General features: G+C 45.0%; 1 protein-coding gene across 2 annotated transcripts; it reads left to right on the plus strand.

Annotated features, from left to right (window-relative positions):
• Positions 1 to 30,628: 30,628 nt before the first annotated feature.
• skila (SKI-like proto-oncogene a) lies at positions 30,629 to 105,089 on the plus strand. 2 transcript variants are annotated; one of them, XM_070883812.1, is made up of 7 exons: positions 30,629 to 32,835; positions 94,410 to 94,502; positions 95,203 to 95,303; positions 98,224 to 98,465; positions 99,897 to 100,150; positions 102,343 to 102,570; positions 104,537 to 105,089. In XM_070883812.1, exons 1-7 carry the CDS (start codon positions 31,720 to 31,722, stop codon positions 104,717 to 104,719), a joined length of 2,217 nt encoding a protein of 738 aa, XP_070739913.1. In that variant the 5' UTR covers positions 30,629 to 31,719; the 3' UTR covers positions 104,720 to 105,089. The 2 variants fall into 2 exon arrangements, with proteins under 2 accessions (XP_070739913.1, XP_070739914.1); XM_070883813.1 differs by having other exon boundaries at positions 98,296 to 98,465.
• Positions 105,090 to 144,179: the final 39,090 nt, after the last annotated feature.

Raw genomic sequence — 144,179 nt, forward strand, 5'->3', positions numbered from 1 at the left:
TCAAATACCTCCATGGCCTCGCCCCTCCCTATCTCTGTAACCTCCTCCAAACCCCACAACCCCTCTTTCCCCCCCCCCCCCCGAGATGTCTGTGCTCCTTAAAGTCTGGCCTGTTGAGCATCCCTGATTCTAATTGCTCCACCATTGGCGGCTGTGCCTTCAGCTGTCTGGGATCTAAGCTCTGGAACTCCCTCCCTAAACCTTTCCGGCTCTCTCTCTCCTCCTTTAAGGCACTTCTTAAAACCTCCCTCTTTGTCCAAGCGTTTGGTCACCTGCCCTGATTTCTCCTTTTGTGGTTCACTGTCAAATTTTGTTTTACAACACTCCTGTGAGGTGTCTTGGGCTGTTTTACTATGTTAAAGAGCTATATAGATATAAGTTGTTGTTGTTATTAGTAACATAAGAACGGGAGTAGGCCATTTAACTGGTTGATCCTGTTTCACCATTCAATGAGATCATGGCTGATCTGTGACCTAACTCGGTATACCCACCTTTGGCCCATATCCTTTAATACCTTTTGGTTAACAAAAATCTATCAACCACAGATATAAAATTAACAACTGATCTAGCATCACTTGCTGTTTGTGGAAGAGAGTTCCAAACTTCTACCTCCCTTTGTGTGTAGAAGTGTTTCCTAATTTTGCTCCTGAAAGGTCTGGCTCTAATGTTTAGACTATGCCCCCTAGTCCTAGACACCCCAACCAGCGGAAATAGTTTCTCTCTATCTACCCTATCTGTTCCCCTTAATATATTGAAAACTTCGATCAAATCACCTCCTAACCTTTGAAATTCCAGGGAATACAACCCTAGTTTGTGTAATTTCTCCTCGTAACTTAATCCTTGAAGTCCGGGTATAATTCTGGTAATCTTACACTGTACTCCTTCCAAGGCCAAATATCCTTCCTAAGGTGTGGTGCCCGGAACTGCTCACAGTGCTCCAGGTGTGGTCTAACCAGGGTATTGTTGGGCCGAATGGCCTATTTCTGTGCTGTAGACTCCACGATTTTATTCTCTGGTGACACGCTTACCCGGATTTATCAGCACGAGCAGCCCTCCGATTCTGCAGACCGCTGTTGCTTTGGGGGATTTCTCTGAACAGGCCATTTTATTTGAGGCATGCTAACTTTAAACCAGTTCCCAGCAGTCCTGTGGTGGTAATATAAACAGCCCACTTGCACCTTTAACCCTTTATGTACTGGCAGTTTTCAATTTGGATTCTGCTGGAGCAGCCTTTGTGAGTCACCTCCCAGCATTTCGGCTGTGCGATTCAGCCTGCTTATCTCACAGGCGAACCTATAGCCTCACAACCACACCTAGGTGTCAACTGTGGCTCAGTGGGTAGCACTCTTTCCTCTTGAGTCAGAAGCTTGTGGTTCAAGCCCCGCCCCAGACACTTAAGCACATAATCTAGGTTGGCATTTCAGGAGGTGTCGGAAGTTCCGTCTTTCGGAATGAGATGTTAAACCGACGCCCTGTCTGCTCTCTCGGGGACATAAAAGATTCCATGGCACCATTTCAAAGAAGAGCAGGGGAGTTATCCCTGGTGTGCTGGCCAATATTTATCCCTCAATCAACGTTAGCTTTTATCACTCAAGAGCTAGAATATAAAGGGGGGGATATTTTGCTGCAGCAATCCAGCACACAAGGCAGAGAGGAATAGCAGGATGTGCTGATAGGGTTAGATGAAGAAGGTTGGGAGGAGGCTCGTGTGTAGAATAAACACGCCATGCACCAAGAGCGTCTGCCCATATATTTGGCCCATCACTAAGGCTGCCTATTTCTACCTCTGCAACATTGCCCGACTCCGCCCCTCCCTCAGTTATCCCCGGTGTCCAGGCTGTTTGTGGGAGCATGCTGTGCGCAAATTGGCTGCCATGTTTCCTACATTACAACAGTGACTACACTTCAAAAGTACATGTTGTGTCTCCCTTATCCAGAACCCACGGGACCTGGCCTCTTCTGGATAAGGGATTTTTCCGGACAAGGGGTGGTCACGTTAAATTGGATGGTACAGGTACTGAGGAAGGATATCGGGGCTGGCTGGCTTGGGGCTGGGAGTGCGGTGAAGACATCATAGGGCGGGGGGGGGGGGGGGGGGGGGGCGGTGATCCCAGGGTCAGGCCAGTGATTGTGGGAGTCGGTAGCGAGGAAGGACTTCAATTTGTTTACATCGGAGTTCTGCGCATGCGCCACCAGGTGGCCGGGAACGGTTCTGGACGAGGGGTGGTTCTGGATAAGGGAGTTCCGGATAGGAAAGGTTCAACCTGTACTGCATTGGAAGCAAAGGGCTTTGGGACATTTGGTGTTTATGAAAGGCACTATATAAATGCAAGTCTTTATGAAAAGCTGGGTCGATGATTTTGTCGCTTTAGTAAGGAAGTTGGATTTAGAGTAAACACAGGGAACCGAATTGTTTTCATCGCCCTCTTAGAATGCAAACGGAAACAGCACCAGAATAGAAGCAGCTTATAACATCTATAGCTCTGACAAAGGCCTCGCTGGGTTTCGGGCAGAAATCTCATTCTAACTTGCAGTTTTGCTGAAAACATGTTTTAAACACAAAAAACAACATTGAACTGTAATTATCAATTGCGTGAATTGCTAAAGTTAGCAAAATAAATGTGCCTGTTGTTTGGTTAAAACCATATCACAAAATTGCTGGCGTGTTATGTTAATGAACCATCATTAGCACTTCTCCTGTTACTGGTGTGAATTACTCCAGCAAGATTACAGATTGTTCCATACTCAGGTGGTATATATTGGGACTAACTTTGTACTGCACTTTTTTTTGACACAGGCGTTTGTCCAGCCCTCCTCCCCACTGCCCATACTGCACTTTTTTGACTGACAGTCGACAAACTCTGCCCCATCAAGCTCCACTCCCCTCACCCCCCGAATTATTCCATCCAGGTGGTGCCAGAAGCAGGACCTGAGACTCCGACTCTCTCTGTCCTCCCCCCTCTCCCCAGCCGGCCTAGGCCCGATGGCGAGAGAGAGAAAAGTGGGGCACTGTGATCAGTCCAACCATGTTGCTGCTCCACGGGTTCTTCGACCGGGCCTCCCACTGAGCTGTGAGCCCTGAGCGACTGCGGCAGCGGGGGGAGAACGCCGGCGAGAGAGAGATAGCGATTGGGGGGGATAGAGAGATAGCGATTGGGGGTGGGGGGGGATAGAGAGAGAGAGGGTGGGGTGGGGGAAAGAAGCTGGGGGGGGGTGGAGAGAGAGAGGCTGGGGGGGGAGAGAAAAGGAGAGGCTGGGGTGGGGGGGGGGGAAGAGAGGGGGTGGGGTGGAGGGGGGAGAGAGAGAGGCGAGGAGGGGGAGAGAGGCGAGGGTGGGAGGAGGGGGAGAGAGGCGAGGGTGGGAGGAGGGGGAGAGAGGCGAGGGTGGGAGGAGGGGGAGAGAGGCTCGGGTGAGGGGAGGGGGAGAGAGGCTCGGGTGAGGGGAGGGGGAGAGAGGCTCGGGTGAGGGGAGGGGGAGAGACAGAGAGGCTGTGGGGGGAGAGAGAGAGGCTCGGGGCGGGAGGGGGGGAGAGAGAGGCTCGGGGGGCGGGGCAGAGAGAGGCTGGGGGGTGGGGCAGAGAGAGGCTGGGGGGCGGGGCAGAGAGGGGCTGGAGGTGGGGAGAGAGAGAGGCTTGGGGCGGAGGGGGATCGGAGGGGAGAGAGGGAACTCAGAGAAGATGGATCACGTTCTTCCAACCCCCTACAACGGACATCGTTGGAGTGGATGATATCAAGAAGTCAGGACACTGTCACTATTCACTTTGTACACAATAAACCTGTTAACAATCTGTACAAAATGCCCCATCTATGATTGGGAGAGTGGGGGCGGGCGTAGGAGGGTGGGTGGAAGGATGTATTTGAACTAGGGTAAGGCACTTCGGCTGGGGGATGCAGGCACTGGGACTGGGGTAAGGCACTTTGGCTGGGGGAGGGATGTACTCGGACTGGGCTAAGGCACTTTGGCTGGGGGAGGGATGTACTCGGACTGGGGTAAGGCACTTTGGCTGGGGGAGGGATGTACTCGGACTGGGGTAAGGCACTTTGGCTGGGGGAGGGATGTACTTGGACTGGGGTAAGGCACTTGGACTGGGGTAAGGCACTTGGACTGGCCCTTGCTGTCTTCTGGGGAGCTCTGTCCTCTGTCGCTTCAGGAAGTCAAAGTGGATTGAGTTACAATTTGCAAAGTCAGTGAGACCTTGGGATGGGCGGTTCCAGTGACGCATTCCTGTGAAACTTCAGGATGTGGCTTATCCTCCAAGGGGACCAATCAGAAACAAAGGGCGGAGCATGGTGGCCATTTTGGCAGTACAAATAAACATGTCCTTACATATTCCTCCCTCTTCCCTCCACCGCCCCTCCACAAGCATGAATGCTCAGGTTATTAAAGGTATTCTGTCGCATCATAGAATCTTTCAGCACAGAAAAAGGCCATTCGGCCCATTGTGCCTGTGCCGGGTCTGTGAAAGGGCTATTTAATTTGACCCACTCCCCACCCCCGTAGCCCTGCAAATGTTACTGCTTCATATATTTATCAAATTTCCTTGTGAAAGTTACTGTTAGGGCGGTGGAAGCAGTTTATCAGACAGTGCATTGCAGGTCATAACAAAGTAACAGTTAGGGGTATAACTGTTCTGCTCCATCTCTAAGACGCCTATTTTCACCTCCGTAACATCGCCGACTCCGCCCCTGCCTCAGCTCATCCACTGCTGAAACCCCCATCCATGCCTTTGTTATCTCTAGATTTGACTAATCCAACGCACTCCTGGCTGGCTTCCCATGTTCAACCTTACCTAAACCTGAGGTCATCCAAAACTCGGCTGCCCGTGTCCTAACTCGCACCAAGTCCCGCTCACCCATCACCCCCGTGCTCGCTGACCTACATTGGCTCCTGGTTAAGCAACGCCTCAATTTCAAAATTCTCATTGTTATTTTCAAATCCCTCCATGACCTCGCCCTTCCCTATCTCACTAATCTCCTCCAGTTCCACAACCCTCCAACATCTCTGCACTCCTCTAATTTTGGCCTCTTACACATTCCCGCATTTTATCGCTCAGCCATTGGTGGCCGTGTCTTCAGCTGTTTAGGCCCTGGAATTTTCTCTCTAAACTTCTCTGCCTCTCTTTTGCCCTTTAAGACACTCCTTAAAGCCTACCTCTTTTGGTCATCTGCCCTAATTTCTCCTTTTGTGGCTTAGTGTCAAATTTTGTTTTATAATGCTCCTATGAAACAAAGAAAGAAAAAGACTTGCATTTCTACAGTGCCTTTTTACAACCTCAGGAAGTCCCAAAGCACTTTGCAGCCAGTGAAGTATTTTTGAAGTGTAGTCACTGGTGTGATGTAGCAAATATGGCAGCCAATTTGTGCACAACAATCTCCCACAAACAGCAATGTGATAATGATCAGATAATCTGTTTTAGTGATGTTGATTGAGGGATAAATATTGGCCCAGGACATCAGGGAGAACTTCCCTACTCTTTGAAATAGTGCCATGGGATCTTTTACATTCACACTATGTTAAAGGTGCTATATAAATACAAGTTGTTGTTGTATATTTATCATGAAAATTATTCAGTAAACATTTACTCATTTCTTTTCAAATAAGTTCAAATTACATTATCTCATGCGTTGCATCATTGCAACATAAATAGGGCAAAGGTCTTTTTCTAAAAAATAAAGAAAATGTTTGCAAACGATTAATCATGAATAAAGGCACTGCCTCTTTAACAATCGTTAAAGCAAGTAATTGTTTACCCTCTAGTCAGGGTGTAACCCAGATGTTTGGTCTGTAGTCTGTTTCCAGATTTCCAAACCATTGTCACGCATGTTTCTGTTTACATTCCTGTTTATTCCCCTCGACAACATGCTCCTCCCTTGTCCCAAAGTGGCCAAGAATTTCCTGGGGTCTTTAATGGTGTGTCTACGGTGTAGGGATCCTTGGCTGGCGTAAATGAGAGGAAATTATGGAGTAAGTGACTTACGCCGTTAATTATGCCACCCGCCCATCATTTCCCAGGACCTTTGCGCTGCCCGACTCTCTCTTGGATTTGGACAGCTATTGTGCTGCTAATGGCCCAGAAATTCTTGCTACACCGGGTCCGTACGGAGTGTCTACAGACCCGGGAAGGCATCACAAAAGCCGGTTTTCAGCAACAATGTGCCTGCGCTTTTTAGAGCATCTCGGAGCGAGGACATGATTGCGGTATTTACCCATATCTTGCCCAGGAAATGTCCGCATAGCCTATTTTTACAGATGTAAGAGTTTTAAAACACACTTAAAACATAAAAAATTATATTAAAAAACACATTTTATTTTTTAAAAAACCCTGCCCACTATGCTAAATTTATTTTAATCCATAATGAAAAAAACTTTTTAAAAACTCGGAAAATGTTTTTTTCTCTAAGATATTTATTAACTTTAATTTCAATTAATTCTAATTGTGTGAGGTTTGTTTTTTGTTTTTTTATTTCGTGTTATTGTGTTTGTTTTTTTTCTCCTCAATTAATAGCATCTTCTGCATGGGAACCTCGAGGACGGGAGCGCACTTCGCAGCTCAGGAAGAGAAGGCCTCCCCAATGGAATTCCATGCTCCTCCGGGACCACCAGGTAGATTCGGAAAAATTCTCCGGTCGGAGGCGTTCGTCCGAAAGAAGCCTCCGACCGGAATTTCAGGGTCAATGTGTGGGTAGCCAATTGGCGGAGCACTGCGCATATTAAACCACGGTAAATCATTTGGATTACAAAGGGCGGATTGCGAAGTTTAAGTTTTATAGTTTGAGGCGTGGAGACTCTGCTCGGTGTACGATCGGCAAAACACGCTCAGAATGCGCTGGACACCACGACGGTTTTGCCAAGGCGAAGTTACACTTAAGTTTCCGCCCGCCCAAACTCATTAGCGTAAGCCCGAACGTAAAATCTCCCATGAATCGTAACTGATTGTAATCGGTTCGTGACTAGGACAGGGAATCCTCCAGCATCGGAAAGTGGAGTGGGATTGCAAGGAAATTCTTCAACGGGTTGACTTAATCCTCGTGGTTTTGCATTTTACTTGGCTTCAATCCAGGCCACTGGGCGCAATGTGATGTGCGCTCCCGGACGAATGCACTCGGTGGGAAATGCACCTGTCCCACTTGGGGGCATGGTCAGTTTTGTGGGTAAGGACTGCTTCGATGATTGGACAGTTTGTAGCAGCGTACAATATCGTAGATACTCCAGCGTAAAGTGGTTACGGCAGCAACTCACTTACCTTTAAAATTCCACGATCTTTAGCACTATTTCAATCGGTTGTGGGTTCACATCCCACTCCAGAGACTTGAGCACCAAAATCCAGGCTGACACTCCCAGTGCCGTACTGAGGGAGTTCTGCACTGTCGGAAGGGCAGTACTGAGGGAGCGCCGCATTGTCGGAGGGGTAGTACTGAGGGAGCGCCGCATTGTCGGAAAGGCAGTACTGAGGGAGCGCCGCACTGTCGTAGAGGCAGTACTGAGTGGGTGCTGCACTGCTGGAGGGGCAGTACTGAGGGAGTGCTGCACTGTCGGAGGGGCTGTACTGAGGGAGGGCTGCATTGTCGGAGGTGCCGTCTTTCGGATGAGACATTAAACCGAGGCCTCGTCTGCTCTCTCAGGTGGACGTAAAAGATCCAGGACACTATTTCGAAGAAGTGCAGAGGAGTTATCCCCGGTGTCCTAGCCAATTTTATCCCTCAATCAACAGCACTAAAAAACAGATCATAAGAACATGAGAAATAGGAGCAGCAGGAGGCCATTCGATCCCTCGAGCCTGGTCATTGTCACATTACGTTTGTGGGAGCTTGCTGTGCAAATTGCACCACTCTTACATTACAACAATGATGACACTTCAATAGGTACACAGAAATTTACAGCTCAGATGGAGGTAATTTGGCCCATCGTATCCATGCCGGCCGACAAAGAGCTATCCAGCCGAATCCACTTTCCAGCTCTTGGTCCGTTGCCCTGTCGGTTACGGCACTTCACGTGCACATCCAAGTTTTCAGGCAGTGAGTTCCAAACCCGCACCACCCTCTGAGTGAAAAAATTCTCCTCAAATCTCCTATAAACCTCCCCCAATTGCTTTAAATAAATTAATTGGCTGTAAAGTGCTTTGGGACATGCGGTGGTCGTGAAAGGCGCTATAGAAATGCAAGTCTTTTTACCTTTCATTCTAATCTGCTGAGATTATGCTGATATCTGGGTGGAAATCATGCAGAAACTCCAGGTCCAAATGTTTTGTTCTTTGGACACGCTTCGCTGAATTTAATGGATGCACACCACAGCCAACAGCGGCAAGTTCTGTAAAAGAAGCAGCAAATACAGGAAATAAAACAGTTTAATGCTACACCAAAAACAACAGCTTCATCGGATTTGAATTTAATCTCTGTTGTTTAAAATTTCATTTTGAATATCTGGTCATCGACTACATCACATTAAAAAGAAAAAGACCTGCATTTGTACAGCGCCTTTCACGATCAGCGGATGTCTCAAAACACTTTACAGCCAATGAAGTACTTTTTGAAGTGTAGTCACTGTGGGAAATGCAGCAGCCAATTTGAACACAGCAAGATCCCACAAACAGCAATGTGATAATGACCAGATAATCTGTTTTAGTGATGTTGGTTGAGGGATAAATATTGGCCCCAGGACACCGGGGAGAACTCACCTCTTCTTAGGAAGAGTGCCGTGGGATCTTTTACATCTACCTGAGGGGCAGCCGGGGCCTCGGTTTAACATCTCATCCGAAAGACGGCACCTCCGACAGTGCGGCGCTCCCTCAGCACTGCACTGGGAGTGTCAGCCTAGATTTATGCGCTCAATTCCCTGCAGTAGGACTTGAACACGCAACTGTCTGACTGAGAGGCGAGGGTGCTACCCACCGAGCCACGGCTGACATTAAACAATTAAGATTGGTTAATCTTCACTCAGCGAGGAGGAGGAGGTCATTCGGTAATGGAATTAATGAATGAAAACCGATCAAGTTAAGGTGCATAGTGTGGAATGCAGTTCTTAAGTGGTGCACATAGACTGGACAGTGAGCAGGGGGAAGGGGGGGCGGTTGGGGGCAGCGGGGTGGTGGTGGGGCGGGGGGGGGAATCTAAAGCCAGTTATGTACAGAGGTTCTTACGCAGACACACTGCATAGGAAATGACGAACAGGCCAAGTATGCAAATGGCCATTGGCTTTACCACAATGTCCTCTGCGCTGTATTCTAATTAGAAAACCAGGAAATTTTGGAGTAAATTAGCAATGGCAAGATGGCGAAATTTACGATGTACGTCATCTGACCTCACTGTTGCAGGAAATTCTGGGCAAAATAGGTTTGCTTCCTGTGTCTCGCCCGCCCAGGCAGGCTTGTCCTGTTCAGTGACACACCTGTCGATGTGCCCTTCCCTTTTAACTTAAGACGCTCCTAATGCAGGGGGCTTTGCACCGACAGATCTTTCCCCGTCATTGGGGACGCGTTGGGAATGAAATGGAAAATACGTTGCAATTTTTTCTTCAAAAACTAAAACAAATCTCTCAGCAATATTCTAAAGGGATAAAAAGTGTTAAAAAGACAAGCCTGAAGGCTCTGTGCCTCAATGTGAGGACTTTCGTAATAAGGTGGACGAATTAACTGTGCAGGCAGCTTTTAACGAATATGATATAATTGGGATTACAGAGACATGGCTCCAGGGTGACCAAGGCTGGGAACTCAACATCCAGGGGTATTCAACATTCAGGAAGGATAGACAGAAAGGAAAAGGAGGTGGGATAGCGTTGTTGGTTAAAGAGGAAATTAACACAATAGTAAGGAAGGACATTAGCTTGGATGATGTGGAATCTGTATGGGTAGAGCTGCGGAATACCAAAGGGCAAAAAACACTAGTGGGAATTGTGTACAGACCACCAAACAGTAGTAGTGAGGTTGGCAACAGCATCAAATAGTTTGTATTTTTTAGTGATAGTGGTTGTTGGATAAATATTGGTTAGGACACTTCCTCGAAATAGTTGCCATGGGATCTTTTACGTCCACCTGAGAGGGCAGACGAGGTTTCAGCAATGTTCCCCCTAATTTTTTCTGGATGGGCGAAACTTTGCGCATTCACAGAATCTCGTATCGAAAAGCCAGTGAACGGCCTGCAGGGGACCTCCAGACAGCTGCGGGAACGTTGGATCTCAGTTTAACATCTGGCCTGACAGACGACTGCTGTGAAATAAAAGGAGATTTTCCATCCGAACTTGGGCAATGCTGATCGGACGAAGAGTGGGAATAATAGACTGCAGGAATAGAGGGAGTGACGTGAACTGAGAGCAATAAACGGAGGAGAGAGAAAGGATATCTCCAGGAAGGTTTTCTCCTCCAGTTACTCCAACAGCTTATCTGATCATGCATTTGCTGTTTGTGGGATCGTAAGGCCCAAGTTTCCCGAAAGAAAAAAAAAAAATGGCGCTCACTTACCTGGACGCCCGGTTTTTTTCCGGCCCCTCAGTGCTGAAAATAAAAATGCAGAGATTTCTCACCACATGCGCACCCTCTGGCACCAACGCTACCCGATCCGAATCTGCAGGGCAGAGCCTCCAATGTGCGCGCTGAAACCACACAGCGCATGCGCTGAAAAAAAATGGGCACCAAATCACGCATGCGCACATGAAAAAAAATTAGCCATTTGAAAGTATAAAAGAAACAGCACGTGTGGGGACTGTGTGGATCACCATTGCGAATCCATTGGTGGCAGAGATAGATTCGCAAGTAGGAAATACAGCTTCGTTCACGAGATGGCTGCAATGGAAGGGCGCAGAGAAGGTGAAAGGGCCAGGGATATAGAAGGGGAAACTGTTAGGGCAAAGAGATTTCGCACGGAAGAAATTGAGCCCCTGGTAGACTTAATTGAGACTAGACGTGGCGTTCTTGAGAACGAGGGAAGCTTCGGTAAAATAAGCTTAAACCGTCTGCACTCGCAAAAGTTTGGGACCAAGTCGCAGTCGAATTTAATGGAATGTCCCTTACCCCGAGAACCGGTGCGCAGCTGAAAAAGAAGTGGCAGGACCTCGGACAACAGTGACTGTAAGTAATACGTTAAACTTACATTTATTTGAATATTTTAAATATATGTATATTTATGCACTGCAATAACATCTGTAAATGTGATCCGTTTGTGAGTGTGTGTTCAGAAGGACCCTCTCTTTTTAAAAAGTTCCATTTTCATCTTTGCAGAAGATGATGTCACAGATCAACCGAGAATGGTCACAAACTGGACGAGGTCCGCCAAGTCATCATCATAGGCAGTCCCTCGGAATCGAGGAAGACTTGCTTTCACTCTTAGCATAAGTTCTTAGGTGGCTGAACAGTCCAATATGAGAACCACAGTCTCTGTCACAGGTGGGACAGACAGTGGTTGAAGGAAAGGGTGGGCGGGGAGTCTGGTTTGCTGTGCACTCCTTCCGCTGCCAGCGCTTGATTTCTGCATGCTCTCGGCGACGAGACTCGAGGAGCTCAGCGCCCTCCCGGATGCACTCCCTCCACTTAGGGCGGTCTTTGGCCAGGGACTCCCAGGTGTCAGTGGGGATGTCGCACTTTATCAGGGAGGCTTTGAGGGTGTCCTTGTAATGTTTCCGCTGCCCACCTTTGGCTCGTTTGCCATGGGCGAGTTCCAAGTAGAGCGCTTGCTTCGGGAGTCTCGTGTCTGGCATGCGAACTATGTGGCCCGCCCAGCGGAGCTGATCAAGTGTGGTCAGTGCTTCAATGCTGGGGATGGTGGCCTGGACAAGGATGCTAATGTTGGTGCGTCTGACCTCCCAAGGGATTTGTAGGATCTTGCGAAGACATTGTTGGTGCTATTTCTCCAGTGACTTGAGGTGTCTACTGTACATGGTCCATGTCTCTGAGCGATACAGGAGGGCGGGTATTACTACGGCCCTGTAGACCATGAGCTTGGTGACAGTTACCATGTGCTTGGTCCGTCAAGTCGGCTGCAACTAACAGCTGTGGAGCAGAGGATAGCGTCAATGATTAAATGCCACAGGAGAAGACCAACAATCAATGCGGAAGCTAGGCCCAGTTTTCCATTAGCGGGTAAGCTCTGCAACTTGCAGAGTCTGGGTTGGCTAAATGTTACATCATGCATGTGCTTCCTACGCTTCTCCTTTCTCAATGCTGCTAACCAAGCATCTATCTTTTGTTTCGCAGAGGTTGAGCATCAGGAAGAGACCGAAAGTGCACCTGCAATTGAAGGAGAGAATGTTAAAGAAAACGGCACGCCAGATATTCCAATACAGGACAATGATGGGCAGCAAGAAGTCATGGACGACTAGATGGTCACCCTGGATTTGGAGATGCTGAACCCCTCAAGGATTCCAAGCCCTTTCATGATTGAATCCGGTAACGGGACTTTTCTAGGTGTGACGCCTGAGGCTTGCGGGTACAAGCGAGACATCATAGGAGGGCGAACTCCAGACCTGATGCAGAAACACTGGACTCTGAGAACATAGGACATCTTGTGGGGATGAGCAGGGAGAACATCCAACAATCACAATTGCTCCTGGAAGCCTTTGGTGGGGTGAGGGTAGAGTTGCGGGGACTGTCATTACAGGTGGAAAGACTTTCAGGACGGTTGAACAAAGTAGTTTCGGCAATGGGGGGCTCACCCAGGCTGTCCTTAAGGCGAGGAGTGCTTTCCACTCTGTACCAACATCAAGGGTTGATCCTGAGGCTGAGGTTGACGACAAAGAGAAACCCAGGCATTCCACTGTGACACATTTTGGGTTTCACCCTGTTGTAGCCCAGCATCAAGAAATGCCGCACCGGAAAAGGAACAGATTACACCTGGGGATACGGGGGGCAAGAAAGCAGAAGTCTGCAACTACGGGCATGCGCAGGGCTAGCGGCATCTACTGGGGCAGGATTGGTGCACAGCGCTAAGAAGGAGGATAGATGTCTTGCTTGTTTTTTGGTAGCTTTAGTTGATTGTTCTTTGTAAAGTTTGCCACGGTTTTGAATAAAGTTTTTAAAGTTATGAAGGTTTAAATATAAGTAAAGTCAAGCTAATTATAACTGTGCTGTACAAATGTTTAATAAACATTTTAATTTTGGACTTTTAACCTGACTCCTGCACTTCATTTTTCAATGCTGCAATAATGAATATTACAGGAAAAACTGGACTCAACATGTCAAATGGCCTCACCCCTTGCAACCGATTGGTTTAAATGATACAGGGGCATGTTCCAGTACTATAAAGTGTTCATGGATCCTGCCTTGTTCTGGGTCACTGATACATGCAACGAAGGACCCAGTCTGGATCCATGAACAACTTAGTCTTATTGTCCACCTAAACACTCCAACTCTCCAAAACTCCATTAAAACATACAAGATTTGTGGTGGGAATATTTAGTATAAATTATGTATTTTCCACCTAAGCACTCCAATACTCCATAAAAACATAAAAGATTTGTGGTTGGATTATTTTTTTTTAATTCAATGTAATGTTCCACCTTTATTAGAGATCACTGCTGCTTCCCTGTGAGCCTGGAGTGTTTTGCACTGTCTTTTGTGTGCAGACCTTCGGCCTGGGCTAGCCGCGGGCCGTGTGGGTGGAGGACCTTGGACCCGGGGGCTAGCAGCGGCTGCAGTCGATGTCGAGGAGAATCGGGAGAAGGCTGTACTGGATGCCAAAAGATGACGACTCCGATTTGTCCTGCTTTTGCATTATTGGAGGTTTTGAAAGGTTTCCCTGCACTATTTGGACGATTTTGGGCATCGATGGGAAAAGGTAAAGATTTTTTCTTTTTTTTTGTCAGTATTCATTTATCATCGCAGGAGCATCAGTATTGTAAGTTTATATTTATTTTTAATTTTATACCTGCATATAGTTAGTATTTGCTTTTTAAATTACTTTAAAGTTTATTTATAAGAGACATGGAGTTCCTTGGGCCAGGGACAGGAGTGAGCCAGCTCGGATTCTCTAACTGCAGTTAAGGGTTTTTCCGACTGTGCCTCTCGGGTCTGTGCGTCGGGTTAAAACATTTTGTTGGTGGGGAAAGTTGGCCTTATGCCCCGAAATGGTGTGCAATCTTCTTTTACAGGTACACCAGCGCCAGAATGTATGGCGGCAAACATTCTGCCACTGATAGATGCCGGCGCCCCAACATTGGGGAATCTTTAAACTGAACTTTGGCGCCAAAAAATTCACTGGGCACCGAAAAAAACGGGGCTCAGTGCTGGGCAAATTTGGGGCCAAACTGTGTTCAAGTTGGATGCTGTGTTTGCCTTCATCATCATAGGCAGTCCCTCGAATGAGGATGACTTGCTTCCACGAGAGTACACAGATGTTTCAACGAAGGACACGATGTTCCAGTCCTGAACTCCAGTTGAGGGGGTGGAAGATGCCTTTGCGTGGATTTTTTTAATGTGTGGTGAATGTTGCACATCAGCCACCACACGAGCTTGACAGAGCTATGCCTTTATCCAGTGGCAAGGATGACTGGAGCCCTGCTCTGCTGCACGGACCTAGTGCGCGCACATATCGCAGTGTGGGCTGGCCCATGCTGCCCCATGGCCCTTGGCTCTTCTGGGCCCCGTACCCATTCGCCGCTGTTCTATATGCAGACTATAGATATACTTTCTGTGTCGTCACTGTATAGTTGCATAAGATGGCGACTTGTTAACCTTATTGATAGTACATCAGGTAAACACTGTGTATATACTATGCTGGCACCACTAGAGAGTGCAACTGGTGAAGACTGGGGTTTCCTGCCCTGGTGGCAGGGGCTGCATAAAAGGGGAGCCACCATGCGGCTGCCTCACTCTGGAGTTATGAGTAAAGGACCAAGGTCACTACAGTTTGAGTACAACACATTGCCTCGTGGAGTCATTCATAAGTACACTACAGACGACATAACTGGTGACGAGAATACGGACTTTCACGCGATTATGGCTACCTTTGGCACACTAAAAGACTTCACAGAGGGTGATGATTGGAATGCTTTCACGGAAAGGCTCGAGCTACATTTCGTGGCAAACGACCTGGCAGGGGAGACGGACGCATCGGCGGAGAAGCGCAAGGCTATACTGCTGACCAGTTGTGGGCCCGAGGTCTACTGGCTCGTCAGGGACTTGCTGGCACCCACGAAGGCCAAGGATAAGACCTACGATGAGCTGACTGAACTAATTCGCGACCAACTAAAAGCAAAGGAGAGCATCCTCATGGCCAGGCACAGATTCTACACTCACCGCAGACCTGAGGGCCAGGAGATTGCAAAATATGCTGCCGACCTCAGGAGACTTGTGGCACCGTCTGATTTTGGCACGCACCTCAACGAAGCATTGCGAGACATCTTCATTATAGGAATTGGCCACGAGGGCCTCCTTCACAAGCTATTATCTGCCGACACCACAGGCCATCAGCATCAGTCAGGCGTTCATGACCTCAACCTGCAGCACCAACAAATTATTCATCCTGTGGACTCAAACCCAGCAAGTAATGTACACAGAATGGTGCCTTTCACAGGCAAGACTGTAGAGCGTGGCTCTGCCCAGGGCAGAGAGCACAGACCTCAGGGTTCCAGAACTCAGAGTCCGCCGAGGGGTACTAATCGAGTAGCACCATGCTGGTGTTGTGGAGGAAATCAAGCTCACCAGTGTCAGTTTGCCGAGTATGCATGCAAAGCCTGTAACATGAAGGGCCACCTCCAGCGTATGTGTAAAAGAAATACGACACACCGTCTAGAAGAGGAGTCGGTAGATGACTTTGAATCCAGTCGGGAGTATGATGATTTGGCCAGAGAGGCAACTCGGCCCCAAGAAGAAGTGTATGGAGTGTATACCTACACCACTGATTGTCCTCCAATGAAGATGGAAGTTGAGATAAACGGTGTTCCAGTCTTCATGAAAGTGGACACTGGAGTGAGCAAGTCAGTGATGAGCTAGGATGCCTTTGAGATGCTATGGAATGAAAAATGACCCGATCTGGTTCCAGTACAGGAAAAGTTGTGCACCTACACCAAGGAGCTGATCCCAGTCCTTGGTAGTGTGGATGTAAGTGTAATCCATAATGACGTGGTGCACAAGTTACCTCTGTGGATTGTTGCAGGTGAGGGTCCAATGCTACTAGGAAGAAGGTGGATGGGGAAGATCCAGTGGAAATGGGAGGACCTCTTCACTCCAGAAATCGATGTCCCCCGTGCTCAGAGGCAGAGCAAAACCTCACCTTCGCTTGGGCCAAGCACCAGAGAACAGACCAGCGCAGCACCTGTGGCACAGACCGTCCATTACGACTGTGTGGCAATGATCCGACCGGAATGATCTAAAAGTACCTTCCCGGCTCCAGCGGCAGGACTCCTGGGGAGGAAGATCAAATTCACAGGCACTCTTCCAGCTTTTGTGGCAGAATCGTGGGAGAGAAGGATCAAGGCAGTCGACCTCGAGGATAGAGGCAAGATGGCGTCCCTGCTGCAGCGAGGTGCAGCATGGTGAAAAAAAAAGATGGCTGCGGCCAGACTACGAGGTACAACGCTGAGGGACCAACACATGGTGTCAAACAAAGGATTTGATTGGGGTAAATCCAGTAGGGTTCTCTTAAAGGAGACTTGCAACCAACTGAACTTAGAGACATTGTATGCAAGGTTAAGAATGTAAAGAACAAAATGTTGTTGTGAGATGTCGGGAATAGAGTGTCCCCAAAAGTCCAAGTGAGCGAATTCGGAAGGGTAAAGGCACTGATCCTGATGCCCTGCCTCAGGTGTTCCCTCAAGTTCTAGGCCAGCGACCTCAGGAGGGTGAAGGCACCGATCCTGATACCCTGTCCCAGGTCTATCCCACGCTGCAGGCACCTGATGGCACTATTCGCCATGGACCTGGAAATGAAAATGGCGCCAATACGCGCAGTCGGCCGCCGTCGTCCACCACCTGGGTGGAGACGGCGCAGCCCCCAGACCCAGTTGCTACCTCGGCCATGTCTGGGAGCGAAAGGTCGGAACCAATGAGTTCCCCAAACGGGACCTGGAACAGCCAGGTTCCCAACACCGTTAGAGAGCAGGCAGAAGATTCTGCAGCCCTCAAAGGAGGACAGGGAGGCCGCGCACATCTGTGGCTCTGCCCACCACTAGGCAACGGCGAAGGCCCTGAGTCCTGGCAAGGTGAGTGAACCAAGCCCACGCCGCTAGCAGAGGGTACAGCGCCACCATACGACTGGGACCCCGTCCGGTTGCTCTGGAACTAAAGTCCTCGCATACCTGTACTGCTACCTCAGTACTAACCATGACTGAACCATAAATGCAATCTACCCAATCCTGGCGCACGACCGTAAAATGTAACAAATGTAAATAATTGAACCAAGGTGTCACGATACAAACTGTGTTTTAAAAAAAAAAATGTTTTTTTCTTCCTTTCTTTGTACTTGCACTGTGTCTGATCCTGTATGTTAATGTGACAGGCCAGTTGAATGACCTTGCTGTTGGCGGGGTGGGGAGCGGGGGGGATTGGAAATGGATGTATGTAGCCATGGATCACACCCAGAACCCACTGGAACCTCCACTGCATCATCGAACCATCCAAACTGGTAACCGCTACCCAACGTTGTGGCAAAAGGACTTGGGGGTTCACAGTGTCATGTATCTCACACTACTGTATATAACTGTATCTCACCATGCTTTACATGATTGTAACTAGATATGACCTGTAACCACAAGCATACTTTACCACCAGGGGTGCACTTGCAAGAGACACTGCATACCTGTTCCACACAGATATATAAAGGCAGGTCTCAGGCAAGTGTGGCACTCAAGAACTGTGAAATAAAGGTGCATGTCCAGAGTGACCTTGACTTCAGCATGTGCCTCGTGTAAGTCTGTACTGCAGGGTCAGGACTTTACAGTGGCAACGAGTTATGGGATCGCAGAATCCACAGAATGGCTACCAACGGCTCAGATGAGAAATACAATGCTGGAGACAATTGGGAGGACTTTATAGAAAGGCTCCAGCAAAGCTTTGTAACCAAAGTCTGGTTGGGCGATGATAAGGCAGACAAGAGAAGAGTCCATCTCTTGACCAGCTGTGGCTCGAAAACATACGCCTTAATGAAAGACCTGCTGGCACCCGAGAAACCAGCAAGCAAGTCGTTTGAGGAGTTGATCACACTGGTGAGAGACCACCTGAAGCCAGCGAACAGCCTACACATGGCCAGACACAGGTTCTACAACTACAGACGCTGTGTGGGCCAGAGCATACCCGACTTTGTGGCTGAACTTCGGAGGCTGGATAGTTTATGCGAGTTCTCCGATGAAGTAAGGAGAGAAGTACTGAAAGACTTTTTTATTGAAGGAATAGGCCACGCAGGCATATTCTGAAAGCTTATAGAGACCAAGAACTTGACCCTAGAGGCAGCAGCACTGGTCGCACAGACATTCTTGGTAGGAGAAGAAGAAACGAGGTTGATCTATACTGCGGGTATGACAACTAATGAAATATCGGAACAAGGGGTTCACAGCATGAAACAAGCCACTACCCCCACACACAGACAAAGGCAGGAGAGCAGGCCTTCAACAGCAGGCAGTGGCGCCAGAAGCCATCAAGGGCCACATGAACAGCCGTTCACACCTCATCAACCCACAATGCGAGCAATCAACTACAGACTGAGACAAGCTCAAGAGAGATCAGCCAGACGCAGCTCATCCTTTGGAAACAATGGAAGCGGTCTGTGCTGGAGATGTGGGGGAAGGCACTCAACAAGGGGGTGTCGATTTCAGCATGCTGTTTGCAGAAACTGCAACTATACAGGGCATCTGGCTCGCATGTGCAGAAAAACAGCAGCTCGGCTGGTATACGAATCGGAAGGGTCGGAAAGCGGACCAGAAGATGGTGGGGACAGTGCCCGGGACACCGAGGTACAGCGGGTCAACACAATCAATGTCCACTGTTCTTACAACAAGACGCCTCCAATAATGATGAGGGTCCTACTCAACGGGATGCCCGTCAACATGGAACTGGACACGGGAGCTAATCAATCTCATGAGCGTCCAACAATTTGAACAGCTGTGGCCATACAAAAGCAACAGACCAAAACTCACAAGGATCGACACCAAACGAAGGACCTATACCAAAGAAATCGTCCCAGTCCTTGGCAGCGCCATGCTCTCAGTCACACACAAAGGGACGGTGAACCGACTTTCCCTGTGGATTGTCCCCGGAGATCTCCCAGCACTGTTGGGGAGAAGCTGGCTGGCAAAACTAAATTGGAAATGTGATGATGTTCATGCCATGTCGTCAGAGGAACAGACCTCCTGCTCAACAGTTCTAAGTTGTTTTGAACATCTCTTTCAGCCAGGTGTGTGCACCTTCAAAGGGGCTAAAGTTAAAATCTACATCACACAATGCCAGACCGGTCCATCACAAGGCTAGAGCTGTGCCTTATGTGATGAGGGAAAAGATTGAACACGAACTGGACCGGCTTCTACAGGAAGGCATTATCTCACCCGTGGAATTTAGCGACTGGGCAAGTCCCATCGTCCCCGTCATGAAGCCTGATGGATCCATACGAATCTGTGGGGATTACAAGTCTACCATAAACAGAGTCTCCCTACAGGACCAATACCCGCTGCCCAGAGCGGAGGACCTATTTGCCACATTGGAGGAAAACTTTTCTTGAAACTAGATCTCACATCTGCGTATATGAAGCAAGAACTGACCGAAGAGTCTAAGCTACTCACCGCCATCAACACACATCGAGGCCTTTTTGTGTACAATCGATGCCCATTCGGCATCAGGTCGGCAGCTGCTATATTCCAGCGCAACATGGAGAGTCTGCTCAAGTCCATCCCGGGGACGGGTTGTGTTTCAAGATGACATAATCATCACGGGCAGGGACACCGACTCTCATCTCTGCAATTTGGAGGAAGTACTAAGTCGATTGGTTCGTGTTAAGAGTTAAGAAATCCAAGTGTCTGTTTCTTACGCCCGAGGTTGAATTTTTGGGCAGAAGGATTGCCATTGATGGAATCCGCCCAACAGAATCCAAAACCGAAGCAATTCGTCTGGCACCCAGGCCCCGGAATGTCTCGGAACTGCACGCCTTTCTCGGGCTACTCAATTACTTTGGGAACTTTATGCAGAACTTGAGCATGCTGCTGGAGTCTCTCCACGTGCCACTCAAAAAGGGGTGTGATTGGCTTTGGGGGGACGCCCAAGAACGCGCCTTCAATAAGGCACGCAACCTTCTATGTTCCAACAGTGTTTTAGCCTTTTTTGACCCAGGTAAAAAGCTAGTTCTTACATGTGATGTGTCAGCGTACGGCGTTGGGTGCATTTTACAGCATGTCAATGATGCGGGTAAATTACAACCCATTGCTTATGCCTCCAGGTCACTTTCGCGGGCGGAGCGCGGGTACGGTATGGTTGAGAAGGAGGCACTCGCCTGCATGTACGGTGTCAAAAAGATGCACTAATACCTTTTCGGGGCCAAGTTCGCATTAGAAACCAACCACAAACCCCTCACGTCCCTGCTATCCGAGTGCAAGGCAAAAAACGGCAATGCCTCGGCGTGCATTCAGCGGTGGGCACTCATGCTGGCGTCTTACGACTACACAATAAGGCACAGACAACTGTGCCGACGTGCTTAGCAGGCTACCCCTGGCGACCACAGAAGGGTCTGACGAACAGGACTGTGAGATGGTCATGGCAATCAATGCCTTTGAATCCACAGGTGCGCCCATGACTGCTCGCCAAATCAGAGCCTGGACGACCAGCGACCACACGTTATCCTTAGTCAAAAGATGTGTTTTAACTGGTGGCTGGGCAGAGGCTCGCGATGCCTGCCCCGAGGAGATCAAACCTTTCCATAGGCGCATGCGTGAACTATCATTATAGGCAGACTGCCTGATGTGGGGCAGCCGAGTAGTCATGCCTCTGTGAGGCAGAGAGGCGTTTGTCCGGGAGCTCCACCGCGAGCACTCAGGGATCGTTCTTATGAAGGCCATAGCCAGATCCCACATCTGGTGGCCTGGCATTGACGCGGACTTGGAGCTCTGCGTCCGGTGGTGCACCATTTGTGCCCAACTCAGTAATGCCCCCAGGGAGGCCCCCCTAAGCCCCTTTCCCTGGCCTACCAAACCGTGGTCACGGGTGCATGTAGACTATGCGGGCCCATTCATGGGCAAAATGTTCCTTGTAGTCATTGATGCATTTTCAAAGTGGATCGAGTGCACCATTTTAAACTCGAGCACCACCTCCACCACTGTGGAGAGCCTCAGAACCATGTTTGCAACGCACGGAATCCCTGACCTATTGGTCAGTGATAATGGTCCATGCTTTACCAGCACAGAATTTCAAGATTTCATAGTTGACCACGGCATAAATCACGTTAAGACGGCACCATTCAAGCCGGCCTCTAATGGCCAGACGGAGCGAGCAGTGCAAATTGTTAAACAAGGCATGCTAAAAATCCAAGGTCCCACGCTGCAGAGCCACCTGTCACGACTGCTGCTGGCATACAGATCTCGTCCGCATTCGTTGACTGGGGTTCCCCCTGCGCAACTATTGATGAAACGGACCTTAAAGACTAGGCTCTCTTTAATCCTCCCAGACGTGTATGAAATTGTAGAGGCAAAGCGCCGGAAGCTAACTGAGTACCATGGCCGAAATTCGAGGGGGAGGTGGAATGAGATAGGGGACAAAGTGTTTGTGCTAAACTATGGCAGGGGTCCCAAATGGCTTGCAGGGACAGTAACAGGCAAGTTGGAAACAGGCTACTGGTTGTACAAATGGACAATGGCCAAACCTGCCGGAGGCATGTAGAACAAGTAAAAAGTAGATTCACCAACAACACTGCAGAACCAGAGGCAGACTACAATGTGGAACTCACACCACACCTGGTGGATAGACAGAGAGAACAACCTGAGGAAAGGGCAGTCTCAACAGACAGCCCAGGTGAGATACCAGCTATCACACCGAAAGAAAAACAGGCACCAAGGCAAACAACTGATCCACAACTAAGATGCTCCACGCGAGAGCGTAGACCACCTGAGAGACTGAATCTATAAAGACAATAAAACCTTGGGGGAGGGTGATGTCATGTATCTCACACTACTGTATATAACTGTATCTCACCATGCTATACATGACTGTAACTAGATATGACCTGTAACCACAAGCATACTTTACCACCAGGGGTGCACTTGCAGGAGACACTGCATACCTGTTCCACACAGATATATAAAGGCAGGTCTCAGGCAAGTGTGGCACTCGAGAGCTGTGAAATAAAGATGCAGGTCCAGAGTGACCTTGACTTCAGCATGTGCCTCGTGTAAGTCTGTACCGCAGGGTCAGGACTTTACAAACAGGGAGAGAGCCAAGCCAAAGCACAGCCAAGGTGCAAGGACTATTGGCACTTAAGTCTGGGGAGAGCTAAGCCAGAGCACATAGTGCAAAGGTAATTGGCACAAAGGACTTGGGGGAGAGTGATGGTATATATGAACACAGTAGATATACTCTTTTTTAGTCACTGTATAGTTGCATAAGATGGGAGACTTGTTTACCTGATGTACTGTCAATAAGGTTTACACTGTGTATATACATGCTGGCACCACTAGAGGGTGCAACTCGTGGAGACCGGGGTTTACTGCCCTGGTGGCAGGAGCTGTATAAAAGGGGAGCCACCATGCGGCTGCCTCACTCTGGAGTTACGAGTAAAGGACCAAGGTCACTACAGTTTGAGTACAACGCATTGCCTCGTGGAGTCATTCATAAGTACACTACAGCCATAATAGTGGCACCTCCGCCCACGATGTTCTAGGGCCCGGCGCTCCAGCTCTATTTATAACCCCGACCTGCAGTGGTGGTGTCTCACATGTCGGGGCAGCCCATGATGTTTGCCTTCATAGCAACAGTGATTACACTTCTAAATTAATCCATTGGTAGGAAACGCCTTTTGGGGAGTCCTAAGGACGTGATAGGGAGGTAAATAAACACAGGTTCTTTATTTAAGAGGAAGAATTTTGAGCTTCATTCCCAGAAGAGACATTGACATCAATCGACTAGAACCACTTTCTGCAAACTTTGGGTTTTCATCGACTTGTATGGGAAACTCCAGACTAGAGCATTTAAAGAGCGTTTTAGCTGCTTTTATATTGGTGCTATTTAATGTGGACTATGGGAAACATGCACCTGTCAGCCAGCTTGCAGTGTTAAATTCCTCCTTCTTGCCAGATATCCACTCATCCTGTTCCGAGACCACAGCCCTGTGCATGTGGAATATGATAACGGTATAAAAAACGGTATAAAGTTGTAAACGGTATAAAAAGGACATGAATTTATATAACGCCTTTCACGACCATCGGACGTCTCAAAGCACTTTACAATCAATGAAGTACTTTTTAAAATGTGGTCATTGTTGTAAAGTAGGAAACGTGACAGCCAATTTGCTCACAGCAAGCTCCCACAAACATCAATGTGATAATGACCAGATAATCTGTTTCTGTTATGTTGATTGAGGGATAAATATTGGCCAGGACGCCGGGGATAACTCCCCTGCTCTGCTTCGAAATAGTGGCCGTGGGATCTTTTATGTCCTCTTGAGAAAGCCAGAGCAGACGGGGCCTCGGCTTACCGTCTCATCCGAAGGACGTCACCTCCGACAGTGCATCGCTCCCTCAGTACTGCAACAATAACAACTTGTATTTATACAGCGCCTTTCACATAGTAAGACGTCCCAAGGTGCTTCACAGGAGTATTATAAGACAAAAATTTGACACCGAGCCACATAAGAAGAAATTATGGCAGATGACCAAAAGCTTGGTCAAAGAGGTAGGTTTTAAATAGAGATATTTAGGGAGGGAATTCCAGAGCTTAGTGCCTAGGCAGCTGAAGGCACGGCTACCGATGGGTGAGCGATTATAATCAGGAATGCACAAGAGGGCAGAATTTGAGGAGTGCAAATATCTCAGGGAGGCTGTGAGGCTGAAGGGAATTACAGAGATAGGGAGGGGCGAAGCCATGGAGGGATTTGTGAACAAGGATGAGAATTTTGAAATTGAGGTGTTGCTTAACCGGGAGCCAATGTCGGTAACCTAGCACAGGGGGTGATGGGTCAACGGGTTTTGGTGCGAGTTAGGACATGGGCAGCCGAGTTTTGGATGACCTCAGGTTTATGTAGGGTAGACTGTTGGAGGCCAGCCAAGAGTGCGTTGGAGTAGTCAAGTCTAGAGGTAACAAAGGCATGGATGAGGGTTTCAGCAGCAGATGAGCTGAGGCAGGGGTGGAGACGGGCAATGTTATGGAGGTGCTAATAGGAGGTTCTGGATATGCCGTGGATATGTGGTCAGAAGCTCATTTCGGGGTTAAATATGACACCTAGGTTGCGAACAGTCTGGTTCAGTCTCTGACAGATGTAAGGGTGAGGGATGCAGTCGGTGGCTAGGGAATGCAGTTTGTGGTGGGGACCTAAGACAATGGCTTCGGTCTGCTCAATATTTAATTGGAGAACATTTCCGCTCATCTAGAGCTGGATGTCGGACAAGCAGTCTGACAATTTAGAGACCGTGGAGGGGTCGACAGAAATGGTAGTGAGGTAGAGCTGGGTGTCATCAGCGTACATGCAGAAACTGACGCCGTGTTTTCAGATGATGTCGCCAAGGGGCAGCATATAGATGAGAAATAGGAGGGGGCCAAGGATAGATCCTTGGGGGACACCAGAGGTAATGATGCGGGAGTGGGAAGAGACACCATTGCAGGTGATATTCTGGCTACGATTAGATAGATAAGAATGGAACCAGGTGAGTGCAGTCCTACCCAGCTGGAGGATGGAGTGGTACTGCACTGGAATGTCAGCCTAGATATTTGTGCTCAAGTCCCTGGAGTGGGACTTGAACCCACAACTTTCTAACTCAGGCGAGAGTGCTACCCACTGAGCCACGGCTGACACAGCTGAGTTTTATGGAAGTTTCTGAAAGAAGGAGAGGGAGGTGGAATGGTTTCGGGAGAGAATTCCAGAGTGTACGGTGTAGGTGACTGAAGACATGGCCGACAATGGTGCGGCAAATGGAGGGGGGATGCACAAGAGATATTATCCCTTCCTCCTGCATCTTTTGCTCCGCTTATGCTGGGAGCTGTATCAGGCACCGAGCCAGGACTGGTGTACTGGCTTTGGGGTAGGTGAGAAGATGAGCGACAGCATTTTGTGAGCTTGTAGTTTATGGAGAACACAGGTGGAAGGAGTAGCAGGAAGAACATCAAAGAAATGTAATGTCATGGTGATAAAGATGTGGATTGAGGTATCAGTGGTGGTGCTGGAGAAATAGGAGTGAATAGAGACAATGTGTGAGTGATGGGATGTGGAGAGGAAGTTGAATTCTGCGTTGAGCGATATAGCCAAGTGGCGCAGGTCTTGGCACAGCCTGGCATGGAGGCTGGGCAGGTTGATGAAGCAAAAGCCCGAAGCTACATAGATGTGTGTAGGAGCTGGAGAGGATGACTTTGAATTTTTCTGACAAACTAAAATATATAGAATTATAGAATCATAGAAATTTACAGCACGGAAGGAGGCCATTTCAGCCCATCGTGTCCGCGCCGGCTGACAAAAAGCTATCCAGCCTAATCCCACTTTCCAGCTCTTGGTCTGTAGCCCTGTAGATTACAGCACTTCAAGTGCACGTCCAAGTATCTTTTAAATGTGGTAAGGGTTTCTGCCTCTACCACCCTTTCAGGCATTGAGTTCCAGACTTTCACCACCCTCTGGGTGAAGAAAGTTCCCCTCCAAATCCTTCTACGAATTACTTTAAATCTGTGCCCCCTGGTTGATGACCTCTCTACTAAGGAAAATAGGTCCTTCCTATCCACTCTATCTGGGCCCCTCATAATTTTATACACCTCAATAAAGTCTCCTCTCAGCCACCTCTGCTCCAAAGAAAACAATTCCAGCCGATCCAATCTTTCCTCATAGCTAAAATTCTCCATTAAACATCCTCGTAAATCTCCTCTGCACCCTCTCTAGTGCAATCACATCTTTCCTGTAATGTGGTGGCCAGAACTGCACGCAGTACATATAGCTGTGGCCTAACTAGTGCTATATACAGTGCCTCATATTTTATGAGACTCAGTCCTGTGATGGAACTGTAAGGCACAGCCAGATTCTCGGGTAGTGAAAGGGCTTTCTGAGATCTCCAGAAGCTTTGGAATGTCAGAAACACTTCATGTATTGGTTTAATACTAAGGTACAGAATTGCAGTACGATGGTAATAGACTAGCAACCCAGAGATGGCGAGTTCAAATCCCAACATGACAAGTTGGGAAACTGAATTGAGTTAATCTGCCAAGCAAATCTGTGGGCCAGTCCCAGGAAAAATGACAATGAATATTGCAGATTGTTGTAAAACCTGAACTGCTATACTCATAGAATCATAAAATGGTTACAGCACAGAAGGAGGCCATTCAGCCCATCGAGCCCGTGCCGGCTCTCTGCAAGAGCACTTCAGCTAGTCCCACTCCCCCGTTCTTTCCTCATAGCCCTGCAATTTTTTTTTCCTTCAGGTACTTATCCTATTCCCTTTTGAATGAGTCTGCCTCCACCACCCTCTCAGGCAGCGCATTCCAGATCCTCACCACTTGCTGCGTAAAAAAGCTTTCTCTAATGTTGCCTTTGGTTCTTTTGCCAATCACCTTAAATCTGTGTCCTCTGGTTCTCGACTCGTCCTCCAATGGGAATAGATTCTCTCTATCTATTCTATCCAGACCCCTCATGATTTTGAATACCTCTGTCAAATCTCCTCTCGACCTTCTCTGCTCCAAGTGGAACAACCACAGCTTCTCCAGTCTATCTACCTAACAGAAGTCCCTCATCCATGGAATCATTCTCATAAATCTTTTCTGCCCCCTCTCTAAGGCCTTCACATCCTTCCGAAAGTGCGATTATCGCCCAGGGAAAGGAGTCGATAGTGGCGCCTTGGAAATTGCTCCGGAGGTTGGGGTAACGTTGTGTTGTTAGTACGTGCCCCGCGATTTGCGCCCCGGGCTGGCGCGCGCACGCCGATGACACAATCGGCGTATGCGCTGACCTCTTTGCGCCCCGTGGGGGGCAAGGATGGCGCGGCCAGTATCACTGCCTCTGTGGCGCCCGTTAAAGAGGAGGCTGTTCGAACTGTGGACCACCATATTCTTGTCGGCCTGACAGTGGTGGCCCTTGCCTCGACCGGGCCGCCATCCTGCAGCCTGGCACTCCGCTATGTTGGCCCGGTCGGGGGTGTCGCTGGTAGCCCAGTGGCGACCGCCAAAGGGACTGCAGAACATTCCCCTACTAACATTTGCTTCACTTGACCCACCTCATTCCCCAGAACCAGATCCAGCAATGCCTCCTTCCTCATTGGGCCAGAAACATACTGATCAAGAAAGTTCTCCTGAATATACTTCAGAAATCCTCCCCCTCTCTGCCCTTTACTATCCCAGTCTATATTAGGATAGTTGAAGTCCCCTATTATCACCATTCTATAGTTTTTGCACTTCTCTGTAATTTCCCTGCAAATTTGCTCCTCCATAATTTTCCCACGAGGGCGGCCTATAGAATACATCTAATAGTGTAACAGCACCTCTATTTCTTAAATCTAGCCATATAGAGTCTGACCTTGACCCCTCCAGGACATCCTCTCTCTCCAGCATTGTAATATTCTGCTTAATTAATACCACCACCTCCTTTCTTTCCTTCCCTATCTTATATCCAGGAATATTTAGTACCAATCCTACCCTTTTTGCCACAACATCATATTCCCATGTGTCTTTTTGCACTTGCAGTTCAGCAACCTTAATTATCACGCTTTGTGCATTCAAACACATGCACTGTAAACTTATTTTAGACCTTCTTGTATTCTTTCTTCGTCTGACCTCACCAATACCGTACTATTTCTTACTCTAGTGCTATCTGTCTCTCCCAATCCTTTGTGCGCTTTGTTTCTCCTTTCCAATGCAACATCCTGGTGACATAGAAACATACATAGAAAATAGGTGCAGGAGTAGGTCATTCGGTCCTTCGAGCATGCACCACCATTCAATAAGATCATGGCTGATCCTTCACCTCAGTACCCCTTTCCCGCTTTCTCTCCATACCCCTTGATCCCTTTAGCCGTAAGGGCCATATCTAACTCCCTCTAGAATATATCCAATGAACTGGCATCAACAACTCTCTGCAGCAGGGAATTCCACAGGTTAACAACTCTCTGAATGGCCTACCCCTTATCCTAAGACTGTGTCCCCTGGTTCTGGACTTCCCCAACATCGGGAATATTCTTCCCGCATCTAACCTGTCCCGTCCCATCAGAATCTTATACATTTCTATGAGATCCCCTCTCATCCTTCTAAACTCCAGTGAATAAAGGCCCAGTTGATCCAGTCTCTCCTCATATGTCAGTCCAGCCATCCACCACCCCCCTGCCAAATTAGTTTAAATCCTCCCCAGCAGCTTCAGCAATGCCACCCGTTAGGAGTTTTGGTCTCCTAACTTGAGGAAGAACATTCTTGCTATTGAGGGAGTGCAGCGAAGGTTCACCAGACTGATTCCCGGGATGGCGGGACTGACATATCAAGAAAGACTGGATCAACTGGGCGTGTATTCACTGGAGTTCAGAAGAATGCGAGGGGATCTCATAGAAACGTTTAAAATGCTGACGAGTTTAGACAGGTTAGATGCAGGAAGAATGTTCCCAATGTTGGGGAAGTCCAGAACCAGGGGTCACAGTCTAAGGATAAGGGGTAAGCCATTTAGAACCGAGATGAGGAGAAACTTCTTCACCCAGAGAGTGGTGAACCTGTGGAATTCTCTACCACAGAAAGCTGTTGAGGCCAATTCACTAAATATATTCAAAAAGGAGTTAGATGTAGTCCTTACTACTAGGGGGATCAAGGGGTATGACGAGAAAGCAGGAATGGGGTACTGAGGTTGCAAGTTCAGCCATGAACTCATTGAATGGCGGTGCAGGCTCGAAGGGCCGAATGGCCTACTCCTGAACCTATTTTTTATGTTTCTATGACACTGGTCCCGGCTCTGTTGAAGTGCAACCTGTCCGGCCTGTGCAGGTCCCACCTCCCCCAGAACCAGTCCCAATGACCCAGGAATCTGAAGCTCTCCAGCCACACAGTCATCTGCTGTATCCTCCTATTTCTGTACTCACTAGCTCATGGCACCAGGAGTAATCCAGAGTTTACTACCTTTGAGGTCCTGGTTTGTAATCTCTTTCCTAGTTCCTTAAAATCTGCCTGCAAAACCTCATCCTGCTTTCTACCTAAGTTTTAGATACTGATATGGACCTCGTTCACCCACTTCCCCCTCTGAATGTTCTGCAGCCATTCAATGACATCTTTAATCCTGGCACCAGGGAGGAAACATACCATCCTGGAATCACGTCTGCGGCCACAGAAACGCCTGTCTGTTCCCCTAACTATCAAAGCTCCTCTCACTATTGCTTTCCCGATCTTCCTCCTTCCCCCTCCCCCCGCCCCATACAGCTGAGCCACCTGTGGTGCCATGTACTTGGCTCTGGCTGCACTCCCCTGAGGAACCATCGCCCTCATCAGTACTGGTTAGAGAGTGCGATGCACTCAGGGGACTCCTTGTCTGGACTACGTGCCTGGTCCTCCTTGTCTGTCTCGACAGTCACCCATTCCCTCTCTCCCTGTGCATTCTTTAGCTGCGTGGTGACCACCTCCTGAAATGTGCTGTCCACGTAGCCTCTCAGATGCACCGCAGTGACACTAACTGCTGCTCCAGCTCCGAAAGCTGGAGCTCGAGCTTCTCCAGCTGACGACACTTCCTGCACATGTGGTTGTCCAGGACATGGGAAGCGTCCAGATGTTTCCACATGGCACAAGATGTGCTTTCCAAGGGATCGAGTTGCCATGCCTCTACTTAATAGATTATTAACTAACTTAGCAGAAATAAACTTGAGACTTGAAACAAAACAATCACCAATTACTTAACAATCAGCTCTTTCCCTTGCACTGACGTAACACACCTTGCTCCCTGACAATTGCGCTCCCTCGGGCCATGAGCTCTTGGACCTACCTTTATCTGCAGTTGCTCCTCTCACTGTACCACAGGTCTCCTCTCAGGCCTATTAACTTAGAATCCTTGGGTTCTTTGACTCCACTGGTCCTTTTCCTCCCTACCGCATCCCTGTGATCACCAAATTTTTCTACTTTGCTTGTGGTCCACTCTGTTTGCTTTCTCCCAGCTCTGTCTCCAAGGTCTGTGATCAAGCTGCCGCATTTCCTACATCACACTAGTGACGACACTTGAAAAAGTGCTTCATTGGCTCCAAAGTGCTTTGGGATGCCCTGCGGTGGTCATGAAAGGCGCTATATAAATGCAAGTCTTTCTTTATTTAACATCCTCGTAAATCTCCTCTGTACCCTCTCTCGTGCAATCACATCTTTCCTGTAATGTGATGACCAGAATTGAACGTAGTACTCTATAGCTGTGACCTGACTTGTGTCCTTTTTTAGTCCAAGGAACGCCTCTCGGCTCTTGTACTTTTTGGCAGTGTAGGTGTCCCTTTAAATTAAGAAAAAAAACTCCGGCCGGGTGACGCGGCGCGCAGGGCCGGCCGCGTGACGTAGGCGTTTCGTGCGTGGGCGGCGCTGACGTCGGCGCTTTGTGTGCGGCGGTGACGTCAGCAGTGTCAAGCGAGTGTGTGAGGGAGAGAGTGAGCGTGAGTGGGAGAGAGAGGGAAGAGTGTGAGCAGAGAGGGAGGGAGAGAGAGAGAGCGAGCGAGAGAGGGACAGTGAGCGGGAGCGGGGCTCCGGAGCGGCAGCGGTTTGTGAGGTGACGGCGCTCGAGCGCTGACAGTCCCGGTGGGCCCCGGGCCTCACTCACTCACTCACTCACTCACCCCCAGCCCGCCCGCGCTGTGCTCACCACCGGCCCGGCCCCCAGTGTCCCGGCCTGTCAACCGGCCATCGTCACCCCTGATCCGGGCCGGGAACCGCTCTCTGATCCGGACCGGGAACCGTTCTTTGATCCGGGCCGGGAACTGCCGCCTGAATCACCGGACCCGGGCTGAGAGCTCAGTCTGCGGACTCTCGGGACATTGATCCTGCAACAGGGAGAAAAAAACCCATCATCGTCCTCCTTTATGAAGGAGAGTACTGCTGCTGTGGTTCCTACTCTTTTTCCTCTTGAATAGAAGGAGCCCAATGCCAGCCTCCAGTGACCCGCAGAGATTCTGCTTCGCATTGAAGTGTGTTAACAGTCAAATGTGAAAAGGAGAAGATTTACATTAAGACAGGAGTGGGGACACTTTGCAATTGGCACATCCCACGTGAACGAGTGAATTTGGATCCAAGTGCTTGCTGGTTTCAAAGGTGTGTTTCTTCCCATCTGGCGAATGATCAAGATCACATCCGTGCTGAGAAATTTAAAATAAGGACCGGTTGGTTCGCCACCTGCTGAGCGGATCGTGTGTGTGTGTGTGCGCGTGTGGTTTTTAAATCGGAATATTGTGAGCGGAATGACACTCTGCAGATTGGATTAATTCGACGGAGAAGTATAAATGTGGAAGCCATAAATAACTTGGTGACATCGAGATTGTTGAGAAATTGTTCACAACATTCGAGTCTTTTTCAGTGATGTGGGACCATAATGTGATAAAATGCTCGCAGAACACCATTGTGTGCTGATTTTGTAGGAGAGATCCGTTTAATCTAAAATTGTGGCTAGAATTAAAAAAACACACACACATCATTTGGCAGTTCTCCCAGCAAGGATGGCAAGTGTACAAGGAGCTTTGAGAGTGATGGATGGAGTAAATTTGGGTGAAGTAATGGTGAAAAAAGAGCCCATGTGTGATGGACTGGGAGAGAGAAATAACGCAGGAAAGGAATTGGATGGCAGAATTACAAATATGCTCAAAACCCTTGGAGTCAAGCAGGAAAATGGGCAGTGCCTTGGACTGGAGGAGACAGTAAACACAGACATGGGTGTGTCCAAAACATGCTTGTTGTCAGGTGTTCGTCCATTGGATCTTAATCCTGCCCTCAAACACACATTGGCACAGTTCCACTTGAGCAGTCAGAGCTCGCTCGGTGGGCCAGCAACATTCTCGGCTCGATGTTCCCAAGACTGTATGTCACCAGGAGGGCTTGTACCCATGACATCACCCCCAGTGTTGCCAGGACCACTGCTTATACCCTCGGACAGTTCAACCGAGCTCACGCACACATTACTGGAGGGAGAGACAATCTCGTGCTTCATGGTTGGCGGGGAGAAGAGGCTGTGTTTGCCACAGGTCCTAAATTCAGTGCTTCGAGACTTCTCTCTTCAACAGATCAACACTGTCTGTGATGAATTGTACATTTACTGCTCAAGGTGCACCGCAGAACAGCTACAGATTCTCAAGGTCTTGGGCATCTTGCCTTTCAATGCTCCATCTTGTGGACTTATAACCCAGACTGATGCTCAAAGGTTATGTAATGCCCTGGTTCATCCAGGCATCCTCCCCCCAGACACCAACAAACTCTCTGGCAAGGCGTGCCATTCCCAGTTACAGAACACTGGCTCCAGCTTTGAGGTGGAACATTGGTGTCTCGGGAAATGCCAAGGTTTATTCGTGCCACAATTTTACAACCACCCTGACGCCGCCTGCATTCAATGTCTGGACTGCCACATGATGTTTTCTCCCCAGAAGTTTGTGCTGCATTCACACAGGTCTCCAGACAAGAGAACCTGCCACTGGGGCTTTGATTCAGCCAAGTGGCGCTGCTACGTGCAGCTGAGCCGTAAATATGCAGAAACATGTGATGAAAATTTCTTGCAGCAGTATTTGGAAGAAATGAAAGAGAGGTTCAATTTCAGTAACCAGCAGAAAAGAATGCTTGCAAAGGTAAGTTTCAAATTTGACTTCAAGGTTAACTTTGCTAATGATTATAAATAACTTTTGAAAGAGCAGAAAGAAAGACTTGCATTTATCTAGTGCCTTTCACGACCACCGGACGTCACTCAGTGCTTTACAGCCAATGAAGTACTTTTGGAGTGTAGTCACTGTTGTAAGTTGAGCCAAGAATTTCCTGGATATATTTATCTCTCAGCCACCATCACTGAAACAAATGACCTGGTCATTATCACATTGCTGTTTGTGGGAGCTTGCTGTGCGCAAATTGGCTGCCGTGTTTCCTACAAAACAACAGCGACTACACTTCAAAAAGTACTTCATTGGCTGTAAAGCGCTTTGGCATATCTTGAGCTGTCAAGGCGCTATATAAATCCATGCTGTTTCCTTTTTCGAAGATAACATAAATCTGTTCTGTGTGTGAATTGGGTGATGCAGTGGTACAGACACTGGCCTTTCACCTCTGAGACCCAAGTTAAAATCTAGCCCAGACTGACGGGACGAAAGTCTTCTCTGCCTGCTGATTAAAGGGTCCCATCTGTGCAAAAAGAGCTTGGGTAGCATGTGCCATCAACACAAAACTATCCCTCATTTGGCACTAATTGTCAATCTCACTCCGAGGCCATAGGATTACTGGTGCGGGAAATGGAAAACCAAATGTCACATTGGTGCATTCGCAGGTGCTCCATTGAGTTGAGGTTGGGGCTGAGGCGTATTAGGGCAGAGTATTGACTTGGCATCTGATTGTGTTACACCCGACATAGAAACGTAGAAAATAGGTGCAGCAGTAGACCATTCGAGCCTGCATCGCCATTCAATGAGTTAATGGCTGAACATGCAACTTCAGTACCCCATTCCTGCTTTCTCGCCATACCCCTTGATCCCCCTAGTAGTAAGGACTACGTCTAACTCCTTTTTGAATATATTTAGTGAATTGGCCTCAACAACTTTCTGTGGTAGAGAATTCCACAGGTTCACCACTCTCTGGGTGAAGAAGTTTCTTCTCATCTCGGTCCTAAATGGCTTACCCCTTATCCTTAGACTGTGACCCCTGGTTCTGGACTTCCCCAACAGTGGGAACATTCTTCCTGCATCTAACCTGTCTAAACCCGTCAGAATTTTAAACGTTTCTATGAGACTCCCTTTCATTCTTCTGAACTCCAGTGAATACACGCCCAGTTGATCCAATCTTTCTTGATATGTCAGTCCTGCCATCCCGGAATCAGTCTGGTGAACCTTCGTTGCACTCCCTCAATAGCAAGAATGTCCTTCCTCAAGTTAGGAGACCAAAACTGTACACAATACTCCAGGTGTGGCCTCACCAAGGCCCTGAACAACTGTAGTAACACCTCCCTGCCCCTGTACTCAAATCCCCTTGCTATGAAGGCCAACATGCCATTTGCTTTCTTAACCGCCTGCTGTACCTGCATGCCAACCTTCAATGAGTGATGTACCATGACACCCAGCTCTCGTTGTACCTCCCCTTTTCCTAATCTGTCACCATTCAGATAATAGTCTGTCTCTCTGTTTTTACCACCAAAGTGGATAACCTCACATTTATCCACATTATACTTCATCTGCCATGCATTTGCCCACTCACCTAACCTATCCAAGTCACTCTGCAGCCTCATAGTATCCTCCTCGCAGCTCACACTGCCACCCAACTTAGTGTCATCCGCAAATTTGGAGATACTACATTTAAGCCCCTCATCTAAATCATTAATGTACAATGTAAACAGCTGGGGCCCCAGCACAGAACCTTGCGGTACCCCACTAGTCACTGCCTGCCATTCTGAAAAGTACCCATTTGTACCTACTCTTTGCTTCCTGTCTGCCAACCAGTTCTCACTCCACGCCAGCACACTACCCGCAATCCCATGTGCTTTAACTTTGCACACTAATCTCTTGTGTGGGACCTTGTCGAAAGCCTTCTGAAAGTCCAAATACACCACATCAACTGGTTCTCTCTTGTCCACTCTACTGGAAGCATCCTCAAAAAATTCCAGAAGATTTGTCAAGCATGATTTCCCTTTCACAAATCCATGCTGACTTGGACCTATCATGTCACCTCTTTCCAAATGCGCTGCTATGACATCCTTAATAATTGATTCCATCATTTTACCCACTACCGATATCCGGCTGACCGGTCTATAATTCCCTGCTTTCTCTCCCTCCTTTTTTTAAAAAGTGGGGTTACATTGGCTACCCTCCACTCCATAGGAACTGATCCAGAATCTATGGAATGTTGGAAAATGACTGTCAATGCATCTGCTATTTCCAAGGCCACCTCCTTAAGTATTCTGGGATGCAGACCATCAGGCCCTGGGGATTTATCGGCCTTCAATCCCATCAATTTCCCCAACACAATTTCCCGACTAATAAGGATTTCCCTCAGTTCCTCCTTCTTACTAGACCCTCTGACCCCTTTTATATCCTCCTTAGTGAATACCGAACCAAAGTACTTGTTCAATTGGTCTGCCATTTCTTTGTTCCCAGTTATGACTTCCCCTGATTCTGTCTGCAGGGGACCTACATTTGTCTTTGCTAATCTTTTTCTCTTTACATATCTATAGAAGCTTTTGCAGTCCATTTTAATGTTCCCTGCAAGCTTCCTCTCGTTCTTTATTTTCCTTGCCCTAATCAAACCCTTTGTCCTCCTTTGCTGAGTTCTAAATTTCCCCCAGTCCCTGGGTTCGCTGCTATTTCTGGCCCATTTGTATGCCACTTCCTTGGCTTTAATACTATCCCTGATTTCCCTTGATAGCCACGGTTGAGCCACCTTCCCTTTTTTATTTTTACACCAGACAGGGATGTACAATTGTTGTAGTTCATCCATGCGGTCTCTAAATATCTGCCATTGCCCATCCACTGTCAACCCCTTAAGTATCATTCGCCAATCTATCCTAGCCAATTCACGCCTCATACCTTCAAAGTTACCCTTCTTTAAGTTCTGGACCATGGTCTCTGAATTAACTGTTTCATTCTCCATCCTAATGTAGAATTCCACCATATTATGGTCACTCTTCCCCAATGGGCCTCGCACAACAAGATTGCTAATTAATCCTCTCTCATTACACAACATCCAGTTTAAGATGGCCTCCCCCCTTGTTGGTTCCTCGACATATTGGTCTAGAAAGCCATCCCTTATGCACTCCAGGAAATCCTCCTCCACTGTATTGTTTCCAGTTTGGTTAGCCCAATCTATATGCATATTAAAGTCACCCATGATAACTGCTGCACCCTTATTGCATGCACCCTAATTTCCTGTTTGATGCCCTCCCCAACATCACTACTACTGTTTGGAGGTCTGTACACAACTCCCACTAACGTTTTCTCCCCCTGGGTATTCTGTAGCTCCACCCATACCGATTCCACATCATCCAAGCTAATGTCTTTCCTTACAATTGCATTAATTTCCTCTTTAACCAGCAACGCCACCCCGCCTCCTTTTCCTTTCTGTCTAAATGTTGAATACCCTTGGATGTTGAGTTCCCAGCCTTGGTCACCCTGGAGCCATGTTTCCGTGCTGCCAACCACATCGTATCTGGGAGTTCTTGAAATGGGAAGACTTTCATTCCCAACACAAATGCTCCTCATCTTGATTAGTACAAACATGGGGGTTAGGGAGGAACCTATGGTTTACAGCAGTATAAAATGGGGTGGGCTACGTGAAGAATGCACTTGACTGTATAACATGAAGAAGCTATTCCTAAGTATGCTTGACATTGGACACAGATGTTTTGTAAACATTGCACACTGACTCCTTTGTGCTGAAAGGTAAACTGTGGCGACACAGGTTTACAAAACAACAACAATTTGCATTTATATAGCGCCTTTAACGTAGTAAAACATCCCAAGGCATTTCACAGGAGCGTTATCAAACAAAATTTGACACCGAGCCACATCATGAGATATTAGGACAGGGTCACAGAGATAGATTTTAAGGAGCGTCTTAAAGGAGGATAGAGGGGCGAAGAGGTTTCGGGAGGGAGTTCCAGAGCTTCAGGCCCAGGCAGCTGAAGGCACAGCCACCAATGGTGCAGTGATGAAAATCAGGGTGCTCAAGAGTCCAGAATTAGATGAGTGCAGAGATCTTGGAGGGTTGTAGGGCTAGAGGAGGTTACAGAGATGGGGAGGTGCGAGGGCCATGGAGGGACCTGAACACAAGGATGAGAATTTAAAAAAAACAGAAGAGTATGGGAGTGCCTTGAGCTGAAGTTTTGAAGCATTATTGGACATGCAGGCTCACTTTTGTAATGATTGAGCCAATAGTTTATCTTGTGGACCACACATCTGTGGTTTTCAGTTTACTTACAATTAGGATTATTTTGTGTGTGTCTGTATACTTGTCTTGGATTAGCCTCGCCTGTGGGTGTATTCACTCGTGGGAGACCGTTGTCTACTGATCTCAATTAAAGGCCTAACTATGAAATGAGCATTTTTCCTGAGATAGGTCTTCAACCAATCCCATTAATACCCTGAATATAATGAAATAAAAATGTGCTGAAATGAATATTTTGTGTAGTGTTTAGACTTCAGGTATAGATTCTTTTCTTCACTAGTCTACAGATTCTAGGCTGTGTGCAAGGATATTCCAAGGAGGTTAAAATATATCTTTGCCTGGGTTTGGGAAAACTGTGACTGCAGTGTATCAAGAATTCTCCATTCTACATTTTTCTGTAATTGTTAACCAGGATGTTATTTCTAATGCTATGTACTAAAATGTTTCTCTGATGTTAGACAGAGGGACCCTGGGAGTATGGTGATATTTGCAAAGGGCCCTTAGGAAGTTACTTCCATGGAATATACAGACCAGTCTGAAAGCACAGACACATGCAGAAACCCTCATCACATTTAAAAAGTACTTGGATAAGTGTCGTAACCTGCAAAACTACAGACCAAGAGCTGGAAAGTGGGATTAGGCTGGAGAGCTCTTTTACGGCCGGCACAGACATGATGGGCCGAATGGCTGCCTTCCGTGCCTTAAATTTCTGTGATTCTATATTCTTCTATTCCTTTCTCCCTCAATATGTATCTATGCTATTCACCTCAACTACACCTTGTGGGAGTGAGTTCCACATTCTAACCACTCTCTGGGTAATAAAAGTTTCTCCTGAATTCCCGATTGGATCCATTCGTGACTAAAGGAAACAAGTGATGTGAGCCCCCCTGCAAGTGCAACCGTAGTACTTCATGATTAGCATTAATGGATAGACAAAATGGCTTCTAAAAATGTTTCAATCCCCTATCAAAATAAACTACCAGTTAGCTCATTATTAAATGAGTAACATCAGAAAGAATCATCAGCAATGATTGTTTTAACTCCCAGATATAGATTCCCGCTGAGCTGCTCTTGGATCAGTTGCAGAGTTCAGATTGATTGATTTCACAGCTGAAGTGTTTTATTTTCTTGAATGGGACTGCTTTGTGATGAAGTTTGCACTAAGCAAAATTGAAATCCTTCTTATATTGGTGCACAATGGCATTCCCTTAATCTGCTAGAAGCCCTTAATTGTGGTGACTGACTTTATTTAAGTATAAAGGCAGTAGTAATTTTCTTCAGAATTTGAGGACCAGCTTGCAGCTAACTATCATTTGTAGGACTCAATTTAATGAGAGCAGAGTAGCAACATCCATTCGCTGACTGGTAACTGGCAAAATTCACAAACCATTTACAGTGCAAGTCCATTTTATTTTCCATTCTTGGATGACCATATGGTGAACATTGATCTGAGAATTTCTAGTAATAATTACAGCAACTGAAACGAAAATATGTCATGTCTAGAATGGTTCTATTCGAGCCATGAGTCTAATTGGAATCACTGTCAAGCCTATTTCTGAACTATTCCCAGGTCTGTCTTGCTATTCTCTGTGTTACAGCTAAATTTGAGGTCTGTGTTCGTGCCTGTATAGGATGTATGATATCACTGGACACGGGGTGCAACATCATTCAGTGTCAGGAGTATTTCTGTCACATTGTAATAGACAAATTGTGCAGCAGTTATTTATAATGCGATCTTGATGATTAGTGCCAAAAAGTAGCATGGTAATTTCATTGTCCATTTTCCTCAGTAAATCCTAACTTTAAAAAATTGTACTGATGTACTTTGAATTTCAATATCTTTGTTGAGACATTTCTTTCGCCTGGATTTTAAAATTCTCAAATTCTCATCCTTGTTTTCAAATCCCTCCCTATCTCTCTAACCTCCTCCAGCCTTACAACCCTACGAGATATTTGTGCTCCTCCAATTCTGCCCTCTTGAACGTCCCCGATTTCAATTGCTGCACCATCGGTGGCCGTGCCTTCAGTTGCCGAGGCCCTAAGCTCTGAATTCCCTCCTTAAACCTCTCCGCCTCTCTACCTCTCTTTCCTCCTTTAAGATGCTCCTTAAAACCTGCCTTGTTGACCAAGCACTCTGTCCTAATATCTCCTTACATGGCTCTGTGTCAAATTTTGTTCTGATAGCACTCCTGTGAAGCTCCTTGGGATGTCTTACTATGTTCAAAGGTGCTATATAAATGCAAGTTGTTGCTATTCAGCTGTTACACTGTGTAGATATGCAGAAAGGGTTGTTTAGGCCTGTATAAGGAGCTTTGTTTTAACTAACCTGCTTTTTCCGAATGTCCTTACTACATAGACGTACTTTGTTGGCTCAGGTTTGAAAAGAAAGGGACTTCAGTGGTGAGCCTGATTTCACTGAATTTCATGGCCAAGCTTCCCAAAGGTAGGCTTGGTCAGAGATAATTCGGGCAGTGGGTTTGCCACTGACCGATGGAGGGGATGCTTTAATTTTAGTATGAGGTGGCTGGTTCCATAAACCTCCTGAATTGGGCTAACACTGGCTGCATTATACTATTTATGCTGCATTTGCTATGTGACTTTGGAGCTCTGTGCCTGTGAAAGGCTGAATATGTCAGCTGCTTACAAAACCAGTAACTGACTGGTCAAATGCTAGCATTAGGTACAACACGATGAGGAAATTATAGAAAATTGTGCATACCCTTATAGTTGTACTACTGAAAAGTGCTGATTAAAGGCTTGTTTTACATGCATTTCCATTTGGGAAGTGGAACATTTCATTTTGGCCTTTAGTGACCTCTGCCTTACAGGACAGGACTGTGCACTGCAGTCAGACTGCTGATTCCAGCCTCTATGTTTTGTGATCTGTTCTGAGTTGGATTATTTGATTGTGTTGCTCGGTATTCCATTGTGAGCGGTAAATGATTATCGGTGTATGCTTGAAACAGTGCATTTGTGACACAAAATATAATCGCCCAATTTATCTTGCTTGCAGCAGTGGCCATTTATTATTCTGCAGCAGATTTAGTCGTTGGTAAGCCAAGCCTACGATGACCAGCTGTGCTGAGACTTGACAGCTGCTCCGACCCAAGATCATCAGTCGGGAAGGCCTATTTTTGCTCGGCTTTCCCAACTGCTGCTGTACTGTGTTCTCAGTAAATGCACTGTTCCAGATGCAGTACAGTCACTATGTACCATGCTGACACACACACTGGTTAAATGCAGTGATTTTTACTCATCCACTGCTGCACATGTCATGACGGCAGTACTTTGTGCGTGGACAAACAATGACAGCCAGTGAGTGCATCCTCCCAACACTGCGATTGAGTTTGCAGCCAGTTATACACAGAGGCTGTGCGAAGAATGATATACATGGACCATTCTTCCGTGACCTGATCAACAATATAAAAATACCGTAGGACCTAGATGCCTGAAAGCACAACTGCCAGTGGTGGAACGGAAAGGAGGAATGTAAAGCAGGCCGTTCTTGGAAGGGTGCAGGATGCATGCTGGCATGTAGAGCTGAAAGTCGCAGATGTAGGAAGGGGCAAGACTGTGGAGGGAATTGTAAATAAGGACAGGAATTTTAAATTGATGGGGTGGATTTTCAACCTGACATTGAGGCGAAAAAACCAGTGTGGGTGATCGGTGCAGAAGCCATGTCATGTTGAAAATTTACCCCATTGTGTTTGCGGATGGAGAATCAATCGAGGTGAGTAAGGACAATATGATGGGAGCAAGACTTTCTTGAGGATAGGATGTGGGCAGTGCAGTTTTAGACAAGTTGAGGTGACGAAACATGTCGGGAACGCACAACGTTTGGCCACAGCATTAAGTACATTTCATAGCACTGTTTTCCCTTTCATACCGTACTCATTTCCATATATTTACTATAAAATTAGTAATTTCACAGCTTTTTATGAACTGCAATCTGTGGGGGTTGGCGGGGGGGTTGGTGCGAGTTGGGTTACGGGGTGCGGCGCTGTTCCTTTCAGTGGTGTAAAGTTACAATGATCATTTTGACCAAATTGTGGTTGGTCTTTATGATCAGATGATTGCTGTTGGTAGATTTTATGAAAATACACACTGAGAGGTGTGCTTCCTAGTGAAATTTATGGAACTGTTAATTTTTACACACCGGCATGCACAGGAATGTGTGATGGGAATTTCAAAGAACTTGCATTTGCACTGCGCCTTTCACGACCTCAGGATGTCCCAAAGCGCTTTAGGTGGTGCTTTTGTAGTTCTGGCTTGAAGTTACCGTAATTCTCTGTTTTTGAAGGTGCTGTAAGTGTGTAAAACTGTTCTTGTGGTTGACAGTGCAAAAGAACAGGAAACACAAGTATCAATAAGTAATCTCTGTGGGCCTGATGTGTATCCAGTGGTTAGGGCTGTGACGACCGCAATTTTTTTCTTTTTACGTGGAAACCAGTGACTCATTACAGTCCTTTCCCACTCCTACCTGAAATCTGTCCTCTCCATCCCACCCCACACATACAGGCTCCGCTGACATCACTGGCATTTCCAGCTCATAAAGGGACTGTATTCGTGCTTCCCCTCCCCCCTCCCCACCATGGCTCCGTGTGTCAGGCATGGGTAATTTACTGTAGATTGTTGAAAGATTGTCAGTCATGTGAGAGATGAGCAATTCAGTCCAATATGTGTTGCCATTCATTCATGCTTTTCTCGTAACAGCTTTACCATGATGTTTTTAATGAATATTCTTCAAGTAATCAAGCTGCAATTAAATGATTGAAATTAAATTTTATTTATTTGACTTATTTAAAAAAAAAATGTGGAACGCATTTTGTAAATTGCTCCTGTCTCCAGTATATTTTATTCATACTGCTGCAACATTTTCCTTGAAATAGTCCAATTTTTACTACCGTGCCATAATTTTAAATTGCTTGCCCACTTTTTTTATTAAAAAATGTTGTTACGCAATGCCTTCTTGACAGCAGTACCACAGCACCTCACCACTGAGCTAAGATTTAACCCCTCTCCCTTAGCCCATTTAGTAAGCTATCAAATGCTGACAAAACTACAAAAATGGGAAATCATGAAGAATTGTCATCATAGGTTAGTATCATCCTGGGAGGACTTGTTCAGAAGTACAGCAGGTTGAACCCCTATAGTTACCCTTTTTCTCACTCCCATAAGAATTAGGAGCAGCAGTAGGCCATTCGGCCCCTTGAGCCTGCTCCGCCATTCAGTAAGATCATGGCTGATTTTCGACGTCAAGTCCACTTTCTTGCCCTATCCCCATATCCCTTAATTCCCCATGAGTCCAAAAATCTATCGCTCTCGGCCTTGAATATACTCAGTGATTCAGCATCCGCAGTCCTCTTGGGCAGAAAATTCCAAAGATTCACAACCTTCTGAGTGAAGAAATATCACCTCATCTCTGTCTTATCCTGAGACTATGCCCCCTAGTTCTAGACTCTCCAGCCAGGGGAAACAACCTCTCAGCATCTACCCTGTCCATCCCCCTCAGAATCATGACGTTTATCCTCAGGGTATCCTCCCTGTAAGTAGGATGTGACTATGCTGGTTAAAGGTGCACCATCTCGCTTTGGCATACAATAGTACAATGTTGGTTCACATTTGCAATTTGTCACAGTGTTGGAGCAGGATTGATCTCAGTACAACTGCTCCGATGCGTTAATCATGGCTGAGTTTGCATGTCTACCAGTTGTTTATGAAAGACCACAAGAAAGTTTATATTTATAATAAATATTTTTGCGCCTGACCCCATATGGATATCGATCACGTGTGGTATTTGGAGTTCTCTTAACCTACCATTATTTCCATTGGTATGCACTGCCCCTGGCTGAGAAAGTGAGTGACTTGTGCAGTGCTATCTAATGCTCCTCTGTAAATTGGTGCGAAGAGATATGCAAGAGCAGCTTCTGGTAGACCGATTCCCCGTCCCCCACTCTGGGGAATTGATAAAAAAATCCAAATGTTGTTTAGTTCTTTAATTGTCAACATGTTTCTGATTGGGGTCTCGCCATGTGGGAATGAGAGGCATGAGCTGGTACTTTACCACATTCTGGAACAGTGTGTTGATGCTACAATGTGTTGAACCATGTCATCCTGGGACCCATTTTCACATTTTCAGAAGTCTGACCAGTTTACAAGTTTAACTATGGAAATTACAAATCGTAGCAAACTGACTCAAATGAGAGACTCTTTGATGTAGGTCATTATGCAAGAATGCTACATTTAGGCAGTACTTGAAAATGTTTTAAAAGTTACTCATCCACCTGATCAGTCAGATGGCTTTCAATTTTCCCCAGTATTTGCTCTTTTTTTTGGAGTAGGCTGCTTTTTCTGGCCTAACTTAAAATCTCCAGTTTCCCCAATCAACTTGCACCAGCGTAATTTACTTGGTTAAGTTTTTTTTAGGTAAGTTTTTTTTTCCTCAAAGTGGGGGCGTTACCAGCCACCTACGCCAATTCTGGCCATTTAGTCAACTTTGGCCAGCTAATAGTTACTCCAGTTCTACTTAGGCCAGCGTATGTGGCCACTGGAGAAAACCCTTGTGGACAGTTAAAGAAATCGGCGCAGGTAAGTGCAGCAGATGCCCGGACAGCAGCAGCAGGAAAGGTAAGAAGGTGGGGAGAGGAGCAGAGGGTGTGGGGGGGGGGGGATGCTTTTGACCGGGAGGGAGGAGACCACTCGGCCTGGGCTAGGGGCAGGAGAATGCACCGGCAAGCCCTTCGGCCAGGGCTAGGGTGGGGGAGCAGACTGGGAGGCTGAAGACGGGGCTGCCTTCCCGGGCCGAAGGGACCCCGCACGCACCGGCCCGCTGCCTTTCGGCCCAGCACTTTTTCAGTTTCTAACCTCAGCTCTTCTGAGCATCCCTCGTTACCCTAGCAACATCAATTTTTGGCGCAGGTCTTAAGCTCCACCCACAAAGCTTAAGGCCAATCTGCGCTGCTCCAAATTCAAAGTTAATTCCGGCGAAACTTGGATTTTTTTGGGGCATATTTGGGCCACTAAAAAATCATACGTATCTCTTCAACTGCGCCAAAAATCACCCATGTGGAAAATTGAGCCCAATGTTCCAAAGCTAGCTCTGCATTCGGGAAAACAAAACCCTTGCACAGAATTCCTCCTGTGATGATTTACTGAAGATTTGCAGAAAAGACAACATGAATAGAGATAGGGGATATGGCACAATTCTCCATTCTTGATGTCATCAGCTTCATGAAGGGCAAAATTTTACACAGAGCATTTTTATCGAGCTGCCTTTGACCAGCCATTCGTAAGGATGAACTATCGGGATAAGGGATGATTGATGGACATCAGTTAACTGTACAGATATCTTTCTATTAAAGGCAATTCATAGCATTACAACATGTTTTCATGGAAATTTTGTGCGAAGGATGTAAATTAAACATAATTTAGGATTTAAAAACAGAAAATGCTGGAAATACTCAGCAGATCTGGCAGCATCTCTGAAGAGCGAAATAGAGTTAATGTTTCAGGTCGATGACCTTTCGTCAGAACTGGAAAATGTTAAAGGTGTTAATAGGTTTTAAGCAAGTACAGAGGAAGGAAAAGGGGGAGGAAAGAACAAAAGAGAAGAGTGGAAGGCAGGAGAAATTGATTGACAAAAGGGATGATGGTGAAAGGCAAAAGGGGATGGTAATGGGACAAGGAAAGAAACAAAATTATGGGTGTCATCATAGGCAGTCCCTCTGAATAGAGGAGGACTTACTTCCACTCCCACAGTGAGTTCTTTGATGGCTGAACAGTCTGATATGAGTGCCACCAACCCTGTTACAGGTGGGACAGACATTCGTTGAGGGAAGGGGTCGGTGGGGCTGGTTTGCCACGCGCTCCTTCCGCTGCCTGCGCTTGGCCTCTTCATGCTCTTTGCGTTGAGACTCAAAGCGCTCAAAGCCCTCGCGGATGGACTTTCTCCATCTCGGGCGGTCTGCGGCCAAGGTCTCCCAGATGTCAGTGGTCCCCACTTTACCAGGGAGGCTTAGAGGGTGTCCTTATAACGTTTCCGCTGTCCTCCTTTGGCTTGTTTACCATGAAGGAGCTCCGCATAAAGCATTTGCTTATGGAGTCTCGTATCTGGCATGTGTACTATGTGGCCTGCCCAGCGAAGCTGATCGGGTGTGGTCAGTGCTTCAATACTGGGGATGTTAGCCTGGTTGAGGACACTGATGTTGGTACACCTGTCCTCCCAGGGGATTTGCAGGATCTTGCGGAGACATCGTTGGTGATATATCTCCAGCGACTTGAGGTGCCTTCTATACATCGTCCATGCCTCAGATCCATACAGGAGGGCGAGTATTACTACAGCCCTGTAGACCATGAGTTTGATGGTAGATTTGAGGGCCTGGTCTTCAACCACACTTTTCCTCAGATGGCCGAAGGCTGCACTGGAGGCGATGCTGAATCTCCGCATCAATATCTGCCTTTGTTGATAGGAGGCTCAGAGATATGGGAAATGGTCCACGTTGTCCAGGGCCGCATTGTGGATCTTGATGATTGGAGGGAAGTGCTGTGCGGCGGTGACAGGCTGGTGGAGGACCTTTGTCTTACGGATGTTAAGCGTAAGGCCCATGCTTTCATATGCCTCAGTGAACACATTAACTATATCCTGGAGTTCTGCCTCTGAATGTGCACAGACACAGGCGGCGTCCGCATACTGCAGCTCAACGACAGAAGTTGGGATGATCTTGGATCTGGCCTGGAGGCGGCCTAGGTTAAACAGCTTCCCACTGGTTCTGTAGTTTAGTTCCACTCCAGCGGGGAGCGGGAAACAAAAGATGGGTGTAGAGGAGGTGTAAATGGTAGTAAAAGAATCAGCAACAGCTACTGTCTAAATTGGATTTTACTGCTTGTATTTTCTTTCATGGTCCTTTGCCAATTTTCTGCACTTTTCTCCTCTTAAGATTTTGCTCGGGTATGGTTCCATGTGTGCCATCTCACCCTCTTAATCTCACCAAAGTGGACATTCTTTGTTTGGGCCCAGCCAATTAGGGGTCAACATTTGGTGCTGCCGTTTTTGAGGCGGTGTCACCGCCTGAGTGCTGATTTTAGCGCTGGGCAGCCTCAAAGTCCTCAATTCAGATTTTACACCCAAAGATGAGAGAACAGCGCTTAAAAGTGAGGTTGCACACTCATCCTCGGGCGGGAGCTCAGGAGGCCGACTGAATTTCTCGACATGAGGATGCCGCCATGCTTTTTTAAAAAAAAATGGGAAGGAAAAAAAAGGAACTAAAACTTCTGATGCCAATTCATACACACACTTCCCCACTCTTAAAAATTAATGAAAACATACAGAAATAAATAAGGAGAAAAACTTACCTTTCTTTCTGGGCAATTCTGCCTGAGATCTGCTCTTTTACGACAACTTTTTCCTGGCTGTACAGCCACCTGCCAGTACGACAGCGGTACAAAGCAAATGTTGTGACAGAGGCTTCAAAGCGAAGTTATACGTCACCACGCTGGTGACATTAGCCAGTGCAACCAAAGAGCCGACTCAATTTAGGTTGAGGCATTGATGCCGCTTACAGACGACGGTAGGCCTTTGCCGCCCGTTACCCACGTCCCGCCCGCGGTAACAGGCAGCGTACAAAACCCAATTTCGACTCCTTAGTGTTGGCAATTATTACCGTAGAGAGATTATAGCAGAGCCTGATACTGTTTACACCTGATGCCAATTCATGCACATCTTCCAGTAGCAGTCACCGGATAGCGATTAGAAGCAGTGTATTTTTAAGTGTATTTTTCTGCTTTCTAGCCCAGGGATGCTGAGTCCATTGGGTCCAAGTTGCAGCATCATCTGAAATCAGTCGAGCTTGGCTATCAAAACTGAAATCAACTGTTTTGTATGGCTCAGTCGCTAACCAGGCGGTGCATTGGCCCATTACTGACCCGTTTTGTAGGGGAGAATTATGTATTCATTTCATTCTCTTTGGGGGGGGGGAAAAAAACTTAATTTCTTCAGCCGGTGAAAATATAAAACATCCTTACCTGCTAAGCTGCTCCTTCGTTGAGCATGCTCCTTCCTTGTGTGTGTCTTGAACAGCTCCATTATAAGCAGCACTGGCCATGACTTTATAGCAATCTGCGAGCAGTTGGACTCCAGGAAATCATGCTGAGCACTGTATCTCCATCCTGCATTATGGCATCCCAAGCTCCCATGGTTGTGGAGCAACTATCTCTGAGAAAAGTCTGACGACATGTCTGTGATGTCGGGAAGTACTTCTTCGCACAAAGGGAAGTGGAAATCTCAAACTCTCACCCCCAAAAGGGGGGTGGGGGGAGGGTCAGTTGAAAATTTCAAAACTTAGATTGATAGATTTTTGTTCATCAAGGTTTTTAAGGTATATGGAACCAAGGCAAGGAAATAGAGTTAAGATACAGAGCAGCCATGGCCTAATTGAATGGCGGAACAGGTTTGAGGGACTGAATGGCCTCCTCCTGTTCCTAAATTCCTATGTTCTTCCTATGATTTCTTCTACTGCAGGATGCTCCGATTTGGTGGTACCATGGAACAACCTAGCAAACTGATGCTTCTTTAAAAAACCCAAACCAAAAATCTTGTCGGTATGCAATGTTTTCTCTGTAAAATGGGAAATACAGTAGTTTCCCTTTAAACAGTTTAAAAAAAAATCACAGTTCAATTAGCTTTCATTAGATTTATAAAATGCTTTACACAGTTCATCAGTGACATTGAATGCTGGTTTCACCTTTTTGTTCATCTTCACCACCAGTTTGCCTGTCATCTTGACAATCTTCCAAGTGTGAATTTTGATAAAAACAGTTTGAGACATTAGACTTCCAGACGCCAGGGTTTTCATTTTCAACATTTTTCAAATTCCCTCCCTTCTCTTTCAAGACGCTGACTCATGTTCAAATTCCACAGGCAGTCTTTGACATATGGTGCCTTGCCAAAGTGGGCATTCTTCAAGCTTGTATTTAAACAGTAAGTTGGTAACAGACAATTTGACTCTGCTGAACCTAATGTTTTTATAAGATATCTGCTTATGTGTACTTTCCAGCCATGGTTACTGGATATTAATCACCTGGGACACTGAGGGCAGTTGTAGCAACTTTGCTGAGATATGCTAAATCAGTACAGAGCAGGAATCAAAACCAGAACCAATCTGTCCATTTGGCTCACGGTTGCACAGTGCCAGTGAGCCTACAGGGGTGTTGAAGGCTTGGTTCATATTCTTTAAAGTTGAAAACAAACGGTTTGTAAAATCTAGAGTGTTGTTGAAATTCTTCCTTTTAAGTCTAGTTGTTGTTGAGTCAGTAGAAATTGTATGCTGCTGCCTTAGACAGATTTTATAAAGTGATCGCACATTTAGTACTTTTGAAATGGAATTGCAATCAGGAGCAATAACTGAAAGCTTGGTTAAACAGGTGATTTTTAAGGAGGGTTTTAAAAGAGCTGTGGGAGTTAGAGAAGTGGAGGAGTTTAAGAACATAAGAACATAAGAATTAGGAGCAGGACTAAGCCATTCGGCCACTCGAGCCTTCTCCGCCATTCAATAAGATCATGGCTGATCTACCTCATCTGCACTGTCCCCATATCCCTTGATTCCCTTAATATCCAAAAATCTATTGATCTGTCTTGAATATACTCAAACACTGAACCTCCACAGCCCTCTTGTTAGAGAATTCCAAAGATTCACCACCCTCTGAGTCAAGAAGTTTCTCCTCATCTCAGTCCTAAATGGCCGACCCCTTATGAGACTGTGACCCCTGGTTCTAGACTCCCAAGCTAGAATAAACATCCTCCCTGCATCTACCCTGTCAAGCCCTGTAAGAATGTTGTATGTTTCAATGAGATCACCTCTCATTCTTCTAAATGCTAGCGAATATAGGCCTAGTCTACTCAATCTCTCCTTATAGGACAATCCCTCCATTCCAGGAATCAGTCTGGTGAACCTTCGTTGCACTCCCTCTATGGCAAGTGTATTCTTCCTTAGGTAAGGAGACTAAAAATGTACACAATACTCCAGACGCGGTCTCACCAGGGCCCTATATAATTGCAGTAAGATGTCTCTACTCTTATACTCAAATCCTCTTGTAATAAAGGCCAACATACCATTTGCTTTCTTAGTTGCTTGCTGTACCTGCATGTTAACTTCCAGTGATTCGATCACAAAGACACCCAGGTCCCTCTGAACATCAGTATTTTCCAATCTCTCACCATTTAAAAAATACTCTGCTTTTTTATTTTTCCTACCAAAGTGGATAACTTCACATTTCTCCACATTATATTCCATTTGCCATGTTCTTGCCCATTCACTTAGCCTGTCTAAGTCCCTTTGAAGCTTCTTTGCATCCTCCTCACAACTTATATTTCCACCGAGCTTTGTATCTCAGCAAACTTGAATATATTATATTTGGTCCTCTCATCCAATTCATTGATATAGATTGTGAATAGCTGGGGCCCAAGCACCGATCCTTGCGGCACCCCACTAGATACAGTCTGCCATCCTGAAAATGACCTGTTTATTCCTACTCTCTGTTTTCTGTCAACCAATCCTCAATCCATGCTAGTATACTATATTTTGACAAGGTCCCACGCAAGAGATTAGTGTGTAAAATTAAAGCACATGGTATTGGGGGAAATGTATTGACGTGTATGGGTCTGAGGCATGGACGATGTACAGAAGACACCTCAAGTCGCTGGAGATATAGACTGATTCCCGGGATGGCTGGACTGACATATGAGTAAAGACTGGATCAACTGGGCCTTTATACATTGGAGTTTAGAAGGATGAGAGGGGATCTCATAGAAACATATAAGATTCTGACGGGACGGGACAGGTTAGATGCGGGTAGAATGTTCCCGATGTTGGAGAAGTCCAGAACCAAGGGGACACAGCCTTAGGATAAGGGGTAGGCCATTTAGGACTGAGTTGAGGAGAAACTTCTTCACTCAGAGATGTTAACCTATGGAATTCCCTGTCACAGAGAGTTGTTGATGCCAGTTCATTGGATATATTCAAGAGGGAGTTAGATATGGCCCTTACATAGAAACAAAGAAACATAGAAAATAGGTGCAGGAGTAGGCCAGTTGGCCTTTCGAGCCTGCACCGCCATTCAATGAGTTCATGGCTGAACATGCAACTTCAGTACCCCATTCCTGCTTTCTCACCAAACCCCTTGATCCCCCTAGTAGTAAGGACTACGTCTAACTCCTTTTTGAATATATTTAGTGTATTGGCCTCAACAACTTTCTGTGGTAGAGAATTCCACAGGTTCACCACTCTCTGGGTGAAGAAGTTTCTCCTCATCTCGGTCCTAAATGGCGTACCCCTTATCCTTAGACTGTGAACCCTGGTTCTGGACTTCCCCAACATTGGGAACATTCTTCCTGCATCTAACCTGTCTAAACCCGTCAGAATTTTAAACGTTTCTATGAGATCCCCTCTCATTCTTCTGAACTCCAGTGAATACACGCCCAGTTGATCCAGTCTTTCTTGATAGGTCAGTCCCGCCATCCCGGGAATCAGTCTGGTGAACCTTCGCTGCATTCCCTCAATAGCAAGAATGTCCTTCCTCAAGTTAGGAGACCAAAACTGTACACACTACTCCAGGTGTGGCCTCAGCAAGGCCCTGTACAACTGTAGTAACACTTCCCTGCCCCTGTACTCAAATCCCCTCGCTATGAAGGCCAACATGCTATTTTCTTTCTTAACCGTCTGCTGTACCTGCATGCCAACCTTCAATGAGTGATGTACCATGACACCCAGGTCTCGTTGCACCTCCCCTTTTCCTAATCTGTCACCATTCAGATAATAGTCTGTCTCTCTATTTTTACCACCAAAGTGGAGAACCTCACATTTATCCATATTATACTTTATCTGCCATGCATTTGTCCACTTACGGCTAAAGGGATCAAGGGGTATGGAGAGAAAGCAGGAAAGGGATACTGAGGGAATGATCAGCCATGATCTTATTGAATGGTGGTGCAGGCTCGAAGGACTGAATGGCCCACTCCTGCACCCATTTCCTATGTTTCTATGTTTCCATATCACCAACGATGTCTCCGCAAGATCCTGGAGATCTCCTGGGAGGACAGGCGCATCAACATCAGTGTCCTCAACCAAGCTAACGTCCCCAGTATTGAAGCACTGACCACACTCGATCAGCTTCGCTGGGCAGGCCACATAGTACACATGCCAGATACGAGACTCCATAAGCAAATGCTTTATGCGGAGCTCGTTCATGGTAAACGAGCCAAAGGAGGACAGCGGAAATGTTATAAGGACACCCTCAAAGTCTCCCTGGTGAAGTGCAACATCACCACTGACACCTGGGAGACCCTGGCTGCAGACCACCCGAGGTGAAGAAAGTTCATCCGGGAGTGCGTTGAGCTCTTTGAGTCTCGACGCAAGGAGCATGAAGAGGCCAGGCGCAGGCAGCGGAAGGAGCGCGTGGCAAACCAGCCCTACCGACCCCTTCCCCCAACAAATGTCTGTCTCACCTGTAACCGGGTCTGTGGCTCTCGTATGGAACTGTTCAGCCATCAATTAACTCACTTTGGGAGTGGAAGCAAGTCCTCCTCGATTCTGAGGGACTGCCTATGATGATGATGATTGACGTGGTTAGAGAACTGGTTGGCAGACAGGAAGCAAAGAGTAGGAATAAACTGGTCCTTTTCAGAATGACAGGCAATGACTAGTGGGGTACCGCAAGCTTCAGTGCTGAGACTCCAGCTATTTACAATATACATTAATGATTTAGATGAAGGAATTGAATGTAATATCTCCAAGTTTGCAGATGACACTAAGCTGGGTGGCAGTGTGAGCTGTGAGGAGGATGCTAAGAGGCTGCAGGGTGACTTGGACAGGTTAGGTGAATGGGCAAATGCATGGCAGATGCAGTATAATGTAGATAAATGTGAGGTTATCCACTTTGGTGACAAAAACAGGAAGGAAGAATATTATCTGAATGGTGACAGATTAGGAAAAGGGGAGGTGCAACGAGACCTGGGTATCATGGTTCATCAGTCATTGAAAGTTGGCATGCAGGTACAGCAGGTGGTGAAGAAGGCAAATGGTATGTGGCCTTCATAGCGGGAGGAGTTGAGTATAGGAGCAGGGAGGTCTTACTGCATTTGTACAGGGCCTTGGTGAAGCCACACCTTGAATATTGTGTACAGTTTTGATCTCCTAATCTGAGGAAGGACTTTCTTGCTATTGAGGGAGTGCGGCGAAGGTTCACCAGACTGATTCCCGGGATGGCAGGACTGACATATGAAGAAAGACTGGATCGACTAGGCTTATATTTATTGGAATTTAGAAGAATGAAAGGGGATCTCATAGAAACGTTTAAAATTCTGACTGGATTGGACAGGTTAGATGCAGGAAGAATGTTCCCGGAATTCTCTACCACGGAAAGTTGTTGAGGCCAGTTCGTTAGATATATTCAAAAGGGAGTTAGATGTGGCCTTTACGGCTAAAGGGATCAAAGGGTATGGAGAGAAAGCAGGAATTTTTTTTAATTTATATATAAAAAAAAAATTTTTTTTTTTAATTTTTAAAAATTTTTTTCGTTGCCAATCTTTCCAATTCTTTGTCAAATCACAAACGCCAGAGGTCACCTTGCACACATCAAGGATCACTCTGCGCCAATGCTCTTAGCCAAAAGGCCGAGAGCCACTGCACCGTTCCTGGAAGTACTGCAATACCAGGTTCGTGCCATGGAGGTGGATGGGTCAGCAACCCCACACACCTCCGTGGAGGTGGATGGGTCAAGCCACCCCACCCACCTCATATTTCCAAAAAGCATAGGAGAACCACCTTCCTGATCCAGGGAGAACCACTTTGGGGTCATGGTTACTCCCCTGTCAGGTCAGTTACGCATGATCTTAGCCAAAAGGCCGAGAGAAAGCAGGAATGGCGTACTGAAGTTGCATGATCAGCTATAATCATATTGAATGGTGGTGCAGGCTCGAAGGGCCAAATGGCCAGCTCCTGCACCTAGTTTCTATGGCCCCAAGTTTCCACATGATTTTCTCCTGATTTTTAGGAGCAACTGGTGGAGAACAGAGTATCTTAGAAATCGGAATTCTCCACATTTAAGTTTTCTGCAGTTCTAGTCAGGTAGAACAGTTTCACTTTTGAACAGAATTTTTTTTTCAAAAGGGGGCGTGTCCGGCCACTGACGCCTGATTTGAAAGTTTCCACAGTGAAAACGTACTCCAAACTAACTTAGAATGGAGCAAGTGAAGATTTTTGTAGACTTGAAAAAACCTTGTCTACACATTAAAAAATCAGGCGCAGGTTACAAATTAGGCGTTCGGAACGAGGTGGGGGTGGGAGGTGGGGCGGGGGGGGGGGAAGGGAAGTCATTACATTCTACAATAAATCCTTAGTTATACTGATACAAATATTATACAAATAAATCCAACCTGAATAAAAATTTATAAGCAAAGAAAAGATTAAATAAACCATGTTCCTACCTGTGTGAAAGTGCTTCAGGCAGGCCTTTCAGGCAGCGGTTTGCCGTCGGGACCGATCGACGGCAGGGGGCGGGAGGGGAGGCAGGGAGAAGGCTGCAGGAAGCCTCATTACTTGAGGCAGCCGTTCCCGACGGCAGGGGGGGGGAGGCAGGGAGAAGGCTGCAGGAAGCCTCATTACTTGAGGCAGCTGTTTGCCGTTGGGCCCGACCGACAGCAGGGGGAGAAAGCTGCAAGAAGCCTCAGTGCTGATCATGGAAGGGCAATGTGGTTTTATTAAAAAATGTTAAAAATTGAACAGCTACAAAGAATTTGAATAGTCTCAAACAAGTGCATGTGTCCCGTTTATCACAGTCTATCTTTAATTACAGAATGCACTCCCTCACCCTCACACACAGAAATATCAAGAAAATTAAAATACAAGCCTTTGCAAGGGTTCAATAAACAAATTTTCACTTTTTCTGCAGCACTTTTTAAAATGGCCGAGTGCCAATGTTTCCTTCAGACTGCGCGAACGCTCCAACGCGCACGCACAGGGTTGCCGGCACGAAAAAAACTAATTTAAATTGTACCCGCCCCCTCCTACTTACAAAATCGGCGTGAGTGGTAGGCTCCGCCCCCTGGGCGCCACGCCAAGCAGACATCGAGCTGCAAAGCGCTCGAGAATAGCGCGTTTTTTTTCAGGCGCCATTTTCGGCGCGATAAACGGGCGCCCAGCTCGGAGGGGCGCCTGTTTTGCCGCGTGTGGATACTTGGGGCCTATGTTTCTATATCACGCCCAATCCCAGAAGCCCTAATTTTGCTTAATAACCTTGTGTATGGCACCTTATCGAATGCCTTCTGAAAATCCAAAGACACCATATCCACTGGTTCCCCCTTATCTCTTCTCGTTACAAACTCAATAAATTCTAACAGATTTGTCAAACATGATTTCCCTTTCATAAATCCGTGTTCACTCTGCCCAATCCTATTATTATTTTCTAAGTGCTCTGTTATTACATCCTTACTAATAGATTCTAGCATTTTCCCTACAACTGATCTCAGGCTAACTGGTCTGTAGTTCCCCGTTTTCTCTCTCCCTCGTTTCTTAAATAGCGGGGTTACATTTGCTACCTTCCAATCTGCGGGAACTGTTCTAGAATGTGTGGAATTTTGGAAGATGACGACCAATGCATCCACTATCTCTTATTTGGTTCTCTCATTCAATTCATTGAAATAGAATGTGACTAGCTCTCTATTTTTACTGGAGAAATATTATTTTCTCTGGTTGGGGAGTCAACGACGAGAGAGTCATCCATTTAAAATAGTTGATAAGAGATGTTGTGAGAAATTTCTGTCCGCAGGGAGTTGTTAGAGAACGGAATGCTTTGCCACCGAGAGTAACTGATGTCAACAGTGCATCTTTGAAGGGAATGGTGGATAAATATTTGAAGCAAAGGAAGAGACGCGTTTAAGGGAAAGTGCAGGGCAATGGAATTAAATTTGGAGTTGGTTCAGACAAGATGGGCTACTTTTTCTAACAAGAACTTCCTTGGTTCTATGATGTACCACATGTCCAAGTCAAATCATGGCAGTCTCATAAATGGAGTATATCCATGGTATATGGTTCTTTGTGTTGAGTTTTAAGTTTGAAAATAGGTTATTTTAAGAAAGATACCACCAGTAAAATTATTTTTGCAAATGCTTGCTTGGTGAATGGCTTCTCCCCTACCAAACTCTCCATTCCTCACACTTTGGCCTTTTGTGCATCATCCTCACTTCGCCCACCAGTGGCAGCCATGATTTAAGCTGCACAGGCCCCACACTCTGGAATTCCCCCTGCAAACCTCTGTAAATGGGGCCTATACTCTCTGGAGTTTAGAAGAATGAGAGGTGATCTCATTGAAACATACAAGATTCTGAAGGGGGTCGATGCTGAGAGGTTGTTCCCCCTGGCAGAATTCGGGGACACAGTCTCAGGATAAGGGGTTGGCCATTTAAGACTGAGATGAGGAGGAATTTCTTCACACAGAGGGTTGTGAATCTTTGGAATTCTCTGCCCCAGAGAGCTGTGGATGCTGAGTGAGTATATTCAAGGCTGAGATATATAGATCTTGGAGTCCAGGGGAATCAAGGATTATGGGGATAGTGCGGGAAAGTGGAGTTGAGGTTCATGATCTTATTGAATGGCGGAGCAGGCTCGAGGAGCCATATGGCTACTCCCGCTCCTATTTCCTATGTTCTTATGTTCTTAAACCCTTCCACCTTCCTTAAAAACCACCTCTATCTAAGCTTTTGATTCTTCTCTTCACATTTTCTTGATTGGCTTAGTATCCATTCTTTGTATTATGCTGCTATGTAACACCTTGGGATGTTTTTCTCTGTTAAAGGCATCATATAAATGCAAATTGATTTTTTAGTTCCACATCAAATATATAAAAACTGAGTTGAAGGCAATTGTATCTGGGAAAGCAAGTCATTAAGTACATTCAAAACTATTAATGTGTATTTGATTTATCAAGTGACAATCTACTCTTATATGGGGCCACCACGACCTGCGAGAGGACACAACTGCAGGTCAGGCTATAAAAGAGCATACCACTACAACTTCCATCGCGAGCTGCTGCAATTGTGCGATGATTTCAAGGTGGGCGACTGGGTGACATCATCAAAACCCAGTTTGCCATTTGGAGCGTGGGCAGGAGCATTTGTGGGGCCCAGGTGCAGCGGAGGAGCGGGAAGGTCAGGGCGGATGAGCAGTGAAAGATTGTGGCGGAGGTGCTGCGAATGTTTTTGTGGCGGAGGAGCGGCGAGAGGTTGTGGCGGAGGAGGGGCGCGAGGTCGTGGCGGAGGTGCGGCAAATTAGGGTATGGGGCCTAGAAGAGCCGAGGGCCCAGGGGCAGCACGGGCCAGTGCGTACTAGGTCCGTGCAGCAGAGCAGGTCTCCAAGGTTAACCCTTGCCACTGGATAAAGGCCTAGCTCTGTCAAGCCCATGTGGTGGCTGATATGCAACGGTCACCACACATTAAAAAAAATCCATGTACAGGCATCTTCCACCCCTTCAATTGGAGTTAAGGACTGGAATATTGGGTCCTTCACTGAAACATCTGTGAACTCCTGTGGAAACAAGTCATCCTCATTCGAGGGACTGGCTATGATGATGATGACTCTTATCTAATCAGTATTGTCCTAGCACTTGTCAGAAACCACAGGTGGCCATCAGTATACGTAAGTGCAAATGCAAAATACTGTGGATGCTGGAATATGGAATAAAAACAGAAAATGCTGGAAATCTCAGCGGGTCAGGCAGCATCTGTTGAGAGAAAGGAGAGTTAACGTTTCGTTAAGTGTATTTATTATGGAGCTTGCTGCTAATTATTGGCAGTATAGTGCCTCTGTCTTGTAGACTGACTTCTCAAAGGTGAGAATGTATTGTATAAGGGTTTATGGGTATACAAAGCAGATTCTTGACTTGCCAGGTAGAACGTAGCTACCGTTTTGACGCGACCAGAACAGAGACAAGATGCAGCTGCATAGTTTATGGATATGAATATATTTCAGAAAAAGACTGTTCTCTAATTTAAGAGGTGTTTAAGTGGTATTCTTAAAAAAAAAAGAGACAAAGGAACTCACCTGAAGAGCCTGTCTATTTAATCCTTTCATGAGCTGATTCAAATCTGATGTGTTACTTGGACTGACTAACAGCTTGCCGTGGCTGCTTCCTGATATAAATTACGATCTGTTTGGTGGTCTAGTTAGTTAGGAAAGTGTTTGACATGATGTGGGCATGTATTGGAAATCCTACATGTAAAGCCAAATATTTAGGGCCCAAGTTTCCACAAGAAAAAAAACGGGCGCCCCTCCGAACTAGGCGCCCGTTTTTCGCGCCTAAAACGACGCCTAAAAAAATCCTCGGTATTCTGCACCTACTTACAGGTCCTCTGGCCCTTGGCGCAGCCAGCACGAGTTGTGGGGGGGTGCTACAGTCGGCACGCAAGTGCAGTAGCTCCAGGCACCGAACTGTGTGGGAGGGGCCCGAAGCACGCAGCCCCTAGCCCTGGCCCAATGGCCTCACTGGGGCTCCTCCCACGGCCAGCTCCTGCTCCCTGCCTGACCAGACCCGACCCGACACCCGCTCCCGCCCCCCCCCCCCTGCCCCGACCCGACCCGAGACCCGCTCCCCCCCGCCCCGACCCGACACCCGCTCCCCCCGCTCCGACCCGACACCCGCTCCCCTCCCGGACCCGAGACCCGCTCCCCCACGACACCCGCTCCCCCTCCCCCCCCCGCCCCGACTCGAGACCCGCTCCCCCCCCCCGACCCGACCCGAGACCCGCTCCCCCCCCGACTGAGCCGACCCGCGCTCCTGTTCCCCGACCCGACGCCCCCCCCTCCCTCCCTCCCTCCCTCCCTCTCTCTCCCGCTCTCTCTCTCCCCCTCCCCCTCCCTCCCCCTCCCCCTCCCTCCCCCTCCCTCCCCCTCCCCCTCCCTCCCCCTCCCCCCCCTCTCTCCCTCCCTCCTCCTCTCTCCCTCCCTCCTCCCCCTCTCTCTCTCCCCCCTCTCTCTCTCTCTCTCCCCCCCCTCTCTCTCTCTCTCTCTCCCCCCCATCTCTCTTTCTCTCTCCCCCCCTCTTTCTCCCTCCCCCCCATCCCCCTCTCCCTCCCCCCTCTCTCTCTCCCTCCCCCCTCTCTCTCTCCCTCCCCTCTCTCTCTCTCCCCTCCCCCCTCTCTCTCTCTCCTCTCCCCTCTCTCTCTCCCTCCCCCCCCCTCTCTCTCTCCCTCCCCCCCCCCCGCCTCTCTCTCCCCCTCCCGCTCAGCGGCACGAACGGCTGCAGAATTCTCCCTGGCTGAAGCACTTTCACACAGGTAGGAAGATGGTTTATTTAATCTTTTCTTGGCTTATAAATGTTTATTCAGGTTGGATTTATTTGTATAATATTTGTAGAAGTATAAATAAGGATTTATTGTTGAATTTAATGAGTTCCCTTCCACCTCGTTCTGGACGCCTAATTTGTAACCTGCGCCTGATTTTTTACTGTGTAGAACAGGTTTTTTCAGTTCTACAAAAATCTTCACTGGCTCCATTCTACTTTTAGTTTGGAGTACATTTTCACTGTGGAAACTTTCAAATCAGGCGCCAGTGGCCGGACACACCCCCTTTTGAAGAAAAAATTCTGTTCTAAACTAGAACTGTTCTACCTGACTAGAACTGCAGAAAAAAAAATGTGGAGAATTGCGATTTCTAAAATAGTCCGTTCTCCGCCAATTGCTTCTAAAAAATCAGGCGCGAATCATGTGGAAACTTGGGCCCAATAAATGGATCTATTATCTCAAATTAATTTTCATCTAGTCTCTTACTTCAGTTCATATGAGGCACAAGCCTGTTTATAGGATCTACTTTTGTGTTGGGCACAAATTAAAATATCCAAAGAAGCCTGACTACTAACAGTAGGTACTAAAGTGACTTGCCACCAACCAATTACTTAATCCAAATCTGTTTGTAAAGACTTTGGCAAAGAGACGTTCTTATTGCAAGGTTTACACACTCTCCAGGGTGCTGAATAGCTACTTGGTATGAGATGGAGCTGCCTTACAATAAACTGTTTCCCCTTTTTTACCACATCCACCTGAGAATTGGGTACAGGATCTCGCATATGGGCTGAAAAGTCCATTTTTGCATTCCTCGGCTAGGAGTTCGTGCCATAAAAGAGAACTATTTGGACAAGCTTTATACAGTTTGCAGTGATTACAGACTCTTCTCCGTGTTCCAATCAACTGTGTTCAAGGTAAAGTTGACATCCCCAGAATCCCCAGGTACTTATATGAATGAACAATTTGAAGAGATGCTCTTTGTATCTTCAAATCAATAACTTTGAGATCCACTCTTGAGCTTTTCGGAGCCATTAGGGACACTCACCACCACAGTCCCATTCCTTCTGAAATTCTTGCAATGGACATACCAATCCCATCCCTTATAATGAGGTGGGAGACGCTGAATAACCTAGCTGCACTCTTCCCTAGAGAGAGAGGTCCAGTGCATCTGGAATTCTTTGAAGATAAAACGAGCATAGTGGATAGAGGTGTACCGATGGATGTGGTGTATTTAGATTTCCAAAAGACATTCGATAAGGTGCCACACAAAAGGTTACTGCAGAAGATAAAGATACGCGGAGTCAGAGGAAATGTATTAGCATGGATAGAGAATTGGCTAGCAGAGAGTCGGGATAAATGGGTCCTTTTCGGGTTGGAAATCGGTGGTTAGTGGTGTGCCACAGGGATCGGTGCTGGGACCACAACTGTTTACAATATACATAGATGACCTGAAAGAGGGGACAGAGTGTAGTGTAACAAAATTTGCAGATGACACAAAGATTAGTGGGAAAGCGGGTTGTGTAGAGGACACAGAGAGGCTGCAAAGAGATTTAGATAGGTTAAGTGAATGGGCTAAGGTTTGGCAGATGGAATCCAATGTCGGAAAATGTGAGGTCATCCACCTTGGGGGGAAAAAAAAACAGTAAAAGGGAATATTATTTGAATGGGGAGAAATTACAACATGCTGCGGTGCAGAGGGACCTGGGGGTCCTTGTGCATGAATCCCAAAAAGTTAGTTTGCAGGTGCAGCAGGCAATGAGGAAGGCGAATGGAATGTTGGCCTTCATTGTGAGGGGGATGGAGTACAAAAGCAGGGAGGTCCTGCTGCAACTGTACAGGGTATTGGTGAGGCCGCACCTGGAGTATTGCGTGCAGTTTTGGTCACCTTACTTAAGGAAGGATATACTAGCTTTGGAGGGGGTACAGAGACGATTCACTAGGCTGATTCCGGAGATGAGGGGGTTACCTTATGATGATAGATTGAGTAGACTGGGTCTTTACTCGTTGGAGTTCAGAAGGATGAGGGGAGATCTTATAGAAACATTTAAAATAATAAAAGGGATAGACAAGATAGAGGCAGAGAGGTTGTTTCCACTGGTCGGGGAGACTAGAACTAGGGGGCACAGCCTCAAAATACGGGGGAGCCAATTTAAAACCAAGTTGAGAAGGAATTTCTTCTCCCAGAGGGTTGTGAATCTGTGGAATTCTCTGCCCAAGGAAGCAGTTGAGGCTAGCTCATTGAATGATATTCAAATCACAGATAGATAGATTTTTCATCAATAAGGGAATTAAGGGTTACGGGGAGCGGGCGGGTAAGTGGAGCTGAGTCCACGGCCAGATCAACCATGATCTTGTTGAATGGTGGAGCAGGCTCGAGGGGCCAGAGGGCCTATCATGTTCCTAATTCTTATGTTCTTATACCTTTATGTGGATCTTGGAGCTGGTGTACCTATCCAGGATGAAATCCAAGATTCGCCCATGCATTCCCATTTTCCTTGGTTTGCATGAGTCACTGAGTTGAAAGCCTTACAAAAATGGTCATTATCACATTGCTTTGCGTGGGACCTTGCTGTGTGCAACTTGGCTGGCGAGTTCCCTATGTTATAACAGTAACTACACGTCAAAAGTAATGTAAAACGATTTGAGATGTCCCGAGATCATGAAAGGAGCTATAGAAATGCAAGTCTTTTCTTATTCATTGATCTTGTGTAAGCGTGTAAGTCTCAATCATGTGGTCCTCGTAGTAAAAGAAATCTTAACTTATTGCTTTTTGATTATACAGCTGCTCTCCCACAGATCTAATATATGTCTTGATATGAAAAACCACCTTAGGAGCCACTGATATCAGCGAGATTCCTTGTTCATTTAGGTCTCACTCGGACCCCTCTTGTTGGTTCTGTACATTTGTGTTCTGTAGTTATTTGTTCCTCATACAGCATTCTATTCCAGTACCTCAGAGGTATAACTCCAAGGATCCCCTTTTTATTGGGTAGAAACCACAATTCTGTTCTGTAGTTATGTGTGCATCAGAGAATTTTATTCTTTCACCTCAGAGGTGCAGCTCCAAGGTGAATCAGCAGTTCCTGGTATTGATCTCAAAGACCAGTACCATTTCCGTCCCATTCCATCGCTGCCTGCAGCAACTTTAGGAACTCTGCATGAATTTCATCCATGCCTGAAACCTTAATATTGACCAGGTACCACGGTACTGAGTCCAGCTCTGACAGTCAACTGGTTCATGAAGACCCGTCTATGTGCGCAGCTTACTCTGGTGGCTTTCTAACTTTATCGAGGATGGGTTATTATTGCAGACTTTGAGGTTGAACTCCAATTCCGTATAATGCACTTATTGTGAGACCTGAGAATATTAAGAGCATTGGACTTGTCAGTGTCACTACCCCAAAGGAACACTTTCAATCATGATTGTCGTCAGAATTTTGTGAAATGTAAAATAAATGTAGGCTCACTTCTGTATAAAGGTGAGCACCTGAGGAGGAATGCAATCCACTGAGCCCACTTTACTCTCCGCCCCCCATGACCCTCTTAGTTTCACGACTTGTTAAGTCATAATCTGCAGGTCTCGATTGCTTGAAAAAGGCTACAAGGACTATTTTAAAGGCCCCTCACTTTGCTCAACAGCACCATTTGTCTTTGCAGTTACCTTAACAGGACCACGTGTGCTGAGAAAGCAGCAAGGATGCATTAACTTCAGCTTGTTTATGACACTGACCACAGAAGCAAGAAAATCATGGTCTTGTCAAAATTTAAACAGTTCCTCGCTGGCTGATAATGTAGTGTATTAGGAAACAAAGATACAATTGGGTATCAGATTTCCTAGGAAGACATAATTTTGCTCAGTAATAATTTTACATGTATTTGGGCAATCACAAACCAGACTTTGGTGCATGTTTGACAGTGTGGCCTGGAGAGGTAGAGGAATATGACTTTTCAGAGAAAAGGGGTAATAAAGGAGCAGAAAATCTGTCCTGTTACTTCTAATCATTTAGGAGAAATATCTACTGCTGGGAACTGCCCTCATTCAAATGGTTAATTCTGTGATGCTTCAGAAAATATAATCTCAGTTTTCTTTGCGGACAGCCCATCCATACATACGAAGCTAAAGATTGCAGTTGACTCCATTGTACAGGCTACCAAGATCACAGATGCACAATGAACCATGACATTTTACTTTTCCCAAACTGACATGATCCATATTTTGATGAATGTTTGAGAAACTAACCTAAGCTGGTAGAACCTGAAGAACATCAGCTTTAATGATACTTGGGGATGAATTTTCACTTTTACTGCCGGGGCAGGAAACGAGCAGTAGAAGATCGCCCCCTTTATACCCCGCCTGATTTTTGTTTCCATTAGGTTCAATTGGAATGAAAATTGGATGGGGTATAAAACGGGCTCCCGATCCGCTACTGCTTCCGCTCGGTGATATATGTGCAAATTCACTCCTTAAATTGGTGATGACCTTAAATACGCTTTGGTGAGAATCGTGAGGCTTCCAAGGACACTGCCAGGTGCGCCCATAGATTTCCTGATATTGACAATGCTACCCTTAGTGCTCCTTTTTATATCCATCAGTCTCGTGTCGGGCTTCTCCGAAAGCTTTGACTCCGGAAAATCACAGGGTCAACATGTGCGGGACCCCCCCTTCCCATGGCTCTGAGTAAGTGCATTGCAGAGTGTGTTGTTGAGTACATACATGCCAGGAAGATGCCAGGTTGATCACTGCTTGGAGCTGAGTCGGGTGTTTCCAGTTGGGGCGAAAGAGCACAGAGGGAGACAATCAATCGGGGCAATTGCCATTCACCGACTCCTGATGATAAATGCATGTGAGTGGACATTGGATGAGGATAAGAGTGTACATTGGACCTTGCTGTGATATCCCCTGTGGTTGAATAGCTTTCTGCCATTGGATAGGTTAACTCCCACAATGCCAGGTACCAGAAGGCTGCTATGTTCATGGAATAACATGTGTTGGCCTCTGGATAGGAGAGGACAGTGATGGGAGAAAACAAATATTTTGTTTATTTTGCAAGTTCAGCCTCTTGCCTGTAAGGATACATAGCTCAATCGCTAATCAATTTGCACAATTAACTGAAGATTTTAATGGCAACAGACCCTAAGATCTGCTTTGTGGAGATGTGCAGTTTGTACGTTCCATAACATGAAAGCTGTCATTATAGGTATGCGCTTTCCATCTGTATTCATAGGGGAAACATTTATCTCGTGTTTTAATGGGCTGTGATGCATATGGCTTCCTTGGCTTAAGGCACAACCACCTTTAGGGCATTTTTATGAAACTGCTGCTGACCTGACCAAATGTTGAAAGAAAGAGCTGTACAATTATACCAAGCAATATAGCTATTATACCTTAAATCATAGTTTATTTTTTTTTCTCGTAGATAAAAGATTAAGATAAGTGTTAATTGCTAGATTTTGTATTATGTATGTTCATTTTAACAGTTTGATGAAAAGATGAAACAAATTTATTTTGAAACACAGCCCACGAATGAGCTGACTAATTAAATTTAGCATTAGCGATAATTTGATCTGTGCAATGTTCAATGACCATCCACTCAATGTATATTGTACCTGTTTTTCTATGAGCTACACTTTTATTTATTATACAGCTCCTTTTTTGGTAATGGTGTTGATCAGTCAAGACAGCAGGTAAGTAAACAGTATGCATACCTGAACCAGGATGCAACCGCTTCCTGCTGATGTGGCTGTCTTTTCTGGGGAAAGCGGCAGGAATAGAAATGGAAGTTAGTTGGGTGAAAGTGCCTACTTGGAACACTCCTGTGGCTTAGACTCGTGTTTGCAATTTCAGTGTTTGTCACCTTGGTTCAAAGTCAAAGCAGTTGGAAATGATCACTTTTACAGCAATTGTGCAGCAGTTCCTATCTCCAGGATAGAAAGGAGATTTTGTTCAATTACCAAATCCTTTTTAAAGAGGAACTAAGAGTGTCGGACCTCATTTGATTGTCAGAATCTTTAAAAATTAATCATCTACAGACATAGGACTTGATATTAAACCCCCCGCCCCTCAACAGGCGGGAGAGAGTCAGGGTTAAAGAGATAAATATTGAGAACAGGACCTCCCAAGCGCCCGCTGTCTTTTTTATGGCGGCGGATACCATGGAGAAGTGAGGCTATTAACATATTTCAATTGGGCTCCCACAGTGCAGTTGGGAGCCTGATTTAGCATTGACTGCTGCTGCATGGGTTTTCCAGAGGTCGGGAAAACCTGACAGTGAAAGGGAACCAAAAATTGCCAGCTTCACAACGTAAGTGTCTCTTTCAGGACTCCTTATGGGCAAGGAGGAGTAGGAGTACCCCCCCCCCTCCCCCGGTATCGATCTCCAGATCCCCCCCACCCTGCCCTCCTGATTATTGGCCTCTTCCCTAGCCCCTCCCGCTCATGGCCTTTCTTCCCTCTCTTGATCGCGGGCTGTCTCCCTGCTCCCAGTTGCTGGGCCTCTCTGACCTTCTGATTGTGGGGATCCTAGCTGCAGGTCCTTGCGACTGACGATCCCTCCTTCCCGCCCGCCGGCTAATCTGTCCATTTAGCCAGCTGCTGGGTGGGAAACGGAGCCAAAAAAATGTTAACGAGTTCCTGCAGTTCAGCAGGACCTCTGCATCCCGGGCCCTGTCGGGATCTGGGGTCGTTTTCGGCCTCGACCCGCACCTTCCCTAAATATTGGGGCTGTAGTAACTCAGATATTGATGTGTGGCTTCGACATGGAGTACTACAACAACAACAACATTGTATATTTATACAGTGTCTTTAACTTAGTGAAATGTCCCAAGGTGCTTCACAGGAGTGTTATGAGATAAAACATTTGACACCGAGCTACATAAGTAGAAATTAGGGCAGGTGACCAAAAGCTTGGTCAAAGAGGTCGGTTTTAAGGAGAGTCTTAAAGGAGGAAAGAGCGGTAGAGAGGCGGGGAGTTTTAGGCAGAGAATTCCAGAGCTTTGGGGTCTAGGCAACAGAAAGCACAGCCACCAATGGTTGAACTATTATTATGCAGGAGGACAGAAGTAGAGGAGTGCAGATATCTCAGGGTGGGGGGGGCGCGGGTGGCGTTGTGGGGCTGGAGGAGAATTACAGAGATGGGGGGACCGGTGAGGCAATGGAGCGATTTGAAAACGAGGATGGGAATTTTGAAATCGAGGCGTTGCTTGACCGGAAGCCAATGTAGGTAAGCGAGCACGAGGTGATGGGTGAACGGGACTTGGTGCAAGTTAGGATACGGGCAGCCGAGTTTTGGATTACGTCTGGATTACGTCTAGTTTACGTAGGGTAGAATGTGGGAGGCTGGCCAGGAGTGTATTGGAATAGTCAAGTCTAGTGGTAACAAAGGCATGGATGAGGGTTTCAGCAGTGGATGAGTTGAGGTAAGGGCAGAGACGAGCGATGTTACAGAGGTGGAAATAGGCGGTCATAGTTATGTTGCGGATATTTGGTCGAAAGCTCATTTCAGGGTCAAATATGACACCAAGGTGGCGAACTGTGTGGTTTAGCCTCAGACAGAAGTTGGGGAGAGGGATGGAGTCAGTGACTAGGGAACGGAGTTTGTGGCGGGGACTGAAAACAATGGCTTCGGTCTTCCCAATATTCAATTGGGATTGTACATTTTAATATATGTGCGAGCGCAAATCTTTTTATGGAAGATATTTGGTATATTTTCCTTCCTGAAACCACCACTGAAATTTTAGTTGCTGTCTTTCTCTTAGTACTTCACAATCATTAGATAAATTTCCCCCTAAAAGAAGTGTGATACAGCTGAGCTGTACCCATGTCGTGTTTCCCTGGGTTACTTTGCAAAATGCTGGATGTACATTTATGGTAACCAGGAAGTTCTTCTGTTCTACCCACTTACTGCATTTCATCTCTGGGAGCGGGGAGGGAGCCCGGGACGATAACTGAATATGCCAAGGTCATTACCAATCTAATCTGTATAAGAATGGCCTCAATAATTTATCTTTTTTTAATGAATTTGAATCTAATAGTGTGATGACGTGTGTGAGATGGTGCCACATTGAGACGAATTTCGAGCAGCATGGACCTGCACAACAATTGTTTCTCAGAATGAGACACCAGTTTAATGTTGTTTTTGATTTCTGTTCTGTTTAAATCTGTATAATCTTCACTTCTGCAAAGGAGCTTCATATAGAAAATGATTTGTATTGAATGCAGTGATATTTACATTATATCGCCGCAGCATAGACCAACTCCAATTGTTGGATTCTTTTAGACTTGCCTCACATCACTAAATAAATGAAGGCTGGAAGATTGCGCTGTCATCATTCTGCTAGTTTGCTGTAAGAATGTTGCTGTCATTTGTTCAGTGCTTGTAAATACACTGATTTGTACTTTTCCGAAAGATTTTGAATCTCTTCCTTGATCCAACTGGTAATTCCCAGTAAAGAGCTACATGTTGTGACTGCCACGATGTGCGAATTCAAGGCCTGAACTGAAAAGAGTTGACCAAAAATATTTACTCAAAAGCATTTATTATTCATTTTTTACAAAGTGTTGGAACCAGTGTGTGTTCAGGAAGTTTTCTTAATCTAGTATCAATAATAAAGCACTTCTGATCAGTTGAGAACAAACAACATCAACTTGCATTTAGATAGCGCTTTTTTATATATTAAAATGTACCAAGATAGTTCAGAGAAGCCTAACCAGACATTTACAATGCCAGCTAGCATGGGTAGTTTAATAGTCGAACAAAAACTAATTTATTTCCTTTAATCATGGAATCAGAGAAATTTACGGCACAGAAGGAGGTCATTCAGCCCATCGCATCTGTGCCAGCTGAAAAAGAGCTATCCAGCCGAATCCCACTTTCCAGTTCTTGGTCCGTAGCCCTGTCGATTACGGCACTTCAAGTGTATATCCAAGTACTTTCTAAATGTGGTGAGAGTTTCTGCCTCTACCACCCTTTCAGGCCACCACCACCTTCTGGGTGAAAAATATTCTCATCATCTCCCCACTAATCCTTCTGGCAATTACTTTGAATCTATGCCCCTGGTTATTGACCTCTCATCTAAGGGAAATAGGTCCTTCCTATCCACGCTATCTGGGCCCCTCACTATTTTATATACCTCAATTAAATCTCCCCTCAGCCTCCTGTTCGAAAGAAAACAATCCCAGCCTCGCCAATCTTTCCTTGTAGCTAAAATAAGGGAGGTCAGGTTCAGTGAGCATACAGGAGAGAGTGCAAGGTGAGTTGAGGTGAAGATTGAAATCACCTAGAATGAGGAGTTGCTGAGTATAGAGTCTGAGGGAGGATATCTTGTGAGAAACAAACAACCTAGGTTGTTGTTGATGTGATGTTTCATTATACATGATCTTGGCGTTTGCAATGCACAGAACATTGTAAATGCGCTCCTGGAGTCTGAGTCTATTGGCTGATCACAAGGGATTACTTGGACAGAGTAACAATGTTGTATCTCTTTAAAATATATATTTTTAAAGCATTTAGAAATGAAAAATGTGTGTTATGACAATAACCTTGATCTAGAAGATCTTAAATTGTGTATTGTATAGCTGTCATCCTCTGGATTTCTTATACCCGTGGAATACTGTCTGATCAAGAATATACCTACTTATAAAATTACGTTGCAAACGATACTGTAAAACTTGCTTCTGCAGTAGTTTCCCCGCACAGTCTCCATGGGTGAGATACTCCCTGCTGTAAACTGTACAACAGCTGGCCTTCATTACACGTCACCCTCTTGCACTGTAGCAGCATAGTTGATTGTGACCTACTGTAACCTTTTGTTGCTAATGCATAGCAGAAAACTGATCATGGGAGAAATTGAATTCGAGCACAAGCAATTCATTTGTAACTTTGGCGGCAGCATTTTGCTCATGGTAAATGGCATCACCAGCAGCCATTCCGGGCTTCCAATAATGTTCCTAAAACCAAATGAAAAATGTAACATGATCACAAATGTTTAGTTTAATATATGACCTATAGTACTGTGCATTTCGGTAATATTTGCTGTAGTCAAATATGTACCAAATGTGTTTTGCCGTTGGTTTGTGCAATGAAAGGACATATTTTGAAAACTGAAATATTCTGTCTCAACGGCCCTGTAGGCTTACATTTCAGCATTCATGAACCTTCTGCTGTAAATAACAGCTGCAAAAATGACTTTTTGAATTTCTTTGATTCATCTTATGAGGCATTGTTAGTGAAGTGCTGAAAACTATAAAATAATTCCTTTATTTCACTTAAATAAAGAACAGCAGCCTTGGTTATATTTTTGACTGTAATGTGAAAATATTACTGCTTTCAAGGGTTAAGGAGGGAGGTGGAATCTGGACGTAATGTGTTGAAGCACTGTTGTGAGTCATCGCAGAGTGGTGGGATTCATGTTCCATTTCTCTCACTTTAATCTCAATGGACACACTGTGTGGAGGCCAGAGAGAGAGCGATGGAATGAAGGAAAATCAGATGTAGAATCATTCTAGTTTGCTTTAGTTTGCCTCTTTGTTGCCAATTAGGGCAGCATTGCTTTCTTGGCATCTGTTAGAAAGTGTGTTTTCTGAACCCTTTTGGCTCTATTGGAACCCTGTTGGGATAGAAAATTCTGCTGGCTTGAGGTTGTGGGTCTCCTTTGTTTTGGATCCTTAACTGCAGAAAATAAAGCAGATCCTAACGCTGCTGTTACTGGAAGGCGTTATCAAGGGGCACATCTTAGAGTAAGTTGAGTACTGCAACACTCAATATAGTGAGAGTCTGGGGCTGGATTTTCTGTCTTCTGCCGCCTCTGTTAGCGCCCCAGAGGGGCAGCAATGGCAGCGCGAAGCACTTCCAGGTGGGTGGCCAGCTTACAGCGCCCTGCTGGGAAATTCGGTGCAGGTTTGGAGGGGGCGTGGAACATTACCGCCTGGAAGAGGGAGCCGGTATGCGATACCCCTGGTTGCGATACCAGCTCGATTTTTCTTTGGCTGCCGCCTGACCTGTAGCGCGTTTGGTGGGAACGCCTGTGCAAGCAGGCAGTTTTTCTAATATTAATAAGACCACTGGTATTTTGAAATAATGTGTTGTTACTTTTTAAACTCATGTATTTTTTTTGAAATTTTCCAAGGGCGTAAAATTTTTCACAATACCAGAAAGATACAAAAGTCCTCTTGGAAATTTTCCCATGTGCCCAGGACAAATGTCAGTAAAATCAAATTCAGTATTCATCTCCAATATGCAAAGTATACCAGCAGTGCTAGTTGCCCTCCCACTCAGTCAACCACGCAGTCTGATCAATCCAGTCAATTGCCAACACATTTACCTCTACCCACTGAGTCATCGCAGCGTGTAATGTCAAAAATCCTACAGATATTTAACCTGTTATTTATAAATTATTTTTAATGTGTGGTTGACTCGTAACTCCAAGTGTACCGAATCTCTCATTGTGGAGGATTCAGTTGTACGTTGTTAGGTGTTAAATTATTCTGAAGATAGCTGGGGGTCCCTTTCTTGAAGAAGGGAAAGTGCCCCATATTTAAGGAAAAGTGAAATTTCCACTTTTCAGGCTAAATGGGCGATAACCCAGCGATCTCAAGTGGAAAGTCGAGCCCTTGAAGTTTGCTTCCTTTCTTCCATTACTAACAAAAGAATCCCAATTAAACAGATGGTGGTTCAGCATACTTTGATCTGGTACACAATCATTTTTGGTCTTCATGTTGTACAATGTTGGAGACTTTCTGCGATACAAAGTTTCACTGGTTCCAGTTGCATGGTCTTGTGGTTTGTTTTAGGAATTCTCTTCTATATGACGTCTCTTAAAGATTTTTGACCATAAGCAGAGGTCAAGCTTGTGCTAGTTTTAGGCTCCTTACCCTTGCAAGAGATTGTGACAGTATAGTGCAGGTAGGGCAGAGTCTGAATATAAAGTGACTAGGAGAATGTCACATAACGGGATATTTGAAATGTTGCTCGTACATTTCAGACTGTTGTACGTTTACAGTTCACTAGTGTCTCAAAGTTACAATATTTAATAAACCCCACAGATTTTTGTGTTAAATGTTATTTTGTCTGTCACTGACCACATAACTACCAATTTACAGCAAATTATAACTTTCTGCAGTATAGTTATGGAATGCTTATGAAATCAGTAACGGTGAAAATCATTTGTAAACTAGTTCTGCAAGTAGGAAAACAATTTGAAACTTTCTGTATCGGCCAGAGTTTCAGTGAGCTTCAAAGTAGTTGAAGTTTTCACGAAAAGTGACTTGACAGACTTTACAAAGCCTCATGTCGAGGATGTACAAAATGATTCATTTCCCTGCAATCAACCAGAGTTTTGAAAACTGACCACTGTGTACCAGTGATTAGTTTACTGAAAGAAGGTGGGGAAATTCTTCAGTTGCTGACTTCTGATATTGTAGCACACTGTAGGTGGCAGGTATTAATCCAGATGCATGCGCAGAAGGACACGCAAATGTTTGTGTAGATAATAATTTTGATGAATCCACTATTGATGTGGGGAACCTCCCAGTCTCTCGCATACCTAATGCTTACTAGTTAACCATAGAGTCTTTGGGCTCAATTTTCCCCAAAGCATTTTTTTGGCATACTTGAAGAGTTCCATCCGATTTTTTTTGGGGCCTATGTACGGCAAAAAAAATTCTAAGTTTCCCTGTTGGATTTCTTCATTTTGGCGTGGCATAACCCGACCTTTAGTTTTGGGGGTGGAGCCTTGATTTGTGCCAAAAAGATTGGGTTGCAATGGTAACCAGGGACACAATGCGAGCTGAGGCTGCAAAGTGAAGCATACAGCCAGCTCCCAACACATTAGAAGAATTGAAAAACACATAGCAGCAACTTAACTCCAACTCACTTTCTCTGTCTCTCTGTCTCTCTGTCTCTGTCTCTCTGTCTCTGTCTCTCTCTCTCTGTCTCTCTCCCTCTCTCTCTCTCTCTCTCTCTGTGTCTCTCTCTGTGTCTCTCTCTGTGTCTCTCTCTGTGTCTCTCTCTGTGTCTCTGTCTCTCTCTGTGTCTCTCTCTGTGTCTCTCTCTCTCTGTCTTTTTCTCTCTCTCCCTCTCTCTCCCTCTCCTCTCCCTCTCCTCTCCTCCCCTCCCCCGTCAAACCGGGGACCGCGAAAGGGACCAGGCATTTCCTTAACTCTCTGGAAGGTTTTTCTGCAGGGGCCACATACGGTTGCCTAAGCACAACTGGAGTAACTCTCATCTAGCCAAATTTCTCAAAATGGCAAGAATTGGCGTAGGTGGCTGGTTACGCCCCCTTTGGCCGAAAAAAAAAACTGACACAAAATCGTAACTAACTGAGTTACACTGGTGCACATTGATTGGGAAAACTGTGGTTTTTCAACTTAGGCCAAAAAGAGCAGCCTGCTCCAAAAAAACAGCACAAATCACTGGGGAAAATTGAGCCTCCAGAAGTTTATAGCATGGAAGGACGCCATTTCGGCCCATCGTGACCATGCCAGCTAACAAGAGGCTATCCAGCCTAATTAAGCTTGAAAGGAATTAACTGGGGATAAGTCCAGTTGGCTACTGTCTTTTAATCTGGGTGCTTTATTTTCTGAGAACTTTTGTAAGCTAAATGCTGGATGGATGTCAAAACTAAAATTGGAAGTATTTTCAAAGCAGATGAGCAGTGGTTCTTGTAATGGACTTCATTATTACACTGTAACTTTGTAACAGTGAAGCTCAACATTTTTAATCTGGTAAATGCGGCTCTGTCAAATACAAAGACCACACTTGGAGACCCCCTCCTCAGTAAACCGACACCCCCATCTGCTCAAGGCCTGCGACCTCCTCTCAGACCCTCTCCCTATTTACTCACGGCCCGCATTCTCCTCTCCAGCCTCTCTTTTCCCCGCCCCCCCCCCCCCCCCCCAATCACCCACAACCATGACCCCTCCCTCCCTACTCCGCTTCTGGGCTGCAGCCTGGTGCCGCAGGCCTTCCCACCCGATCGCCAGCCTCCATCTGGCCAGCTGCCAGCCAGGAAATGGAATAGAAAAATGTAATGAGGTTCCGCAGTTAGTCGGCTGGACCTCCGGGAAACCCATAGTTTGAGGTTTTCTGGCCGCTACACCTCCCTCCCCGCCTCCCTGCAAATATCGGGGCCTATGAATCAGCAGAACTGGAGGCGGTATTAACCTCACTTGCTGTGAGATTTCACAAAGGGACAGTGTGAACTCCCCTCACTGTTGGTTGAGAACGAGGGAATCCGACATTTCCGTGGAGGTTGAGGTTCAAATCATCATAACTGTCTGAGGAACACTCTACCTATTGAAAATCTTCTATTTTTACCCTGCCAAAGAATATAGTATTTAAAGATAATAAAAACCTCTGCCTGCCCAAACCAGTTTTGCTAAAAAAAAATGTTGTTGCATCATTTAAGTTTAATTCCATGTGGCACGGAAGGCTGATTTCTGCCTTTAACTTTCACTTCTCGAATTATTTTGACTGACTGAAACTGTCGGTCTCTCTGAATGTATGAGTGTTACTCTGAATACTACATTAATAACTCGCACAGCCCGCTTCTACCTCTTTCCCAAGATCCACAAACAGGACTGCCCCAGTAGTCCCATCGTTTCCTCCTGTTCTTGCCCCACAGAACTTATTTCTTCCTATCGCGACTCTTTTTTTTCTCCGTTGTCCACTCTCTTCCCACCTACATCCGCGACTACTCTGACACCCTCCGTCATTTTAACAGTTTCCAGTTTCCTGGCCCCAACCGTCTCCTTTTCACCATGGACATCCAATCTCTCTGCACTTCCATCCCCCACCAGGATGGCCCGAGAGCGTTCTGCTTCTTCCTTGAGCGAGGCCCAACCAGTCCCCATCCACCACCACTGCCCTCTGCCTAGCTCAACTTGTTCCCACATTGAACAACTTCTCCTTTAACTCCACTCACTTCCTCCAAATTAAAGGTGTTGCTGTGGGAACCCGCATGGGTCCTAGCTATGCCTGTCCCACATTGGGTATGTGGAACATCCTTTGTTCGAGTCCCCTCCCTCACCTCTTTTTCCGGTACATTGATGACTGTATTGGTGCCGTTCCTGCTCTTGCCCTGAATTTGAAAATTTCATTCACTTTGCATCCAATTTCCACCCTTCCCTCACCTTCACATGGTCCATCTCTGACTCTTCCCTTCCCTTCCTTGACTTCTACGTCTCCATCTCTGGGGATAGGCTTTCGACCAGTATCAACAATAAGCCCACTGACTCCCACAGCTGCCTGGACTACACTTCCTCCCACCCCGCATCCATTCTAATGTCCCAGTTTCTATGTCTCCGTCGCATCTGCTCTGACAATGCCACCTTCCACACTAGTGCCTCTGATATGTCTTCCTTTTTCCTTAACCGAGGATTCCCCCTGCCATCATTAACGTGTCTGTTCTATTTCCCATACCTCTGTTCTCACCCCTTCCCCTCCCTCTCGGAACCATGGTAGGGTTCCCCTTGTCCTCACCTTTCACCCCACCAGCCTCCACGTTCAACGGATCATCCTCCGCCATTTCCGCCACCTCCAGCATGCTCCCACCACTAATCACATCTTCCCCTCTCCTCCCCTCTCAACATTCCGAAGGGACCGCTCCCTCCGTGACACCCTGGTCCACTCCTCAATCACACCCTCCCCTTCCCATGGCACCTTTCCGTGCAAGCGCAGGAGATGCAACACCTGCCCTTTTACCTCCTCCCTTCCCACTATCCAGGGCCCCAAATACTCCTTCTAGGTGAAACAGCGATTTTCTTGTACTTCTTTCAATTTAGTATACTGTATTTGCTGCTCACGATGTGGTCTTCTCTACACGGGGGAGATCAAGCGTAGATTGGGTGACTGCTTTGCGGAGCACCTCCATTCAGTCCACAAGTGTGACTCTGAGCTTCCGGTCGCCTGTCACTTTAATTCTCCACTCCATTTCCATTCTGACCTCTCTGTCCTCGGTCTCCTACACTGTTCCAACGGAGCTCAATGCAAGCTCAAGGAACAGCACCTCATCTTTCGTTTAGGCACTTTGCAGCCTTCTGGACTCGACATCGAGTTCAAAAATTTCAGAGCGTAACCGCTGCCACTCTTTGACTCCCTTTCCTCTTCTCCCCCCCCGCCCCCCCCACACCCCCCTTCAGAGCCTGTTTCTTTCTTTCTTGTTTTCTCCTTGTCTCTAATGGCAGTTGGTCATTATCCTGTCATTCACACCGTATCTTGACTCATGTTTTTCTAACTCCTGGCATTACCATTTGAATTTGGGCCATCATCCCTTTTATCTCTCTAATCTCTCGTGTCTTCCAACCTATCACAGACCTTCCCTTTTTTGTTCTTTTTTTCCTTCCCCCTTTCAGTGCTTGATAAGAATCTGTTCTTTCTGGGCGCTCTCCAGTTCTGAAGAAGGGTCATCGACCCGAAACGTTAAGTCTGCTTCCTCTCCACAGATGCTGCCTGACCTGCTGAGATTTCCAGCATTTTCTGTTTTTATTCCAGATTCCAGCATCCGCAGTATTTTGCTTTTGTATTAATAGCTCGGATGTTTCTCAATCATTTCCTTGTATAGATAACCTCCAGCATGTAACGGTTCTGTTTTATTATAGGAACAAGCGAGCTAATTAAACCATCGTGTGAAGCAGTTGTTGAGTATAATTTTTAACAACTGTTTGCACTTTTGATGTAGAGAAACATCTCGGGGTGCTTTATACAGGAATAAATAGACAAAAATGGATGCCGTGGCAGAGAGGGCGATATTAGGAGGGGTAATCTAAAGCTTGGTCAAAGAGGTAGGTATTAAGGAGGGTCATAAAGGATGAGATAGAGATGGAGAAGTGGAGAGGTTTATAGAGGGAATTCCAGAGCATGGGGCCTAGACAGCTGAAGGCACAGCTGCCATTGGGAGGGTGTCCACATGTCCCCGTTTTCCAGAAACAGTGCCCGGAATGAGGTAATACATCTCTGGAAGAGTCCCCGGTTCACTAAACCCGTCCCCAAAGTATATCCCTGGGCAGTGGGTGTACCACTTGAACTGTATACACTGAAATTAAACGACAACTTGTACAATGGCCAGAGTGACTCGCTGTGCATGCGTGACAAGGCGGTCTTTCTGCGCATGTGCTGGTGGTTGTTTGAGATTTGGGCCGGGCTCGTGCTGCTGGATTGTCGGTGCCAGAAGTGCCTGGGATCATGGCAACCGGAGCAGGGGGGAGGGAGTGGCAGCGGTGGGGGGGGGGGTGAAGAGATTTGAGGAGTCAGGTGTGACCGCAGTCACTGGGTAGGGCAGGGTTGAGGGGTCAGGTGTGACCTCAGGCACCGGGGGGGGGGGGGGAGGGTAAAATATAACTTACTAAAAAAACTGCTTCGCTATGCTGCGCAGCCTGCATTTTTAATCCTCATTATTTTGCCGTGCTCCCTGGATTCGGTTTAAAAAATACAGTCACCCGAGCCAAGAGGGGGAGGTGGTGGGGGGCGTGGGGGTGGAATGGAATGGAATGCAGGGGAGTTCAGAGTTCTGCAGTGATATAGGCTGGAGGAGGTTACAAAGATAGGGAGGAAGAGATTTAAACATGAAAATCCAAAGTTTAAATTGGAACTATTGGAGGTAACATAGGTCAGCAAGGTCATAAGCAATGGGTGCGTGGAAGTTGGTGCATGATACTATACGGGCAGCAGAGTTTTGGATGAGTGAAATATATGCAGGGTGGAGGATTGGAGGCCGGCCAGGTGTGGTTGAGAGTTTCAGCAGTAGGTGGGCTGCAGCGAGTGCAGAGGTAGGTAATATTATGGAGGTAGAAGTAAGCAGTTATTGCGATAGAGAGACTGTGGGATTAGAAGCTCAGCTCGAGGTCAAATCGGAATATGAGGTTTCCAACAGTCTGCTTCACCCTGAGACGATAACATAAGTTTTTATGGGCTAAACATATTTATTCTTAATTGCATCAAGTGATTTCTTTAAAGTCCTGATCTCTAATATGAATTTGGGATTATGTATCAGTCAGCCTTACATTTTCCTTAACAATCTACTAATCTATATTCGCTGTGTTCTCAGAATCTACAATAACATGCTTCGGCATTAAAATGGATAGGCTGCAATCGTAAAAATATAATTTATACAACTATCTGCACCGTAAAGTTTGTATGTATCCCCAGTGCCAGATTCCTGATCAGAAAACAAAGGCCAGCTGCTGGTTGTCATTTTCATTCTCTCAGTTTAGCTGTTTATATCTGAACCTGCTTCTCTGCATTCTCTCAAAAAGCTGTCTCTGCATCTGATTTTCTGTCTTCAGTTCTTGGCTATTTTGTGGCTGTTAGTATTAATTCTGTCTATAAGACCAAAAGAACAAAGTAAAAAATGTGAGCCTGGGGTGGTGGTGGTGGTGGTGTGGAGGGTGGGCGGGGGAGAGGGTGTGGTGGTGGGGGAGGGGGGGTATGGAGGTGGGTGGTGTGGGGGGAATGAAAGAATAAGCAGAGTGCCAATGAATTGAAAATGAAAAATTCTGTATAAATGGGAAAAGAATGCACAATTTGAAAAGATACACTAAACTAAAGCAGGAAAAATAAATGAATGGAAGACAGAAAAAAACAGATTTGCTTTTGAGATTTTAATTGTCGATTTCAATTGTCATCTACAAAATCTGAGGAAGCTTCAACCTTTATAGTGTTTATTCGTACAGTGAACCCAACTTCTTGATTCAGAACATAGAATACCAATAGGATTTTTATAATTTACTGTATTTTTTTTACAGATTAGAAATTAGTGTAAGGTAGTTTTTTTCTGTAACAATGAGTGATTTTCAGAAACCAGCAGCAGGAGAATTTCCCTGCCTGTCCGTGTGGAAATCACGTGCTAACTGAGGAGTCAGTTTTCAAGGAAGGTTAGCCTCTGGTGTACATCTTTCATGCATTTGCTGCAGAACCTTTTATCTTCATTTTCTTCCTGCTATCTTCCCATTATTAATATAGGCGATCGCTGCTCATGCTTGAATATGCAGCTTGATGTTTGTGTCGGCCAGTTATATAATGTATAGTTTAATAAGGCACAGCAGACACTACAGTGTGGGGTTGGAAGTAACTAATGGTGCAGAGCAATATTGTTGCATAGAAAAGTCTATTTATTGGGAGACAGCTTTTCAACCTGCCTTCTCAAATTCTACCGATTCAACCACACCTTTGGTTATCCCTGCTAATTCTTGTACTTTTGCTCAATTTCTGCTTTTCTGCAAAGCGCTTTGGTCATTATTTTCTCCTTTTAAGGCCTTATGTAACTTCAAGGTAGTAGTTGTTGAATTTTTAATTTCCAGCATTTCTCCCAGTCCTGTAAGATGATGTAATCACTGCATAAATGCAGAGTGCTTATGGATAGCAGCCAATGACCTTGTAAACGATGCATTTTAGAAGTCTACTACTCTACAGGGATTATATTAATAATAAGAATCCTTATTCAGTTTGTTTATATATTTCTGATTTCACCGTTGCATCAACTTGGACTTTTCACCGAGATTCTGAACGAACAATGGTGGAACCTGACGGGATCTGCTTCCATGTAAATGCTTTCAGAGACATGTTTTGGCCCAGTAGGTGGAAAATAATTCCAGGTACTTGGTGCAATTCTCTGGTTTTGCATTGAATGCCCTGTGACACTTGCAGTACTGGTAATTTAAAGAGAAGCTAGATAAGCACAGCTCTGCAGGTCAGCTACAAAAGAGCTGGAGCGGCGGGCCCTGGAACATCATGGCCCCCCCGACCGGCGAGAGAACAGCTCCGCAGGTCGGGTTATAAAAGAGCTGGAGTGGCATACCACTTCAACCTCAGCGTGAGCTGCTCCAAGTGTGCGACGATTTTGAGATGAACGACTGGGTGACGTCACCAAAACCGTGGTCGCTGTTTTGGAGCGTGGGCAGGAACATCGGGAGGACCCAGGTACAGAGGAGTGGGAAGATCGGGGCGGATGAACGACGAGTGTTTGTGGGGGATGCGGTGAATGTTTATGGCGGAGGAGCGGCAAGAGATCATAGAAACATAGAAACATAGAAAATAGGTGCAGGAGTAGGCCCTTCGGCCTGCACCACTATTCAATAAGATCACGGCTGACCATTCACCTCAGTACCCCTTTCCTGCTTTCTCTCCATACCCCTTGATCCCTTTAGCTGCAAGGGCTATATCTAACTCCCTCTTGAACTCTTGAACATATCCAATGAACTGGCATCAACAATTCTCTGCAGTAGAGAATTCCACAGGTTAACAACTCTCTAAGTGAAGAAGCTTCTCATCATCTCAGTCCTAAATGGCTTACCCCTTATCCTTTGACTGTGTCCCCTGGTTCTGGACTTCCCCAACATCGGGAACATTCGTCCTGCATCTAACCTGTCCTGTCCCATCAGAATTTTATATGTTTCTATGAGATCCCCTCTCTTCCTTCTAAACTCCAGTGAATACAGGCCCAGACGATCCAGTCTCTCCTCATATGTCAGTCCTGCCATCCCGGGTTTCACTCTGGTGAACCTTCGTTGCACTGCCTCAATAGCAAGAACGCCCTTCCTCAGATTAGCAGACCAAAACTGAACACAATATTCCAGGTGAGGCCTCACTAAGGCCCTGTACAACTGCAGTAAGACCTCCCTGCTCCTATACTCAAATCCCCTAGCTATGAAGGCCAACATACCATTTGCCGCCTTCACCGTCTGCTGTATCTGCATGCCAACTTTCAATGACTGATGTACCATGACACCCAGGTCTCGTTGCACCTCCCCTTTTCCTAATCTGCCGCCATTCAGATGATAATCTGCCTTCGTGTTTTTGTCACCAAAGTGGATAACTTCACATTTATCCACATTATACTGCATTTGCCATGCAATTGCCCACTCACCTAACCTGTCCAAGTCACCCTGCAGCCTCTTAGCATCCTCCTCACAGCTCACACCACCACCCAGCTTCGTGTCATCTGAAAACTTGGAGATATTACACTCAATTCCTTCATCTAAATCATTGATGTATATTGTAATTAGCTGGTGTCCCAGCACTGAGCCCTGCGGCACCCCATTAGTCACTGCCTGCCATTCTGAAAAGGACCTGTTTAATCCCGACTCTCTGCTTCCTGTCTGCCAACCAGTTCTCTATCCACGTCAGTACATTACCCCCAATACCATGTGCTTTAATTTTGCACATCAATCGCTTGTGTGGGACCTTGTGGCAGAGGCGCGATAGATGAGGGTACGGGGCCCAGGGGCAACACGGGCCAGCTCACACTGCGATATGTGTGCACGCTAGGTCCGTGCAGCAGAGCAGGTCTCCTGTTGTCTTGGTTAATCCTTGCCTCTGGACTAAGACCTAGCTCTGTCAAACCCGTGTGGTGGCTGGTACGCAACGGTCACCACATGTTTAAAAAAAAATTCACGCACAGGCATCTTCCACCCCCTCAATAGGACTGGAACATCGGGTCCTTCATCGAAACACCTGTCAACTCGTGGAAGCAAGTTATCCTCGTTCAAAGGACCGCCTATGAGATGAGAATTGCTACATATTTAATTGAAGATCTTGATTGGCGTCTAAAATCCTCAAACTTCTTTTGATTTTTTTTCAAATATATTGTAAGTATGATTGCAAAATTTAAATACGAGACTTGAGTGTCAACACACTGTGGTGACCCTGACCCTAACCCTAACACAGCGTCAACACACACTTTTAAACAAATACTCTTACAAAGCTAGGTGTGAATGTAAGTTGTGAGGCGGATGCAAAGAGGCTTCAAGGGAATATAGACAGGCTAAGTGAGTGGGTAAGAACATGGCAAATGGAATATAATGTGGAGTTATTCACTTTGGTAGGAAAAATAGAAAAGCAGAGTATTTTTTAAATGGTGGGAGATTGAGAAATGTTGATTTTCAGAGGGACCTGGGTGTCCTTGTACACGAATAACTGAAAGTTAACATGCAGGTACAGCAAGCAATTAAGAAAGTAAATGGCATTTTGGCCTTTATTACAAGAGGATTTGAGTGGAAGAGTAATACGTCTTACTGAAATTATATAGGCCCTGGTGAGACTTCATCTGGAGTATTATGTACAGTTTTGGTGGTCTTACCGAAGGAAGGATATACTTGCCATTGAGGGAGTGCAATAAAGGTTCACCAGACTGATTCCTGGGATGGGGGGGATTGTCCTACGAGGAGAGATTGAGTAGACTAGGTCTATATTCTCTAGAGTTTAGAAGAATGAGAGGTGATCTCATTGAAACATACAAAATTCTTACAGGGTTTGACAAGGTAGATGCAGGAAGGATGTTTCACCTGGCTCGGGAGTCTAGAACCAGGGGTCACAATCTCAGAATAAGGGGTCGGCCATTTAGGACTGAGATAAGGAGTAACTTCTTCACTCAGAGGGTGGTGAATCTTTGGAATTCTCTACCCCACAGGGCTGTGGAGGCACAGTCTTTGAGTATATTCAAGGCAGAGATAGATGTTTTGATATTAAGAGAATCAAGGGATTATAGGGATAGTGCAGGAAAGTGGAGTTGAGGTAGAAGATCAGCCATGATCTCAGTGAATGGCGGAGTAGGCTCCAAGGGCCGAATGGCCTACTCCTGCTCCTAATTCTTATGTTCTTATGAAACGCTGATGACATTTTATTCACAATCCAAACCACATTAATTATAAATTATGTGAAAAAACTGTGATTAAATATATCCCCATTTTGCTAGTTTAGTCTTTTGGTCACCAATGGCTGTCTTGCATATTGGGCATCTTTGCAGCCCTTATTGAAGGACAAGGGCAGCAGGCACATGGGAGCACCACCACCTCCAAGTTCCCCTTCAATCCTGATTTGAAAATATATCGCCGTTCCTTCATCGTCGCTGGGTCAAAATCCTGGAACTCCCTCCCTAACAACATTGCGGGAGCACTTCACCACACGGACTGCAGCGGTTCACCACCTTCACAAGGGCAATTGGGGATGGACAATAAATGCTGGCCTTGCCAGCGACAGTCGCATCCTGCGAATGAATTTTTTAAAAAAATGTCGTCTTCCAATCATTGCTTGATAGTGCTCAAAGATGGAAGAATTCTGGATATTGTGCGTCTGTTTCTCCAACTTCATTGTTGAGTGGGTGCATCCCTATCACCCTGTTCTCTGGCGGACATTATTGATGGCACCAATGATGGGCTCCATTTCAGACCATTTACACTGTTCCAATGCTGTATATTGTTAGCCACTGGTGCCAAGTGTTTGAATGTGGTTGAAAGTATGTAAGCACATTCAAAATGCTACCTTGCTCCTGTGCAAGATGCTCCCGAGTTCTGCCGTAGCATGTTTCCACTCCCAGAAGTGGAGAAATGGCCAGGGTCAGGAGGACATCTCTGAGGTGAGCAGAATTGCTTGGCCGCCTCACTTCTGCCATTGAGTGGAAAGCGCAGGCCACTGAGTTTCCAATGTGGGGTGGGCATAATATTTGTAATGTCTTGCATGTGAAAATACAAAAATTGCTGGCAATTGGCTCCAATTTTGTGTCCTTGGTAAAAAAAAAACCTTTTAAACAACATCATAAATGGCTCTCTTTGCTGCCCTTTAAAAGCGCTGTCATCACCCTTTCACCCAAAATTCTTATTCTCCTCTCCTCTGTCTTCATTCGCATCTCCGCTGTTCATAACGTTCTATCTTCCTCCATTCTCAGTGGTTTGCCTTCTTGGGATTCCTTGCTTTCTACTCCTAATGTCCCAAAAGATCCAGCACATTTTTGTTAATGTGTATTTTGGGACGTGGGCAAAACTGGCAATGCCAATCCCTAGTTGCAAAGATGGTATTAAGAGCCAACCACATCTACAGCAATAGCTTTCCCTCCTACTCCCACAGGTTTGTTCCAGAGTATCCAAGATCCTTTGTCGCTCTTTGCCTTTGTTTACATGTTGCCCCTTGGAATCATGGTCCAAAGGAATGGGGTCTGTCTTCATACATAGGCTCGCAACACCCTGTTCAATCTCTACAAGCCTTGATTCCAGTCTGTATTGTCAGACTGCCTGTGGGACATTTTATGTGTTGAAGGTGATATCGAAATACAAGTTGTAGATGTAATTTGGGTGATGATATGTTATGGAAGTGAGAAGCAAATGCATATTTTTGGAGTGACTATTTCGACATCTTTGAATAAAAATACAGGACACCTTTGATAAGTTTGTATGCCTTTTGCTTGGACAATCCCACTACCCCTTGTTTACTCTTTTTCTTGTTCTGGACTGTTGCTTCTTTTTACGTTGTAAATTCAGTCCTTGCTATTGGTGAGACGATGTCTTATCGATCCATAATTTATTAACCAGTAGAAGAGCCTTTTTAGAGAAACAGAGGGCCATTGTTCAGACTCTTCCATATAGTTACCTGCTTCCCTTTTTTTATATTAATTCCTGGAATGTGGGCGTTGCTGGCAAGACCAGCATTTATTGCCCATTCCTAATTGCCCTTGAGAAGGTGGTGGTGAGCCGCCTTTTTGAACCGCTGCAGTTCGTGTGGTGAAGGTGCTCCCACAGAGCTGTTAGGGAGGGAGTTCCAGGATTTTGACCTAGCGACGATGGAGGAACGGTGATATATTTCTAAGTCAGGATGGTATGTGACTTGGATGGTGACTTGGATGGTAACTTGGAGGTGGTGGTGTTCCCATGTGCCTGCAGCCCTTGTCCTTCCAGGTGCTAAAGGTCACAGTTTGGGGGGTGCTGCCGAAGAAGTCTTGGCAAGTTGCTGCAGTGCATCTTGTAGATGGTACACACTGCAGCCACAGTGTGCCTGTGGTGGAGGGAGTGAATGTTGAAGGTGGTGAATCGGGTGCCAATCAAATGGGCAAATCAAGATGAAAACTGGACTTGGCAAATCCAAAGGTGTAGTAATATTGAGCTTGTGTGAATGAAATAAAAGTAATTGCAAATATGCCAAATATTCTGATGAGACAAATATCCCCCTTGTTTTGTTTCATGATTGCTGATACTGCTCTTATTTCCTGCTGTGTTGTAAGCAGAAATCAATCTCACTAGTTTTGATTTTCTTCTGACTTCAGTTCAGGATTAATGCTTTTTTGGAGCATCCGAGGAAAATGCCTTTATGAGCATCAAATTAAGAACATAACACAAGTAATAGGAGTTGGAGTAGGCCATTTGGCCCTCTGAGCCTGCTCCACCAGTCAACAAGATCTTGGCTGATCTTTCCACCTGAACACCACCTTCCCGCACTACCCCCATATCCCTTAATTCCCATTGTTCCCAAAAATTTATCGACCTCTGTCTTGAATATTTTTTTAAATTTTTTATTCATAGCCAATCTTTCCAATTCTTTGTCAGATCACAAACGCCAGAGGTCACCTTGCACACATCAAGGATCACCCTGCGCTAATGCTCTTAGCCAAAAGGCCTAGAGCTCAAGCACCGTTCCTGGAAGTACTGCAATACCAGGTTCGTGCCATGGAGGTGGATGGGTCAGCAACCCCACACACCTCCGTGGAGGTGGATGGGTCAAGCCACCCCACCCACCTCCTATTTCCAAAAAGCATAGGAGAACCACCTTCCTGATCCAGGGAGAACCACGTTGGGGTCATGGTTACTCCCCTGTCAGGTCAGTTACGCATGATCTTAGCCAAAAGGGTCTTGAATATACTCAACGACTGACTATCCACAGCCCTCAAGGGTAGAGAATTCCAAAGATTCACAACCCTCTGAGTGAAGAAATTTCTCCTCACCTCAGTCCTAAATGACCGACCCTTTATTTTGAGACTGTGACCCCGTGTTTTAGATTCCCCAGCCAGGGGAAACATCATCTTAGCATTAACCATGTCAATCCCTTTAAGAATTTTATATGTTTCAAATAGATCACCTCTCATTTTTCTAAATTATAGGGAATTTTGGCCTAGTCTACTCAATCTCTCCTCATAGGGTAATCCCTTCATCCCAGGAACCAGTCTAGTGAAGCTTTGTTGCACTCCCTCTAAGGCAAGTATGTCTTTCCTGAGGTAAGAAGACCAGAAATTCATAACAAAGTTAATCAGATGGTGTTAGCCATGGGCCCTTAATGTGTATTACATCGCCCGACTCCCTCTGAGATCTCTGCGCTCCTCCAATTCTGGCCTTTTCCACCTTCCCGATTTTCTTTATTCCACCATTGGTAGCCATGCCTTCAGTTGCCGAAGCCCTAAGCTCTGGAATTCCCGCCTTAAACCTTTCCACCTCTCGCTCCTTGAAGACGCTCCTTAAACCGACATTGTTGACCAAGATTTAGATTTATAGAAAATTACTTTTGATTGCCTGTCCTAATATCTCCTTATGTGCCTCGGTGTCAACTTTTGTTCATCGCTCCTGTGAACCCCTTTGGAACGTTTTACTATGTTGAAGGCGCTATATAAATACAAGTTGTTGTTGTAGCACAGAACGCCTTTTTGATCCGGAATCAAATCTACTCTTGAGGTGCTTGTAAACGGACCTCTACCAGTCCGGCTTTTTTTCCCCAAAAAAAGCTGCTGCAATAATGTCAAAAACAAAGTTTTACCACTTGGCAGAATTTTTATATGTAAAAATACAGTCAGTCTGTCTTGCTTCCGTTTTTTATCTCTTGGCTGATTCTACCCTGACCGTAAAGGACTGAAAGACAACAGGTTATTCAGCTTGTGACATTGTATTCTCTGTGCATTCTTCAGCCTCTTGGTGGCTCCTGCCATTTCTAAATCGTCTGGCAATGTGGTCGAGTGATGGGAAATTATGGTGGACGGGAGGGGGCGTAGGAAAAAAATAGTCTAAATCAATTCGGGATGCAGGAAGTGTTTGTTGGCTGAGGAATCTGATGCCCAAACTGAAAGACTTCTGTGAATTCAGAAGCTTGGGGTGAGGAGCAAATCTACATGAAACCTTTTTCTTTGCTTTAGATTGATTTTACTTTCAGGATCTACGGTTAACTCTAATGCTCCCTCTGATGTAATATTCTGGGATTGTTTTAGTAATGAGACTGCAGTGTCTCACCTCCTGACTCCCCAAAGCCTTTCCACCATCGACAATGCACAAGTCAGGAGTGTGATGGAATACTTGCCTGGGTACGTGCAGCTCCAATAACAGTGGAGCTCAACACCATCCAGGACAAAGCAGTCTGCTTAATTGGCACCCCATCCACCCCCTTAAACATTCACTCCCTCCACCACCGGCGCACCGTGGCTGCAGTGTGTACCATCTACAAGATGCACTGCAGCAACTCGCCAAGGCTTCTTCGACAGCACCTCCCAAACCCGCGACCTCTACCACCTAGAAGGACAAGGGCAGCAGGAACATGGGAACACCACCACCTCCAAGTTCCCCTCCAAGTCACACACTATTCTGATTTGGAAATATATCGCCGTTCCTTCATCGTCGCAGGGTCAAAATCCTGGAACTCCCTCCCTAACCGCACTATGGGAGTACCTTCACCACACGGACTGCAGCAGTTCAAGGCGGCGGCTCACCACAACCTTCTCAAGGGCAATTAGGGTAGGCAATAAATGCTGACCTTGCCAGCAATGCCCACATCGCATGAACAAATAATTTAAAAATGTAGAATTCAAAAATGCTTACAATATGATAGCACGAAGCAGTGTGTTCATATCTTCTCCAATTTAATTTGTTGAATTAATTTATTTTAAGGATATAGAATAATTTTGTTTCATACTGCAATCTGGAGTAGACATCTTTGTTCACAGTACTGTCCCAAGATCCATTAACACAGTCAGTATTTTGCAGCCTGGTACTCTGAATAATATGAGTCACCTTAGGGAGATTTTGTAATTGGAAAATCTGGCCAAGTGACGTTGGATTTGCCCTGTAGGTATCACAGCAAGAAAGAGAACTGCCCCTAATTGCATGGCAATAAACAGCGGTATTGAAGCTAAATTGTTCCCCAACACAGTACATTGATGAGAATACTTGACAAAGGATTAGATTTAGGAGTATGCAATTTCTTTAAAGAAAAGGATTAGAATTTCCCTTTTTAAGTAATATTATACTGACTCCTTGGCCCTTTATGTAACCTGCACATTCCACATTTAATGAATTTCTATCTTTATAGAAAATATTGAGGGACTTGTACATAGGACTCAGCTGACAACAACAACTTGCATTTATATCATGCCATTAATGTAGAAAAACATCCCAAAGCGCTTAAAAATACTATTGTATTAGGCAGTTGGAAGTGAAGAGTGTGTGGGGAAGGAGCATTGCCCTTCCAATGTGGTCCAATAGCCATCACAGACAGCCATATAGCTGACCTTTTTAAAACCTTTTTGGAGACTTTTTGTTTAAACAGATTTTGCATCCTGATAGAAATCTTAAAAATGCCAACAGTGTGGCAGGTTATAGTGGCCACTGGGCACAATCTCAGAGATCTTCTAGGGTAATGTCAGTGCACAATTGCAGCACTTCCATTCCAGCTTGATGAAATTTCAAGAGTCAGCCGTGGCTCGGTGGGTAGCACTCGACTCTGAGTCAGAAGGGTGTGGGTTCAAATCCCACTCCAGAGACCTGAGCACAAAAATCTAGGCTGACACTCCAGTGCAGTACTGAGGGAGCGCTGCACTATCGGAGGTGCTGCCTTTCAGATGAGACGTTAAACCGAAGCCCTGTGTGCTCTCTCATGAATGTAAAAGATCCTATGGCCATTATTTCGAAGAAGAGCAGATGAGTTTTCCCTGGTGACCTGACCAATATTTATTCCTCAATCAACATAACTGTTGGGGTAAAAGGAAGACTTCTCTCCCTCGGGGCGGACTACCTGATATAGGTAATCGACACCTCGCCTTACACCCTCCGTATAACGACTGCGGAATCAAACAAATGAAACCTTAGGTTCAACCGGCTTTATTTCGAGCAAATGCAAGGGAGGGTTCAATCGTGGAACCTTCAAAGTACAAGGGGTTTCGAGTATAATTTATACAGGTTTTGGAGAGGAGCTACCCTCCTACAAAATCATCGATAGGTCGATTGCCATCAGCGGAGTTACATTGATTTGTCGACTCTTATCAGACTGGCTCTGAGTGGTACATGCAATTGTCCATCTCCCATCATATGTTAATTGTGGTGTTCCACGATTTGCACTTTGCCATAGTCTATATGTCGCCTGAAGTAACTGTTCTAAAATACTGGCTTTCTTATCTTTTCCTCAGAGACTTCTAATCAAAATTATAACTGCTGACTTCGGCTGTTTTGTTAAGTGTTACTAAGGTTAACCATATAGTTTTAATGTGTTATAAGTGTGCTATACCTACATAAGCAAGTGTTAAATACATAGGCAATTATTCCTCAGATCCTCCTTATACTGATTAGTTCACGACCTTCAGCATTGTGTTATGACCACCTATCTGTCTGCTCTTTGCCTGCTACAATTCTATATCCCTTACAATAACAAAAACAGATTATCTGTTCATTAATACATTGCTGTTAGTAGGAGCTTGCTGTGCGCAACTTGACTGCCATGTTTCCTACATTACAACAGTGACTCCACTTCAAAAAGTATTTCATTGGCTATAAAGCGCTTTGGGATGTCCAGTGTTCGTGAAAGGCGCTATATAAAACCAAGTCTTTCTTTCTTTAGATCATATAAATTCCAATTGCAGAGTTTTAATAAGTATGAAAGCTGTGAGACAACTAAAGACAGAAGTTCTTCACGTGGCGTCTAGCTGCTCTGTGGGCCAGAACTAGTTGGTGTTTTTAACAATTAGCTCTGTGGGCGAGTCAATGTAATGTCATATGATGGATTAAGTGCTGGTTTGTCAATTGGGTTAGGATGTCAGTCAGTCATTCATTCTTCTGTTCAGTCAAAAGATAGACAAGGTGCCTGCTTGTGCTCACATGTTATAACAAATTATTGACAAATTTTGCTTTTGAAAGAATGGGCTTACGTGAGGTGGTGAGAAGACCAACATGAGGAAGTACCGTACTTGACCTTATCCTCACCAATCTACCTGTCGCAGGTACGCCCACCCATCATAGCTTTGGTCGAAGTGATCACTGCACAGTCCTTGTGAAAGCGAATCTCGCTTCCACTATGAGGGCATCCTCTATCATGTCATGTAGAACTACCTCCATGCTAAAGTGGGACAGACAAAGGATTCTGGCAGCCAAAAATTGGATATTGAGGAGGTGTTGTGGGCCTTCAGCTGCAGAGGAATTGTGTCATACCACAATTTGTAACCCTACGGCTTGGCACATCTCTGCTTGCTGATCAACGTCAAGAAAGGAGACCAATCCTGGTGAAGTGCGGGTTGCAGAAGGACACATCAAGGATAGTACCGGGCATTAATTAGAATGAGGTGCAAGCTTAGTCAAGCTACTGTAGGGGGCTGAACAACAGAAGGTTATTGACAAAAAACTTGCAAGGGTATCAGAGAAAGCAGTTAAAGACCCAATGAAAGGTTTCCTTTAAATGAGTGGAATTAGTTCGGTAAATTCAGCAGGTGTTTGTAGCAAGTTGTTATATTTCTACCTAAACTTTTATACTAGATTGTATTTTGTGTTAATTTGATTGCATTCTCTAAGGAATGATTCAGTAAGCATTCTGAGATCTGGATGAATATTTCCAAAATGAAGATGAATGGCAGTCTGGCTAAATCTGCCTTTGGTGTGTCTGCTGCTGGTTACATGCACAGCCTCTCACAGTTCCCAATGAGTAGAGTAAAATTAGCTCCGCAGTGACAGCAGTGCAAGAGCAGCAATTGGTGCACTGTTGCCATGGAAACACTGCTGTCACAAGACTTCTCTTTCTAAATGTGGCCAAAATCTAAATTTCTGGGTTGATTGAGCAAGCTTGTTTGCTGGCATGTAATGACCCTTCCTAATAGGTTGCATGGAGAAGCTCTTGGAAGGCAGTAGTTTTTTTTGAGTGGAACAGAAAGTGCTATGAGGAAAAATAACTACATGGGCAGGCACCTTGTTTCGAACTCTCCACATCATCTCAATGTTCTGCTTTCACACCTTACATGAGCTGGGCTAGGTGGCTTTTGGGAAATGCTGCATCTTCTTCATTTCACTTAAAAGAAAGACTTACCAGTTGATGTGATATATTTGGACTTTCAGAAGGCGTTCGACAAGGTCCCACACAAGAGATTGATGTGCAAAGTTAGAGCACATGGGATTGGGGGTAGTGTGCTGACATGGATTGAGAACTGGTTGTCAGACAGGAAGCAAAGAGTAGGAGTAAATGGGTACTTTTCAGAATGGCAGGCAGTGACTAGTGGGGTACCGCAAGGTTCTGTGCTGGGGCCCCAGCTGTTTACACTGTACATTAATGATTTAGACGAGGGGATTAAATGTAGTATCTCCAAATTTGCGGATGACACTAAGTTGGGTGGCAGTGTGAGCTGCGAGGAGGATGCTGTGAGGCTGCAGAGCGACTTGGATAGGTTAGGTGAGTGGGCAAATGCATGGCAGATGAAGTATAATGTGGATAAATGTGAGGTTATCCACTTTGGTGGTAAAAACAGAGAGACAGACTATTATCTGAATGGTGACAGATTAGGAAAAGGGGAGGTGCAAAGAGACCTGGGTGTCATGGTACATCAGTCATTGAAGGTTGGCATGCAGGTGCAGCAGGCGGTTAAGAAAGCAAATGGCATGTTGGCCTTCATAGCAAGGGGATTTGAGTACAGGGGCAGGGAGGTGTTGCTACAGTTGTACAGGGCATTGGTGAGGCCACACCTGGAGTATTGTGTACAGTTTTGGTCTCCTAACCTGAGGAAGGACATTCTTGCTATTGAGGGAGTGCAGCGAAGGTTCACCAGACTGATTCCCGGGATGGCGGGACTGACCTATCAAGAAAGAATGGATCAACTGGGCTTGTATTCACTGGAGTTCAGAAGAATGAGAGGGGACCTCATAGAAACATTTAAAATTCTGACGGGGTTAGACAGGTTAGATGCAGGAAGAATGTTCCCAATGTTGGGGAAGTCCAGAACCAGAGGTCACAGTCTAAGGATAAGGGGTAAGCCATTTAGGACCGAGATGCGGAGGAACTTCTTCACCCAGAGAGTGGTGAACCTGTGGAATTCTCTACCACAGAAAGTTGTTGAGGCCAATTCACTAAATATATTCAAAAAGGAGTTAGATGAGGTCCTTACTACTAGGGGGATCAAGGGGTATGGCGAGAAAGCAGGAATGGGGTACTGAAGTTGAATGTTCAGCCATGAACTCATTGAATGGCGGTGCAGGCTAGAAGGGCCGAATGGCCTACTCCTGCACCTATTTTCTATGTTTCTATATAGTGCCTTTCATGACCGCCAGACGTCCCAAAGCGCTTTACAGCCAATTAAGTACTTTTGAAGTGTAGTCACTGTTGTAATGTAGGAAATGCAGCAGCCAATTTGCACACAACAAGGTCTCACAAACAGCAATATGATATTTTAGTAATGTTGATTAAGAGATAATATTGGCCAGGACACTGCTCTCCTTCAAAGTAGTGCCATGGGATCTTTGACATCCGCCTGAGAGAGCAGACGGGTCCTCGGTTTAACATCTCATTCGAAAGAAGGCACCTCCGACAATACACCAGACTAGATTTTGTGCTCTAGTCTCTGGAGTGGGACTTGAACCCACAACCTTGTGACTCAGAGACGCGAGTACTGAGCCACGGCTGACATTGACATGTGAATTGTGTGTTGCTGGGTTGTTTCTAATCAGCAGTGTCAATGATTAAACATAATTAGGTGGGTCTGAGACTCGCAAATAACAATGCAGATATCCATGATTATATGATGGTGTCATGGACTGCACCGCTCTTTAGGTTGTTGCATAATCCTAAATGTTTTAAAGGGAAATACTGGAGCTGTCTCAGTCACCTCTTGGCCAATGTCATGCTTTACAATTGATGGTTGGAAGCTTCCTGTGATATTAAATTGCGCTCTAGTGATATTATGAACAGGGAATTCTTCCAAAATTGTATGTGGGAGTTGCGTGCAGACCACTTGCTTTCAGGCTCCCTCTCGCCAGTCGTTCGAAAGCAGGATGACGAGGGCTGACTGAGAGAGAACATCAAATGCACATATATTTCCCTTCGTTATATTTTGGATTATGGGCCAGTTCAGTAACAGTGGCGATATGTTCTGTGCATTGGAAATTGAGGGCATATTTTAATCTGAACTACTTAAAACACACTTCAGGTTAATGGAACAATCTGATCATGGATTCCTGGCAGAAGTGCATTATCGGCTTTACTACTGAGATGAATCTCTTCCTGTGACTGCTGACAATAAAATGAGATGATCTTGCATCTTAAAAGCTAGATGATAATTTAATTACCTTTCACTGCCTAAATTGAAACCGGAATCAGCCACCTTTGCCCACAGTTAATCATTAATTTGAACCTGTAGTAAGTCAGAATATTTGAGTCACAATATGGTCCTGATCAGGTATCGCCTTTCCATTTAAGATTTATTGCCCTCAAATTATTTTCCTATCTTCTTATTTCCCTGAGTCCTGCACCTCCTGCAACCAAGAGAACACAGAGGTGAGTTATTCTTTGGGCTTTTAAGCTATCTGCTTGGAGGGTGGATAGGAGCAGCTTAAGGATGACTCACTGCATCAACAGTTTTTCTGCATCGCCAAGAAAAATGGATTAGAATGTAAAAACAGTGATTATTTTCCATGAAACTGTCAGGTCACCATCGCAATATTTACTCCCCCCACGGCCCCCCTGCTTTTGGTTGTGGATTCAAGTCCCACTCCAGAGACTTGAGCATAAAAATCAAGGCTGACACTCCCAGTGCAGTGCTGAGGGAGCGCCGCACTGTCGGAGATGCCGTCTTTTGGATGAGATGTTAAACCGAGGCCCCGTCTGTTCTCTCAGATAGAAACATAGAAACATAGAAAATAGGTGCAGGAGTAGGCCATTCGGCCCTTCTAGCCTGCACCGCCATTCAATGAGTTCATGGCTGAACATTCAACTTCAGTACCCCATTCCTGCTTTCTCGCCATACCCCTTGATCCCCCTAGTAGTAAGGACCTCATCTAACTCCTTTTTGAATATATTTAGTGAATTGGCCTCAACAACTTTCTGTGGTAGAGAATTCCACAGGTTCACCACTCTCTGGGTGAAGAAGTTCCTCCGCATCTCGGTCCTAAATGGCTTACCCCTTATCCTTAGACTGTGACCTCTGGTTCTGGACTTCCCCAACATTGGGAACATTCTTCCTGCATCTAACCTGTCTAACCCCGTCAGAATTTTAAATGTTTCTATGAGGTCCCCTCTCATTCTTCTGAACTCCAGTGAATACAAGCCCAGTTGATCCAGTCTTTCTTGATAGGTCAGTCCCGCCATCCCGGGAATCAGTCTGGTGAACCTTCGCTGCACTCCCTCAATAGCAAGAATGTCCTTCCTCAGGTTAGGAGACCAAAACTGTACACAATACTCCAGGTGTGGCCTCACCAATGCCCTGTACAACTGTAGCAACACCTCCCTGCCCCTGTACTCAAATCCCCTTGCTATGAAGGCCAACATGCCATTTGCTTTCTTAACCGCCTGCTGCACCTGCATGCCAACCTTCAATGACTGATGTACCATGACACCCAGGTCTCTTTGCACCTCCCCTTTTCCTAATCTGTCACCATTCAGATAATAGTCTGTCTCTCTGTTTTTACCACCAAAGTGGATAACCTCACATTTATCCACATTATACTTCATCTGCCATGCATTTGCCCACTCACCTAACCTATCCAAGTCGCTCTGCAGCCTCACAGCATCCTCCTCGCAGCTCACACATGGACGTGAAAGATCCCACGGCACTATTTCAAAGAAGAGCAGGGCAGTTACCCCCGGTGTCCTGGCCAATATTTATCCCTCAATCAATATAACAAAAACAGATTGTCTGGTCGTTATCTCATTGCTGTTTGTGGGAGCTTACTGTGCGCAAATTGGCTGCCGCGTTTCCTACATTACAACAGTGACTGCACTTCAAAAAGTACTTCATTGGCTGTAAAATGCATTGGGATGTCCGGAGGTTGTGAAAGGTGCTGTAGAAATGCAAGTCTTTCTTTTCTTTTTTATTGCTTTTATAAAATGCTATTTTCATTGTCTTGGTTCACTCAGCTAAGTACTGAAATCTAGCGTGCGAGGTAACTTCCTGGGGAATTAATTTCTGTTACACGGGTTGTAAAGTTTTGTGCTACATATGTTTTCTGTGTATTTATGAAATAAATCTCAATTTTTCTACTTTGTTCAAAAAAATACTCTCTTTGCAATTTAAATATTTTTGGTGGATTAAAAACACAAAACTGGACAACTGGGTCTTGTATGAGGTTAGCTTACTCACTTGGCAACTCTTGTACATGGACTGAATGGAGGGCAGATTGCTGTGGTAAAAGCCTCTCTTCTCTGCTGATTTCAGCAATTCTATGTGGGAAGAATTTGGAACCAGTTTCAATATAGCCCCTGATGGGTGCAGGACCACATCACAAACTGGCCACAAATTAGGACTAAATTCACTAAAACTTTACCTGGAGAAGCCGGGAGGTTGCAAATATCCGTGCAGTAGCAGGCACACTTTTGAGTTTGAAGTGCGTTGTTTACGTAAAGTAGGGAGGGTTTCAGTGTCAATCTGCGAGCACTTGATGTTGACACTGGGTGCCCAAAATGGAAAAAAACTTCCATTCTGAGTGCTGACATTCGTTACCTTGACGAATGCAACATAATTGGCAAACATGGCAGAAGGAGGGGAAACGCTGCACTACACAGTCCTGTATGCTGAATGTTGAATGAGGAAGCAATGAAGTACATTGCAGAATTTGAAGGTTTGGAGGGGAGGAGGGAAGTTATTGTAGCAAGTCTTTGCCATGAAAATGCTGGTTGATTAATATGAAATTTTCTTTTCAGATTTTTTTTTAATGTTCAAATCATTTTTTCCTCCGTTGTAGTACTGTTTTTTTTTGTCACAAAGTGCAGGTGTTCTGTTTTTGATTAAGAACTACATCAATATCTCAAATTTAATTTTTCATTTTCTCTATTGCAGCAGTCTGTCTCTCAAGAACCGGAGCCAAAGAAAGCGCGGTTAGTGCACCCAGAGCCCCAAGATCAGCTGCCCGACAAAGGCTATGTCAGAAAGGTACCGTATAACTCCAATCTACAGTACTGTCTCTCTTTGGAAGGGGCTGGGGGCTGAGGGGATGGAATTTCAACAGTAGAAATTATTTTACAGCATCTATTTTCTTTATTTTGAAAATTTGTAAATAAATACGCTGAGTGAAGAAAATAAGCCACTGTGGACCTGTGATTTGCGAAGCAGTGCTCTTTGAGAGTGCTGCCCTATGCCTGGAGGATCTGACTGCGGATGATTCTGCAATTAGTAAAGATTTGTCAGTGTTTGACTGTCAGAAACCTGTAATTCATGAGGTTTGGTTTGTATATTCTGCAAGTGATCCCCACACTAAGCCAGCCTTGATGTTATCTCTGGAATATCTCTCATGCATAATTATTACTTTTCACTCAACTGAATTGTCATTGCACTGAATAGCACAAGTATTCACTTCTGCACAATATATTCGCACAGCCTTTATCAATATTAGAATTGCTGAGCTGTGCAATTATCATATTACCATTTCAGTAAAATACCACCCTGACATGTGGTTCCAGAGTGAATTGCTAATAGCTGTCACTTTTGGTGTGATGAGAGGTGTTTCTAATTTTGTGTCGCAGAAGGACTGGTACCCAAGTCAAGGAATTGGTGGTTTAAAACAGCAATCGACTGGATTGATTTTATTCTGAATTTGTTGATTTTCTTTCAACCCCCCTTTTTTTTATTGCAGACTGACTCCCAGCATACACTGACATTCCAGCACTGGTATCCAGTCATCAAACAAGAAGTGGATCATCTGACACAGCAACATGCTTCAGTTATCCATCCCAGGTATAGATCATATGGAACAGTTTTACTCAGTACAAGCGGGCGCTGAAGAAGATGACACAAAATCTTAGACGTTTTGTTTCCTCCTTCTGGTGATAGATGATGCCAAATTGTCCGCAGACAGTTCAGTAATAGTTATAGCAGTTCTGACCTGAAACATTAACTCTGTTTCTTTCTCCACAGATCCTGCCTGACCTGCTAAGTGTTTCCAGCATTTTCTGTTTTTATTTCAGATTTCCAGCATTTTGACCCATCTAATCTGCTGTCATTTTACAATAAGCAATTTATATTTATTGTAAACCTCGATGTCTTGTTTTCTTAAATGTGCACTCCTGAGCTAGGCAGGTTTGCATGTTTTTTTCTGAGGAGCCAAACATTTTACCTTCATTACTTCCTGAAATAATTTTTATAGGGAAATGTTCAGTCTGATTTTACTTCAACTGAATACCACATTTTAATCTTTCACATCCACCTAGGATCCTATAAATGAAATTCACGCCCAATTGATACAATTAAGTAAAAATTTAAGAGAGCTTGTTGGTTCTATTCTTATACTGAATTATTTAGCTGTGGAGACAAAGAGCTGGAGATGGAGATAGTTGCATTTGGATACCACCCAGTGGCTGATATCTGAATGACATTGGTGAAGGCGAGATGTGTTGTAGGGAGACACAATTGAACAGCACCCACAAACAAATCAATTCTATTGGTAACACTTATTTAAGCAAAATGTTAATTATCACACTTTCATTGTTACGCAATATTTATTATAGAATCATAACATGGTTACAACACAGAAGGAGGCCATTCGATCCTTTGAGCCCGTGCTTGCTCACTGCAGTAGCTAGTCCCACTCAACTGCCCTTTCCCCACAGCCCTGCAAATTCTTTTCCTTCAGATACTTATCCAATTCCCTTTTGAAAGCCACAATGGAATCTGCCTCCACCACCCATTCAGGCAGTGCATTCCAGATCCTAACCACTCGCTGTGTGAAAAAGATTTTCCTCTTGTCGCCTTTGGTTCTTCTGCCAATCATCATAAATCTGTGTCCTCTGGTTCTTGACACTTCCGCCAATGGGAACAGATTCTCTCTATCTACTCTGTTCCGACCCCTCATGATCTTGAACACCTCTATGAAATCTCCTTTCAATCTTCTCTGCTCTAAGGATAACAACCCCAGCTTCTCCAGTCTAACCACGTAATTGAAGTCCCTCATCCCTGGAATCATTCTCGTAAATCTTTTCTGCACCCTCTCTAAGGTCTTAACATCCTTCCTAAGGTGCGGTGCCCAGAATTGGACACAGTACTCCTGTTGAGGCTGAGCTAATGTTTTATACAGGTGGTTCATAACTTCCCTGCTTTTCATGAAGCCCAGGATCCCGTTTGCATTTTTAGTCGCTTTCTCAACCTACCCTGCCACCTTCAACGATTTGTGCGCATATACCCCCAGGTCTCTCTGTTCATGCATCCCCTTTAGAATTTCACCTTTTAGTTTATATCTCCTTTCCTCATTCTTTCTACAAAAATGTATCACTTCACACTTTACTGCGTTAAATTTCATCTGCCACTTGTTCGCCTATTCCACTGGGATAGATTTTCAACTTGCTGCCTGGGTATAACACTGGCGTAGCTAGTCCCCCATCTTCCCTTCCTCCCCCCCCCCCCCCCCCCCCCCCCCATTATAGGAACCATCTTGAGTTTTATTCTGGATGTAAAGATTGAATGGTTTCTAGAACAGGTGGCTGATTCACAACACCAGTTTTACACCTGGACGGGTGGCCAGTTGAATATCGACTCCACTGGGTTAATCGAATATGAGAGTATAGCACAGCTGGAATTTATAATGTACAGTGCATCAGTGCTCTCCCCAGTAGTTCAAATCCTGGCAATTGGCTCAGTGAATATTAACAATCGAGTCTTCTTGTGCTCCCAGGTGGTAGAATGTTTGGTTGAGCCATATCTCTTGGCTGGGGAATTTCATATGATCTGTGTGGCTACACAGTCACAAGAGGCCATTTGTCTGAACAGCCTTCAGCAAGAAGCAAGGAATCTGCAAACTGATTCTGCTTTTATCTGCTTAATTTCTTTGAAGAAGGAAAGCAGATGAATTGCAATGATATTACCATACAAAATAAAATGGACTAAAGGATATTTTGTAGCAGCATCCGTGGATATCACCCAACTAATTTGAAAACTCACCCACAGGAAAACCAAATTTGAGTCTGACAATGCACGATATCAACAATTCTGGATTGAATGCCTGGGATCAATTTGCAGGATTGCAAAACACAAGCCCTCCCATCTGCATTAAACATGTTAACCTAAATCATTAAAGCAGCTTCACAAAAACAAATGCAGGTGACCACTCTAAGTCACCTAATTTAAATTAAGGTTTGGAAGGATACGAACAACAGCTACAACTTATATTTATATAGCGCCTTTAACATAGTAAAACATCCCAAGGTACTTCACAGGAGACCAAGCCACATAGATGCTGAGAGGATGTTTCCCCTCGTGGGGGAAGCTAGAACTAGGGGGCATAGTTTCAGAATAAGGGGCCGGCCATCTAAGATGGAGATGAGGCGGAATTTCTTCTCTGAGGATCGTGAATCTTTGGAATTCTCTGCCCCAGAGAGCTGTGGAGGCTGGGTCATTGAATATATTCAAGGCTGAGAAAGACAGATTCTTGAACTATAGGGAGTCAAGGGTTATGGGGAGTGGGCAGGAAAGTGGAGTTGAGGCCAAGATCAGATCAGCCATGATCTTAGTGAATGGCGGAGCAGGCTCGAGGGGCTGCATGGCCTGCCCCTGCTCCTATTTCTTATGTTCTTATAAGGAGATTTTAGGACAGGTGCACAAATTTCACAATATGTGATACAAATGTGTATGTGATTTTTAATAAAACTGTTTTGAAATTTTGCAGCTGTCTCCTTTATATGTACGATAAGGTGATAGCTCCAAACGTCTCATTGGCTCCACCTTTACAACGATGTAGGGATGCCACTAAGTCGGTGAATAAGGAATCCGCGATGAGCCCATCAGCAGCCTTGGAAGAGGAGGTGAAACATCAGAGGGATAATGTGAATAAGAAGTTGATTTCCTGTTTTGCATTGTCTCCGGAGGAGGAAGGGAATAACATTCCAACAGCCGGTTCCTACAATCTATGTGAGTTAAGCATGATGCATGGTGATTAGACAGTACAATGTGTCCTGCAGGGACGTTATAATTTTCAGGACTGTTTATAACATAGGTCCTGAGAATCTGTGCTTGGCTTCTTTGACATTATCTAAAAAAATAAAATGGATTTCAAATTGGTTTTGTCATTTAATACTTTCCGCAATTTAATCATAGACCAAATACATCACAAAGTTAGGCAGGAAGTTTTGCATAGGAGATTATTGGACAAAATTGGAATTGGAGGCAAGCTAGTGCCTGGGTTGGTAATTGTTTGGAAGGCAGGAGAGCAGGAATAAAGGTTTCCTTCTCCGATTGCCAGGATGTGACAAGTGGTGTTCGACAGGGATCTGTTCTGGGGCCTCAGCTTGTCACCATCATATACACATAAACAACTTGGATGAAGGAAGAGCGAGTTCTATGTCCAAGTTTGCAGATGACACCAGGTTAGGAGGCACAGCAAGTTTTATAAATCTGAGGAGGAAGTTACAAAGGGACATGGGCAGACTGAGTGACTGGGCAAAACTGTAGAAGATGAAGTTCAGTGTGGGGAAGTGTGACGTCATCCACTTGGATCTGAGAAAGACAAATCAGAATATTTTCTTAATGGTGAGAGATTAGGAGCGATGGAGGAGCAAAGGGACTTGGGTGTCCATGTACCTAAGTCACTAAAATCCAGAGCACAGATACAAAAAGTAATCAGAACGGCTAATGCAATGTTGGCCTTAACTCAGGGTGATTGGAATTCAAAAGTGAGGAAGTGATGCGTCAGTTGTGCAGAACCTTGGTCAGACCACATCTGGAGGATCATTTCTGGACACTGCACCCAAGGAAAGATACATTGGCCTTGAATGTGCAGATGTGCCAGAATGATTGCGAGATGATCTAATTGAGATATTTAAAATGATTAAGGGATTTGATAGGACAGATACAGAGAAACTGTTTGCTCTGGTGGGAGAATCCAGAACAAGGGGGCAGAATCATAAAATTAAGGCTGGTCCGTTCAGGAGTGAAACCAGGAAGCACTTCTGGAAATCTGGAACCCTCTCCTCAAGTAGGGTTAGGGTTAGGTCAAGATCTAATTGAATGGCGGATCAGACTCGAGGGGCCTTCTGTTCCTACGGTGAAACCTAAATTAGAATTTGAATCTTTTTATTATATTCTCAGATTTTTTTTTTTACCACATTTTTGATTTGTTTTAATGGTGACTTAATTTGCAATCAGGGTCCTTTATAACTGCTTGAGATCTTGACTATGCAACTTGGAACTTTAATTTACTTTTTAATATGCTACTGCAAGCAATAAATGTTGTCCCTTTTATATTGCCCCTTAAATGTAATTCCTTGATAAGTATATGTTTAAGAGCAACTAGGTAAAGATAGGCTGAATATTGAAGTTCTGCTTTCTTTATCTCCTTCATAGGTTACCGAGCCTCTGAGTCTTCTACTGCAAATGTAGAGGAATACATCAAATCTGAATATGTCAGTGACAAAAATAAACAGGAATTGAATAACAATACATCAAATATTGATAGAGAGACAGGGAACTCACCTCTACGCATTGGAATGAGTACAGAAGAGGAGAATGAAAAAATAGTGGAACAAATCATGAAAACGTACTGTAAACAGCAAGAGAAGCTGAATAGCACAATTCAGCAGAAGAAACATCTACAAATGGTAAAGAATCAATTCTTTAGCAAAATATATATAGATATATACGCTGTACACGTGCAGATAGATGTATCGCTATAGCTGAAAATAGATTAAAAAGTACCAGATCCGGGAAAGCTATCATATGGAGAAAAAAAACCATGGCGTTTTGGGCAGGAGCAGGCCTGAACTTAGACCCTTCTGCTGTCACTGGATGGTGTATTGTTCTGTTTACCGTTAGAAAGACTTGCATTTATATAACGCCTTTCACCTCAGGATGTCCCAAAGCGCTTTACAGCCAATGAAATACTTTTGAAGTGTAGTCACTGTTGTAGGAAACGCGGCAGCCAATTTGCACACAGCAAGCTCCCACAAGCAGCAATGTGATAATGATCCGATAACCTGATTTTTTTTGTGTTATTGGTTGAGAGATAAATATTGAACAGGACACCGGGGAGAGAAAAAAATCAGTGGCATTTTGGGAAGCAGCAGGCCTGAGCTGGGACTTTCTACTGCCACTGGGTGGTGTATTCTTCTGTGAAAGAAACGCTGAAAATGCTGGATATATACAGCAGGCCCATCACATTTTTAAAAAGAGAAGACGGGTTAATATTTTGGCGTGGATCTTTCATCAGTCTACAGCTGAACATAAATCTGCCTTCACAGATATTTACAGGGCTGTGAATTTCCAATCTTTATAGCCTTTCTTTAAACCATGACTTTTTAAACGCAGTACCAAAGTTACAATACTGAAATTAAAAGTTCATCATATCCTCAAGGGAAGGGATATATCCAGGGGGAATTGTTCTTTGTGCTTTTCTGTTGCCTATTAAGGAACAGAGATACAAAGCTGTTCACATTCAAGCATCAGCCTTGGCTGAGTGGTAGCACTCTTGCCTCTGAGCCAGAAGATCATGTGCTCAAACTCATTCCAGAGACTTGAACACTTAATTGACCAACATGTCAGTGCAGTACTGAGGGAGCGCTGCACTGTTGGAGGTGGCGTCTTTCAAAAGAAATGTTAAACCATCACCATTAAGGTCGTTTATCTGGCCATTTATCTTGTTGCTGTTTGCGGGAGCTTGCTGTGCGCAAATTGGCTGCAGCATTTGCTGACATGACAACAGCGACTACACTTCAAAAAATATTAAAGTGGCTATAAAGTGCTTTGGGATTTTCTTTCGCTCTATGTTAAATGACTTTTCCAAGTGTAGGCCCACGACGTTAGAATTGATTGCAGTCAGGCGCAACACTCCCTTTAAGCTCCGCAGCCGTGCAGCGCTCCAGGAGAGCCACGCAGCCGGTGAGCTGGCTTTCAAATAGGAAAAGCGCACGTGTGCGGAATTTTGAATGGTTTGCACCGCCCGTTTAAAAGGGCCGCGCGAGCCAAAAGAAATATTAGAGGGAACGCTGGTTGCGCAGAGACTTTTTGGTCTGGGAGCCATTCTCGAGTTCCCTAACCTTAGGAAAGCACGCTTGCAGCTTGCTGCTTTAAACAGAAAGTACTGTCACTAGACCATTGTTCTATTTTAGACAGTTTAGTATGATAGTACACTGGTTCGTCAATGAAATCAGCTTTACAATTTGCTTGTGTGAAAACCACCGCGTTATATGTTGCATCAGAAGTAGAAAGTAGCCACTGAGCCACGACAATTTGTTTAAAAAGATAACAAGGAAGGTAAACATCATTTGCCCTATTTTTCTGAATTCTTTAGATTGTTTGAGACCGTTGCCCATTTAATGTATATTTCAGTATCAATTTCATGTCTGTCATGACATTGACAAACATGTTCAGTGGGTGAAGGCCTTATAAAAGTGATCTAAATAAGCTGTTTTTCTAAGATAAAGTAACTACAACTCCGCATTTTCCCTCAGTTTTCAGCAGTGATAACTTTTAAACTACTTTATAAAATTAGACCTTTAACCAATGACAACAACTTGTATTTATATAGCGCCTTTAATGTAGTAAAATGTCCCAAGGTGCTTCACAAGAGCATTATCAGACAAAGATTTGACACCATGTGCACAATAATGTGATTTACTGGCCAGAATTTGTAGCCGGGATTTTCTGTTTCTGTGCACACCAGCCCACGATTTTCCGCCCATTCACTTTAAAAGGTGGGAAATCACAGATTGAACAGTGCAGAAGTAGAAAACCTGGCCGGTGTGACCAAATCTATCAGGAGCACAATTTAAACCTTTTTTTCTTTTCTGTTCAGGAGGTGGAGTTATTGCAAGCCACGAAGCGGATGAAACTGAAAGAACTGACGGAGGAGAAGCTGGGGCTGCAGCAAGAGCTGGATTCCCTGCAGTCTGACCATGCTCAGAGAATGAACGCAGTGTGCGATGAGCAGGCAGAGCTGGAGTGGCGACTGGAACAGCTGAAGCAGGGCTGTTTGTGCGATCATACAACCGAGAGGAGCCAGGAGGCTGAGTACACGGCACAGGTACCTGATTACTGAAACTGCCGCCTGCAATTGAAATAAAAAAGGAAACAAAACACATGGGCAGTGGGCAGGGAGTGGAATTGAGCCCATAATCTTATTAAATGGCGGAGCAGGCTCAAAGAGCCAAATGGTCTATTTCTGCTCCTATTTTTTATGTTCTTATGTAACCCACAATTAAACAACAGAAATATACAGGCATTTGCAGCTGAAGATGACATATTTGTGCAGTACACTGGATAGAGGGGGATTTCTAAATTTGTAGGAGCCATTGTAGGCCCCACTATTCCTGGACGCTGTCTGTAGATTCTCAGATTGAGATACATTCAAGATCTGTATAACAATGCAAGTTACAATAATTCACACCATAAAGAGGTGAAGTAGTATGAGAGTACAGGATGATTTTATAAGTCTGCATTGCACTGCAGGTGGGGGAACACTCATTTTAACCGTTGCAAGTTCCTGGGCAGCTTGCGCCTGAATTTCTGATGAGGCAAAAGCTATGACCTGTAATTTGCAGCCAGCGGCAAATGACTGACTGCAACTTCAGGATTTCTGCCTTAGAATACTCATGCTAAATCCTGACGTTACGGTTAGTTTTAGAGGGGTAATGTCGGTGATCGCTGGTAGTTCGCCATCATCGCCCACCGCAAATTCCGGGGCAGTGTTAGCATTCAAGGTTAGAGTGGATAAGTCGATTGAAGGAAAAGAGAATAATGGGATATGAGAACATGGTAGGTTAAACATGATTTGCACTGTTTTCTTGCATGGAGGGTAAGCACTAACACGACTGGTCGGGCCAAATGTCCTATTTCCGTGTTGTTGCATCTGTGCGTTTTTATGTATTTCTGATCTACATTGCTGGTGAGCAAGGCTCCTTGCTGGCAATGTGGACATGTAAAACCGTTCGATAGCTCCCAGCGTGTTAAACCTCTGGAGTAAAGTGTCATAAGAGCATAAGAAATAGGAGCAGGAGTAGGTCATTTGGTCCCTCGATCCTGCTCCATCATTCAATAAGATCATGGCTGATGAGATCTTGGCCTCAACTCCACGTCCCTGCCCGCTCCCCATAACCCGTCACTCCCTTATCATTTCAAAAATCTGTCTATCTCCACCTTAGATATATTCAATGACGCCATCGTCTGCAGGGACAGCGTCAGCTTTTGTGAGTATGCTCATGTGTGCACAGCTCTGCTTTTCTACCACCTGACTTGATTCCTCAGAGAGAGACTGGTGGATGAGGATTTTGAAATAGAAACATAGAAAATAGGTGCAGGAGTAGGCCATTTGGCCCTTCGAGCCTGCACCACCATTCGATAAGATCTTGGCTGATCATTCCCTCAGTACCTCTTTCCTGCTTTCTCTCCAATGAATGCGTTGGGGGGGGTGGTTAAGGTGCCGGTGAAAGTCTGGGGCGATGGGGGAGAGAGAGATGTGCAAGACAAGACAAGACACAGTGGCAGAGTTTTGGTCAAGTTGGAATTATGGAGGGAGGCCAGCAAAGAAGGACAAGACAGGTTTATGGGTTATTGCAGCAGGTGTGGAGATGGAAGAGGCAGAAGCAAGTAACCGTGAACAATGATAGTTTGTGGGTTTAAAGCTGAGCTCTGGGATTGCAAGGCTGCAAACTATCTGTCTCCGTGCGAAAGAGGGGCCAGAGATGTAATCAATGGCGAAAGGTCGTAGTTTGCAGTGGGGGTTGCTGATCGCTGAGATATGCATCATTCCAGACTTGATTTTCACGCAGTCTGACAGGCAGTTGGAGAAGGAGGAATCCAACAAAGAGGTGAAATGTTATTAAGAGCACATTTCAGTTTTGACATTAGGAACTGGCAGCTAATTGTTTTATTTTTGTAAACCTGCATATAATCTTTTAACGATAGTCAAATGAAGATGTTGCTGAAATGGATCTATACGGATGGGAGTTCAGCCTTAACTTCAGTCTGTTTTGTTCTATTATGCTGTACAGCTGGCAGAGTTGAGACAGAGGCTAGACCGAGCGGAGGCAGATCGCCGAGAACTTCAAGAAGAGCTGAGGTGTGAACGTGAAGCCCGAGAGAAACTGGAAGCCATGGTGAAAGAGCTGAAGCTGCAGATCTTAAAAACGTCTGGAAATAAAGCCGGCACTGAGGTGAACTCCGTAGCAGACTGATAACAACTAAAGCACTTCGGAGGCACCCTGGTGTGAAGTAATTTTTAGAATTGCTTTAAAAAAGAAGACTGAGAATTCAGGACTTGAACCTACAGCTGCAAGAAATCTGTGCGACTGAATAACAGTTGAGTTGGAGATACTGGAGTTAAACGTAACTAATCCAGTTTAGAGCGAAATGTAGAAAACCCTAGTTTAAACTCGTTGAGTTTTGTGTATATAATGCAGACATTAGATATCGACAAAACAAAATGGCATAGCATGGGAGAAATGTTATTTGATAACTTTTGACAATTTATATGCATGTAGAGCCAGTCAAAGATAATAATCTGTTTTCTGTCCTCTTTCCCATCGCCTTTATAAATGACTTTGGTTAAACGCCTCAGCAGCATCGGTCCCAGTGCTTTTGTTTGTTGCAGAATCCTGTTTACTTTATAAATTGCACAGATATGCAGGAAGCTTGTCTTGCAATTCGTTACCGTTTGATAGCTCAGAAAACTTCAAATTGATTGTCTGGATTTGCATGTGTTCTTATTGGTGCTCCTTACCCCTCAGCTCCTCTGATCTAATAATTCCAATACATAGGACAGGCCAGGGCTTTAGATAATAGTCCAGAAGGGGGTGATTTGTTCATGGAACGGCTGAGAAGTCTCTAGGCAGATGGGTTTCACTATTTGCAAAAGGTAGATATGTGATCCCTGAATTGTCACTTCCTATCACAGAAGTTCCGGAATCGTACGTTATATAAACCTCAATAGACACGGTCACAGTTTTGTGTTGTCTCCTCCAATTGTTGAGGAATTGTACAAGATCATTTAACAAATGCTCCAATTTTTATTTGCCAGTTTCTTTGCTAATGTTGTTTCACCACCCTTCTTTCCTAAAGGCACTGACTCCGTGCTGGGGTGCATTCCCTGTTTTTCCTTTAGGACTTTTCCCGGCTGACAGACGGGAGCCCTGCCAATGAATGCCAGCTGACTTTGAAACCAGTTGCGCCTGAGCCTGATTGTGTCCTCAATCAGCGTCCGCACACATACTCTTGCAGCCGGAGCCACTGGACAGTGATCAGGAATGGAAATCCTGACTGGCTTTCAATTTACCTCCACCCACACTTGGGGGAGTTCAGGCTAATTGTTGAGGTCCCTCCTGCCACCCCAGTTGAGATTAGCCAACACAATGTCGACTTGGCACCTTCAAGGGTCTGTGTGGCAAACAGGAGTGTGCCGTCTGTAACAAATCATTTCAATAGGTTTTACACAGATCTATGACAAAAGATTGATCACTGCTCTAAAATATGAGATGGTGCCGATAGAAACATATGAAATAAATACACCGACGGGAACTAAATTACTGGACTATATTGGTTCTAATATGGGTGTAGAATCTACTGGTACACTGGCTTTTCACTGCAGATGCAACTTATGTTCTTGTACATATTTCATCCGCACTTACCGAAAAATAGGCCATTTCATTGTGAACTTGTGTAAAAGGGAGCTTGTGATCTTCACGTGTGAGGTTGCACTTCTGCCTCTTTTACTGACCATTCAGCTGGCACAGTGACATAAATGTAAGCCTGGCACCATTCAAATCCAGTATTTGTGTGACATTGGCACCATTCAGATCCAGTATTTGTGTGACATTCCCATGGGCATATTGTACCATACAGTGTCAATACTCTTGGCAAGATAAGTAACTAGACTTTCAATTCCTGTTCAGAATTTGTAATTTGGTTAAAATTTGATCTATCAGTTATTTACTCAACATTTTCCTACCCGCCCTTCCGCTCCAGTTCTGCTCTCCATCAGTACACGTTTGGTAGTATTAACCGTCTCACTGGCACTGCCAAAGGGCTGGTATTTGTACTAGTTGTCCTAATGCCTTGTTCCAGTGTTTTATGTCACTTCCCCGTTTCTATACTTTATCTTTTTGTGCAGAAGCGGTTGATGAGAAACTGAAAATGAATATTGCCTGGCAGGTGTTTATATAACTGTACTTCAAACAGTTTCTTTGACATTATAAACCGGGCCTTTTGTACATAAGTTTCCCCAACTCCAGCATTTAAAGTTAACACTATCTATTAGTAAACTTGCTGGTAACGATTCAATTCACTGCTGTAAATTTTGTTCTGTAACTGTTACTTGTGGGTAAGGACTTATTCAAATCTGAAAAATGACCTGGACTTTAAAAACACAAAAGGAAGAAATAGTACAAAAAACATCAAGTATTTTATTAGACACGAATAAACTTTGAGTTAACTAATAAATCAACTCGTAAAGATAGCATCTAGTCTTAAAGATTAATCTTTGAAGTTAAATTGCACACCACAACTTCAGGATTCTTTGTTTTTAGAGTGACGTTAGTAGAAAAAGTGACATGGGACTATAATTTGACCCATATTCATTGCCAAAAGACTTCCATTATTCATGACTTTCTGGTAAATTAGGTGAGGAAAGCACAGTGTTCAAAAATATATATAGCTATTGAAAGATAGATGCCCAAAAGCACAATAACATGCATTTTTGTTCATTTAATCTTATTTTTCCCTGTGTGAAATCGATAGAATCCTTTTTGGAACAGCGGAAGTCTACATCATTGAAATCAAAACAAGGGGACTAAATGTAAACGGGGTACATGGTAGGTTTGATTCTTGCTCTCTGCTATGTTTGTTAATCCAGCTGGGATGGCTGGATAGGGGTGCTAGAGTTGGCATTCATCACTTCTGGACTAGAGACAGGAAAAACAACCACAGTTCCCACTCCTGATCACTGTAAACTCTCTCTTGCTAGGAAATGTAGTCATGGTGGGTGAGAGAGAACAGGATCAGACTTGGCTGTGACACCCTCACGGTTGAATAACTTACTGGCACTCATTGCGCTGGTGTCAGTATTTAAGGCCAGTTGGCTGAGGTATTAAAAGGTGTTACTGGCATCAATAGAACAGTCGGTGGCTTCAGGAGAGCTGATAGAATTGGACCAACCTAGCCATATAATTTCCTACCTTGAAACATTCTCTTACATAAGCAGCTTTACTTTGTTTCACCCACGCCCTTGTGTTTTGTCATTAACTCACCCCACTGCAAAAAGAGGTGTGAATAGAATTGTATTTTGACACTTTAGTGACAGCATTACTTCGAAAGAACGTGACCAGTAATGGAATCTAATGCGTCTTCAGCTGAGTCAAGTACCGATTTCCTTTTGGAAATTTGGATGTGATGGGAATCTTCCATTCATATAATTTACACACTGAGGGATTTGAATCAGCAGAGTTTTAATGGGTCCGTTAGATTTTCACCACACACGATGAATAGATTTCCTCTCAGTCTGCTCTGGATTCCTGTTTTAAAACAGCCATGCTGGAGAAGGCCAGTGTTTCTGACTATATGGTAGCACAGTGGTTATGTTACTGGACTAGTAATCCTGAGGCCTGGACTAATGATCCAGAGACATGAGTTCAAATCCCACCTTGGCAGCTGGGAAATTTAAATTCCGTTCATTAAATAAATCAGGAATAAAAAAGCTTGTGTCCGTAATGGTGACCATGAAACTTACCGGATTGTCGTAAAAACCCATCTGGTTCACTGATGTCCTTTAGGTAAGAAAATCTGCCGCACCCTGGCCTATATGTGGCTCCAGACCCACAGCAATGTAGTTGACTCTTAACTGTCCTCTGTGGTTCCAGAAGGTGGCTCACCACCACCTTCTCAAGGGCAGTTAGGGATGGGCAATAAATGCCAGCCTTGCCAGCGATGCAACGAACCTTCCCATGAACGAATAAAAAAAGTAGTAATTGAACATGAATAAACTGCTCAGTGACTAGTTATATCAGTTGCTACAGATTGATAGGAGACTGATGTGCGCTAGATGTAGCAAGATCGTAAACTAATTTATCAAGAATGAATGAAAGATTTGGCTGCACCAATATAAAGTGAAAATGTGGCCCCTCAGCAAATGAGTTGTGCTGAAAATCAGGCTCATCTATATATATATATATAGAGAGAGAGAGAAAAAATGCCAGGAATATAGACGTGTTCCTTTAGTAACTTACCAAGTTTAATGAAAATATCATTACAAATTCTCACATTTAAAAAGAAAGGAATCTTCCTGTCTCTTCAGTTTGCAAATGCTGAACTTGATCTGGTCAAGCAAACACTATATATGTTGTATATTTGCACTTTCGGAGCAGGACAGAACATTAGCTTTTACTCAGAAACTCTGGGCAAGGTAAACAATTTGATTTTGGGTGGGGAAGGGAAGAGCTGCTGGTCTGTGTCCTTCACATTGTTTAGGTTTCGAATTGATTGGGAGAGAGAATGAGCCTTCCCCAGAAATAATTAAAGTAAAGATAACGCAAAGGTTACTGCCGCCGGCTCATAACAAAGTGAATGAATGGTTTGTGCTGCATTGGTGCCACTGCCTAAATACAATCTATGGGACCGGTCTGGCTTTAAGCATCAATGATTAATGTCCAGTTAATGGAATTAGGGAGTAGCCTGTTCAGAGAGGAGAGGTGCGATGTGCCTTTTTACAATACGTATATAATAAAGGAGGGAATCAATGAGCATGAGGAATCTGATGGCGTGCTCCCGAGGAAGAGGGACAATTTCTTCTTTAGAAGACGCATTATAGATTCCCTCACACCCGAATGAAGCAGGGGCAACAAGTTCCTAAATCACATGAGTTGATGCACTGTAGCAGTTGCTTCTCCCACTATGCATGCTCCAGCGCCTTGTTATTATCCTCACATCTGATTGTCACGTCGATCACTGCCCCCTCTTGCCCCTTACTTAATATATTGGGCTTGCACAATCTCCCATCCTGTGACATGATCCTGGGTTCGATATGTACTGTAGTAGTATTGTTCTTGTATCTGATCACAGTCCAGTAATTATACAGTTGCATCTCTTGCTTAGTTACATCTTGCATTGTGGACGCATTGACAAATAGCAAGCCAAAAGAGCATTTGTGATTGAGTATGGTCATCTCCTGTGCCATGTCCTCTATGGAATTTTATTTTCAGCTGGGAAATGTTGAGGAGGAGGAGGAAAGCTCACTTCTGCAGTAGCCTAATGTCCCCATTGTGACATTGAGGTGCATTCTGAACCCCCCAAATGCTTTGGTCTGTACTGCTGAGCTGGCAGAATATGCCAAGCATTTTATCAACTTTATTGAGTAAAGAAATTCTTCCAAATACCTGTTTTAATTTACTTTTTAACAACTTACGTTGATGTTTTACGATTGTGTTTTCCTGGCTTCATTTGAAGGAATAGTCTTGGTTTGCTTACATGTGGTATTTAATGTGAAACTTTCAGGTGACGTAGATTCATGTGTTGGCTGAATGACAGAACATTGTATTCATGATAACAATTACTATTCTGACCATGAGCAGTTGGGGGGTCATCTCTACAACCTGCATCGTATTTGCTGGTCATAGTGGAACTTGTGCTGTTGTTATCCACTTGGTGTCATTGGTAGGCCAAAGTTAACTCCAATTTACCTACAATTAATGTGTGATGCACTTAGTGCTCTTTCTGCTTAGCTGGGGTTTGAAATTTCTTGTCTTCATGCCTATTGATGCCACACATGCAGTGCTGATAACTCAGCGAATCATAGAATCATAGAAACAGTATGGAAGGATGCCATTTGGCCTATTGTATCCACGCTGGCCGACAAAGAGCTATCCAGCCTAGTCCCACTTTCCAGCTCTTGGTCCATAGATTATGGTACTTCAAGTGCATATCCAAGTACTTTTTAAATGCTGTGAGAGTTTCTGCCTCTACCACCCTTTCAGGCAGTGAGTTCAAGACTGCCACCATCCTGTGGGTGAAAAGAATTCCCCTCAAATCCCCTCTAAACCTCCTACGAATTAATTTAAATCTATGCCCCCTGGTTGTTGACCCCTATGCTAAGGGAACTAGGTCCTTCCTATCCACTCTAGGCCCCTCAATTTTATACACCTCAATAAGGGCTCCCTTCAGTCTCTGTTCCAAAGAAAACAAACCCAGCCTACCCAATCTTTCCTCATAGCTAAAATTCTCGTTTGCATCGTTTGCAAAACATGTTCTTCCACATGTGCCGATTCTTTTTCATCTTTGTTTAATTTTTTTAATGATTTGCAACCAAATTGGAACTGGTAAAGTGTTCTTCTGTATAAGATTATTCAACTGTAAATAAGTTTGTAGGAAATGCTTTAACTTTTGAAATATAGGTTATAGCAACAATTCTTATTTATATAGTGCCTTTAATGTAGTAAAATATCCCAAGGTGCTTCACAGCAGTGTTATAAGACAAAGCAGATAAATGTGACACCAAACCACATAAGAAAAAAATACAGCAGGTAACCAAAAGCTTAGTCAAAGAGGTAGGTTTTAAGGAGCATCTTAAAGGAGGAGAGAGGCGGAGAGGTTTAGGGAGGGAATTCCAGAACGTAGGGCCCAGACAGCTGAAGGCACGCACCGATGGTTGAGCAGTTATAATCAGGGGTGCTCAAGAGGGCAGAATTTGAGAAGCGCAGACATATAGAGAAAAATGGATGACATCTTGTCCTTTAATTATGTACATACTTCAAGTTGTATAGCTTTAAATCTTGAGCATTTCAGTTATAATGGACAAGATTGAGAATCCATTGTCTGGTTTTGAAACGTGATGTGGCTTTGTGATACTGATGGATTGTACTGTTTGGCTGAAATTTGAGCAAAGCTGCATCAAGCACTGGAGCTCCTGTGTGCTGGGACAATTCTGTGTGAATGAGAATTATTTTTGTTGCTGAATCTGATAATTTGAAAAGAAAAATCTCTCCGATTCTTCAGCATGGATTGCTACTTGGTGGCTAACTATGTGTAGTGTTCCTGCAGAGGAACAGGAACCACTCCGAAAATACTACAATTTGCTGGAACAACTGAAATCCATAATTGCATTGGCAACTCTTTTTGCATTCTAGGTGCTCATTCACTGTGCATTTTCCATACAGGTTGGGTCTCGCAACACAATGAAAGAGGGTTGCGTAGCTTATTCAAATTTATACGGAATAAATTGACTGGTTAAATTCCTTTTTAAAACTCTAATTTGAATTGGTTAAGTTGATAACTGGGCAAAATGTCACCCGATACGTGTATAGGTCCAAGGTGTTTAACCAGCCCAGGTTAGGTGCTTGTGTGCTCCTGCACCTTTTTTGGTCCATTTTAATGGTATTTCATTTTGTTTTGCATCTTTAAATATGATTGGGACAAATTCTTCAGAGTTGCCTTGTCTCAGAATGGTTTATTGGGATTGTTACTGTGTTCATTAGGCAGTAAGTAGTGGCAGTAACTCCTGCGATGTGTTAGTCTTGGTTCCATGTGATTAGAGGGTGCTTCAAGTGTTCCAGATATGCAGTTATCGAGCAAGTATTGGAATCGACACCAGCAGTGTAGTCTCCCCATCATCATAGGCAGTCCCTCGGAATCGAGGAAGACTTGCTTCCACTCCTGAAGTGAGTTCTTTGGTGGCTGAACAGTCCAATACGAGAGCCTCAGACTCTGTCACAGGTGGGACAGATAGTCGTTGAGGGAAGGGGTGGGTGGGACTGTTTCGCCGCACGCTCTTTCCGCTGTCTGCGCTTGATTTCTGCATGCTCTCGGCGTTGAGACTCGAGGTGCTTAGCGCCCTCTCGGATGCACTTCCTCCACTTAGGGCGGTCTTGGGCCAGGGATTCCCAGGTGTCAGTGGGGATGTTGCACTTTATCAGGGAGGCTTTGAGGGTGTCCTTGTAGCATTTCTGCTGCCCACCTTTGGCTCGTTTGCCATGAAGGAGCTCCGTGTAGAGCACTTGCTTTGGGAGTCTCGTGTCTGGCATGCGGACTATGTGGCCTGCCCAGCGGAGTGTAGTCTATAGGTCCCCTAACAGTAGCTACACAGATTATAAATCAAGAAATAATGGAGGCTTGTAAAAAAGGAATGGCAATAATCATGGGCGATTTTAACCTTCATATTGATTGGACAAAGCAAATTGGCTAGGGTAGTCTTGAGGAAGAGTTCATACAGTGTATCCGGGATAGTTTCCTTGAACAGTACGTTGCGGAACCAACCAGGGAGTACGCTATCTTAGATCTGGTCCTGTGTAATGAGACAGGATAAATAAATGATCTAGTAAAGGATCCTCTAGGAATAAGTGACCATAACATGCCTGAATTTCAAATTCAGTTGGACGGTGAGAAAGTTGGATCTCAAACCAGTGTCATAAGCTTAAATAAAGGAGACTACAAAGGTATGAAGGCAGAGTTGGCTAAAGTGGACTGGGAAAATAGGTTAAAGTATTGGACGGTTGATGAGCAGTGTCAGACATTTAAGAAGATATTTCATAACTCGCAACAAAAGTATATCCCAATGAGAAGGAAAAACTAGAAGGGATAACTATCCGTGGCTAACTAAGGAACTAAGGGATGGTATCAAATTGAAAACAAAGGCACACAAAGTGGCAAAACTAGTGGGAGGCCAGTGCATTGGGAAACTTTTATAAGCCAGCAAAGAACGACTAAAAAAATGATAGAGAGGGAAGATAGGTTATGAAAGTAAACTAGCACGAAATATAAAAACGATAGTAAGTGTTTCTACAATTACATAAAAAGGAAAAGAGTGGCTAAAGTAAATATTGGTTGCCTAGAGGATGAGACTGGGGAATTAATAATGGAGAACAGGGAAACGGCAGAGACATTGAACAAATATTTTGTATCGGTCTTCATGGTAGAAGACATTGAATCATCCCAATAGTGGATAATCAGGGGGCTATAGGGAGGGAGGAACTTAATGCAATTACTATCACTAAAGAAGTAGTGCTCGGTAAAATAATGGGACTAAAGGCGGCCATGTCCCCCGGATTTAATAGCTTACATTCTAGGGCCTTAAAAGAAGTGGCTGCGGAGCTAGTGGATGCATTGGTTGTGATCTACCAAAATTCCATGGATTCTGGGGCGGTCCCAGCGGATTGGAAAACCGCAAATGTAATGCCCCTATTTAAAAAAGGAGGCCAACAAAAGCAGGAAACTATAGACCAGTTAGCCTAACATCTGTTGTTGGGAAAATGCTGGAGTCCATTTATTAAGGAAGCAGTAGCGGAGCATTCGGAAAAGCATAATTCTACCTAGCAGAGTCTGCATAGTCTTATGCAAGGGAAATCATGTTTGACAAATTTTCTGGGGTTCTTTGAGGATGTAACCAGCAGGGTGGATAAGGGGGAACCAGTGGATGTGGCGTTTTGGATTTCCAGAAGGCATTCGATAAGGTGCCACATAAAAGGTTACTGCACAAGAAAAAAGTTCACGGGGTTGGGGGTAATATATTTGCATGGATAGAGGATTGGCTAACTAACAGAAAACAGAGAGTTGGGATAAATGGGTTATTTTCTGGTTGGCAAACAGTAACTAGCGGGGTGCCGCAGGGATTGGTGCTGGGGCTTCAGCTATTTACAATCTATATTAATGACTTGGATGAAGGGACCAAGTGTATTGAGGCCAAGTTTGCTGATACAATGATGGGTGGAAAAATAATTTGTGAGGAGGGCACACAAAATCTGCAAAGGGATATAGACAGGCAAATGAGTGGGCAAAAATTTGGCAGATGGAGTGTAATGTGGGAAAATGTGAGGTTATCCACTTTGGCAGAAAAAACAGAAAAGCAAATTATAATTTAAATGGAGAAAAATTGCAAAGTGCTGCAGTACAGAGGGACCTGGGGGTCCTTGTGCATGAAACACAAAAGGTGAGTATGCAAGTATAGCAAGTGATCAGGAAGGCAAATGGAATGTTAGCCTTCATTGCAAGGGGGATAGAGTATAAAAGCAGAGAAGTACTGCTACAACTGTACAGGGTATTGGTGAGGCCACACCTGGAGTACTGCATGCAGTTTTGGTCTCCATATTTAAGGAAGGATATACTTGCATTGGAGGCTGTTCAGAGAAGGTTCACTAGGTTGATTCCGGAGAAGAGGGGGTTGACTTATGAAGATAGGTTGAGTAGGTTGGGCCTGTACTCATTGGAGTTCAGAAGAATGAGAGATGATCTTATTGAAACATATAAGATAATGAGGGGGCTCGACAAGGTGGATGCAGAGAGGATATTTCCACTCATAGGGAAATCTAAGACTAGGGGACATAGTCTCAGAATAAGGGGCCACCCATTTAAAACTGAGCTGAAGAGGAATTTCTTCTCGGAGGGTTGTAAATCTCTAGCATTCTCTGCCCCAGAGAGCTGTGGAGGCTGGGTCATTGAATATAATTAAGGCGGTGGTAGACAGATTTTTGTGCGATAAGGGAATAAAGGGTTGTGGGGAGCGGGCAGGGAAGTGGAGCTGAGTCCATGATCAGATCAGCCATGATCTTATTGAATGGTGGAGCAGGTTCGAGGGGCTTACTCTTGCTCCTATTTCCTATGTTCTTATGTTAGCACATTTGCTTCCAGCAGTGGCAATTATTGGCTGTATGTCCACAGCTCAGTAAAAGTGCCCTCCTATTCCCGTTTTTGCATTGATTGTTTTTGGCCGAGCATTCGTGGCAAAGTTACAGGTTCAGTCAGGAGACCATCAAAAACCAGCAAAGTGAGGTGTGAGACTCCCTCCAGGTGGCCCTCTCACACTGAGTGCAGTCATTACTGCACACAAAGATACAATATATACTCCTTCCCAGGCATAAAGTTAGATGTAGGATGTTGAAACTAGGAGATCATTTCCGTTCTCATTTTCTGGAACCCAATGTTGGATTCAAGGAATCCCATTGAAAGAAAGGTTATTGCAGTACAGCTCTCCCTGCAGATGCCATCAATATTCTTCATAAATATATATTTGTAAATTGCTGGTTGCATCTAATGGTATCTCAATGCGACGCTATTTTATATTGTATTGATTGGCTCTCCAATCTAATCCTTTGATCTCTGTGTTGTCTAATTGGAAAGCCAAACATCCACTGGATATTTGGATTTAAGAAATATTAATGTTGCTAAGTGACCAAAAAACTGACATAAATAGGTAGCCAGGTTACTGGCACACTGGGAGAGTTCCCCTCTCAGCTTCGAAGAGAGTTCTAGATTTGAATATATACGTGATTAGTATATATCCCAATAAACCCTTTCATCTCACCACACGATAGAAAGGCGTACAGCAGAACTTGACATTATGGGAAGTGGCAATGGAACGCTTTCGGTGTAACACAAGCTGTGAATTGAAAAGCAAATAAAACAAGACCGGTTGTAAAAATATGTAACTGGGGACGTGTTACTTACTCCAGCGGCGCCCAGATTACCTGATGAACTTTCGCATGCACGGAGAGGGAAGGGGTGATAACGGGTGAAAGGCCCGCATATTTTTAAAACTACACTGGTGTGCTTCTTGTGCAATTTGAAATCATCTTTTTGAACTTGCTTTTAAAAGGTTACAGTAAATATGTTGTGCCTGGATTTATCTGAAGCATGACTGGCGACGACCCAATCCCATTAACTATTTTGCCACAGCGCCACTTTGAAATGCAAGTTATCAATGGCTTGTGAAAAGTAATAATGAGTGAGTTTTCATCAAGGAATTTTTGATATCAAACTTAATAGTATAGCGATCTAAACATAGTTTGTATCTTTCTTTTGCCATTTGATTTCCCGGGGCTGGTGCTGTGTGTGTCAGAGCCGTTGTCTGGGGATCAGGTAACGCATCTGCAGTGATTGGCCAGTGACATTCCAGCCACTGTGTACATTATCCAAGGACCAGTGCACATGAACCACACAGCTAGGAACAGTCGGCGCACAATGTGATCACAAGATGTACCTGTACATGATGCAGCATTGGCACAGAGATAATGCTTCCATTGACGCACCTCTTAACCGAGAGATGTACGTCCACTCACAACTAAACCTTTGAAGACTGCAAAAGCGTGAGTGCTGCAAAAAACGAATAAAATCTATACCAAGACAGTTCAGAAAATACAGTACTGTGAAATAAAGAGCAACTCTACGTTTAGATACCAGTGATTGTATTTTGTAATCCACTTTTGAAATGTACACAATTTCTACAGATGCTATGTAACAGATGTGTACAGTAGAATGCTATGCAGTGTGTCACCGTGTTGCTTCTATGTAAACTTGTATATAATGGGAATGGTTAAATCAGTACACGCAAAGCCAGGAACACATTTGGAGCTGGGTAAAACCCTTGCATTTATCAGGTGCTGCCTTCTATCAGATTGTACATAAGTAGATTTTGACTGCATGTACCTGGAAAGCTGAAAAGGGGCATTTGGTACTGGAGGAGGGGAGGGGGGGGGGGGGCGGAGATAAATAAACCAACAAACTTTGATTCACGTTAGGCCGCTCTGTACCATGATCAAGTAAGACTTGAGGGTGTGCGTTCCGAACACCTTAACCCAAAGAGGCTTCCTGCTGAAGGAGTGGTCTTGTGATTGCCTGTAACGCATTATGACATGGACATTTTCCCTGTACTTACCTCATGAAATCAATGCAGATTTTCTATTGTCTTGTCAACATAATTGCGAAGTGGTAAACATGAAATATTTACCAATGTACAGTCCCTGGCTCTTGTAATGTAAAATGTCTGTTGTATTTATTTTCCAGAACCTTGTCTGAGCGGCAAACTGAACCAAAATGGTGAGAATTGAAAAGCTGTGCATGTAACCGATAGTTTACATTTTTTGTACATTGTTCATCTTTGTAAGATTCCATATTTAAACCATGATCAAAAAAATCATCCGAAACCAAAACAATTTCAGACCAAACTGCATGAACAGTCAGTCTGAAGCACAATGATTAAAACTTCCAGAATAATCACAGTAGTTTATTTCTGTGTTTTGTACCAATCCAAGACGGGCTGGGGGAATCTCAGAAGACTTTCCAGATGAACTAAACATGAAATAATAGTATTGCAACCACCTAGTGTTGAGCAGGAAACAGTACAATAGGAGCCAGGGACTTTGGAGTCATTTTGTACATATCTTGTTTTGTAAATAGATTAGGCTGAGTTATACGATTTCATAAACTATTGCTTTATGTTGGTAATTGTATCTTTAAAAAAAAAAGTAATGTAGTGCTAACTCGCACATAAAATCAATATAGTCAGCAATGATAATATTTTCGATGTGTGCACTGTATGTTTCTCTCCATTGAGGTTGGGATAACCTTATTGGACAGCTGAGCTTTACCATTTTGTACTCTGGAGTATGCAGCACCTTTGGCTCAGGGTTAATGTAAATCTCGCTGCAGATTACATCCAAAGCTCTGTGCTTCGGTGTGAATGTTCCTTCTGTTTTCGAAACTCCAAAAAGCTTTTCTGAGTGAGATTGTCAAATTTTATGGTACTTGTACTAACTTTGACAACAATTTGCATTTATATAGCACCTTTAATGTTTAAAAAGTCCCAAGGTGCTTCACAGGAGCGATTGTCAGACAAAGTTTGAAATCGAGCCACATAAAGAGATATTGGGACAGGGTCAAGGAGAGAGGTTTTAGAGAGGCGGAGAGGTTTGGGGGGGAATTCCAGAGCGTAGGGCCGCCAACGATGGAGTGATGAAAAACGGGGATGCAGTATTGGAGGACAGCAGAGAACTCAGAGCTGGAAGAGGAAACAGTGATAGAACATAAGAACAGAGGGAGCAGGAGTGGGTCATATGGCTCCTCGAGCCTGCTCCGCCATTCAATATGATCATGGCTGATCTTCTACCTCAACTCCACTTTCCCGCCCGATCCCCACATCCCTTGATTCCCTTAGTGCCCAAAAATCTATCGATCTCCGCCTTGAATATACTCAATGACTGAGCATCCACAACCTTCTGGGGTAGAGAATTCCAAAGATTCACAACACTCTGAGTGAAGAAATTTCTCCTCAACTCAGCCCGAAATGACCGACCCCTTATCCTGAGACTATGACCTCTAGTTCTAGACTTACGAGACAGATGAAACGGCCTCTCAGCATCTACCCTGTCAAGCCCTCAAAGAATTTTATATGTTTCAATGAGATCTCCACTCAGTCTTCTAACCTCCAGAGAGTATAGGCCCATTCTACTCAATTTCTCCTCATAGGAGAGTCCCCCATCCCAGGGATCAATCTAGTGAAGCTTTGTTGCACCCCCTCTAAGGCAAGTGTATCCTTCCTTAGGTAAGGAGACCAAATCTGTACGCAGTACTCCAGGTGTGATCTCTCCAAAGCCCTATATAATTGCAGCAAGACTTCCTTACTCTTGCACTGCAATCACCTTGCAACAGGGAGCGGGTGAGGCTATGGAGAGATTTAAAAGTCTCATGCTGTCACCTCCTCTCTTGAGTACCATTGTGCAAGTTTATTTAATGATCGCATCTGGAGGCACCATTCCCAGACACCTTACCGCTGAATGTTGTAAGGAATATAAAGAAATCCAACAGCTTATAAAATCAACAAAATAAAAATCCTGAAAAGGTTTGTGACTTCTCTGAAGTTAGAATCAATCTGAAATATTTTTTTAAAAACTGGAAATAAAAAGTACAAATTTCAGGAAAATGTAAAAATTAAATAAACCAGGAAATAGTGGGGGCTTGTAAAAAGGGAACAACAATAATCATGGGTGATTTTAACCTCCATATTGATTCGACAAATCAAATTGGTCAGGGTAGACTTGAGGAAGAGTTCATAGAGTTCATAGAGTGCATAAGGGACGGGTTCCTTGAGCAGTGTGTAAAGGAACCAACCAGGGGGCAGGCTATCTTAGATCTGGTCCTGTGTAATGAGACAGGATTAATAAACAATCTCCTAGTAAAGGATCCCATTGGAATGAGTGATCATAGCATGATTGAATTTCAAATGCAGATGGAGGGTGAAAAAGTTGGATCTCTAACCAGCGTACTAAGCTTAAATAAAGGAGACTGTGAAGGTATGAGGGCAGAGTTGGCTAAAATGGACTGGGAAAATAGATTAAAGTGTAGGGCGGTTGATGAACAGTGGTGTACAATTATGGAGATATTTCACAACTCTCAAGAAAAATATATTCCAGCGAGGAGGAAAGGGTGTAAGAGAAAAGATAGCCATTTGTGGCTAACTAAAGAAATAAAGGACGGTATCCAATTAAAAACAAGGGCACACAATGTGGCCAAAACTAATGGGAGGACAGAAGATTGGGAAGCTTTTAAAAGCCAACAAAGGATGACTTAAAAAAAATGATTAAGAAAGGGAAGATAGACTATGGAAGTAAACTAGCACGAAATATAAAAACAGATAAAAAAGAGTTTCTATGGGTATATAAAAAGGAAAAGAGTGGCTAAAGTAAATGTTGATCCCTTAGAGGACGAGACCGGGGAATTAGTAATGGGGAACATGGAGATGGCAGAAACTCTGAACAAATATTTTGTATCAGTCTTTATGGTACGGGATACTAATAATATCCCAACAGTGGATAGTCAAGGGTCTGTAGGGAGGGAAGAACTTAACACAATCACAATTACTCAGTAAGATAATGGAACTAAAGGCAAATCAATCCCCTGGACCTGATGGCTTGCATCCTAGGGTCTTGAGAAGTATCAGCAGGGATTGTGGATGCATTGATTGTAATTTACCAAAATTCCCTGGATTCTGGGGAGATCCCAGCAGATTGGAAAACTGCAAATGTAACGCTCCTATTTAAAAAAAGAGGCAGACAAAAAGCAGGAAACTATAGACCAGTTAGCCTAACATCTGTGGTTGGGAAAATGTTGGAGTCCATTATTAAAGAAGCAGTAGCAGGACATTTGGAAAAGCAAAATTTGGTCAGGCAGAGTCTGCATGGATTTATGAAGGGGAAGTTATGTTTGACAAATTTGCTGGAGTTCTTTGCGGATGTAACGAACAGTGTGGATAAAGGGGAACCAGTAGATGTGTATTTGGACTTGCAGAAGGCATTTGACAAGGTGCCACATAAAAGGTTACTGCACAAGATAAAAGTTCACAGGGTTGGGGGTAATATATTAGCATGTATTGGCTAACAGAAAACAGAGAGTTGGAATAAATGGTTCATTCTTGGATTGGCAATCAGTAACTAGTGGGGTGCCGCAGGGATCAGTGCTGGGACCAAAGCTATTTACAATTTATATTAACGACTTGGAAGAAGAGACCGAAGTTTGTTGACGATACAACAATGGGAGGAAAAGCAATGTGTGAGGAGGACACAAACAATTTGTAAAAGGACATAGACAGGCTAAGTGAGTGGGCAAAAATTTGGCAGATGAAATATAATGTTGGAAAGTGTGAGGTAATGCACTTTGGCAGAAAAAAAATCAAAGAGAGAGTTATTATTTAAATGGAGAAAGATTGCAAAGTGCTGCAATACAGAGGGACCTGGGGGTACTTGTGCATGAAACATAAAAGGTTAGTATGCAGGTACAGTAAGTGATCAGGAAGTCCAATGGAATCTTGGCCTTTATTGCAAAGGGGATGGAGTATAAAAGCAGGGAAGTATTGCTACAGGGTATTGGTGAGGCCACACCTGGAATACTGCATACAGTTTTGGTTTCCATATTTACGAACGGATATACTTGCTTTGGAAGCAGTTCAGAGAAGGTTCACTCGGTTGATTCCGGAGATGAGGGGGTTGACTTATGAGGAAAGGTTGTGTAGGTTGGGCCTCTACTCATTGAATTCAGAAGCCGCAAAAGATTATGAGGGGGCTTGACAAGGTGGATGCAGAGAGGATGTTTCCACTGATAGGGGAGACTAGAACTAGAGGGCATAATCATAGAATAAGGGGCCGCCCATATTAAACTGAGATGAGGAGACATTTTTTCTTCTCAGAGGGTTGTAAATCTTTGGAATTCACTGCCCCAGAGAGCTGTGGAAGCTGGGACATTGAATAAATTTAAGACAGAAATAGACAGTTTCTTAAACGATAAGGGACTAAGGGGTTATGGGGAGCGGGCAGGGAAGTGGACCTGAGTATAGAATGGCGGAGCAGGCTCGAGGGGCCGTATGGCTTACTTCTGCTCCTATTTCTTATGTTCTTATGTTAAAAATGGAAATTTAAACAGCAATTTACAAATGAAACCCATTAAAAATAAAAGACTAACTGGATTGCTCTTTCAAAGAGCTGGCACAGGCAGGATGGGCCGATTGGCCTCTTTCTGATTCTCATTCTATGAATGGGCAGGTGTATTATGCAAATCGACAACAACAGCTTGCATTTATATAGCGCCTTTAACATACTAAAACGACCCAAGGTGCTTCACAGGAGAGGTAGCAAACAAAATGTGACAGAGTCACATAAAATATTCGGACAGGTGACTAAATGCTTGGTTAAAGAGGTGGATTTTACATCATATGACCAGATTCTTCCGAGCGATGCTGGTCACAAGAAAACAGTCTCCATGTGGGGAGAGTGTAGGCGAACGGAACTAATTGGCTAGCTCTTTCAGAGAGCTGCCATGGATGTGATGTGCCAAATGGTCTGTGCATTGTCAAGGGCACGGAGGAGGAAGGTCAATTTGAATTTAAAAGGCCAGTTTCCGTCTGATAATGGCATTTTGTAAGAAAATCAGCCTTTCCAGAAATCGTCAATTGCTTTAAGTTTTAGGAAAAAAATATTTGGCTAGCACAGAAGGCCCACTTAAGCTGTGCCAGTAAATTTGCAAACCACCAGCTACGGCGTGTGTGCCAGCCCGATACATGCAAATCCCTCTGACCGAGGGAAGTCTAACCAGCTGAGGATGGCAATTTGTGGAAGATCTGCCTCACCATATTTAATGCAAAGAAGTAAGATCAGAGGAAATTCAAGTCCTGACTGTAAGCAATTGGCATTTGTATCGAGCCTCTCCCATCCTCATGGTATCTCAAAACACTTCAGCCAATTAATTTATTTTGAAGTGCTGTCACTGTTGCAATGTGGGCAAATATAGCAGGTATTTTTTGCACAGCAAGCTCCCACAATCTGCAGAAAATATAAATAACCAGTTAATCTATTTTGGTGATGTTGGCTGAGGGACAATTTTCGATTAGGCCACCACTTCTCTTCAGAGTGCAATTGGATCTTTACTTTCACCTGATCAGTCATTCGGGACCTCGGTTTAACATTTCATCTGAAGGACGGCGCCTTCAACAGTGCAGCATGCCCTCAGTACTTCAATCTGCCTTCATTGTCTACTCAATTTTTTTGAGTAGGGCTTGAACCCATGACCTTTTAACTGAACTATGCTGATATTTGTAGACATTTTTTTAAAAACTCAAAAATTTAAAAAGAATTAGAAAATTGTAGAAAATATGAAATAATTCAGGGAATTTCAGTTTTGAAATTCCTACAAAATTTGTATTAATCAATTTAATTTGGGCTATGTTTAATAAGCTACGAACTAACAATGCTACTTTTATATGAATTAGTTAACACTAAGATAACTGTTTTTCTCTTCTGGTAAATATTGAACAAATACGACAAAATCTAGTTAACAAGATTATGTGTTTTGGACTGTTTTCCTGACGCTGTCGGTGATGGAAAGTTGTAGGGGTCTGTATGGGTTTCTGTCACCATCTAGTGGCAGATGTATGTATTATAGCACCATTAGCAGTAGTACTTTCATCAACCGTGTTCAGAAAGGGCTTATTTCTCACATTAGTTTTATTCGTTCATGGGATGTGGGCATTGCTGGCAAGGCCGGCATTTATTGCCCATCCATAATTGCCCTTGAGAAGGTGATGGTGAGCTGTCGCCTTGAACTGCTGCAGTCCGTGTGGTGAAGGGGCTCCCACAGTGCTGTTAGGGAGCGAGTTCCAGGATTTTGACCCAGCGACGATGAAGGGACAACCGATATATTTCCAAGTCAGGATGGTGTTTGTGACTTGGAGGAGAACTTGGAGGTGGTGGCTTTCCCTTGCGCCTGCTGCCCTTGTCCTTCTAGTTGCTGGAGGTCGTGGGTTTGGGAGGTGCTGCCGAAGAAGCCTTGGCGATACACGTTTACTACTTTAAGCATATTTACTCACTTCACATAGAAAACGGGCTGCTTCCACACTTGGTTTATGTAATAAAAATCAAGCAGAGTGTGGAAGAGCTGAATGAATGGAGGGAGAATGGATGTATTTTGAATGTCACTGCGAAAAGCACACTTTGCTTGATTTTTATTACATAAACCAAGTATGGAAGCAGCCCGTTTTCTATGAAATTTTGTGAGAATCAGGAAATAAAATGCACAAATGATTAGTCACGCATTCTAGATTCTGTAAATGCAAGATGCCATTTTGATAAATATTTTCTCTCTTTCTCTCGATCCCTCCATTGCTCCCCTCAGAGTGTGATACATTGGATGGGAGCAATATTGAGTTTGGCAGTCTAGCCCTCCACGGTTGAATAGCCTCTCACCACTCGTGGTCTGCGTTCCCGTGGCCACGATTGAAGTGTGGGAAGAGCACCCGTGTCTGTGGGGCTGTACCCCAGTGCTGAAGAGCAGGAGAAGAAATTGGAATGAAAGTTGCATTGTTGAGCCTCACCTTACTTAAGTGGGGCTGAAACAAATCTGGTTTTGTTGTGGTAGGTAAGGTTTCAGAGCAGGATATGCTCAGGAACCCTCAGCGAACTCTGCACAGACTGTGGCTAACTATTGCCACCTTGGTGTGTGCGTGGCTCAATCTATCTACCTGCCAACCTACCTACATATCTATCTACCTATCTACAAAAGCAAAATACTGCAGATGCTGGAAATCTGAAATGAAACCAGAAAATGCTGGAAATAGTTCGCAGGTCAGTCAGCATCGGTGGAGAAGAAATGCTTCCTGACCAGTCAGTATTTCCAGCATTTTATGCTTTTATTTCAGACTTACAGCATCTGCTCGTAGAGGGAAGGTGAAGACACAGAAGAGGAGGAAGCAGCAGGTTGGCTGTAACCCTGTTTGGCCGGGATATCCGGGATGGAGTCATCTGCCTGTGGTAACAGTGACCACAACTCCAATTCACCTTTCCACATGTGTCCCACACCTTCCCTTCCCTCTGTTACTGACCATCACAGCGTCCTCTTGGCCACGATGCTGAAATAAAAGCCACCACAATGTAAACTTCCAGTCGAACTTTGCGCATCTATCCATCCAATATGACATCAAAAAATCACTCAGTGACTGTCTTGTGAGTGCCTTTGCCTCTACTACTGATGTCACGCAGTGCTATCCCAGTGGCTGCAGCATGGCTGGTGGAAGGCTGCTGACTTTCAGTGGGGGTCACTGCAAATGGCCTTGCTGGTCGACCTTGAGGAGTTGGGAGTGTGAAATCGAGTGGTGGTGCTTCTTCTGCTTCTTCACTCTCCTCTCTCTGGAGCTGTGGTGAGATGAGGGCAGAAAAGCAAGAGGTTATCCTTTCAGCTCCGCTGCTGGCCAAGGGCTCAGCCATGCCTCTGCCAAGAATGGCCTGCACCGTCTCCTCCAAGGGGGTGAGGTGAAACTAGGAATGGGAAGCGTGCCTCATGTTTGGTACAGATTGTTGGTAGGTAAGTGATTGGAGGGGGGTTGGGGTGTTGAGCGGTGTGTGAGGCTAGTGGTGCAGTTGGTAGAAGACGGCTTTTGAAGATACATTCAGTGATCTTGGCCTCTGGTCCGAGGTCATGAACCTTCTTTGGGCACTGGAGCCACGTCGTGGCGGCGATACTGCTGGCAGTGATGACCTCAGTGATCTGGTCCCACATCCTTCTTTCTGGAGGGCCTCCTGGCCCCTGTGGGTAGAGGACCTCTCTTGAAATGTTGACCCCCTGCACAAAGCTGAAGTGCTGCATGTGAGACCCTGGGTGGTGTCCCTTCCCTGGCTTGCTAAGCCAAATGTGTTAGTGCTGAAACACTTTTACCATTTTTTTAGATGCGGAAGAGGATTCAGCGTTAAGAGCTGAAGACTTCCATTTTGGAATTCTTTTTAATGTTCATTTTGTTTTGAGAAGGAAGTTGAGTTTGCATATTTTTACATCATTTTTAATTTTTTCATTTCAGAAGGCAGTTCCCCTTTAAGAAGCCAACTGCTTTCTGAAATGACAGCCTTGCTGTTGTAGTTGCAATGAGACTTCGTCCACTCTATGTTGACAAATGCACCAGGACGGCGTTGCACTATGTTATTTATTAAATGTTGGTGTTCAGAGAGATTTGGCTGTCCATGTACAGGAAACACATAGCATTAGCATGCAGATACAACAAGCAATTAGGAAGGCACATGGTATGTTGGCCTTTATTGCAAGGGGGTTGGAGTGCAAGAGTAAGGAAGTTTGCTACAATTGTAAGGGCTTTGGTGAGACTACACCTAGAGTACTGTGCCTCCTTATCTAAGGAAGGATATACTTGCCTTCGAGGCGCTGCAACAAAGGGTCGCTAGATTGATCCCTGGGATGAGAGTGTTGTCCTATAAGGACAGATTGAGTAGATTAGGCCTGCACTCTCTGGAGTTTATAAGAATTGGAGATCATCTCATTGAAACATACAAGATTCTGAGGGGGATTGACAGGGTAGATGTTGAGAGGCTGTTTCCTCTGCTGGAGAGACTAGAACTAGGGGGCATAGTCTCAGGATAAGATTGAGAGGAGGAGGAATTTCTTCACTTAGAGGGTGGTGAATCTTTGGAATTCTCTGCCCCAGAAGGCTGAGGATGCTGAGTCGTTGAGTATATTCAAAGCCGAGGTGGCTAGATTTTTGACTTCTCGGGCAATCAAAAGATATCTGATCAGACGGGAATGTGGAGTTGAAGTCGAAGATCAGCCATGTTCTCATTGAATGGCGGAGCAGGCTCAAGGGGCTGTATGGCCTATTCCTGCTCCTAATTTTTATGTTCTTAACTTGAACTGTATTTTTCTGGGGCTAGACTTTCGGCACACTATTGCCCATTTAGCCCCCATATAAGCGCTGAAATTCAGGCTATCGCCCATATTTGCTGAAAAGTGGAAACTAGTGCCCGATTATCACCCATTTATCGCCAGCGCAACTTTCGGCATACAGGAATGAGCTACATCGCCCAGCCTAGTTAAAAAAAAAGTCGTAATTCTCGTGCAAGGCCGAAAATAGTGTTTATAATGGAAACTAGCGCCTGATTATCGCCCAGATTATCGGCGAGTGCTGCTTTCGGCATTTCGCCCACAATTTGGCCAAATGATCGCTTGCCCAAAAAGACGCTGAAGAAAAGCTGCAATCACCTGACCTTAACTCGGCAGTATGGACGCCATTTTCTAACTCGGAGGATCTTTAATAAAAGGCTGCTTCAAGCGCTTGTCAGGAGAAGCAATTTGTGAGTGATTTTAAGGGCCGTTTTGACTCTTGCCAATCACCTAATCACATTTGTATTTGTTGAGGACAAATTAAGGGCATTTATAGCGATTTATAGTGATGGGGCCTGTAATTTCTCAACCAGTATTGATCATTAATCACATGCTGTAGAATAGAGATGGGAAAAGGTATATTGAAGAGCAATGAGCCCAAAGAGGTGGCAGACTGCTCACGAGGAAGAGACGTTACACTCGATGCATTTACAGGGATAAGCGATCATACCTGGACTTGTCCGATAACGTGCGTTAGAAGGCTGTGCTTCCGAAAGGAGATCATCAATGAGATATGCCAGCTAATTAAGGGAGATCTGCAGCCTATCGGGACCGCACTATCCATTGAGGTTAAGGTTACTGCGACACTTTCCTTCTACGCATCGAGCTCCTTTCAGAACTCAGCTGGCAACATTTGCGGTATATCTCAGCATGCCGCACATTGCTGCATTCGACAGGTGACTGAAGCCCTTTATGTAGGCAGGATGGACTTTATAAACTTCCCTATGACCAGAAAGTTACAGACTGAGAGGTCTTTGGGTTTCTCGCAAATAGCAAACTTCCCCAAGGTGCAGGGAGCAATAGACTGTACGCACATCGCCCTGCGAGCACCTTTACAGGATGCAGAGGTGTTTTGGAACCGAAAGGGATTCCATTCCCTGAATGTGCAGCTCATTGTCGACCACAAGCTAATAATCATGGCAGTAAATGCAAATTTTCCAAGGAGCATCCATGATGCGCACATCTTGCATGAGAGCATTGTCTCTGACCTGTTTAACAGTCAGTCACAAGGTCACGGTTGGATGCTGGATGATAAAGGATATGGCCTTGCCAGCTGGCTCATGATCCCCCTGCGCAAGCCGAGAAGCGCTACAATGAAAGCCATATCGCTACACGCAATATTGTCAAAAAGACAATTGGAGTGCTTAAGCAGCACTTCAGATGCCTGGACCACTACAGAGGCAACCTACAATACCACCCTGAGCAGGTCGCTGAGTTCATTGTGGTGTGCTGCATGTTGGATAACCTAGCTATGAGGAGAGGACAACAATTGCCAGATGGGACCGCCAGTCTACCTTGGGAGAGACGGGAGGTGGAAGAGGAGGACGAGGACCTCGGGGAGGACAATCACTCTGGTGATGAACCCATGCCCCCACGCCCCCCCCCCCCCCCCCCCCCGCAGCACTGGAACAGCCCCGTGGTAGTTACGCAGCTGCAAAACTTCTGCGTCAGCAGCTCATAAATGAACGCTTTGCATGAACTTTCATTGGTGACAGTTACAGTTGCGTTATGTTTCATCCTTGCCTGGCCTGGCCATGGCCATTGTTTGCAACCCTTGTATTGATGTTTTACCTTGTGTTATTAGAAGACACTTCACGACAATTGTAAAATAAAATAAAAATGTTTAATAATTGAAGCTCAATTTTAAAATGTTTTGAACAACCGTATATAACAACCCCTCCCCCCCTCCGCAACCCCAACAGTACAACATTTGTAACACAACAATATAACAACATTGTCCTAGAGGTACCCGACTTGCACATTCAAGTGTTGGCAAATTGACCAGAATTATACAAGTCTGCCCTAATGGACATTCTCGGGAGGGTGAAGATCACAGAAGGAGGCCATTCGGCCCATCGTGCCTGTGCCGGTTCTTTAAAAGAGCTATCCAATCCCGCTTCCCCGCTCTTTCCCCCTTAGCTCTGCAATATTTCTCCCCCATCAAGTATTTATCCAATTCTAATTTAAAAGTTACCACTGAATCTGCTTCACCGCCCTTTCAAACAACGCATTACTTGCTATGTATAGAAACATTTTCATCTCCCCTTCTGGTTCTTTTGCCAATGATCTTAAATCTGTGTCCTCTGGTTACCGACCCTCTCGCCAGTGAAAACAGTTTCTCCCTATTTACTCTATAAAAACCCATAGAATTTTGAACATCTCCATTAAATCTCCCTTTAACCTTCTCAAGTAAACTGGATTCTCTCAAAATCCTTTCACAATGTAGCATAAACTCCACCGTCAAACTACAATGTTAAATGCCTGAAGACAACCAGCCAGCTCACTGATTCTAGCCAAGGTGTTGTGAAGAAATGGAATAATTTGTTCTTGGTGCCCCCAGTGCAGAGGGTTGGGATATATTGGGAATTTGGCCCTGTCGACGTTTCATTCACTCGATAAATGGATGGAGAATTGTTGGGGTCATGGTCCGATATTAATTCCAGGTGAATTCCCCGCTCAGGCCTGAGTTAAAATTTACAGTCGGGTCTCAGTGAAGTTTGGGCCGTGACATGCATATGAAAAGAAGGACCCTGTTGGCTCCGGGCGCCTGTCCTTGCTGCCTGCTCGGGAGAGCAGCTTAAAATGACAGATGTTGCAATCATGGCGGCTTTCGGACAGATAAGAACCCAGGCGATTTTAACTGTCCACCCGCCAGCTTTCTGCTAAGCGAGTAGGGTTAAAATGTATCTGCCTGATTTGTGCTCCTGGCCATCAGATAATCTGTACCGGGAGTCCTCAAGGCGAAAATGTACTCCTATATTACTAAACAACAAAACTTTGCATTTAGATAGTGCCTTTAATGCAAACATTCCAACGCGTTTCACAAACAGTCAAAAGGATAATTGATGCTTAGCCATGAAGAGAGAGATTAGAAGGGCTGTTTGGTCAAAGAGATAGACCTTGAGATTTTATAAAGGTGGGGACCGAGGGAGAGGTTGAGGGAGAAAGTTTCACATTCTGACACACACAAAAGGGTTGCTTTGGCAATAGCAGAAGTGGATAATACTCCCCCACCTCACTGGAAACGGATTCCCGATAGAGGGGGCTAATTGTGCCGCGATCCCACCAGGAATATTTAATGAAGGCACATCAAGGAAAGTCGGACGTGTTCCTGGCAGTGGAGATTAATAAGCAATCTCCTGGTAAAGGATTGTCTAGGAATGAGTGACCATAATATGGTTGAATTTCAAATTCAGTTGGAGGGTGAGAAAGTTGGTTCTCAAACCAATGTCCTAAGCTTAAATAAAGGAGACTACAAAGGTATAAAGGCAGAGTTGGCTAAAGTGGACTGGGAAAATAGATTAAAGTATGGGACAGTTGATAAGCAATGGCAGACATTTAAGGAGACGTTTTATAACTCACGACAAAATTATATCCCAATGAGAAGGAAAAACTGTAAGAGAAGGGATAACCATCTGTGCCTAACTAAGGAAATAAGGGTTGGTATCAAATTGAAAAGAAGGGCATACATTGTGGCCAAGACCAGTGGGAGGCCAGAAGAATGGGAAACTTTTAAAAACCAGCAAAGAACGACTAAAAAAATGATAAAGAGAGGGACGATAGATTATGAAAGTAAACTAGCACAAAATATAAAAACATATAGTACGAGTTTATACAGCTACATAAAAAGGAAAAGAGTGGCTAAAGTAAATGTTGGTCTCCTAGAGGATGAGACTGGGGAATTAATAATGGACTCTCAGAGCCTCCTTGATAAACTGCAACATCCCCACTGACACCTGGGAGTCCCTAGCCAAAGATCGCCCTACGTGGAGGAAGTTCATCCGGGAGGGCGCTGAGCACCTCGAGTCTCGTCGCCGAGAGCATGCAGAGACCAATGGCAGGCAGCGGATGGAGCGTGTGGCAAACCAGACTCCCCACCCACCCTTTCCTTTAATGACTGTCTGTCCTTCTCGTATTGGACTGCTCAGTCACCTAAGTACTCATTTTTAGAGTGGAAGCAAGTCTTCCTCGATTCCGAGGGATTGTCTACAATGATGAATAATGGAGAACAGGGAAATGGCAAAGATGTTGAACAAATATTTTGTATCGGTCTTCAAGGTAGAAGACACTAAAAACATTCTAATGGTGGATAATCAAGGGGCTATAGGGAGAGAGGAACTTAATACAATCACTATCACGAATGAAGTAGTACTTGGTAAAATATTGGGACTAAAGGCGGACAAGTTCCCTAGACCTGATGGCCTGAAGAAAGACACAAATAACCTTCCGAATGTACTAGGGGACAGTTGGTCCAATGAGAAGGAGAAACTGAAGGATATCCTTATTAGGTGGGAAATTGTGTTAGGGAAATTGATGGGATTGAAGGCCGATAAATCCCCAGGGCCTGACAGTCTGCATCCCAGAGTACTTAAGGAAGTGGCCCTAGAAATAGTGGATACAGTGGTGATCATTTTCCAACAGTCTATCGTCTCTGGATCAGTTCCTATGGACTGGAGGGTAGCTAACGTAACACCACTTTTTAAAAAGAAGGGAGAGAGAAAACGGGTAATTATAGACTGGTTAGCCTGACATCAGTAGTGGGGAAAATGTTGGAATCAATCATTAAGGATGAAATAGCAATGCATTTGGAAAACAGAGACAGGATCGGTCCAAGTCAGCATGGATTTATGAAACATAGAAACATAGAAACATAGAAAATAGGTGCAGGAGTAGGCCATTCGGCCCTTCTAGCCTGCACCGCCATTCAATGAGTTCATGGCTGAACATGCAACTTCATACCCCATTCCTGCTTTCTCACCATACCCCTTGATTCCCCTAGTAGTAAGGACTTCATCTAACTCCTTTTTGAATATATTTAGTGAATTGGCCTCAACAACTTTCTGTGGTAGAGAATTCCACAGGTTCACCACTCTCTGGGTGAAGAAATTCCTCCTCATCTCAGTCCTAAATGGCTTACCCCTTATCCTTAGACTGTGTCCCCTGGTTCTGGACTTCCCCAACATTGGGAACATTCTTCCTGCATCTAACCTGTCTAACCCCGTCAGAATTTTAAACGTTTCTATGAGGTCCCCTCTCATTCTTCTGAACTCCAGTGAATACAAGCCCAGTTGATCCAGTCTTTCTTGATAGGTCAGTCCCGCCATCCCGGGAATCAGTCTGGTGAACCTTCGCTGCACTCCCTCAATAGCAAGAATGTCCTTCCTCAGGTTAGGAGACCAAAACTGTACACAATACTCCAGGTGTGGCCTCACCAAGGCCCTGTACAATTGTAGCAACACCTCCCTGCCCTTGTACTCAAATCCCCTCGCTATGAAGGCCAACATGCCATTTGCTTTCTTAACCGCCTGCTGTACCTGCATGCCAACCTTCAATGACTGATGTACCATGACACCCAGGTCTCGTTGCACCTCTCCTTTTCCTAATCTGTCACCATTCAGATAATAGTCTGTCTCTCTGTTTTTACCACCAAAGTGGATAACCTCACATTTATCCACATTATACTTCATCTGCCATGCATTTGCCCACTCACCTAACCTATCCAAGTCGCTCTGCAGCCTCATAGAATCCTCCTTGCAGCTCACACTGCCACCCAACTTAGTGTCATCCGCAAATTTGGAGATACTACATTTAATCCCCTCGTCTAAATCATTAATGTACAGTGTAAACAGCTGGGGCCCCAGCACAGAACCTTGCGGTACCCCACTAATCACTGCCTGCCATTCTGAAAAGTCCCCATTTACTCCTACTCTTTGCTTCCTGTCTGACAACCAGTTCTCAATCCATGTCAGCACACTACCCCCAATCCCATGTGCTTTAACTTTGCACATTAATCTCTTGTGTGGGACCTTGTCGAAAGCCTTCTGAAAGTCCAAATATACCACATCGACTGGTTCTCCCTTGTCCACTCTACTGGAAACATCCTCAAAAAATTCCAGAAGATTTGTCAAGCATGATTTCCCTTTCACAAATCCATGCTGACTTGGACCTATCATATTACCTCTTTCCAAATGCACTGCGATGACATCCTTAATAATTGATTCCATCATTTTACCCACTACCGATGTCAGGCTGACCGGTCTGTAATTCCCTGTTTTCTCTCTCCCTCCTTTTTTAAAAAGTGGGGTTACATTGGCTACCCTCCACTCCATAGGAACTGATCCAGAGTCAATGGAATGTTGGAAAATGACTGTCAATGCATCCACTATTTCCAAGGCCACCTCCTTAAGTACTCTGGGATGCAGTCCATCAGGCCCTGGGGATTTATCGGCCTTCAATCCCATCAATTTCCCCAACACAATTTCCCGACTAATAAGGATTTCCCTCAGTTCCTCCTCCTTACTAGACCCTCCGACCCCTTTTATATCCGGAAGGTTGTTTGTGTCCTCCTCAGTGAATACCGAACCAAAGTACTTGTTCAATTGGTCCGCCATTTCTTTGTTCCCCGTTATGACTTCCCCTGATTCTGACTGCAGGGGACCTACGTTTGTCTTTACTAACCTTTTTCTCTTTACATATCTATAGAAACTTTTGCAATCCGTCTTAATGTTCCCTGCAAGCTTCTTCTCGTACTCCATTTTCCCTGCCCTAATCAAACCCTTTGTCCTCCTCTGCTGAGTTCTAAATTTCTCCCAGTCCCCGGGTTCTCTGCTATTGCTGGCCAATTTGTATGCCACTTCCCTGGCTTTAATGCTATCCCTGATTTCCCTTGATAGCCACGGTTGAGCCACCTTCCCTTTTTTATTTTTACGACAGACAGGAATGTACAATTGTTGTAGTTCATCCATGCGGTCTCTAAATGTCTGCCATTGCCCATCCACAGTCAACCCCTTCAGTATCATTCGCCAATCTATCCTAGCCAATTCACGCCTCATACCTTCAAAGTTACCCTTCTTTAAGTTCTGGACCATGGTCTCTGAATTAACTGTTTCATTCTGCATCCTAATGCAGAATTCCACCATATTATGGTCACTCTTCCCCAAGGGGCCTCGCACAACGAGATTGCTAATTAATCCTCTCTCATTACACAACACCCAGTCTAAGATGGCCTCCCCCCTAGTTGGTTCCTCGACAAATTGGTCTAAAAAACCATCCCTTATGCACTCCAGGAAATCCTCCTCTACCGTATTGCTTCCAGTTTGGTTAACCCAATCTATGTGCATATTAAAGTCACCCATTATAACTGCTGCACCTTTATTGCACGCACCCCTAATTTCATGTTTGATGCCCTCCCCAACATCACTACTACTGTTTGGAGGTCTGTACACAACTCCCACTAACGTTTTTTGTCCTTTGGTATTCTGCAGCTCTACCCATATAGATTCCACATCATCCAAGCTAATGTCCTTCCGAACTATTGCCTTAATTTGCTCCTTAACCAGCAATGCTACCCCACCTCCTTTTCCTTTTATTCTATCTTTCCTGAATGTTGAATACCCCTGGATGTTGAGTTCCCAGCCCTGATCATCCTGGAGCCACGTCTCCGTAATCCCAATCACATCATATTTGTTAACATCTATTTGCACAGTTAATTCATCCACTTTATTGCGGATACTCCTTGCATTAAGACACAAAGCCTTCAGGCTTGTTCTTTTAACACCCTTTGTCCTTTTAGAATTTTGCTGTACAGTGGCCCTTTTTGTTCTTTGCCTTGGGTTTCTCTGCCCTCCACTTTTCCTCATCTCCTTTCTGTCTTTTGCTTTTGCCTCCTTTTTGTTTCCCTCTGTCTCCCTGCATTGGTTCCCATCCCCCTGCCATATTAGTTTAACTCCTCCCCAACAGCACTAGCAAACACTCCCCCTAGGACATTGGTTCCGGTCCTGCCCAGGTGCAGACCGTCCGGTTTGTACTGGTCCCACCTCCCCCAGAACCGGTTCCAATGCCCCAGGAATTTGAATCCCTCCCTGTTGCACCACTGCTCAAGCCACGTATTCATCTGCGCTATCCTGCGATTCCTACTCTGACTATCACGTGGCACTGGTAGCAATCCCGAGATTACTACTTTTGAGGTCCTACTTTTTAATTTAGCTCCTAGCTCCTTAAATTCGTCTCGTAGGACCTCATCCCTCTTTTTACCTATGTCGTTGGTACCAATGTGCACCACGACAACTGGCTGTTCTCCCTCCCTTTTTAGAATGTCCTGCACCCCCGCTCCGAGACATTCTTGACCCTTGCACCAGGGAGGCAACATACCATCCTGGAGTCTCGGTTGCGGCCGCAGAAACGCCTATCTATTCCCTTCACCATTGAATCCCCAATCACTATTGCTCTCCCACTCTTTTTCCTGCCCTCCTGTGCAGCAGAGCCAGCCACGGTGCCATGAACTTGGCTGCTGCTGCCCTCCCCTGATGAGTCATCCCCCTCAACAGTACCCAAAGCAGTGTATCTGTTTTGCAGGGGTTGACCACAGGGGACTCCTGCACTACCTTCCTTGCACTGCTCTTCCTGTTGGTCTTCCATTCCCTATCTGGCTGTGGACCCTTTCCCTGTGGTACGACCAACTCGCTACACGTGATACTCACGTCATTCTCAGCATCGTGGATTCTCCAGAGTGAATCCACCCTCAGCTCCAACTCCGCAACGCGGTCTGTCAGGAGCTGGAGGCGGATACACTTCCCGCACACGTAATCGTCAGGGACACCGGAAGTGTCCCTGAGTTCCCACATGGTACAGGAGGAGCATAACACCCGACCGAGCTCTCCTGCCATGACTTAAGCCTTATATACACTTAAATTGGCAACAACAGTGTTAAAAGTTACTCACTGATATAGAAGAGAAAAAAGAAAAACTACTCACCAATCACCAGCCAATCACTTACCCTCTTGGCTGTGACGTCACCTTTTGATTTCTTTCTACTTCTTTTTTGCCTTCTCCCTGTAGCTGCACAAGCTGTGCCTTTTATAGGCCGCTCCACGCACCTCCTCGACGCTGCTCCCGACTGCCGCCGACACTGGGCCCCGGACTCCCTGCTGTGCCTTTTATAGGCCTCTCCACGCACCTCCTCGACGCTGCTCCCGACTGCCGCCGACGCTGGGCCCCGGACTCCCTGCTGTGCCTTTTATAGGCCGCTCCACGCACCTCCTCGACGCTGCTCCCGACTGCCGCCGACTGAAAGGGAAATCATGCTTGACGAATCATCTGGAATTTTTTGAGGATGTTACTAGTAGAGTGGACAAGGGAGAACCAGTGGATGTGGTGTATTTGGACTTCCAAAAGACTTTTGACAAGGTCCCACACAAGAGATTAATGTGCAAAATCAAAGCGCATGGTATTGGGGGTAATGTACTGACGTGGATAGAGAACTGGTTGGCAGACAGGAAGCATAGAGTCGGGATAAATGGATCCTTTTTAGAATATGGCAGGCAGTGACTAGTGGAGTGCCGCAGGGCTCAGTGCTGGGACCCCAGCTCTTTACAATATACATTAACGATTTATATGAATGAATTGAGTGTAATATCTTCAAGTTTGCAGATGACACTAAACTCGGTGGCGGTGTGAGCTGTGAGGAGGACACTAAGAGGCTGCAGGGTGACTTGGACAGGTTAGGTGAGTGGGCAAATACATGGCAGATGCAGTATAATGTGGATAAATGTGAGGTTATCCATTTTGGGGGCAAAAACACGAAGCAGAATATTATCTGAATGGCGGCAGATTAGGAAAAGGGGAGGTGCAACGAGACCAGGGTGTCATGGTTCATCAGTCATTGAAAGTTGGCATGCAAGTACAACAGACAGTGAAGAAGGCAAATGGTATGTTGGCCTTCATAGCTAGGGTATTTGAGTATAGGAGTAGGGAGGTCTTACTGCAGTTGTACAGGGCCTTAGTGCGGCCTCACCTGGAATATTGTGTTCCGTTTTGGTCTCCTAATCTGAGGAAGGACATTCTTGGTATTGAGGGAGTGCAGCGAAGGTTCACCAGACTGATTCCCAGGATGGCTGGATTGACATATGAGGAGAGACTGGATCAACTGGTCCTTTATTCACTGGAGTTTAGAAGGATGAGAGGGGATCTCATAGAAACGTATAAGATTCTGACTGGACTGGACAGGTTAGATGCAGGAAGAATGTTCCCGATGTTGGGTAAGTCCAGAACCAGGGGACATAGTCTTAGGATAAGAGGTAGGCCATTTAGGATTGAGATGAGGAGAAACTTCTTCACTCAGAGAGTTGTTAATCTGTGGAATTCCCTGCCGCAGAGAGTTGTTGATGCCAGTTTATTGGATATATTCAAGGGGGAGTTAGATATGGCCCTTACGGCTAAGGGAATCAATGGGTATGGAGAGAAAGCAGGAAAGGGGTACTGAGAGAATGATCAGCCATGATCTTATTGAATGGTGGTGCAGGCTCGAAGGGCCAAATGGCCTACTCCTGCACCTATTTTCTATGTTTCTATATCCTATGGTTTTGAGAGAGGTGGCTGCAGAGATAGTGGATGCATTGGTTATAATCTACCAAAATTCCCTGGATTCTGGGGCGGTCCTAGCAGATTGGAAATGTAATCCCCTATTTGAAAAAGGAGGCAGATAAAAGCAAGAAACTATAGACCAGTTAGCCTAACATCTGTCATTGGGAAAATGCTGGTGTCCATTATTAAGGAACCAGTAGAAGGACATTAGGAAAAGCATAATTCAATCAAGCAGAGTCAGCATGGTTTTATGAAAGGGAAATCATGTTTGTCAGATTTGCTGGAGTTCTTTGAAGATGTAACATGCAGGGTGGATAAAGGGGATGTGGTGTATTTGAATTTCAAGAAGGCATTCGATAAAGTGCCACATAAAAGGTTACTGCACAAGATAAAAGTTCATGGGGTTGGGGGTAATATATTAGCATGGATAGAGGATTAGCTAACTAACAAAAAACAGAAAGTCAGGATAAATGGGTCATTTTCTGGTTGGGAAACAGTGACTAGTGGGGTGCCGCAGGGATCGGTGCTGGGTCCTCAACTATTTACAATCTATATTATTAACTTGGATGAAGGGACCGAGTGTAATGTAGCTAAGTTTACTGATGATACAAAGATGGGTGGGAGAGCAAATTTTGAGGAGGACACACAAAATCTGCAAAGGGATATAGACGGGCTAAGTGAGTGAGAAAAGATTTGGCAGATGGAGTATAATGTGGCAAAAGGTGAGGTAATCCACTTTGGCAGAAATAATAGAAAAGCAAATTATAATTTAAATGGAGAAAAATTGCAAAGTGCTGCATTACAGAGGGACCCTGGGGGTCCTTGTGCATGAAATACAAAAAGTTAGTTTGCAGTTACAGCAAGTAGTCAGGAAGACAAATGGAATGTTGGCCTTTATTGCAAGGGGGATAGAATATAAATGTAGAGAAGTCCTGCTAAAACTGTACAGGGTATTGGTGAGGCCACACCTAGAGTACTGCGTACAGCTTTGGTCTCCGTATTTAAGGAAGGATATACTTGCATTGGAGACTGTTCAGAGAAGGCTCACTGGGGTCATTCCGGAGATGAGGGGGTTAACTTATGAAGATAGCTTGATTAGGTTGGACCTATACACATTGGAGTTCAGAAGAATGAGAGGTGATCTTATTGAAACATGTAAGATAATGAGGGAGCTCGACAAGGTGGATGCAGAGAGGATATTTCCACTCATAGGGAGAGCTAAAACTAGGGGACATAGTCTCAGAATAAAGGGTTGCCCATTTAAAACTGAGATGAGGAGGAATTTCTTCTCTCGGAGGGTTGTAAATCTATGGAATTCTCTGCCCCAGAGAGCTGTGAAGGCTGGTTCATTGAATATATTTAAGGCTGAGGTAGACAGATTTTTGAGCGATAAGGGAATAAAGGATTATGGGGAGTGGGCAGGGAAATGGAGCTGAGTCTATGATTAGATCAGCCATGATCTTATTAAATGGCGGAGCAGGCGCTCGAAGGGCCAAGTGGCCTACTCCTGCTCCTGTTTCTTATTGTTCTTTTTGTTATTGACAGCCCGTTCTCCAAGGGCCAAATCGACCAAATGGGAAATCCTAGGGCAAAATAATCCCCACGGAGCAAAACATCTTGATTGGCTGTGATATTATTAGCAAAATAACAACAAATAATGGACAAACTGCTATCTCTTAAGTGAACAATGCTGATTGGCTCAAAAGTCCATTGACTAAATGAAACCAGCCAATCAATAAACCACTAAGAACCAGTTAATGGACAAATTGCAATAACCAGAAAAAAATAACCCATCAAATTTCTGAGAAAAAATAGTTTTTATTTCAACAGTTACAATTACATGTATCAAATAAAATCTCAGTCATACAAAAATATTTAACAGCACAGGTATGGTTGATGACCATTAGGAATCAACCAATGGTAATTCAGGCCCTTTGTAATCAATCTCTGTGGGGAAATAAATGGGGCAAGAATTAGATCTACAGCAGAACAACAACAACTTGCATTTATATAGCGACTTTAACAGTGAAACATCCCATGGCACGTCACAGTTGTGTTATAAAACAAAATTTGACACCGAGCCACATAAAGAGAAATGAGGGCAGGTGACCAAAAGTTTGGTCAAAGAGATAAGTTTTAAGAAGCTTCTTAAAGGAGGAAAGAGAGATAGAGACCATCTTGACTTAGAAATATATCACCGTTCCTTCATCGTCGCCTGTTCAAAATCCTGGAACTCCCTCACTAACAGCACTGTGGGAGCACCTTCACCACACGGACTGCAGCGGTTCAAGAAGGTGGCATACCACTACCTTCTCAAGTAATTTGTGATAGGCAATAAATGCCGGCCTTGCCAGCGACACCCATATAAGAACATAAGAACATAAGAATTAAGAACAGGAGTAGGCCATCTAGCCCTTCGAGCCTGCTCCGCCATTCAACAAGATCATGGCTGATCTGGCCGTGGACTCAGCTCCATTTACCCGCCCGCTCCCCGTAACCCTTAATTCCTTTATTGGTTAAAAATCTATCTATCTGTGATTTGAATACATTCAATGAGCTAGCCTCAACTGCTTCCTTGGGCAGAGAATTCCACAGATTCACAACCCTCTGGGAGAAGAAATTCCTTCTCAACTTGGTTTTAAATTGGCTCCCCCGTATTTTGAGGCTGTGCCCCCTAGTTCTAGTCTCCCCGACCAGTGGAAACAACCTCACTGCCTCTATCTTGCCTATCCCTTTCCTTATTTTAAATGTTTCTATAAGATCACCCCTCATCCTTCTGAATTCCAACGAGTAAAGACCCATTCTACTCAATCTATCATCATAAGGTAACCCCCTCATCTCCGGAATCAGCCCAGTGAATCATCTCTGTACCCCCTCCAAATCTAGTATATCCTTCCTTAAGTAAGGTGACCAAAACTGCACGCAGTACTCCAGGTGCAGCCTCACCAATACCCTGTACAGTTGCAGCAGGACCTCCCTGCTTTTGTACTCCATCCCTCTCGCAATGAAGGCCAACATTCCATTCGCCTTCCTGATTACCTGCTGCACCTGCAAACTAACTTTTTGGGATTCATGCATAAGGACCCCCAGGTCCCTCTGCACCGCAGCATGTTGTAATTTCTCCCCATTCAAATAATATTCCCTTTTACTGTTTTTTTTCCAAGGTGGATGACCTCACATTTTCCAACATTGTATTCCATCTGCCAAACCTTAGCCCATTCGCTTAACCTATCTAAATCTCTTTGCAGCCTCTCTATGTCCTCTACACAACCCGCTTTCCCACTAATCTTTGTGTCATCTGCAAATTTTGTTACACCGCACTCTGTCCCCTCTTCCAGGTCATCCCGTGAATGAATTCGAAAAAAATTGGTGAGCAGCCTCCACAAGCAGCTCGCGCATTTGTTGAAATGAATATCATGCCACATGTCTCGTCTGCAGAGGCCCGAAGGCAAGTCCGAAGGGAGGGGATTGACAACAGGGAATGGGGGTGGGGGGTGGGGGCTGCGATCGGAATATTATATCAAACTTGGTATAATAGCTTAAGGATATATTAGGGCAGATGACCAAAAGCTTGGTCAAAGTGGTAGGTTTTAAAGGAGGAAAGGGAAGTGTGAGGTGGAGAAGCTGCAAGATTTCTAAATCTCTGCCATTAAATTGACAGCGAGACGATTCTTTTAAAACAATTCGGAACATTTTATTAAAAACACATACATTCACATTTATCAGCAATCGTCAGTTATCCTATGGATCTACCTGGCTACAACTAGGCACAATGAGGTTATAAAAAAAACGGTATACTTTATTTCCCTCTGGCACAGCACACAGCCTGCTTCTTGGTCCGTAGAGCAAGGTCTGCTTTGCCGTGTGCTTAAGAAAAAAGGAGAAAGATCAAACTGTGGCTTGAGTTTTTATATCCTTTCAATCCATTGTTCCTCCAAAAGCCTCAGGATTGGACCTTGGTTCCAGGGCAATTCCTTGTTGGCTCTCCTCACTCATGTGTCTGCTGGACTGGCCCAGCCATCCCTTAATTATGTTCAATAGCTTTCCAATTAACACAATACACAAACACCATGCTGGAGGTCTGTGAGCTTCCATTTTGAATCTTTCAAAACTTTCTTTTCGTATAGTCTACACTTTCAACATTTATGCCTACACAGAATCAATTTTATTACTGAACACTTTTATTCTTACAAACTCCCCATCTTGAGGGGGAAATATCCTTATTGACTCCTCATGTGGTTTATCTCCTCAGGGCTCACATCTCATAAACATTGAGAGGGTTCTGATAGCTCTGCTGCTTATGTGTTTTAAACTTAGAGAGAGTGAGAGAAAAGTGGATTGATGATTGATGATGTTAGTGAGTCATGCTGCAGCTCTCGCTTCTCCATCTTCCCTCGGCTTCGGTTGTGACCTGACAATCGTGAGGATCCGTAACATGGTCTGTGGAAATTAAGATCAGTGCAGTATTTCCTCTTTGGCAGTTTTTAACTGATTAATGTAAAACCACTTCTTGTACTTAACGCCCTTTTCCCGGTAACTGAATCAAATAAACCGCGGGGTTCAATCGGTCTATAATCTTATGCGGTCCCCACCACCTGGGCTCAAAGGCAGCTTCTTTTTCCCATAATTTGGAATCATTACTGAGTCTCCCACCTCATATTCAAAGGGACGTACTTTCTTGTCAAAGTACCTTTTAATTTGTCTTCTTGACTTCCCCAATTTGGTGGCCACAAGTCGATTGATCTGATCGGTGTGATCTATCACTTGTTCCAGCCATTTGGATCTACATGTTTTCATTGTCAGGGGACTCATCCCTGTTAGTTTTAGCTGGCCTGGTGTTCTCATGAGCTTCCCCGTCATGGCCTGATACGGGGAGACCCCTGTTGTTCTATGAGGTGTGGACCTCATTACCATTAAGCACATTGGCAGCATGTTAGCTCATTGAGTGGGGTGATCTGCGCACAATTTTTTTAACATTAACTTGAGGGTCCTGTTCCCCCTTTCGACCCCTCCGGATGACTGGGGGTGGTGAGCAATGTGTAATTTGTGTTTTATCCCCAACATTTCCTGCAGGTGGGTAGAAATGTTACCGGTAAAGTGTGAACCTTGATTGCTGTCCACTTGTACTGGTGCTCCCCACCTACAAAACACATGATTCAATAGTGTTTTGGCTGCTGTGATTGCGGTGTTGGAGCAGCAGGGGAATGCTTCGATCCATTTAGTGAATTGATCCAACACCATTAGGGCATGCTGAAAATTGCCCAAGTGGCCCAATGAAGTCTATCTGGAGGAGAGTCCATGGCCCTTGAGGTGGGGGTACGCTTTGAAGCAAGGCTCGGTTAGTGCGTGTGGGAGGATTGTGTTGCAGGCACGGTAGGCATCGTGCCACGTATTGGTTGATTGTTTCCCTCATGGAAGGCCACCAATATGTGGATGCTACCTTATAGAAGGTTACCAGGGCCGAATAGTGCCCTGCTGTGGGGTGGGAGTGAAAGAAGGAGAGCAGTTCCTGACCCACCTCTGTTGGAACACACACCAGCGGGCAGGCATTTGGCTTTCCTTTGAATATCAGCAACTGCTCATCTGAGTCAGGGGCAGTGGCTAGTATGGTATTGGGAGCCCAGGCTGTTGGTTGAGGAAGGGGTCTGCCTTCCTCGTGCCAGGCGCTTACAACAGCATATGACCAGTATTGCTGCTGCAGGGATTTTAAATCTAGGTGATCTGTTGGGGAGGCCTTGCTAACAGCATTGCAGGGCTCAACAACTATATCCTCTATCTCCCCATCAATCGCAGCACCTTGGCTGCTCTGCATGCTCTGGAATTTCCCTCACTATGTGGACCCCTTTTCAATGGGCTGCTACCTTTCCTATGAAGCAGGGCTGAGTGCTCTCCACTCTCCTGTCCTGTGACAGTTGGAACTGGTGCTCTCCACTCGCCCGTCCTGTGACAGTTGGAACTGGTGCTATCCACTCTCTCTCCTGTGACAGTGGGAACTGGTGCTCTCCACTCTCCCGTCCTGTGACAGGTGGAACTGGTGTTCTCCACTCTCTGTCCTGTGACAGTTGGAACTGGTGCTCGCTACTCTCTGTCCTGTGACAGGTGGAACTGGTGCTCTCCACTCTCTCTCCTGTGACAGTGGGAACTGGTGCTCTCCACTCTCCCGTCCTGTGACAGTGGGAACTTGTGCTCTCCACTCTCTCTCCTGTGACAGTTTGAACTGAAGCTCTCCACTCTCCCGTCCTGTGACAGTGGGAACTGGTGCTCTCCACTCTCCCGTCCTGTGACAGTTGGAACTGGTGCTCTCCACTCTCTGTCCTGTGACAGTTGGAACTGGTGCTCTCCACTCTCTCTCCTGTGACAGTGGGAACTAGTGCTCTCCACTCTCCCGTCCTGTGACAGTGGGAACTGGTGCTCTCCACTCTCTGTCCTGTGACAGTTGGAACTGGTGCTCTCCACTCTCCCGTCCTGTGACAGTGGGAACTGGTGCTCTCCACTCTCCCGTCCTGTGACAGTGGGAACTGGTGCTCTCCACTCTCTGTCCTGTGACAGTTGGAACTGGTGCTCTCCACTCTCTCTCCTGTGACAGTGGGAACTGGTGCTCTCCACTCTCCCGTCCTGTGACAGTTGGAACTGGTGCTCTCCACTCGCTGTCCTGTGACAGTGGGAACTGGTGCTCTCCACTCTCTCTCCTGTGACAGATGGAACTGGTGCTCTCCACTCTCTCTCCCGTGACAGATGGAACTGGTGCTCTCCACTCTCTCTCCTGTGACAGATGGAACTGGTGCTCTCCACTCTCTCTCCCGTGACAGATGGAACTGGTGCTCTCCACTCTCTGTCCTGTGACAGTTGGAACTGGTGCTCGCTACTCTCTGTCCTGTGATAGTTGGAACTGATGCTCTCCACTCTCTCTCCTGTGACAGGTGGAACTGGTGCTCTCCACTCTCTCTCCTGTGACAGTGGGAACTGGTGCTCTCCACTCTCTCTCCTGTGACAGTTGGAACTGATGCTCTCCACTCTCTGTCCTGTGACAGTTGGAACTGGTGCTCGCTACTCTCTGTCCTGTGATAGTTGGAACTGATGCTCTCCACTCTCTGTCCTGTGACAGGT

The sequence above is a fragment of the Pristiophorus japonicus genome, chromosome 6, assembly GCF_044704955.1.
Source record: "Pristiophorus japonicus isolate sPriJap1 chromosome 6, sPriJap1.hap1, whole genome shotgun sequence".
Lineage (NCBI taxonomy): Eukaryota > Metazoa > Chordata > Chondrichthyes > Pristiophoridae > Pristiophorus > Pristiophorus japonicus.

Excerpts from the sequence above, each read along its gene's own strand:
- skila (XM_070883812.1), top strand. The coding sequence starts at position 31,720 with ATGGCAAGTGTACAAGGAGCTTTGAGAGTGATGGATGGAGTAAATTTG. Across the intron at positions 98,466-99,896 it reads AGCCGGTTCCTACAATCTAT|GTTACCGAGCCTCTGAGTCT; the intron begins GTGAGTTAAGCA and ends TCTCCTTCATAG. Across the intron at positions 100,151-102,342 it reads AGAAGAAACATCTACAAATG|GAGGTGGAGTTATTGCAAGC; the intron begins GTAAAGAATCAA and ends TTTTCTGTTCAG.